Raw genomic sequence first — 118,480 nt, 5'->3', positions numbered from 1 at the left:
TCACTTAGTGTGTTGAGATGAGATTTTATATTTGGTGATGTAGTATGATTATGTGATATGGCTATTTTGGAGATTTGATGTAGTTGTTATTGAGATTTGATGATATTATATTCCGCTGCGATGTTTTGAGAAAATTAATTATGCATGTTTTGAACTTATAGAAGAAGTAGCATCTAAATCCTTTATATGATTTGTGTAATTTACCGCTTTAAGGGTTTAGGGTGTTACACTATGAGTGTCCTAAGATTCATAGATGAGCTGACCTAATGGAACCTTTGCCTTCATTGCCTTGGGAAAAACTGGAACGCCAATTATGTTTTCAGTTACTTTACAGATGGTAAGACCCCACTCGTAAGGATCACTGTGATCAGAAGGTTAGGAGGGATAGACCTTGTTAACCGATATTTATAGACCCCACACGTAAGGATCGTCGTGTGATCAGCAAGTGCAACTTCCAACCTTCTAGGTTAGTCACGTCCCAATGGCCACATCACTTGTATAGTCTACCTAAGATAAATAAACGCGACATTACTGTTATTTAATACCCAACAATATAAACAGGGGGATTCAAAGAATCCTAGCCGCTGCTTACTTTTCTACAACCAAAACAGGTAAACTTGCTCTCTTGCAAACAGATAAAAATGCAAATCTCTAACCCTTATCTTTTATTATATCGTTAACTTACAAAAATAAGTAACGCAAATTGTTTGGACGAAACGACAATCCCTATGGATACGATACTATACTTATCACTTGGTAAACGATTTGGTACACTTTCCTAATCCGACCATCAGTATGGAGAGTTAATTTATACGAATTGGTAGTAACTTGGGATAATTAATATAATGGCGGTGTATGAGTAATATTGAGGGTTTTAATGAAGTAATTTTGTAGTAACATTTTAATGAGATGAGAAAGTTACTAGGTCCATTAAGATAAGGGAAACCTAACCCATTTAGTGAGAATATATATGGATAACTCTATTAAAAAATTAGGGTTTAGCATTCATTTCATAAACTTGACAAAAGGTGGCTAGTGAGAGAACAGAGAATCTTGTTTGCCGAACCAATGTGGGGCTCCAAATTTCAACGTTATTTTCTAGCAAGGTATTGTTACTAACAGTTATTTTCAACACTCGATACCCTTTTTTGGGGTTTTGTCATCGCTTAATTTTCAACTATTTTTCTTGATCCATTATTGTTAACTCTTCTGAGATGATGTTCTTTTTTAGTTTTAGGGTTTATAGTTCCTTGTTAATTGAATCGGAGGGATTGAGATCCTCTAGTTATAGGTGATTTTGTATTTAATTCTGAACCCTAGGGGCATAAGATTTTTTTTTGTTTTTGTGTGCGGATTTTTCTTTCACCTATTTCTTGTGAGAAACTAGAAAAGATTATGAGTTAATTTTCATAATCAATGTTGAATTGAATGAAAATTTATAGAATCAAAGTTGAATTCAATGAAAGCTTATGGAATCAATGTTGAATAGAATGAAAGTTTTCATATTTGTTTTGGAATTTTTTCTCTTCCAACCCTTTGATTTGTCTAGGTTTCAAAATTGTACAAGTAAAAAATGGTTTTTTTGCATGCCCGGATTATCCGGATATTGGGAAAAATCAGAGGGTTTTGAAAAGCGCGGGAGTTGGAAGATGAACTACCATGTTTAAGTCCTGCACGGATAATTTGGTGGGTGACCTGACTGGATAGATTGTGATACCATATTATATTTTTATATTGAGTCTAAATCATCCTAAAACTGGCTTATAAGGTGCCATCATTCTTAATAAACCTTTTTCAGAGCTTATCACTTTTAAACACGGGACTTGGTTTTTTTATCAATAGTATGGATTATTATGTCTTTATTGGGTTTAATCTAAGAGCTGAACTTATGCTGCTTTATAAACTGATGGTGAATTATTGTTACAGAGTGATTGATATATATGCGGCAGAATGCAAACTTTGCATGAAATGGAGAGTGATTGATACACAGGAGGAGTTTGAGGAGATTTGTCATAAAATCATTCAAGAGCCTTTTGATTGTAGCAAGAAGGCTAATTGTAGCTGTGATGATCCTGCTGATATCGAATATGATTCTTCTCGGACATGGGCCATTTACAAACCTAACATTCCAAAGACTCCACAAGGTTTCAAGAGAACCTTAGTGCTTAGAAAGGATTACTCTAAATTTGACTCTTACTACATCACACCTACAGGAAAAAGACTAAGATCCTGCAATGACATGGCAGTATATCTTAAAGATCATCCACAACTCAGTGGTGTATCTGCTTCAGATTTTGATTTTTCATCTCCAAAGATTATGCAAGACACTGTCCCAACATTTATTGAGCAACGGAAGAATTTTGCGAACAAAAAAGCTAAGATAGCTAAAGATGAAGTTTGAGATATGTCATCACAAGGTTGTTGCATGATGTTGTTGTAATAGATTGTTTCTAGATATTGTGTTAGGGAACACCAATTTTGTGGTATTGAAACAAATTTAACTTTAGTTCTGGTGGTCCATTGTAATTAAAACATAAACAGATATTTGCAGGCTTTTTATGTTGTAACCTAAATACATGTTGTACTTTATTTTTATTAAAAAATACAAGTTGTATTTTTTATAAAAAAAAAAAAAATTTATAGTTACGTGGTGATAAATGTTATAAACACTATCAAAACAAAAGCCGCAAATAAAGTAACATTGATTCTTATTTAACTGCATTAGTTATAATTCTAACATGAATGGCATCCTCTTCTAAAAAAACATGCTTTGGCAACCTCAATTTGTTTATTCAACCGTTAATGTTACTTTTTTTTTTTGAAGAAACTAAAATGATATATATTCACACCAAACACAACGCCTCTTTCGCACAAGGCGTGCCAAAGAGACGCAAAACGGAAACAATATCTGTTACAAAGCAACGGTTCTAAAAACAAAAACATGCATTAGTCGATACCCAAGCATAACAACGGGTCCGACCGCCACTGGTGACAACCATACACAAATGCGACGTTATTAGCACGCAGCCACCAAAAAGAATGAAACTTAACCTTTTCGACTAGCTCCTCAATAGGACTAATAACATTATTAAAGACTCTATTATTACACTCTTTCCAAATGGTCCAAACACATAATAACCAAATGAGCTGAAAGAAAGAGCGTCGCTTCTTGGTGCCACCTAAATAATTAGTAAAGTGAATAAAATGAGCATCAATATCTCGGTGGTCGACTCCTGAGAAGCCTAGCCATGACCGCACCTGCTTCCAAATAATTCCAAAAAAATCACAATGAATAAATAAATGGTTTGCAGATTCAATATGGCCACATCCTCCAACGCAGGAGATGTCTGTGACAGGAAGGATGCCTCGATCATAAAGGTTAATTTTGGTTGGCAATCTGTCTCGGAGTAATCTCCAAGCTAGAATCGACACCTTCGACGGCACTTGAGGATGCCACACCAAACTCTGAGCATCATCCCGCAGCTGATAATCATGAGATGTAATAACTGCATACCCCGAACGCACCGAATAGCCACCAATAGGATCAGGATGCCACTGCCAGCTATCTGAGACAAAAGGCTGCAGAAAAATATTAGTAATAATAGCCCTACAGTCCGCTAGCATCTCTTCCTCCCACACCCACAACCGGCGCCTCCACTGCCAAGCTCCACCATCCACCTCCAAACCTAAAGAGAACATAGAAGCAACAGTAGCCAGCTTGTTCTCTGCTAACTGGAACAACCGACTAAAACGTCGACAAAGAGGAACATCTCCGACCCACCTATCAAGCCAAAAAGAAGTATTTTCCCCATCACCTACCTTCCTCACAACCGACCCTACAAACCAACCCTCTCCCTCCTCACCTAACCCATCTCTAATCTTGACCACCTCCTTCCACCAACAAGAAGCACTCCGGCCCCCATCCTCCAACCTCCCTGCCTCCTCACCGTACCTAGCAACCAGCACCCTATACCAAAAACCTCCTTTATCAGTCAACATCCGCCAACACCACTTCCCTAAGAGAGCTAAATTAAACTCCTTTAACTGCCTAACCCCCAAACCTCCGTCCTCCTTACGTAAACAAATAGTTTTCCAATCAATCCAATTAATTTTACTGAGAACCTCACTCCCCCCGCCCCCCCCCCCCCCCCCCCCCCCCCAAAAAAAAATTTCTAAATAAAGATTCAATGGAAGAGATTATACCTGACGGAGCCTTGAAGAAAGAAAGAGCATAGACAGGCATCAATGTCAAGACGGATTTCAGAAGAGTTAGACGGCCTCCAAAAGAAAGGAAACGGCTTTTCCACGACGACAATCTAGATTTTAAAGTATGCATCACAGGGTCCCAGAACGCTAACCTACGAGGATCACCCCCAATAAAGAGACCCAAGTACAAGAATGGCACCCTTCCCACTTTACAATTTAAAATAGTTGTTTCCTCGGCCAACCAGGAATCAGAGATATTTACACCAACCAGCAAGCTCTTATTAAAATTAACCTTCAGCCCAGACATAGCCTCAAACAGTAATAACACAGCACGAAGGGCACAGACATTCGCCCAACTCTTACAACCCAACAAAAGTGTATCATCTGCAAATTGCAAATGGGAGACCACCAAGCTATTATGCGCCCCCACCTTGTAACCCTCAAACAAATTCGCATTTACCATCTCAGTCATCATAACATTTAGCCCTTTCGCAGCCAAAAGGAATAAAAAAGGGGATAATGGATCACCTTGACGAAGACCCCTCTCTAGAGGAAACTCATCAGTAGGACTACCGTTAACCAAAACAGACGTCGTTGCGGTAGAAACACACTCCTTTATCCATTTACGCCATAAAGTCGGAAAAGCCATCTTCCTCATCACATCATCCAAATAACCCCAGTCGACAGAATCATAGGCTTTTTCAAAGTCAACTTTAAAGAGCAAAAGATCCTTCTTCAATTTAGAAGCTTCATCCACCACCTCATTTGCAATAAGAACGCCGTCAAGAATTTGTCTGTCTTTAACAAACGCTGTTTGGGTTTCTGATATCACTTTACCAACCACTAACCTCAGACGATTCGCAATAACCTTGGCCAAAATCTTATACAAACATCCCACCAAGGAAATAGGCCGGAAATCAGACAACTTCTGAGGGCTATCAACCTTCGGGATAAGAACAATAAAAATTGAATTTATACCTTTTGCCAACTTGCCATTCCGATGGAACTCCGAGAGGAAGCGCATAATACCCTCCTGAAGAAGGATCCAGAACTCTTTGATGAAGCCAAAATTCACACCATCCGGTCCAGGACTCTTGAAACCATCACACTCCCACACTGCCGCCTTGACTTCTTCCACGGAGAAGAGTTTAACCAAACCGACCCCCTCCATATGAGATAACATTTTGAAATTCATACTTCCCACCCCTGGGCGACTAACAAGATGCTTCTTAAAATGATTGCTGAAGTGAGTAAAAACTGCATGACGGATTGGCTGAACACCTTCGACAACAACCCCATTCTCCACAAAAGAAACAATCGAATTCCATCGATGACGATTGGATAACACCGTGTGAAAAAACTTAGAATTAGAGTCACCTTCTTTAAGCCAGAGTAAACGCGACTGCTGCCAACAAATACTAGTATTCACTCGAGACAAAGAATGAATCTCGTGGGAAATATTACGAAGCTCCTCCACTTCCTCAAAAGACAACACATCGTCCGCCCCCTTATCATCCAACGACGATTGTCTAGCTTTGATAGTATCCATCTTTGCCGATATGTTTTGAGAGTGAGCCAAATGCCACTCCTTCAGAGCCAATTTAATAAGCTTGAATTTCTTCTTAAGAACAAAACCACCCCATCCCTCAACTGAGAAAGAGCGCCATCTATCAGAAACAAATTGATGATAACCCGGCATGTCTTGCCAACACTTTAGCATACGAGTCGGGCGAGGACCCCAATTTTCCTCATCCACGGACAATTGAATAGGACAATGATCAGAAACTCCACGCAAAAGAGCAATCTGCAGGCAATTAGGCCAAGTATTACACCATTCTTCAGAAAGCAAGAAACGGTCAATTCTGCTCATCGACAAACCATCACCCTTGAACCAAGTAAAGCGGCGGCCACATAAAGGTAAATCAAATAACAAATTGTCGTCGATAAAATTGTTGAAAAGCACAACATCCGGTGACGCACCCTCAGCTCGAAGAGGACGTCTTTCCTCAATCCCACGGGTGGCATAAAATCACCACACACACAAACAATTTTACCTTGCAAGAGAGACAACCTTGCAGACATAGACTCCCACAATTCCTGCTTACCATAAGCATCACACGGAGCATAAACATTAAACAAGTAGAACTCTTTACCTGACGAGATGATCCGACCATGAATAACAAGAACATGTTCCAGGCTAGTAGTAGACCACACTTCTACCTCCGAACTATCCCACAACGCCAACAAACCCCCCGAGGCGCCAACAGAAGGACGATAAGAAAAGTCATGATTTGAGTTTCCCCACAACGACAAACACAACGAAGCATCACACACTGACAACTTAGTTTCTTGCAAACATAAGATAAACGGAAGCTTCTCACGCACCAACATCCGCACCTCCCTTCTCTTCTCCAACCCACCCAACCCCCGCACATTCCATGATAAAAACTTCATCACACACACCCACACGCCCCCGCACACACACAACAGCCCCAACACCTACTCCCCTCCCTCCTCCGTCCCTAACTGCTCCTTCTCTAGCACCACAACCGACTCTAGAGTGGCGCGTTTAGGACGAGAAAGAACATCGAATTTATTCTGAGAATGCTCCAAAAACGATGCACCAATCACCCTACCCATCTCTTGAACATCGTCTAACACAACTTGATTCTTCCCTTGAAGAGCCACCCAATTCTGCCAATCATTGTTCACTGATGATGAAGACGTAGCATCATTCGAAGAAGCAATAGGCACCAACTCAGTAGAACGACTAGCACGAGCCCTTAACTGTTGTCGTCGATGTATTTTCTTTTTTAAAACCTTCATCACATCCGACTTGTTCAAAACTTTCATGACCTCCGCTCTATCTTTACAAGGAAACGGGCCACCTTTTTAAGAGTAAGTACAGGATGACGAAGTACCCCTCCCACCTTCTTTTTATTAGTAGGCCGAGTGACACGAGCCTCAATGTTTCCTTCTCCCACAACTTTCTTCAATCACTTAGACTTTGAAGAAATCAGACCCACATTTGCTTTCTGAATATTATTAATCCATTCCACACTCCACGGACCCGAATGGGAACACCTTGCTGAACCTTGAAGGCAGGACGCCGGACGAACATACCGTTTACGTGACTGCACCGCCGTAAACGAAGCTTCTTCCGAGCCACTTGCAACTGCTGATGGGACGTTGTTATTCAGAGAAAGAACTGGCTCGACATTTAAGCTTTGTTGCGCCGTAAAAGAAGCATCAGCAGCCATAGCCACCACGTGAGAAGCATGCTTAGACTCATGTGTACCAGCACTAGCGTGTACCAACGGATCAAGTTTCTCTACCTTTGATGTAGTTTCCAAGTTTACCTAACCATTAACCTTCGAATTACCGATAACCTCCTCGGGTTCTTCAAAATCTTTAGCAATCTCATCTATCAAAGCATCAACATTATGATTAATGTCAACATCGTCATGAAACTCAGTCGCCTCCGAAAAAGACCCAACTGATTTGGCATCCTCATCGTATAAACAAGCATCTTCTCCCATATTAAAACCCCACTCTTCTATGATCTTCACGTCCACGAGAACACCGTCAATGACAACTTTTTCAGACACATTAATAACTTCAAAAGAAGTTGTAGAAACCAACACCCTAGTATAATCGAGTCTCTGTCTAGTCAAGGAACAATTGTCCGTACGTAAATAACTCCCACAATCCAAGACACATAGCTTGAAAAAATTAACATTCCAAGCATGCAATGGAATTCCATACACACGTAACCAAGCGCTTCTTCTGAATGGTAAAATAGCATTTTCCCATCGAACCAGCTGAGAAAAATTTAAATCAAAAAATTGCCGAGCTTCCTTGACCACATCAGACACCAAGCCACCAGACACAGACCGTAAGAAAACCTTATCAGCCCCTAAAGGAATGATTTCAAGATCCGTAAAACCAGCATCCTCTACCCGACGTTGTATTTGGGGTATAGATTCACCATTACACACCGTTCCAATTAAACCTTTACGTACCCAGGCCACATCATCCTCGCAAGGTCTATACGAGCGCACCAATTTTTATGGAATAGCTAAATTATTCATTCTTGCAGAAGTTTGAACAGTCCCTCTCCCCACAACACCTCCCTCACGCCCTGCCTCACCCTCCCTCCCCTTTCTCGTCGTCTTACCCACACTCACCAACACCGACCCGACCCTCACCTCCTGCACCACACTCTCCTTCCTCTCATGCCTCTTCTCCTTCGACCCCTCTCCCTTCTCTACAACTCCCTCGACACCCTTATTTTCTCCCTCAGACCCTGACTCCTTCACCTCCAACGCCCTCACCACCACACCACCTCCCTCATGCTTACCTCCATCTCCCTCAGGCTCCCTCACCCTCTCAGACTTATCAAACCTCGCAAGCTTAGCGTAAACACGATATTGGCCAAAACAAACATTATTAAGTGCTTTCAGCAATTTATCCACGTCACGCACATTGGCAAACCTAACAAACCCGTAAACTGCACCATTCTTATTTCTATTATGAGCAATATACACATCCTCAAGAATACTGCATACCTCGAAACCTTTACGTAAGAAAAAAGTAGATGCTTGCGGTGGGAAATCAGTAATATAGAATGTGACAAACCGTTTGAAGGAAGATGCAGAATCCGTTGTCTTCTCCCCTACAGCATCCGCACGCGGCAGCTGCTGGACAGAAACCACCGCGCGCGGCTTCGCCTGAAGGTGCCATGGCCGTTGCAATTTTATCTGAACCGAGTCTGACCTTTGATACCTGTCACTGCCGACATCATCATCCTCGCAGCTCTCTCCCCAAGCCTCATCCCTGTCCAATGAGTACTCAGTATCTGAAGGGTAATTCCCGTAGAACCGATCCTCCCTAGATGCATACCGTAACCTAGAATTTCGACGAACGGAGCCATCCCTAACCTGAAGCCGATTCCAATCCTCGAAACCGTCATGACCCTGATGAACCTGTCGCGGCGCTTTCCTCCGTCGCAGTCTCACGTCAATCCAATCACCCCCATCCCCCCCCCCCCATATGTGGCACCCTGCCAGGACCCCTCTCCCCCCCAATGATCCTCACCGCCGGCGATTGGTACCGGTACGATCGCCCATGGCGAAGCCAATTGCGATCGCGGTTCTCAGTCTCTCTATCTCTCAGTCTCACCGTTAATGTTACTTTATTTTGAGTTTTTTCTTTTTCTCTTAAATGAAAAACTTGCCTAATATTTTTATTACAAAAGTGAAATAGGTTAGTTTGTGGGTCAATTTTATACTTTTTATTGTTAAAGGGTTAATAGCAGGTATGACCAGTCAAAAACTATTTTATTTGCGTTTACTTTTTTTAGGGTAGATCTGCGTATTTAGAATATAATTCGATTGTGACATATCATAGAATCTTACTCTCGGACAGCTTTGGATATTATTAAGGATACTAATTAGAATGACTTTCATCCCCATGTAAACTTCTTCTCTCTTGTTAAGAGGCTCTCTTCTCTTTCTTGGGTGGTCTCCTTTAATCATACTATGAGAGAAGACAATGAATGTGCTTACTAATTAGCTCAGTTTGTAAGGACAATGCATGCAACATCTTAGGTTCGAACTCTGGACACCACAAAAAAAATTAGAGAATCAATAGACTTTTGATATTTCACAACTTATTTCTCTTTTGACTTGTTGTAACATCCCAGACTGCTTACAGGATTGCCGACTAACCCCACAAACCAACACGAGTCTTTTCAGCATGCTTTGTCCTCACTCACATGCTTACCGGGAAACTTCCCGGTAGGTCACCCATCCTAGTACTACTCCAAGCCAAGCACGCTTAACTGTGGAGTTCCTATGGATTGAGCTCCCGAAAAGAAGATGCATCTTGTTGATATGGGTAGTACCTAACAATTCTTATAAGCCTTCCTTCAACCATGTAGTCCCATACCTACACGGCCTCCGGATCCCTCTCATTCCGATGTGTTTCGGTTCCTACTATTGTCGTGGGGGTCCCTTGCGGCTTAAACCGTTCCCCTTAGATCGGGAACCTTTCGTATCCACCTAGCGGGATATCGAAAGCCACGACGTGGGTGTTACATGCCCACCAGCTTCCGCCTGGTTCGTCCCCGAACCACACCGTACTGGGAGAGGTCTGCTCTAATACCAAGTGTAACATCCCAGACTGCTTACAGGATTGGCGACTAACCCCACAAACCAACACGAGTCTTTTCAGCATGCTTTGTCCTCACTCACATGCTTACCGGGAAACTTCCCGGTAGGTCACCCATCCTAGTACTACTCCAAGCCAAGCACGCTTAACTGTGGAGTTCCTATGGATTGAGCTCCCGAAAAGAAGATGCATCTTGTTGATATGGGTAGTACCTAACAATTCTTATAAGCCTTCCTTCAACCATGTAGTCCCATACCTACACGGCCTCCGGATCCCTCTCATTCCGATGTGTTTCGGTTCCTACTATTGTCGTGGGGGTCCCTTGCGGGTTAAACCGTTCCCCTTAGGTCGGGAACCTTTCGTATCCACCTAGCGGGATATCGAAAGCCACAACGTGGGTGTTACACTTGTCCCTTGAAAATATCCAGGTGAAAAAAAAATTCCACGTCAGAATACCATTCAAGGGATCCATCTACTCCAAGAGTAACTCTTTATAGTTACTCTCAATCTTCACCCTCAATTTTAATATTAATTAATGGTTATGATTAATTATTAATAATTCTATGATGGGATTTTTCTACACCTTCACCCTAAATATTCGTCCGCAAAACACTGAATGAAGACAGACGATATAATCTTCATAGTATTGATGACATAACTTTCTCTATTCCTTCCATCTCAAAGGATTAGGTTATAATGATTTGACAGATGTAGTTAAGTAATTCTTGATATACTTTTTTGATCAATGTGCAATGCATACCTATTTTGAAGAATAAGTTACATTTTGATGTGAGCACACATCTTAGATATATCCTTAATTATTAGTCTCGTCTATCATACACCCAGTAAGCACCCATAGTCTTAAAGGTAGGGAATGGGATTCAGGTGTTATTTTCTTGGAGGGAACCGACAACTATTAATTCTTAGAATCGATGCATCAATGGAAAATCGTAAAAGAAAGAGAAGAGGCGTGAATGAAATAAGAGCTATTTGTCTTTGACGGAAACATAACTATTCTAACGGCAAGGGATGTTTGTGTCATGTGAGAAAATAGAGCGGATGTTAGTTACATATTGATAGAGTTGAGGGGAGGTAAGTGTATTTTTCCCTATTATTAATAATTAATTAAGGCTATTCCTTAATATTAAGATGAATTGTTTCAAAAAAAAAATTAATATTAAGATGAATGGTTATGATTTAGAGTGTGTGTGTCTATATATACACACACACACGTGATTTGTTTCAATGTATAAAGCATGAGCATCAAGCCTAAAAAAAGGCGGTCTGGATCATTTGGAAAAAGGCGGTCTGGATCATTTCGTTTATTGTACGCAGTCATATGTATAAAGCATGAGGATTAAGCCTAAAAGAGGCATTATGGATCATTTGGTGTATTGTACGTAGTCTTATCATGCTTTTTACACAAGAGGTTGTTTCCTAAACTTTGGCTATGTTTAAGACCTTATTGCTCTCTGATCTTTCCGGTGAGGAACTGATGTAGGTAATGGTGGCGGAAAATTCTCAAGTACGGTGAAGAGGAGTCTTCACGGTGGAACGAAAGATGCCTGCATGAACGTTAGCACTCAAACGCTCAAGTCAATATTAGAACTGAGAAAGAGTGTGTAAAAAGTGTGGGAGAAGTGAATCATACCTTGAGGGTGAAGCTAACTCACCCTTATATAGGCATGTGTGAGAATAATTGTTTATGTGATAGGAGGCGTGATGACAGGTTATTCTTAGCATGTTTTCAGTCATTTTCAGTAGGTTTTAGCAGCAAAAAGGAGTATTAGAACGATTGCCTATGATTTCGGGACTATTGTAATGTTTTCTATATTTGAGTCTGTAATTCTAGTTTTCCCGAAACATAGCAATTTTAGGGGGTATTTGAAGTAATTCGAGAAGAAATCATGCAAATCGGCAAATCAAGAAAATCTGAAGATTTGTGAAGACTTTGGGAAGACCAAGAATGAAGATTTAAGAGGCCTCAGAAGACTTTACAGTGGAAGGAATTATGTTCCTAAGTTCCCAGACAAGTTATTTGAAGACTTTAGTTTTATTTTGTATGATTATAAGTTGCTTGACATTAAAGCTTTAAAATACTTTTTTTTAGAGACTTTAAAATACTTTTTTGTTTTTGTTATTAATAAATTGGATTCTTGTTGTACTAATTGTTCTTTCTATGTTAAATATGTTTGGTCACATTTGGGTTGATCAAACGTGTTTTGACCACAAATTACTTATTTCAATCATTAATTTGATCACAAATAAGATTTAAAAAAGTGTTAATCTCCTTTTCACTCTTTTTATTTCGCCAATGCTTTGTAAATTATGAACGGTGTTTCTATGAAATGATGACATGGATGAAAAGTATATAAACTAGATGTTTGTGAATTGCAAATATAATAAATCTAACAAAATATATCAAATAGAATATAAATTATTATTTTTATTAATAACACCAATAATTATAAGAAATAAGAATAATGATGTTTGTACAACTATTTGCTGACAATTTTTGTGACAACCTTCTATTTCTCTTTTTTTATTGGTCAAAAAGTTATTGCAAAAGTGTGGAATTTTGTGCAACAAATGTCAATTATAACAAGCTAAACAATGTGTACAAACAATTTAAATTGAACGAGAAATCCACTTGAATTGTATTAAAGCAATCAAATATTATTGCACTAAATAATCCACAAACTATTTCAAACCAAACGTAATCTTAAGCAAGAAATCACTACCACAAGAAACTAACAAATTTTATATATGACTATCACAAGTTAATTTTTTATGTGCAAGGTGATTGAATTTAAAATGAATTGATCTTAAACAAAGACCAATGAAAATTAGGTTTTAGGAAAATCACAATCACAAGGTAATTATACTCATCATATATGAAATTAATTGTGCATAAATTAAAGGAGATAAAGGAGAAGAAAACACCATAGATTTTCGTCCTCTCTAAGGGTGCATCCTCTCTTCGTAGAAGAAAATGTCTCTTCCATGATAACACCTGAATGCTATGAAGATTGAGACGAAGGTCAAGAACTTTGAATCAATTAAAAGAAATTCCAGATGAACAATGAATTGATTCGAAGTTTCATAGGCATAGATTTGAATCGTTTCAAAGTTTCCAGAAGATGAATGATACTATTTAATATCCGAGATTCAGATAACCGAAAGACTGAATGAATCTATTCAAAAGCACTTTGAATCAATTCAAAGCCTTTTGATGAAACACCCGAGGCAAGCAATTAATCGATTCAAATGATCAAAGGCAAATTTTCGAATCGAATCAAAAACCTCAAAACATAAAATCTTAGGAAACTTGAAAAACAAGGATCGTCAAAACCAAAAGCAATAACTTGGACACCCTTGTAGAAGATTTCAAGACTGAGACTTACTAGGGTGCTTTTGCATAACGAAGCAAATACTTAATTAGAGTAAACCATCAACAAGAACATCACCAAACCCAAAATAAAGGAGCTACTGTCACACGTGATTTGTGTCAACATATCAAGCACGAGCATTTAAGCCTAAAAAAAGGCGGTCCAGTGCATTAAAGCTCCCGCATCTGTAGATCCGGGAAGGGTTTCCATCATTTATTGTATTGTACACAGTCTTATCCTGTTTTTTACACAAAAGGTTGTTTCTAAAACTTGAACCTGTTACATTTTAGTATTAATCCTAAACATGGGCTATGTTTGAGACCATGTTTGAGACCTTATTGCGCTCTCCTTGTGTGACAACTTATTCCATTGACAAGAATACATACTCAAGACAATAAAGGTAAATTTTTTATTCTTTCTCCTCATTTGTATCATATAAGAAAACAAGATTGTATGGTAAGTGTTGCTCATTAGTTGCTAGTAGAGACATTATTTGCATGAGTTGGAGATTGAAACCTAAGAAAACAAAAAAATCAAGATTGGCATCATATATCAAATAATGTAAGACATGGAATCTCATAATGATCTTAATTAAGTGTATTTCTCTATCTTTTCCGTGCATATAATAGGCAATTACCACTCCGAAATTGTAAGTTTCGTCAATTACCCTCCTGAAATTAACAAAACTTCAATTACCCCCTGAAATTGCACAACATTAATCAATTTACCCCCTCCATCAAATTCTTCTGTTATTCAACATTACGTTTTGTAAATACTCCCCCTGAACTTGAAAATTTATATATATTTTTTGTTATCCTTAAAAGTGACTACATTATCACTGAATTGTGGAGAATATTAGCTAAGTTTTGACGGTATACAACCATATGTGTTCCCTAAAATGATCAAACATTAACCATGTATTAGAGCCTAATGATATGAAAGTCAGCATAGCAAAGTACACCACACCTGTCAGATGGAAAACTAATGCATGACATACATAATGAAGCACATAAATGACATATGATTGGCATAACCAATATTACCAAGATGTCAAAATATATGTCAAAACTTCTGAAACTATTCTAAACAAAGAATGACATACATGGTTAATGCCAATCTCATTATGTTTGTCAAAATATATGTCAAAATATCTTAAACCATTCTAAACCATCTCACTATGTTTGTCATGTATTAATACATGGTTAATGTTTCCATCTTGGTAAAGCCATATATTTTGACATCTTGGTAATTCTTGGTTCACTACTAAAAAAACAGTGATTTCGGACGGAATTTTCGGACGGATACGATTTTGTCTGAATTTTTCGGACGGATTTGGGACGGTTTGAACGGAGAGAAATTTTTGTCCGAAATCCGTCCCAAAATTGTGTGAAAATTTGATGACAGGTTCAAACAGGATTTTTTCCCACGAATTTCGCACGAATTTTCTAAAAAAAGCAATTCCGTCCCAAAACCGTGTGAAACATTGAGACGGATTTCAGACGGATTTGAGGGTTTTTATTTTCATTTTTATTTATTGTGAAAATTTCATGTCCCGCCTGTACGAGTGAAATTTCCCTCTCGTGTACTGCTCTCTCTCTCATAACCAATCTCACTCTTTCATAACCCTAAAATCAATTTCACAACCAATTTAGCAAGCTCTTCAATCAATTTCTTCCAAAAATCAGTTTTATGATTTCTCAAGCTCTTCAATCAATTTCTAAAGCTGTTCAAGTTTGGATTCTCTTCTCTTCAGATTTGAGGATTCTCAGTTTCAAGCTTTTCAAGGTACTACTATTCACTCTCTCTATTATAATATGTGTTCTATTCAACAAATCAACCATGTTCCGATAAACTTGTACCTGATTCTTGTTTCGATTTACTGGGTTTATTTTGTTTTACTTATTAGGGTTTTTAGTGTGTTTAACTACCTGGATTCACCTTTATTGTTGAAATATATTGTTGGTTTTTGCTGTTCCAATTGTGGGTTTTGTGTTTTTAGGTGTTGTGTTGCTTCGGTGGAAGCTTTCTTTCATTTAAACTATTTCAGACTTCTAGAGGGATTTTCTGTTCAATTTACTCTGAGATCTTTAGCCCCTGCTCTTTCTTTAGTTAGTTTTGAATTATCCTTTGCATTTGAGTTTATTAGTTGTATGTATATTTGAACAATTATTCATTTTGTAATTGTATGCATTGCATTATATAGCCTAATAATTTAGGAAGTTAATCAAATTGGATATACTTATCTCTGCATCAAAGCTAGACAAACAAGATCAACGGGTGGATTTATGTTTCTTGTTGTTTACAATGATTATTTTCTTTGTTATCTATATTTTTTTTTTTGAGCTGCCTGTAATTTTGGCTTTAGAGAGTTGTTCATATTGGGATGCCATGATGTACTTTGAAGCAAAGATTGAATCAAGTATATTTTTGCCTCTGTTACATACTAAAGGATTACCAACTTTTGTAAAAAGGTAGTGTTCATTTTCATGCTATAGTTTATGATACTATTCAGTGGGTTCTTTCTCTGTTGCTTAATTTCTATTCATAAATATTATTGAAACTTAGAATTTGAGAACTTGACCTGTTTTGTCTCTATTGTTACCCAATTATATTAGATTAGATACTAGTCAATTACACATTTTAATTAAATAAAGAGTACATTATCAACATTAATATTACCAATGCTGAGCATCTTATTGAAATGAATGATTATATTTTTCTTATAAAGGGTAACAATCATTGTTTTACTAATATTGTCAACTAGGCTATATTTTCAATATATTTTAGACCAACATGTATATAGCCTAATAACCTGATCAAAGAATGACTTAAGTTGAGACTCATTTTTTAGAATTGGATGCATCGAGTCTCATTTTTGACAGAAGTGTCTATAGCTCATCCCTGTTGTTTGTGAAGTCTGAAACATTGCTTAATATTATACCCATATTCTTGGTGGATTATATTATATGTTTGCCCCCTTAAACATTTTGTTTTATTTGAAATGTGTGTTCTGTTATTATGTGTATTTCCCCCCTTAATATGTAGGGCTTACTAATCCCATATTCATAACTTAGTGCTGACCTGTTTAAGGGATTAGCACTAATCCCATATTCTGTTAACACTAAATCTAGCAGTTTCACTTACACGCACATGAACCTAATACCATTACATAGTATTAATGAAGTATTTTTATTTAAGGGACTACTGAACCTTCAAATATATGTGTACAAATTATTTTTTGAAACGGGGTCAGTTCACAGGAACTCTCCGCTTAAATGTATTATTTCATAACTTAGTGCTGACCTGTTTAAACTCTAGCAATTTCATAACTTAATGCTCGTGCGACAATCTAATGTTTGAAATTGTTGTGCTTTCTTCTGTCCTTAAAAACCTTGTTTCTCTTCATGTTAGGTATTAGGTTAATCTGTTCTTTTGAGATGAATGACAGGGAAATTATTTAACATTTGTTTGTAATACAACTTTCAAAAAGTACTCCATATTATATTATCAAAAGGGCGTTAAAGTATAATACATAATAAATATGATATGCTTCAGTTAATTAAGTTGTAATGACATCATCATCTCATGAGAGAAATCTGCCTCTCATGCTTTTCATGAATGTGAATTGATGAATATTGTACTTCAGGCAAATTAACATATGCCTAGTAAATGAAATAATAAACTGACCTTAAACTATTGTTCAGACACATAAAGATAAATAAAAAATTATGTGAGCATTAGAAAGATAATGTACTATAGTCCTGGTGAATTAATATAGTAATTGATTATTTGTTGATAGTATTGCATGACTTCTGGATTTTCTGTGTATTTGTGTCATGTGACCCCATTAATTTGTGAACAACATATTGGAAATTTTCTCATTGAAGTTATGGAAAATTGTAGGAGAATGAAACAGGAGTCGAGCCTCCTGTGGAGGAGGTATTTGCTCATTGCCATATTAAAAGGGATAAGACATGGGTTGATAATAGAGCTGAGCAAGCCTATGTAAGTAGTTCTTTAACATTACAAATTTAATTTATCTATTATTTAAGTTATAATAATAGAGCTGAGAAAGGATAGGTTTTAAATGATTAACAAAATTCAAAATTGCAGGGACATTCTAAGAAGAGAAAAGCATAGCTTTTGGAAATATCTATGTCTCAAAATCAAGAGGAAGAAGGATTGTCTTCTGAAACCCAACATAATATGCCAGATGACTTGACTATTTGGAAAGAAGTAGCTCCCAAAGGTAAAAAAGGGAAATTATATGGTTTAGGTTCTATAGGAACAAATGCTTCGAAGTATACTATTGGTTCATGCTCAAATGCCTTTAAGGATAAAAACATAGAACAAGAGCTCTTAAAATGGGAAGAAAAGGCAAAAGAGCAAGAACGTATAAAGGGAGGCAAATGAACTCTCTCTTTACCTTTTGGCTATACTTTTTGAGGGCAGTTGTTGTCGCACTTGTCCCTGCTAGTTCAGTTGAGTGTGTAGTGTATATGTTTGTCTTGTGTTCGAGTATGTCATCTTTTGAACAAAGTATTACTCAAATTTGTGTTACTTTACTTTCTTGTATTGACTAATGAACAATTTTGTCATGTTAGTTTGTGATATATTGTGCTAGAACATTGAATCTAGTTCGTATAATTTTATTTTAGACAATGAGCATTTGTTTACTCTTGAATTATTATTTATTTTTATTTGAGTCTAGTATTGTATTATCGAATATAAATTTTAGAATTTGAATTTATCTCAAACACATTAAAAAAAAAAAATCTATTTGTGGCAATTCTGTAAAAAAAAAATAAGGTTATAATCTCGTCCGAAAAGCGTGGTAAATATTTTAAAGCAAATTAAATTATTAATTTTGCTAGAACATTGTTGGAAGTTTTAAATGAATTCCGTCCGAATTCCGTAGAAAATTTTACCTTAATTCCGTCCGAAATCCGTTGGAAATTAAACTTAATTCCGTCTGAAATCCGTTGGAAATTAAACTTAATTCCGTTTGAAATCCGTTGGAAATTAAACTTAAGTTCGTCTGAAATGCGTTCGAAGTCTATTCCAATATCCCACGGAGAAAAACGTGTGAAATCCGTCTGAAATATTTTTGGGACGGAATTTGGGACGGAATTATGATTTGCGACGCGGCTTTTTCGGACAACGCCCTATCCGTCCGAATTCCGTCCAAAAACACATTTCCGTCCGAAATCCGTGGGAAATTTCCGTAAATTCCGTCCCAAAACCGTCCGAAATTCTGTTCGAAAATGATCGTTTTTTAGTAGTGGTTATGCCAATCATATGTCATTTATGTGCTTCATTACGTATGTCATGCATTAGTTTTCCATCTGACAGGTGTGACGGTACTTTGCTATGCTGACTTTCATATCATTAGGCTCTAATACATGGTTAATGTTTGATCGTTTCAGGGAAAATATATGGTTGTATACCATCAAAACTTGGATAATATGCTCCACAATTCAGTGCTTATGCAGTCACTCTTAAGGATAAGAAAAAAAATATAAATTTTCAAGTTCAGGGGGCATCTTGCACATAAGTGCAAAACTTCAAGGTGGTATTTGCAAAACGTCATGTTGACTAACAGAAGAATTTGACGAAGGGGGTAAATTGATTAACGCTATGCAATTTCAGGAGGGTAATTGAAGTTTTGTTAATTTCGGGGGGTAATTGATGAAGCTTAAATTGATGAATTTGTGGCCTAATCTCAGGAACTAGACGGTGATTCCTCTAGGAAAGGGCTGTTTTGAGTTCAAATTCAACTCAATTGAAGATATGAGGAAGATTTGTGCTCAAGGTGTCGTCAATCTCAAACCTGGAATCTTGAGGTTCTATTGTTGGTTGAAGGATTTCAATCCACAAGGTCAGGTTCAAACACATGCTCAGATTTGGGTGAGGCTAATGCATCTTCCACAAGAGTATTGGATAAACACCACCTTATTTGAGATTGCTTCGGAAATAGGTATTCATTTGATCATAGATGATGATACTCTGGCTAGGCTTTTTGGTTTATATGTGAGGGTGCTAGTTGATGTGGATTTGTCTGGTAAGCTCTTCGAGTCTGTGTTGGTGGAACGAGAGGGACATGCTTTCCCTGTTGGGGTTCATTATGAGAGGCAACCTGGTTTTTGCTCACATTGCAGATTTATAGGTCACACAATTCAACAATGCAAGAAACTAAGCACAATTCAAGGTAAGGAAGGATTAGAGAAGGATAATAAGAAAAATCAGACTCAGCAACAACATCACAGTGTAGTTTCACAACCTAGAAATCCATCTAAAAACGATGTTATGACTTGAGATAATATGGAGGTTTTGAACGCAAGCACTTCAATATTACAATCTGAAGTTGCAGTAGCTCATCATAGTGTGGAAATTGGCATTAATTCTGCTTTGGCGACTAGTACTCGTACCAACACTTTTCAGGTTGATATGGTAGCAGAAAATCCTAGTGTAGTAGATGTGCCAGATTCAGTCACTGGACATGATTGCAATAAAGGTAATGCTCTTGCTCTGAATAATTCTTTTTTCGTGTTGAATTCTATTAATGATAAGTTAGATGGTGAGGCCTTGTTTGAGGATTTGGGTAGCAAGGTGGTTTCACCTGACAAGTTGGTAGTGATCAGAGATAATCATGTTGTTGATCCTCTAAAGGATGTTGGTTTAGTGTCTGACACAGGGTTAATGGCACCTGCTAAGAATGCAAAACCCTCACAACCTTTGTTACATGAGACTAGTATGCATGCGCATTTTTCTGACATCGGGATAATGTCTTTCCCCAGTTCAGCTTCTACCTCTTTGGCACATACGACTCTTGTTTCCTCCGGTAAAGTGGTTGCTCCTTCTGTTTTGAGGCAATAGGCCAGTACTCCTGTTTTATCTCCATTGGCTCAGCCTAGCAATTTGGTAGGAGTACAATTTGATCCCAACAATGCTATGCAATGTGATTCTGCTGAGTTGCTTACTACTAAATTAGTGGAATCTGTGAGTGCTTCTGCTGAGATGCCTGTTACTCATAAATTGGTGGAACCTGTGACTGTTACTGAAGTGTTGGGACCAGACAAAGGAAGGATTCAGAAAGCTAATAACTCTAAGCATTGCTCAGAGGCAAGCAAGAAAAGTGTCCAAATTCTTAGTAAATTTTGGGGTGATGTGGTGGACTCTGACACAACAGATGGCACTATGGATCCTGATACTGACAATGAAAAGATGAATATGCACCCTGTGGCTTTGAAGTATTTGGAGGCACAACCAGATGCTAATCACCAACCTAAGTCCACCAGGAAGTCAAGAAAGACTAGCAGCTCTGCAAGAGGCAAAGGCTCTGATGGCATCACAAGTAGCGATCACATGCAAACTCGTCTCAAAAAGGGTGTAATCAAAAGCAATCCCAAATATGTTTGACTGTTAGAAAATGTTTCTTAATATGTGCTAATAGCTAGTTGTTTGACAACTTAGTTTCGACAGTTGATTTGATTCTTTGCATATGTTGTTTTAGTTGAGTTTTGTTTTAGTTGAGTTTGGTCATAGTTGGCCTGCTTATATGATGTAATATGGTTCAGGCCTACTCCTGCTTTGCAATTTAATTTTTCTAGCTTTGATAAAAAAAAACTCAAAAATGAATAGAAAAAACTGTTCTAAACTTAGTTTAATAAATTATTGATTGTAAGCATCTTCGTAAACTTAACTCATTTGATATATGAGCATTGCATTTTATTTATAGGAGTTGAGATTTGAACTCAAATTCTCCACTTATTTGTCAAGAGGTTAATTTCTAATCAATAATGTACTTGACAAATTAAAAAATCATTGTTTGTAAGTAAATTATGAAACCTGTTGTGGCAGTTCTGATCAATAATTATTGAATATTGAATGCATGTTTACATTCACTTTAATGAGAAAGCGATGCTAAAATCATAGTAGCAATTTTGATATTTTCAGTCTCAAATGTATTGTTTGCTTGTAAACCAAAAAAAAAAAAATTGTATTGTTTGCTTTATTAATCTTTTACATAATATATATCCTAAAACAGTTCATTTTTTAGTCATTTAATATTTAACCAAAATTAATTAATTTAAAGGTTGAAAAGCCTAGCCAACCCGATATTAAGAGCCAAAGTTGACGGTAAAAAACACAAGTCAAAAACAAATGGTTTTGATCCTCCACCAAACCACCAGTAATCGTACATAAAAACTCGTTGTAATCCAGGATGTTTCTCCTGATCAGATTCATTCCTCTCCTAATGCAAAGGATGTGCTCCATTTTGACAAAGTAAAAAATATTTTGCTTTCATCATTAATTTCTTTTCTAAACGTGGGCTCCAAAGAATTTGGGTGAGATTTGGCTAATAGAAGCAGTTTTCTCAAATTTGATAAGGCATGTCCATACCTAGTTTAAATTGCAAAACTTTACATTCCAATAATTTCTATTCATTTTTATTTGTTTTCTTAATCCATCAAAAATATTGTCCATTCATAATTTAAATTGCAAATTGCAACAATCATTGAAGCTACACTGTAAATCTCTATAAGATTTTTGAAAACATGTTATGTTTGCAACTAAGGCTCTAGATGTAATTTAAAATGCAATTCAATTACATTATTTTTAATAAAATATTAATTATTTTGCAATGAAACGATATAATATTATTTTAGACGTGTATGAATCAATCATACTGAGGGATGAGATGTAATTAGAAGAGATGCATATGGAGTTTTTTCTTTCAAAAAAAAGATGCATATGGAGTTTTTATTTTCCTTCTGAAATTAATTCCTTTTTATAATATATATTGGTATTATGCATGTATATTGGTCAACAACAATTAAAGAGTTTCTCTTTTTCTCTTTTCTTTTTATAATAATTAGTTTGGTATATTTAATAACATTATTATATAAATATTTTACTCTTTTCATGTTTATGTTAATCTTTGAAAATTAATTATTTCTTTATCGTTCATGCACCTTTGCTGCGTCTTAAAAAATATTTTATTTTTCTATTGACAATATTTACAAATATTTTTAGAATTACTTTATTTCAAATTTTTATCCATGCCTTATACTTTACAGGTACCCTGCCCTGTATTGTATGCCTGATACATTATTTTGTAAATCATTTTCCACTTTTTTATAAATAATTTTCTTTATTTTATAAATCATTTTCTATATAGTATATGATGTTACTTGTTTTCCATACAGTGTAGCTGGCATCAGGATCATAGGAAAAAAGTAAATGTTTTATAAATAGTCTGTGGTCCCTTTTTTATACTTTTACTCAATCATGTGATTCAATGTAAGTTTATTTTTTTTTTTTTGAGAGCCAATGTAAGTTTATTTAAATATCATTTTAATTTATTTATTTTTTTCCAAACAATTGGCTATTTTACAATCGTCGAAATGTGACTTCAACCGTATCTCTTGACGTTATAAATTCAATCTCTTAACACTAAACTAACACCTCTTAGACTCATTTAATTACTCTTCATTTGATAGGTAAAAAAAATTTGACACATAAAATTACATTTCACCATATAAATATATATATACCATTATTTATAAAAATTAAATTAATTTATTAACATTAAACAAATACTATTTAAAAAAAATGACACATGTATTCAATCATATCTCACATTACAGATATTTGTACATATATTCTAAAAATAATATTATAATATGGAACTATAATGAGATGTGATTTGACTTTTGTGACAAAAATTATATTGTGTATGCATAGTTTTTAAATTCAAATAAAATTCTTTAATGATGTCACAGTTAAATATAATTGACCATCTCTGTAAAAAAATTATCCTTCGGTGAATAGTTATAGAACTTTCTAATACATGAACATTTTAATTTTACTTATCATATATGATCTTGTGCTATTGCAATCTATCGTGAAATATTTTTATGCAACAAAAAAATTGGCAGATCAATATTAATAATCAATGGCCATGAAAGATGAGCTAGGGCTAGGGGAGAAGTTTTTGTACCAGAAAAGTGATTCTGATGAGACTGCTGAGAGGGAAGAATCACTAAGAAAAAGGGTATGGGAAGAAAGCAAGAAGATTTGGAGAGTAGCAGGGCCTGCAATATTCACAAGATTTACATCATTTGGCATAAATGTTATAACTCAAGCTTTTATTGGTCGTACAATTGGTTCAACTGAACTTGCTGCATATGCACTTGTTGGAACTGTTCTAAGCAGATTTGTAACTGGCATATTGGTAAGTCTCTTCTTTCTCATACTTTTAGTGCTTTAGTTTATTCATTTCACTTTTCTCTAAACTTAAATATGATTTTAGTCTATAGGAGAAATTGTATTTTTTGTTTAGTCTTTGTAATCACTTTTCAGATCTTGGTTGGATTAGTGGAATGTCAACATTGTTGAGATGTGAGTAATACATAATGATACGACATTTCTTCCAGCTTTTGTTTAAAAAAAACCACTTATAGATCCAAAAAAATTACAAGATTGCATGCTTTGAGTTTGAGGACATGTTTGTTATAGATTATAAAAATATTTAATTTTGATATCGAGTAATTTTGAGATTAAATTTTAACGATAAAAAATTATTTTGAGTTCGTTCATCAAATTAAAATTAATTTTTTTATAAGAAAATCAATTATCAAAATAATTTTCAAGTGAAGGTTACTCAAAACAACTTATTATTTGAAACAATTTTTCATATTGTTTTCTTATTCTCATTTTTGTATGATTATGTAACAATTGGATGAAAAACTTATAAAAAAAAATATTCTCAAAAGTTTTTTTTTTCACAATTTGTTTTGGTAACAAATGGTCCCATTTGGATAAACAACTTATTAAGTACTTATATCATATACGTGGGTTTGTGATTATTGTTGATTAGATTTATGCGGTGATGTGGGTGGTTGTGTGTGTTGGTAACATAAAGTGGTAATTGTTGGTGTTGAGTTAGGGAGTTGGAATGTTAACTTGAGATTTTGTGTGGTGGTCGTTTTTTTTTATTGTGGTGATGATGATGAGGAGCTTGTGGGTTGTTTTGTTTTTGGGGATTGTTTATTTTTCTTCATTGTCTGCTTGTGGTGACCTCTAATATGGGTCCATCTCAACTGTCGCTAGCTGTTGTGAATTTTGGGTTATTTTCGATTGGCTCGTGGTTTGATTTTTTGTTGTTTTCAATTTTGGGTGGTTCCACATTCTGGATAATTTTCGAACAGGGTCCTTTTTCAATTTCGTTAGGTTTGCGCTACCGCTCCACCGGTTGATTGTCTTAGGAATTTTTCATCTGGATTGCGGTGGGCCGATCACTTTTGCTTTGTGATCAAGAGTTAGTATCTAGTTTCAAGTTTTTTGGCCAATTATGGTTTCTTCTTATGTGGTTCGGGAGTTGTGGGACACCATAGTGATTTGTTTCTAGAGTACCGTGGATCGATCGTTTTTGCTTCGAGATCGGGAGTCAGTTTCTCTAGACTAAAGTTATTTGGGCTTGTTATGGTGTCTTCTTTGGCGGATTGAGGGTCGATTTGTGGTGGAATCCAAATGAGTGTTGAAATAAGTGTTTTTTAGGTGTTTATTTGAGCTCAGCCATGGGAAAAGAAAGTGAGGTGTTGTTATAAGGGTTTTGGTCGATTTGATGGTTTTTTGGATGATTTTTGGTGCGAGTAGGCTTTTGCTTATTTATGTGTTAGGTGTTTAGAATTTATTTATGTGGTCATTCACAATGGAGTTTGATGTTTTGACCCGGCTTTGGTGTCTATAGGTAGGTGGGGGTTTGGTGTCGGCTTTGGTTTTGGTGGTTAGTTTTTATTGGTTTTGGTGGCAGTCATATGTTGAGTGGTGTCTTTATTGTTGTTTTGATGTACTAGGTTTATGGTTTTTCTTTTGAGTGTTCTATCTATATACGGCGCTTTTTCCTTTGTTGTATCTGTCTTGTCAGTTTTTGCGCTTGTCTTGTGAAAAGACTTGGATATCAACAAATTTTGCCGTTAAAAAAATAATAATAACAGACGCACTTATCATATAAGTATTTATGTATAAGTTGTTCCTGAACTAAAAGATAAACAAATCAAATTGTTTGTACATTAATTACTTTTTGTTTTCATAAGCAATGTTGGAGAGGTAATAAAATAAGTTGAAAATGAATTATGGATATTATATATCATAAGTTGTTTTCAGACGCTTTATCAAGCAATCTCACTTGTTTTTTTTTTTTTGTGCACAATGGAGGTAATGAAATTTGAACCTAGAGTTGGAATGTTGGTAGCTTATCTCACAAGTGTTTATGCCAGCAGATAAATTAAATAAATCAATGTAATTTGTAAATATTAACATGTGACGGCATAATTATAGGTGTTTTTTTTGCAAGAGATGTAACATTTTATTTCTAGGTATGTAGAATCTACATTATTTACTAATTCAAATGGATGCAAAACTTGTAATGCAGCTTGGGATGGCAAGTGCATTGGAAACACTTTGTGGACAAGCATATGGAGCAAAACAATACAACATGCTTGGAGTGTATCTACAAAGATCTTGGATAGTATTGTTTTCCACAACAATCTTACTTCTCCCTCTTTACATATTTACAACACCAATTTTAGAGACATTTGGACAAGACAAAAAAATTGCACAAGTGGCAGGAACAATTTCACTTTGGTCAATAGGTGTTGCTTTTTCAATGTGTGTGTCATTCACTTGCCAAACATTCTTGCAAGCACAAAGCAAGAATGTGATTATTGCATATTTAGCTGCATTTTCTGTTTCTATTCACCTTTTGCTGTCTTGGCTTTTGACTGTTAAGTATGAGTTTGGACTCAGTGGTGCATTAACATCATTACTATTAGGATTATGGTTGCCAAATATAGGTCAACTCATTTTCATCATGAAAAAATGTCCTGATACTTGGAAGGGTTTCTCAGTTTTAGCTTTCAAAGATCTTTGGCCTGTTGTAAAGCTCTCTGTCTCATCTGGAGTCATGTTGTGGTAAGAATTACATTAAGCACTTTTTTCTGTCATCAATTTCTGATATTATATCTATAATTTGTAAATGATAATTAATTAGTAACTAAGTTTGAGAGTTTAAATGCATATGTAAAATTGTGGTCTTACTAGGTCAAAAGATTAGTCTTTACGGTTACGTACATAAAAATGTTTTTTTGCATCGGAAAAAATGTTTTTTCGGTTTCATTAATAAAAAACAAAAAATTAGTTTTAGGCAATGTTTTACTATATCTTGTGTAGTTTAAATGTTGTCGATAATAATGTTTTTTTGAAGGAATAATTTATTATTTATTGTTGGCCTCATACTAATTACTTCAATCTGTTTTATATTTTGTAAATGAGAAGGATTCAAGATTGATATAAAGTTATGATTCCTTTTACAGTCTTGAGGTATGGTACAGCACAATTTTAATTCTATTAACTGGCAACATGAAAGATGCTGAGGTTGCCCTTAATTCTCTGTCCATATGGTATAATTCTCTATCCCTTTCTTATATTTACCATATTTCGCTTCATAATTTCATATCAAGAAATATAACCCTTGCTTCGTAATTCATTTGAAAACTAATCTTCTGATTGGTGCAACAAATTGTTATATTTTTGCAGCCTAAATATCAGTGGTTGGGAGTTGATGATTGCCCTAGGGTTTTTTGCTGCAGCTGGGTAGGTGTTTTGTTATCTTCGCAATCTGTCTTCTTTTCAATAGCTTAAAATATCAAAGATATATATTTAATTAAATAAAAAAGGATCAACATGTTTTTTTTAAGAGAAAGATCAGCATGTTGGGATTTGATTCAAGTGTTGCTGAAATCATTCAGTAACACGTGCTTTACCTAACATTTGTCGAATGTTACAAGATCTAAATAGTAACGTTTGTTTTTGATTTAGTTACGATTTTGAAGTGTTACTAAATCTCATATATGTTGTATTGTAATGTGATTGATTTAGCTGAAGCATGTAGGTCTACAAGTAAAATTAATATATATAGGAATACTTCTTAGTTGAAGGTTTCTAATTCTATACTATATATAAAACAAATTAATCTAGAAGTCTTATGCTTGTTGCTTTGTCAACTTTACATAAGAAATGAATGATTGTGTGTCTTGTATGTTTATTTATTTTTTTGCTTAATTTGCAGTGTTCGAGTGGCAAATGAACTTGGAAGAGGAAGTTCAAGAGATGCAAAATTTTCAATTAAGATATCAGTTCTCACATCATTTGCCATTGGATGCATTTTTTTCTTTGTCTTCTTATTCTTGAAGGAAAGACTTGCTTACATTTTCACTACAAATCCTGATGTGGCTGATGCTGTTGGAGATTTATCATCTTTGCTTGCATTTTCAATGTTATTGAATAGTGTCCAACCTGTGCTCTCAGGTAGTACTCTCTTCTACTTTAATGTTGATAAATAAATTAGTCACATTTCATAATTTTTTTAAAACTAGTTCTCTTTTAAGATTTTAATATATAATATCTATGTCAATTTGTTTAAGAGTTTACATTGACTAGGAATCGAATTTGATATCCCGAGATTCACAAGAATCGTGCACATTAAGCACCAACCACTTTCGGTTAACCCTAGCGGTTACGTACACATTTAATAAAATATTTTTTTGTGAAGAATTAAAATAGTTAGTAGTTAGTGTTGTATTTCTTACATGATTGTGCTTATGTACATATTAATTATATTCTTGTTTAAAAACAATTTTTTGATAGGTTGCTTAAGAACAATTAATTACACATAATTGTATTTAAATTTAATAACTATGTATAGAAGTTTTGAAAATATTTACACAGATTAAGTGATCACTGTTCTCACCATGTAAATCATTTAAACATAATCTACAAAAAAGGTAATGACATATTGAAATGTGACATTGTGGTGAAATATAATTTTGAATGTCACATTTCAATGTTTCATAATTTTTTATACTATGATTGTATACTGTTCACATGCTATAATATTTTGTTGAGAGATATTTAAAATGTAACAATGTTATAAATAGGAGTTTCTGTTGGAGCTGGGTGGCAAAGGATTGTAGCATATGTAAACATAGGTTGCTATTACCTAATTGGTATTCCTGTTGGAGTAGTGATTGGTGTTGTTTTGAATTTCCATGTCAAGGTAATTAATCTCTCTTTTAATCTCTCTTAATTGTTACTATATAATGATTAAAACAAGTGATAATCAATGGTGTGTGTTTGTAATTGTATATCTTTTGTAGGGTATTTGGATTGGGATGTTGTTTGGAACATTTGTTCAAACCCTAGTGCTTATTATCATCACTCTTAAAACTGATTGGGGCAAGCAGGTAATTTGACTACTCTATATTGTATTTTTCTAATGTTTGCATTGTTTATTTCATCATTTTTTACTTTGATTTTTTTCTTGATTTTTCTTGTTTAATGGAAGCAAAACAAATGGATTTGGAATTTTGCAGGTAGAGATAGCCCAACAGAGAGTTAATAGATGGGCTACCATTGATAACCAAGAATCAAATGGCAGTGGAACAAGTCTCTTAGCTATCCAAGAATAGTGTTCTAAATTTAAAATGAATATTGAATCAATGTATCATTAGCAAACCAATTAAACCTAAAATTTATTTAGTTTTGAAATAAATTAGAGTATGTGCATTAAAATTGGTACATTTATATGCATATGTTTGATTTCGCGGCAAAATACTATTTTCTTGCGTATCAAGACACAAAAAGATGAGAGTTACTTATGTTTTAGAGTTGCTTATGTTTTTACATATGAATAGGTTTTCCTATAGTTCTTGACTTCGTTGTTTATTGATTAGACCTTTTTTTTTCTTAAGAAGTTAAATTAGTCCACCCAAATGATTTATTGATTAGACTAATCATGGCTTTAGTTAAGAGTCTGATTGGTCAGTCCAATAATGCATTTCTTGCTTTCATTACGTTGTCTTTTTCAGGAGTAAACACAATAATGCTTTTCTTCTCTATATTCATAAATTTAGTAGTAGAATTAAAACAAAGAATTTTAAATTTTGCGTTCCTAAATTCTTACAAGTGTTATAAAAATAAGAGTACTAGAGGATGAAGACATTATTTGAGATTGCGAGTGTGGGGGGCACGCATCTTACGATTGACGGTGGTTGATCCAACTTGAGAAGACATTACTCGACAATGTTCAGAAACCCCACTTGAGAATGACATTACGGTGGTTGATTTGATTCAACAATATTAGGCTAATGACAAGGAGAGCAACGAAATTCCTTTCATGCCTTAATTAACTAAGAACCAAAGGAAGAAAATAAATTAAACTGATAGAAATGACGCCTATAACACTTGGTCTAAGGGTGAACTCCCGTCAACTTTCTCAATAAAGATTTTATTTTAAGGCATTAGAGTTGGTGCCATCTCGGATTCTAGGGTTTCCCTTAAGAATTTTTGCATTAGTCATCGACCAAATATTGTTGTTGTTGTTGTTGAGCCTATGATTAGATATTTTTTTTTCCAAGTTCCTAATTAGTACTGGAATAGTATTCATGTTTCTAAGTTTCGTTTGAATTATATAGCTTCTTTGATGCCTGACCTTTGGGCTCTTTGCGGCGATGATATCAACCTGTCACTTTTTTTTGTCTCTGACCACTGTATTGCTCTGGAGCTAAATTGCCATCGAACCACCGTTTTTATGGAGACTAGAAGACACTTTGGGAGGATCTCACAAATCTTCAAGGTTTTTGTTTTTTCACAACCCTTGTTTTTTTCTGGGAGGCATTAATGTTTTTCTCAGAGTACAATGGAAGTGAGGTATGAGGCCTCCCCCCTGCGGTCTTTTTTAATATTTTTTATCTCGATATAACGCGAACCTCTTAACGCAATTAAATACCATATAGGGGTTCATTTCACTTGTTATAATGCTAGATTCGGTCCTAAAGATATTTCTCTAAGGATGGATAGGGTTATCTGCAATGAAGACTGGATCAATTTTTGGCAGAATTTATCATGTTGTGCGCTAATCATAAAATCAATATGACCAATATCCCTTGCTGGTAAATTATTTAAGTCTTTGGACATCTCATGATGATTGTAGAATTCCAGTGATAGAAGTGTTGAACAAGCATGTGATTGGTAGTGGTATGGCTCGTTTGCATTGCTTCATAACCTTATTTTAATCTTATTGTGCTAATGCCTAAGGTGCATGGAGACATTTCTATTTGGGATTATAGACTAATTGCATTAGCTAATTTTCAGTTTAAAATTTTCACCAAATTTTTATCTGATGGATTAGCCTTTCTCATTACTAGAATCATTTTTGTTCATCAAAGATGTTTCAGTAGAGACAGACACACTTCTGGTTGTGTTATCATCCATCACCTCAAAGGCCATCAACCTCTTTGATAAAATAGAATTTTGGTGGGAACTTGGCTCGCAAGGTTGATATCAGAGAAGCATTTGATACTCTTGATTGTATATTTTTAGGCTAAAATGCACTTTTTACCTGCTAATTTTAGCCTCTTTTGTAAATGTCATGCGCCCTCTCCAATTTTGACTGGTCAGCGCTTACTTGAATGATATGACACAAGTTGACTGTATAAATATAGTTGATCATGTTATTTTCATTATTTAAATATTTTTTTACTTAGATTCTTCATCCCTTTTCTTTATTTAACCCAAAAAAAAAAATCATATTCATCACTCAAACTACTCTTCTAAAAACCAAAACGAAGAAAAATTATTTTACCCAACTTTAACTCATATTCATCACTCAATTTACTTGATTTTATTTATTTTATTCCCTTTTTATTTTCTGTTTTAATAAATTTAGCTAGTTGTCTAGTTGAAACAACAATCTCTATGGAAGCGATTTTACTTGCTACTTTATTACTCGAAAATGATTTGCTGCACTTGTTCAATTTAGTCATCAGTAAGCCTTAAAGTGTTCATTTTCAATCTTTCACAGACAAAATCAAGGTCAATCATCACTCATGGTACGCTGGTTATTCTTTTCATGTATGATGTATATCTTTGGCTTGTCAAGTTATGACATCAATTAAACAGATGGATCAGAAATTTTTTATAGAGTGGTGATATTTATTCTAAGAAATTTTGTCTGGTAGCTTGGAATACACTTTATTTGCCTTGGAATTCAGGTGATTTAGATTTGCGATCCACTAGATCAAATAACAAGGCTTTGATTTTGCATTTGAGTTAGAAGCTTCATGTTGAGGAGTCCCAATGGTCTAAGATGTTCAAACAACAGTTTTTCAAACATGGCCAACTCTCCTTTGGTTAATCTTATATTGGTATCGTTCCAGCAAGCTCAATTTGACTAGTTGGTACCGATGAGCACGTCAATTTTTTGTTAGACAGTTGGATTTGCTCTCCTTTGGTTAATCTTATGAACATTCCTATCTATGTCGATCCAAGCTTGACGCGTAAGCATTTCTCTGCTATTGTAGCGGGTCATTGGGGCATTTCTTGTCAGTTTCTCCCCTTCCAGATGAGCTAGTTTGGTTGCACACTTTCGACGGTAATTTATCCTCCAAGCAAGCTTTTCGGTTTGGTTGCACCCTATGCGGTCTTGTATTCCTCCACATCATTCTTTTATCTTTTGGCGGCTCGTGCATCGCAAAATGCCTATAGATGATAACTTACAGTTAAAGGCACATGCAACAACATGAAAAGCGTCTGAAAAGAGGATGTGACCATGAAGAGGTTGGGCTGGTTTTGAGTTGGATGTTCGAGCAAGCGTTGTAATATCCCGCTCGTCAGCTAATGGAAATTTTATCTGTTAAATGTATTAGAGGACTAAGATTCATGGAAAGCTAATATTATGTGATAACAGTTAAGTATGGACTTATGTACCAGAGTCAAGCTAAACACGTTTAAGGCAAGGGCAATTGGGTAATTGCTCGGGAAAGGATATTTATTTGGTGTTGGACCAAAATATCTCACTTTCTCCTTTTGTTTCTCTCTCTAGGTTTGAGAGAAGATTTTCTCTCCTCCTTCTCTCTAGATGGCGCCCTCATTCTTCAATCTTCTTCCCTCAAGTTCTTAAGTTTTATGCAAATGATGAACAAACATGGATTGTGGTGCCTTAAATTGCAAGAAAACCTCAAGATTGGAATGGTTGAAGCTTTGAAGCAAGAGGAACAAACTAGGGTTTGGATTGGAGAAAGGATGATGTAAAGACTTGTGGATGCTACAACTAGGTGAGTTCTTAGATAGAACCTCACCATTGGGATTATGTGCTTAATTTGCAAGCAAAGCATGATTTATGTTAAGATTAGGGAAAATATGATTTTTATACCCTTGCCTTGATCTTGCTTTGTACATGTTAATATTGCTATGAAAGATGTTTTATAATGTATATATATGTTGCTGGATGTTTTGGTGCATTGCAGGAACCATTAGGATGAGTTTTGGGTCAAAAATAGCAAAATTTGTACCACAGACCCGAAGAACCACGCTATTAGCGAAATATACGCTAATAGCGAAATTATTCAGCAAGGGCTACGCCCCAGCTGCACTAATAGCGTGGCCTTCTGGACTTGGCCAACTTGCTTTGGCCTGTTGGCCCAGTTCAGGGTCCGTGGTGCATTCCGAAGCTTTTCCTTCAACATTTTATGACTTTGTAACCCCAAAACAACATCTAATCATTGCACATAACATCAAGCAATCATCGAATCAAGAATCTTGGTAATCTTAACATGTACATCAAGAGAGGCACAAGAGAGTTTAAGCCGTTTATTCGGGTAGAAAGCATTAAGAAAGGGAATAAACTAGAGCCTCGACATAGTAGTCGAGAACTAGTATTTTAGCAAGAATCCTAGAATGATAAGACGCGAATGATAATCTCTTCGCACATGAGTTAGATGAGATATAAGTATGTTAAGTTGTGGATAGGATAGTTAATCTCTCCACTAAGACTAAGTATGTACAAGTATGAACATTTACCGCTAATCGGATCGATTAAGGTTCCGAGGTAAACATGTATGCATGATTAGGTTTAACCTATACGAACGACAAGACTATGATTACTAAGTGTAGGTGACATGTCTCTTGTTATCCACATCAGGGGGATACAAGGGGTTCTCGTAATGAGAACGATTCAAGCCGTAAGGGACCCGCATGTCACTGAGTAAACAAGACGTAGGTGCTCGTGTCTCTTGTTATCCACGCCAGGGGGATACGGGAGGTTCTCTACCTAAGGGGAACGGTTCAAGCCGCAAGGGACCCGCACGACACCGAGGGAGTCCGATGTACGTACATCGGTCATGTATGGGATTGATCTCGGGGTTACTCCACCCGGGACTATCCGTAAAATGAATCAAGATATAATTGTTTGTTCAACGCTAACCTAATGAATGAACTTAGATACATTTATGCATGATATGAATACGATTATGTTTCTTATGATTATGTTATGACATGTAGAATGATCCATGCAAGACCATGTTAAGGACAAGAGCATTAGATGCTATATGATAAGTATAAGGCATGGAATAGAGCAAGATATGCATTGAGCAAGTGAAGGATATGAAACTGATGACGAACTTAGGTTCCCCTAATCGTCCGGTTTAGATTTATGTCATGATTATGTTAGGTTAGGCCTTGATACGTAGATCGTATACTTGGCAATGCGGTCTAGGTTCCCTCAACCGCCATGACACGTATAGGAAGTGTAGCCTATAACAAGTGAGATAAGGTTATGACGGCTCTAGTATGCACTACCGTCTAAGTATGCAAGTCCCCACACACGTATAATCAACCGTCAGGTTGTAATGTAGACACGTGGTGACCGTAGGTTTCCCCTTGAGGTTGCCTATAGCCTAGGATTTAGGGGAACTCACTGAGACATTATGTCTCATCCCAATCCTTATTTGTTTCAGATAAGCAGGATGTTATGCTAGCTTGAAGACGGATGGATGTTTCAGCAAGTGTGCGTTCGTGTCGCTGCAGGATGCTTTGAACTTTAAGGATGAAATTATATATGTATGGTTGAGATGTTTATGTTATTTACGTTCGAACGCAATTTGTTGTATAAATATTCATTCGTATGTAATTTATGTTGTAAATTTTAATGTATCCAATACTAATAATAACGCACGTGCTAGACTTTCTAGATACGTCTGGTATGGGTGTTACAATTGGTATCAGAGCAGGTCGATTCAGACCGTGCCTTGGGTCATTAAATTACAACTAACGTAGTGGGACCATTGGGTTCCGGGTAAATGTTCTATTTGTTGGTGTTAGTTGATCCTGATCAACTCAATTTAACATTCGACGATTAGAATAGATGCCTGAGAGCTGAATTGGACTCAGGAGGAACGAAGTATGTGATGAAGAAGTTTGATCGTGCCAAAAGGTGGCCAGTGAACTAATCAAGTAGAAGTGTGAATCCTCCAGGAATGTAAGGTATGCTAAGAAGGGATGTTCCAACAATGTCGGTAAGATGCTAGAGATACTTCATGTATCAGTAAGTGAAGAAGTTGGATATATATATTTAGGCATGATCGAAAGTTTCGGTAAGAGATGTTGGAACGGGTTTATGGTATTCTGGAATGTCAGAAGAAGGTTACAAAATAGTAAGAAGTCGACATTTTTTTTGACGGAGTCAACAGGCTCTCAGGAATAGCATTATATGAATGAAGTTAAGTATATGTATGTTTGGAAGTTGCATAAGTAGCAACGTAATGAATTAAGCCATTCATAGCAGATGAAGTTAAAGTTTATGTGGAAATTTTATGTTAAGAGACATGATGAACAAGACATTAGTTTCTAATGTGCCTTGAATGGAACCGAATGATGTTAATGCTTGCCATGCAAAGGTTATAGAATTGTTTTAAGATGATTGGAAGGAATGATATGCATTGGGATACTTGAGGTGATGACATTCTGTCATTACGTAATATTAGGGACTTATTGTGACATTTTGATAGAGTTCTTATGCAATTTCTACTGTTCTGGAGTGCAAAAAGCTTAAATGTTGAAGTCTGTTCGAAGGAAATCGCGCCACGCCAATTTCAAGCCGTGCTGCGATTTTAGAAGAAAAATTACATCCTCCCTGTTTGAGGGAAATCGCGGCACGCCAATTAACAAGGCGCGGCGCGATTTTGATGGGTCAGGCCCATGACTTCTATAAATACTGCACTCAATCTGAAGAACAAGGGTTACGATTTTGGAGAACGAAAGTGCGATTTTAACACCCAGAAGGCTGCAGCGGAGAGGATTTCATCATCTCTAACCCAGTTTATGTATGTTTTAATTCTTTCATTGATTATGCTATTTGTAAACTCAATTATGAGTAGCTAAATCTCTTAGAGATTAGGTCGGAGATGAACCTATGTAACCCTAATTGATCATATGTTGCTGTGAAACTCTATTACTTATTAATGATATTCTAGTTTTCATTCAATTCAATTGTTCTTACTGCTTTTTATATCCTGATCAAATATAAACATGATTTTGTGAGATCGAATGACTACTGACCATAGCTTTCGACTTAGACCTAATTGAATTGTTCTAATAAACATGGTTAGTCTAGGAATGGATAATCGTTTGTTAGTGATATTAGGTTAACGTGCTTAAACCTTTGATGATTATTAGACCACCTAAGGAATTAGGGGCTGTAGTTTAAAAAGAGGGTCCTAACTCAAGGGATTGATTAGGGCTAATTTGTTAACTATTGTGAAACTAGAGAATCATTAGTAATAATAGGTGCAGTAACCAATTAGGGGAAACATAGAGGATTCGAAGACCTGATCTCATCTCTCTCCTATTTTCTTAATCAAATCTTTACTATTTTATTTGATTTCTTAAAATCAAACCAAATCTACTGCCTAGTGGCAAAACAAAATAAACTTTTATACATCCTACTTTTATAACGAAATTGAATTATTGAAGTTAAAAACAGTCCTCGTGGGATCGATATTTTTACTACTTCGATAGTATTTGGTGCACTTGCCAGAGATCTATCACACGTATAATCAACCGTCAGGTTGTAATGTAGACACGTGGTGACCGTAGGTTTCCCCTTGAGGTTGCCTATAGCCTAGGATTTAGGGGAACTCACTGAGACATTATGTCTCATCCCAATCCTTATTTGTTTCAGATAAGCAGGATGTTATGCTAGCTTGAAGACGGATGGATGTTTCAGCAAGTGTGCGTTCGTGTCGCTGCAGGATGCTTTGAACTTTAAGGATGAAATTATATATGTATGGTTGAGATGTTTATGTTATTTACGTTCGAACGCAATTTGTTGTATAAATATTCATTCGTATGTAATTTATGTTGTAAATTTTAATGTATCCAGTACTAATAATAACGCACGTGCTAGACTTTCTAGATACGTCTGGTATGGGTGTTACAAGCGTAGCCTTCAGTGCTCTACGATATCCGTTCTATTCTACTGCTACTTGAAATCGTTAGGTTAGTCTCGGGTATCTTGTTAACGTTACTGCGCTTTAACGACACAGATGCATTGTTGCCTCAGTTTGTGTTCTTTAATGTGGAATCTTCACATCATTTGTTTCTTACTTGTCCTTTTGTTGTGAATTTATGGACATGGTTTGTAAGCATGTTACATTGCAACATTAACTTAACTTTCATTGAGATATTACTCTCTTTCATTCCCATTCAATTCAGCTCACAAATTCTTAATTGAAACACCACTACTAGAAATCACCTAGGATATCTAGCATGTGTGTTAAACTTGGCGTCAGATACATTAAAGAGTGATGCTATTGACAGCGAGACTTTTTATCCCGAACGTATAGCGAAGGAACAACAGCCATTGGATCACGTGATTTGTGGAATAAAAAGGTTGGTGGAAGTAAAAGGGAAGGTGCGCTACATGAATTATTAGGCTGTCGTGAATATTTCGTAGATTTTGTTTCGCGAGATGTAGCATTAGTCTACATTAAAATTACACTAAATAAATATTCTCTGAACAAATCATAGAATTTCTCGCCTATTACCTCAGAAATAGTTCCGCTGACGTGTACTTTATATGGTCAAGCTACTTCTTCTTCTTCATCACGAACCATCCTATCTTATAATAACTTGTATATCTGAAATAAATAAAAGGGATTTGGGGTGAGACAAGATTTCTTAGTGAGTTCCACCTACCCTAGGTTGTAGGCAACCTCGGAGAACCTAGGATCGCCATCTGTTTCTAAACTCAACCCATTTTGGGTTTATACGATTTCATTATGCATAACTGAGCGATCAGGGGATAACTAGAATCGCTGTCTGAAATACTACATTGATTATATAATAAATATAGTCATGCTCATAACTTTAATCATAAACATAATCACCATAATCATAATAATAATAAACATGTCTAGTTCCTACTGCCTTTTTACTTATAATTTACGTAAAAACGGTAAGTCAAAATGACTAATTTTAATTAAACATGACTTCTGATTTCTTATCAATGCGATGACAGTGATTGAATAAAGAAAAAAGGGTTTCCATTTCGGGTCTTTCTTTTAAATAAAATGATCAGACTACAATCAGCAGAATTCTATGAAATCCATATAGTATAGTAGAAAGAAATCAAATCTATTTCTTTGTACTATACTATTACGGTATGGTAAAAAAGGAATGTTTTACTTAAAAAAAAAGAAGTTTAATATGGATGGACCTATTTAAATATTTCTTTTCATATGGGTATATCTATAGATATCTATGGAATGTCAATTCCATAGTGTCCACATTTTTTCTTTGTTTGATCTAATATATTATATTTGTATTGGTTCCAATCAAGCTGAAATAATCAAAAATACATTTTTATTCTTAATTATTTGAATTTTTAGATTTCACATTCTTTTCATAATCCCGATAAATAATAAAAAAAATAATCTTTTTATTTTTAGTATTCCAAAAAAATGAATTGATTAAATTGATTAAATAATTGACAACTGATCAGGGGATTCGATAAAAAAGTTTTTCATATTTAGAAAAGATTGGTGGTAACCAGTTCATCGAAATATAAATCTTAAAAAGAATTAAGTTTGGAGTAGTAATCCGTTTCCAATTATCTGTATTCCCAGGACAATAAGATGGGAACAATTCAAATATTTGTTTGATTTAAAGAGTATTTTTTTTTCAATATTATATTACACCACTGAAATACAATAGAGTTTCAAAATGAAGTATCGAATTGCATTTCATTAATTAGTATTTAGTTATATTAATAAAATAACAAAATTCAATAGTTAAAAAATGGAAGAACTTAGCTATAAAATAATTGAGACATTTTGATCCCTTAACTCAATTAGTAGTCCTCTTAGAGTCCACTTCTTCCCCATAATACAAGGGAAAGGGAAAATGTAAAAACTACCATTAAACCAGCCCAAGCAAGACTTACTATATCCATGTAAATTTTGTCTCCTATCTCTATCAATATGAAGAAATTTTTTTATTATTGTTTACTAATTTTTCTTGTATTATTTTCGTTTTTATTTTTCACTAAAATTTTTATAATATCTTATAATAATAGTGGAATCGCTGGTACAGAGTCAAAAAAAGATTCCGTCATAACACCATTGACGAAACATCCAATTATAACATCTAACAAGTTCATACCTGATTTCTAGTAGAATTGAAAAATATTAAATTAAGCATAAATAAAAAATATCCTTGAGAGTAGTAAGGAAATGCATCGTACTAATTAGGTACGAATAAAAAGACCTATGTTTTATTTTACCCCTCATTTCATTAAGTCAAAAATAAAGAATATAGAATAGAATCAAGATAGATTTCTTTGCATACTCAGACTCTTATTTGCATCTCTTATTTCCATTTGATTGTCTCCCGATTCGTTCTATAAAACAATTGGAAAACATCCTCTAAAATTCTTTTACTAGAGATTAGAAAAAAATGGATTCTTTTTTAATTGGATTTTTTTATTAATATAATTATAATTATAATAAAAAAAGAAATGTAATTAGTTTCTGTCTGACGTTCTTTCTTTTACTCAAAACTATAACCTCTCCTTTTCTCACTTAACTCCCACTAAACTCACATAATTACTACTTAATTCCCATTAACCAAAATAAATATATTTCTATATTATTTCTATTTTATTAAATAAAAAAACAACATATATTTAAATAAAACACATCACACTCAAAAGTCATATATTTCACATAAAATCATATATATAACCAATCAAATCATATAAAAATATTCACACATCTACTAAAAATAATAGAATAAAAATGGGGTGTTACAACTATAAAAGTTGGTTTTCCACCAAGAGAATTCTTCAGGGTCTCCGTTGAACTTTGGAATCTTTCCAACACTGGATTTCTTACTATCACTATAATCATGTACGACATTATTATAGCTAGTTTGACCAGTAGGAATAGGAGATTCACCAGACATGTTTTTCTCAGATCTTGTACTGTTACACTGTTAGGTGTTATCAACAGAACCAAGGCTCTAGATACCAATTGAAGGTGAGAAAAACACAAGAAGGGGGGGGGGGGGGGGGGGGTTGAATTGTGTTTTGAAAAATTCTTCAATTCTCCTAAAAACTGAACACACTGATCAGAAGCTAAGTGAGACAACTTCTGAGGTGATAAACAGAATCTGAACGCAGAGGAATAAACAGAGAGAGAGAAAAGAAGAAAGACACAAAGCAATTATACTGGTTCCTTCCATAATCCAGAAGTAGTCCAGTCCCCCTTGCACTTCCAAGGAGATTTCACTAGAATGTAATATCTGATTACAATTGCTCAAGCACACAGCAAGAGACTTCCTTTGCTCAAGCACACTTCGCAAGAGTCTTCCTATGCTCAAGAACACAATCAAGAGACTTCTATGCTCAAGCACAACTGCAAGAGACTTCTAAACAAACAAGATTACAAAGAATAATGTTTGAGGTTGAACACTTGATATACAATCAGAGATGCTCACAATACAATCAGATACAGACTCTAAGACTTAAGAATTTCTAAGATATGAACTTGAAAACAGAAATTCCAAGTGACTTTGATTGCAGAACAATTTCAGCAGAGTTTTGGTGCTTGTAAATTGTAGTAGAGTCGTATGCCAATCTCTAAGTCTTCACTCCTTTATATAGAGGTGTGAAAGAGACGTTGTGAAATTGCCAGCACATCAAAAGAGTCGTTGTTGAAGCTTGATCTTTCACCAATGATCTTTTGCCTGATTTGGTTGTTGTCCTATGAAGAACCAATTTGAAATCCATTCCTAATCCAAAGAAACATCTTTGCAGGCGAAGCCGTATTCTGGAGCTGTTTTCTTGTCTTGTAGCGTGGACACAAAACGGAGTAGTGGAGAAGGTGGTTGTACAGTTCGTACAAAGTACAATGTCAACGCTTTTGTTCATATTGCAAGAAAATGCCTTCAAACAACTTTGAAATGACCGTTGCAAAGTTCCATTAGTCTTCTGTTGTCCTTTTATGAATTTCGATCCATGAAACAACTCTTGAATCCTTGAATTTTGCAAATCCAGTTGATCTTCAGCTTCTGGTGAAATGGCTTCTGATAAGGCAGCTTCTGATGATGTTGCTTCTGATGCTGACGTGGCACTTCAAGACCTCTAGTCTTCAGGAGCACTAGTCTTCAGGAGCACTTGACTTCAGGAGCGCTTTTTGACTTCAGGAGCATATTGCCTTCAGGAGCGCTTTTTGTCTTCAGGAGCATATTGCCTTCAGGAGCGTCTAAGCTTTAATTTTGTTGATTTCTTTTGCTCTTTATTTGCTCATTCAGAACCAATTAATGATGTAAAAAATTTAACTATGGTCCTGTACACTTGAACAAATATTAGCTAGTCCAATTTACAATTTTTTAATACCTTGTTATCATCAAAACTCTTTAAGGTACATTGTTAAACACATTTTGTTCCAACAAAAGGCACATGCAACAACATGAAAAGCGTCCGAAAAGAGGATGTGACCATGAAGAGGTTGGGCTGGTTTTGAGTTGGATGTTCGAGCAAGCGTAGCCTTCAGTGCTCTACGATCTCCGTTCTATTCTACGGCTACTTGAAATCGTTAGGTTAGTCTCGGGTATCTTGTTAACGTTACTGCACTTTAACGACACGGATGCATTGTTGTCTCAGTTTGTGTTCTTTAATGTGCAATCTTCACATCATTTGTTTCTTACTTGTCCTTTTGTTGTGAATTTATGGACTTGGTTTGTAAGCATGTTACATTGCAACATTAACTTAACTTTCATTGAGATATTACTCTCTTGCATTCCCATTCAATTCAGATCACTAATTCTTAATTGAAACACCCCTACTAGAAATCACCTAGGATATCTAGCATGTGTGTTAAACTTGGCGTCAGATACATTAAAATTACACTAAATAAATATTCTCTGAACAAATCATAGAATTTCTCGCCTATTACCTCAGAAATAGTTCCACTGACGTGTACTTTATATGGTCAAGCTACTTCTTCTTCTTCATCACGAACCATCCTATCTTATAATAACTTGTATATCTGAAATAAATAAAAGGGATTTGGGGTGAGACAAGATTTCTCAGTGAGTTCCACCTATCCTAGGCTGTAGGCAACCTCGGGGAACCTAGGATCGCCATCTGTTTCTAAACTCAACCCATTTTGGGTTTATACGATTTCATTATGCATAACTGAGCGATCAGGGGATAACTAGAATCGCTGTCTGAAATACTACATTGATTATATAATAAATATAGTCATACTCATAACTTTAATCATAAACATAATCACCATAATCATAATAATAATAATCATAAACATATATCCAATATATCGTATTCTGGTATAGCTTATACTTTGACATACTTATCATTGCTAGTATTGATCAAACGCTCCAAACTCTTTTATTTTGCCTCTTTATATTAGGAATGATTTTTTTCGAGGCTGCATTGGTCTGCCAACCTTTCGTTTCCCTTTGGGTTTTTGGTTTCCTTCTTTTTTTTCGCTTTTTGTATTTTGTTTGTCTTTTTGATGGTTTTGGTTTGACCCTCTCTTGATACATGGCTGACATATGATAGCAGTTTCTTGCGGACGTAAACCTAATTGAGTTGTCTAAGTTGCTCCTTGATGCTTAACCACACTCTTATTTCATTAAAAAAAAAGTTATTCTCACAGAATATTGGTAATTTGTTGGAAGTTAAAATATACATTGGAAACATTATACATACTATGTGTTTGTCTTTCATTTCTTTTTATTGTGCTAACGCGTGTAGATTATCAACGATATTTTATTGAAATTTTGCGTGTAAACTACAAACGATTATATAAAATTCAAATCTTATCTTTTTCAATAACACCAACAATATAACTTTATTATAAAGAAAAAATTGTTTAAAGGTATAATTGAAATAACAAAAAATAAAAAAAAAATTGTTTAAAGGTATAATTGAAATAACAAAAAAGTCAACCCAAATTTCTCTATTATCTTTATATATAGTATATATAAATAATAAGACGTATATAATAATCAAAAAAGTAAAATGGGAAAAAGGTTAACATACAAAGTAATGAACTAATACTCACTATATCTATCTTTTAAATTAAATTATAATATTTTTAATAAATGTGTTTATTTTAATCAAAATAAAAAAAATGTGTTTATTAAAAATATTTTTCTAATTTCATTGAGTAACCACTTTCTATAAATTAATTAGATTTCATTTTTAATATTTTCTTTGAAAATAAAAATATATATTCTTTTACTACACCAAAGAATTAATATGTGCATATCTATAATTTGTTGGTCACCTATAAAAAAATATAAAAAATTTGTTACTCTCCTTTTTTTGTACACGCAAATGTAGTAATAAATATTTAATTAGTAAACATTTTATGAGGCTAGTCAATTCAAAACAGCACCACATTCACCACCCTTTCTCTTCTATACATGATTCTATCTATACCTATTATAAAGGCAAAACAATTGTTTGGTGTAGCCCTTTTTCTATTCCAAAATTACCCTTCACATTCTTCACAAATTTATTAGGTAACCACATGCAAGTTAGTAATTTAAATCTGCAATAACCACTTATAGAAGTTACAAGAAAGGGGTAACAACAAATAATAAATTGTTAACCGTAGTATATACGAAGAAGAAAACTAAAATTGAAACGTGCAGGTTGAGGGAATTGAGCAAGGAAGAGAGGATCCGTGGTGGTAACTAACCAGTAACCAACTTCATGGTGGTTGGATTCCATTACCACTGCAACACTCTTGGTAAAATTATGTGGTGTTTCTTCTTTCTCAACATCTATCCATATCCCTTCTCCTCTAATATTTTTTTTTCTCCTTTTCGCTTACTAACTTTTTTTTAGACTCCATGTTTATAATTCAGGTTTATTTAGTTTTGATTATTTTCCTCACTTCTTTTTTGTTATGTCAATTTCATCTTCCCTATTTTTTTTTTATCAGGGACAGCAACATCCAGTGAGTTAAGGTATTGTTCAATCCATCTCTTTCACCAATATAAATTATATATTCTTTAATTTTCTACTTCAATTTTTCATGTATCATTGTTTTGAAATTTTTTATTTTACTATCTCTAATTATATTCTTAATCATCAACCATGAATTGTAAGAGATGCATATACCACTCTTTTTTGTAAATGCATAAAGATAGGTTGTGTATGATGTCAGGAATATTGATTGTATATTGATGGATAGTCTCATATTTTAGATAACTATTGCGCTTAACCACTTGCTATGCTCTCTTTCAATTTCTCAAATAAATTATCCAAAATTAATTTCCCATTTGTTTAAATATTTTTTGTCCTCTTTGTTGTATTTTAGAACATCCTTTGGTTGTCTTTGTTACCCGTGAAGAGGATGAGTTGTTTTCTTATTAACAACCTCCAACCCTATAATTTTATACACATGAAATGATACACACATTTAGAGCATGTATTCCACATTGCTTCAAGGTACACACAAAGCTATTTTTCTTCTTATCCTTCCCTATTTTGTCCATTCACATGTTTACTATCTTACACTTTTGCAATGGTTCACCAATTTTTGAGACCTTTTTTAAAATAGTTTACAGCGGCCATTATGGGTGCCTTTGAGTATTACTTCCTTCTCCAACACTTATTTACCTAATAATTTAGTGATAATTTTTTTTTTAAGAAGATAAATTTTCCCTTTAAAAGAGTTCAAACTGGGCATTATCGGTGCCTTTGAGTGTTATTCCGAAGCCAACATCATCCGACCAACACAAGTGGGTTAATAAAATAATTTATAATTTGCTTTTTTGTGTTTTCTAATGAAGCTAATTCTTATATTCAGGCTTTAAAAGTATATGTGTTGTCTTATTTATCTTGCTTAGTAACTATTGTTTTGGTGCTAATGGTGGTTTTTTAGGTCTTTACTGATTTCTTCTTTAAATATTTTTGTCTCTCCTGCATTCTTTGTGCTAAATGTGTTTATGAATTGTGTAGTTTGTTTTTGTGATGGAATTTATGCTGTGAATTATAACAAAGTTGAATCATTCAACTTTCACTATTGACACCACTTGAGTGTGTGTGTGTGTGTGTGTAGCTAAGATGAGGATAGGAGGAAAAAATATTTGACCCCAAAAATTTGTTCTTCAGTAGAGTCTTAGGGAGGAAAATGAGTAACGACCATAAATCTAAGTGTAACTTGAGAGTGACAAAGAAGGAATAATTGTCACACATAGTTGGCTTAAGAACAATCAAAATCAGATGCAGTTTTCAACTTGAGATGGTTTAAAATATTTGTAATTGACTTCCTATTAATTGTCATTCATAGATCATTCCTATTAATATGAGATGGTGTTAAAATTTGTAATTTGTGCGTCCAAATATATTTTAATTCTATGTCTTTTGATTGTATAGTGAGAAAAGGGGTTCGGGTGGTGGTATCCTTTGCCATTGCCAAAAGAAACAACAAAGTTATGCGGCCATCCATGTTGGCTTCAACTTCTACTTCAGTGCACTAAGTGATTGCAGCGGCAAGGGTGCCATAGTCACGTTGTTCAAATATCTTATGAGGTTTCAAGAGAGGTTGCACTGGTGAAGTGGACTCCACCATTTCAAGAGTATGATTCACATTCATTTATACTTCCACTTAAGAGTTTTAGCAGAACCAAGAATTCTATATGCTTAAAATAAATCTTAATTTTGTTGAACACCCTTAGGTGTTTTTACACATTCCACAACACCAATAATGTTAATTATAAATATTAATCTATAAAATGGTAATTGTGTAATGCACTTCTACTTTATAGTTTGACACATGCATGGTGCCTGAATATAGAAAAATTATGGTTATAGATTACACAGATTTATTTAATTTCATGACCTTTGTTCTTGATTTTAAGTCGTTAAGGGAATGTTTACGTCATAATTGGTTTTCTTCATAGCAGTTAGCAAACATTGCAAATTGTTGTGTTTCTTGGCAAAGTTTGTGAAGGAAGTATTTAGTCAAGGAAAACTGAAGGAAGTGCATAGAAGAAGAGAGTAGAGAAAATGGTAAGAAAATAAAGGACCATTGAGACCATCCTCCAACGACGGCTTAAATGCAAACTTCCGTGACAATCACACAAGATGATGGAAGGGATAAAGATGCGCCAAAAACCAAGATAAGGATTAACTTATTGTTTTCAACACAACTTACCAACATTGAATGTTACCACAATATATACTTTCTTTAAAAAACATAAAGGTTATATTCCTTTACTTTTTTTCTAACCGGCTTTCTTCTTTCCATTAATGCAGCGAAACAGTGAGAGTGAGATGTTCATTGAAAAGATCATCAAGGTCTTATAATTATTTTCATATTCATTTTTATCTAATTGTCTTCTTCTTGCTTGGACACATTAAATGTATTTAATTTCATTAACTAAAGAGTTGTAGTTTTCTTGAATTTAAGCAAACTTGAGAAATGAGGCATTAGATCGTTAAAATTTTCAAATAACATGATGACGCATACATGCCGAGGGATAAAGGCCTAGAAGTGATGGGTTAAGTGATTAACATTAAAACAACATACTGAATGTGCCGATTAATTACAATATGGGCAAGCACGATTATCTTTTTGGGCAAGCACAATTATTTTTAATGTTGATTACTCAAAATTCAATGACAGATACTACCCACACCCCAAATAATCCAAGTTACACCCCAAAATTACTAATATACCCTTTAATTAAAATAAATTATTTTATGTAAACTGAGTTTACATACACTATGTAAACTGAGTTTACACAGCTTATGTAAACTAAGTTTACGTAGTTTATGTAATCTGAGTTTACATAAACTGAGTTTACATAAGTTAAGTAAACTAACGTAAACTGATTTTACACAGTTTAAGTAAACTGAGTTTACGTAGTTTATGTAAACTCAATTTACGTAGTTTATCTAAACTGAGTTTACATATACTACGAAAACTGAGTTTACACAGTTTATGTAAACTAAGTTTACGTAGTTTATGTAAACTGAGTTTACATACACTATGTAAACTGAGTTTACAATAAGAGTTTACACAGTTTACGTAGTTTATGTAAGTTGAATTTACATACACTATGTAAACTGAGTTTACATAAGTTAAGTAAACTAACGTAGTTTACACAGTTTATGTAAACTGAGTTTACTTAGGTTCATGTAAACTGATTTTACTTAAGTTCATGTAAACTGAGTTTACGTGTATGTTATTCCTCTTTAGAATATGTACGTGAACTAAATTCACGTGAGACCTATGTAAACGTAAATTACGTTACCCTTCTACGTAAAATTAAATCAAACAAATCGACAGACAAATGTGAAATTAACAATAACGATAAACATCCATGGTAAAATTAACAACATCAAATAAATCATAGAGCAAACGATAAATAGAAACTCGAAGAAAATTATGAAATTCACTTACTTGTATGAATCGAGTACGTATCAATGGATGAGATGTTGATTTAATTGGCGATTTTAGTAGGTATTGATTGCATATCCATGGTGGTTTGTGGGTGAAAAAGGGGTGAGGGTTTAGAATGATAATGAAATAAGGGTTTTTAGAAATTTACATGAAGAGGACAATTTTGGTATTATTGTAAAATTTTAAATAAATTTGGGTGTAACTAAAATTATATGGGGTGAGACTAGAAAGAGTCAAATTCAATAGTGAATTATTACAACGTATTGAAAGTGGTCATATATCATTTTACTTTTTGATCAAGTTCAATTTTTTTATATCAAATACACGTATGTCTTCCTCTTAATTTTAATAATTTTGTCCAAGACATCAAGAAAAAGTAAACCAACATTAAACAAAAACATATTGTTTGAGAGTTACATACGTTAGCGCAGTAGAAAAAGCGGACATACGGGCACGGGAGTGCCCGTCTGGACGCTAGTATATATAAAATAAAAATGTGTCTATATAATGACAGTGCTTCTAGATGAAATAACATAATTTTAAATTGCAATCTGCAACAATAATTAAAGCCGTAAAATGTAAATATTTATAAGAATTTTGCAAACATGTGATGTTTGCAACTACGGCTATAGATGTAATTTAAAATGTAATTTAATTTCAATATTTTTAATAAAATATTAATTATTTTTCGTTGACTGCATAAAATTATTTTTCACATGTATTAAATATATTCACACTATAATATCATTGTGTTATTAATGTTTCTAATTTTTAAAATATATTCACTAATAATCTAAATGATGAGTATTAATTATAGCCTGTGTAAATTCTTTTTATTTAACGAATTAAACCTTTTTATAATGTATTGGTATTATGCATACATATTGGTCAATGATAATTAAGGTGTTTCTTTTATATTTTTTTTTTTAATAATTAGTTTGGTTGATTTAATAACAATATTATATAATATGTTATTATTTTCATGTTTCAAGTTAATCTTTGGAAAATAAATTATTTTTTATTGTTCATACAATTTTGCCACGTATTATTATATACTCCCTACGTCCCATAATGCATGACACAGTGGACTCTATTACGCATGTCAATGCATAATTTTGAGCTTAAATATCTTGAATAATATGTTAGAAAAAATTATGAAAATTTTATATTTTGAAAATAATCATCAAAACGAATCTAACGACATCTTATATGATATTATTTATCTTTGTATATTAGTAGAAAAATATGGTCAAAGTAAGATAGGTCAACATTGCAAATTTTCAAATGGATCATCTATTGCGGGACGGAGGGAGTAATATATATTTTTTCTCTGAAGGTGTAACCTAAGGGTATGTAATCAGACGTTGGAGTCTTAAGAATGAGATTCCGGTTTCAATCTCTACCACTAACAAACAAACTTTTTCTATTCCTGATTAAAAAATATAAACTTTTGTCTTTAAAAGATATTATATTTTTCTTATAGACATTATTTTATATAAATATTTTTGGAATTACTTATCTCAAATCCTTATCCATGTATATGGGAAATGCGACTATAATTAGGAGAAAAGCTAATATTCTATAAATGTTCTTAGGTCCCCATTTTCTTTTTTAGTGAAACCTTGTATTTTTATACTTATTTTACTCAATCAATGTGTTCACATGTTGGTATATTTAAGTATCAATTTAATTACTCCTAATGTGAAAAGAAAAAAATCAATTAATGTAGATGTATTTGGTTTAACTTTTTTTATAATTGAGATCGAAATAATTACTCATTTCTTCAGTTGATTTGGTTACTATGTGTTTGGATTGTGTGGAATGATCGTAACAACGGGTTATTTAAGAAGAAAGAAAATACTATGTTTCAATTATTAAAAAAAAAGTTAAGTCGTATTCTTTATGGTGGCTTTAAGCAAAGAAAGTTTGTTTTGTTTTTGGGACTCATATGTGGTGGTTGAGCCCGGTTGTATGTTTGGCCATCGGCTGGTTTGTATATGTATTCAAGTGCTGACTTTGTATATTCTTTGTGGTCTCTTTGGTACACATTGTGTTGAAGAGATTGCTAGTTAAAAAAAAAAAACCTATTAAAATATTGTTGAATAGTAAAATATTATTAATAACTTTGACTTCCTTCAGAAAAAGAAAAAAAAACTTAGATATTGACTTACACTTTAATTTTTGAGGTTGCAACGTAAATGACAACTCTTAAACCCAATTAAGTACTTTTTTTTTACAAGAATTCAATCACTAATTATTGATAGGTAAAAACATGTGTACAATTATTTTAAAAATATTACGAAAATATTCAATCATGTCTCACATAATAGATATTTGTGCAAATATTTTTTTTAAGTAGTCTAGTGGTTAGAGCTCACACAATTTAATTGTGGAGAAGTGGAGTCTCTGGGATTCGAACCCCGGCCCCTACACAATTTAATTGTGGAGAAGTGGAGTCTCTGGGGTTCGAACCCCGGCCCCTACATATAAAATGCAATATCTCTACCAACTGTGCAAATATTTTAATAATATTATTATGTAGAATTATAAAAGATATGATTTGACTTATGTAACAAAAAAAAACTACATTATTTGTGTATAGTTATAAAATTCAAATAAAATTATGTAAATATGTTGCAGTTAAATATAATTGACCATCTGGGTAAAAAAAAATTATCCTTCAGTGAATAGTTAAAGAACTTTCTAATACATGACCATTTTAATTTACTTTACTATATATATCTTGTCCAATTGCAATCTATGACTTATCTTTATGCAACAAAAAAAATTGGCAGCTCAGTAGTAGTGACCAATGGCAATGAATGATGACCTAGGGGAGAAGCTTTTGCAGAAGAAAAAATCACTAAGGAAAAGGGTATGGGAAGAAAGCAAGAAGATTTGGGTAGTGGCAGGGCCTACAATATTCACAAAATTTTCAACATTTGGCACATACATAATAACTCAAGCTTTTATTGGTCATTTTGTTGGTTCAACTGAACTTGCTGCATATGCACTTGTCATGATTACTCTATGCAGATTTATAACTGGTATATTGGTAAGTCTCTCTTTCTCATGCCTATAGTGATATAGTTTATTATTTTTGGTTTTTAGTTTATGTATTCACATTTTTAGACCTAAAAATTACAAGACTGCATGGTTTTAGGGCATAGGGAAAAAGTGATTTACAAATTTAACAATTTTAAGGTGAAATTTTAGAGATTTAAAAAAAATCAGAAGCTATTATGTGTTAATTTTGGATAATATATATTGAAAATTTGCGTCTTCTTTGGTGATTGTTCATAGGCCGCATCGATTGTTCAACCTCTAAAATGAGCCGATCAGAAATTATTATTCGATCCAAAAAACAATCATCGGGTCATAACTCCTAATAAATTTTGTGCGATCAAAAGTTACGATCGGCTAAATCCGAGAAGTTTTTGAGCGATATGGTGGGGCCGATAAATTTTGTGCGATCAGAATTGTTTTATTTTGGCAAAAGATATTTGCTTATCTGTGTGGATAATTAACTTTACAAATTTTGGTCTTTTGAAGCAAAAATTTTATGAAAATTACTCTTCTCCCAACAAAAAACGTTCACTTCCGTACAAACTGACCAAAATACCCCCACGTGACTTAAGTCACGCAAGAGTTAAACTCAATGTGACTTAAGCCACGTTCGCTACATTGGTACATCCCACGTGAGTTAACTCACGTAGGTTATAACCTAGCGTGAGTTAGCTCATGTAGGTTATCACCTCAGCGTGAGTTAACTCATGTAGGTTATAACCCCAACGTGAGATAACTCAAGTAGGTTATAACCAGCATGAGTTAATTTATGAAGGTTATACTTCATCTTACCGAACGTGAGTTAACTCACATGAAAGGTATTTTGATCAGTTTGTATGGGAGTGAGTGTTTTTTTTATAGAGACGAGCTATTTTCAAACTTTATTAGTGTGATAGTATTCTTCACTCTATTTTGGAGGATTTCATTTAGTAGGTTGAGTCTTCCAAACTATAGATTCCACTAATTTTAATTTGTTTCGGAGTTTGGTTTATGTACTTGTTCTTTGGGTGATATGCTGATGAATATTGTTGAATTGTTAACATAGACAAAATGTCAGAAGTTTATAATGATGCATTTGCTTTTTCAATTTTTATTTTAAAAAAATATTCATTATTAAGAGAAATCACTCAACAACTACTCATTTGAAACAATTTTTAGATTCGCATTTTAAAAAAACATATGTAACAAATGGGCCCACTTTAATGACTTAAAACATGTAGTCTAATAATTTCTATGGTCTAAAAAGATACAAGGACTAACAACAAAATCATAAATAATATTAGGACGAAAAACATTAATAATTTTTTTTAATATATAATCTACATTATTTACTTTGTTAAAGTGGTTTCAAACTTTGTAAAATGCAGCTTGGGATGGCAAGTGCATTGGAAACACTTTGTGGACAAGCATATGGAGCAAAACAATACAACATGCTTGGAGTGTATCTACAAAGATCTTGGATAGTATTGTTTTTCACAACAATATTACTCCTCCCTCTTTACATATTCATTACACCAATTTTAGAGGCATTTGGACAAGACAAAAAAATTGCACAAGTGGGAGGAACAATTGCACTTTGGGCAATAGGTCCTACTTTTGCAATGGCTGTGTCATTCACTTGCCAAACATTCTTGCAAGCACAAAGCAAGAACGTGATTATTACCTATTTAGCTGCATTTTCTCTTGCTGTTCATGTTCTGTTGTCTTGGCTTTTGACTGTTAAGTTTGAGTTTGGACTCAATGGTGCAATGATGTCATTAATATTGGGATTATGGTTACCAAATATTGGTCAGGTCATATTCATCATGAAAAAATGTCCTGATACTTGGAAGGGTTTCTCAGTTTTGGCTTTCAAAGATCTTTGGCCAGTTGTGAAGCTCTCTTTCTCATCTGGAATCATGTTGTGGTAAGAATTAGTTTATGTACTTTTCTATCATCAACTTCTAGTATTATATTCATAATTTGTCAAAAAAATATTATATACATAATTTGTAAATGATAAGGTATATTACTACTTGACTAGTCATCCAAAGTCTTAGAATTTTTAGGTTGAGCCTAACTCGACCTTTTAAATAGGCTTGTAAAGGTGAAGATTGTTCAAGCTTTATGAACATACACACTCTAGGCAACATGGGGTTAAATCCACCCCTTCACACCAAGCACAATTAATGTGTCAGTGACTACAATGAACGAAACACAAATGCCACAATTATGCGGCTAGGGTGGACCACAATGAAGGTGGAATTTTCAACCCACCCCTTCATGTTCGAGCTTATTGGGCAGAAGGGTGACATATCTAGGATAGGCTCTGATACTATCTTAAATTTTTTGTAGCGGACTCAATCTTACAAAACCAGCTTGTAAGGTAATGGCTGCACAAACCTTATACACACAAGTCATATCTCTAGGCAATGAGGAAATAAATCCATTCATTCCCACCCCAATTAACGCAATGACGGTTTTGGAAGTTGCAGCCAGGGTAACCCAAATGATGTAATAGGCTTGCAACCATGGTAACTCAACCTTTCAAATAGCCTTGTAAGGTGAAGATTGTTCTAGATTTATAAACACTACACACTCTAGGCAATATGGGACTAAATCCACCCGTTCACACCAAGCACAATGAATGTCTTTGTGACTGCAATGAAAGCAACACAAATGCCACAATTATGCAACTAGGATAGGATCACAATGAAGGTGGAATTTTCAACACACCCCCTCATGTTCGGGCTCAATGGGCCTGAAAGGTGGACAATACAGAAAGTTCAAACATATCTAGGATATGCTCTGATACTATTTTAGAATTGTGTCGGACTCAATCTTACAAAATCGACTTGTAATGTGATGGTTGCCCAAACCTTATACACACAAGTCATATCTCTAGGCAATGAGGAAATAAATCCACTCATTCACACTCAATTAACTCAATGAAAGTGTTGGAGGTTGCAACCAAAGTAACCTAAATGCCGTAATTAGGCGGCTAAAAGCATACCATAATGAATGTTGAATTGCCAACACACAATATTATTTAGGTTAATTAAGTTATGTTGATGGTTTGTGAGTTATTCATTAATCATTTATTGAATTATGTTAACCAAGTGTATAAATTGTGTTAACCATTTAAAAAGTTTGTTTAAAATTTATGTTCAAGGTGTCAGCTCAGTGGTAAGAGTTTCACTTTGTATCCTCGAGACAAAGATGCTAATGTTATGATTCTTTTTAAATTTAATCTTAACTTATTCTTTTTACAGCCTTGAGGTATGGTACAGCTCAATTTTGGTTCTTTTAACTGGCAACATGAAAGATGCTAAGGTTGCCCTTAGTTCTATGTCCATATGGTATAATTCTCTATCTCATTCTTATATTTACCATATTTTGCTTCATAATTTCATATCAAGAAATATAATCCTTGCTTCTTAATTCATTTGGAAATTAATCTGATTGTTGCATCAAATTGTTATATTATTGCAGCCTAAACATCAATGGTTGGGAAATGATGATTGCTCTTGGCTTTTTTGCTGCAGCTAGGTTAGGTGTTTTGTTGTCATCATAAACTCTCTTCTTTTTACTTGTCAAAATAGCATAAAATCACAAAGATATATATTTAATTAAAGAAAATAACTTCACATGTAACTATGCAGTCCCTTTAAAATAAAATATAAACAAAAATATTCAAAAAGTTAAATGTATTTAGTTGGAATATAAGCAAAAATGAACTAAAAATTCAAATGTATTTGGTCAATATTCAACCAAATACATTTGAATTTTTGAATCATTTTTACTTATATTTCATTTCAGATGGAATACAAACGATGAAAACTTCTTACACTTACAGCAAGAGAGAAAAACAATTTAGAAATAATGTATATGTTGTATAATATTTAATTCAATGTGATTGATTTAGTGACTTGTATATTTATTTCTTTTGATTAATTTGCAGTGTTCGAGTGGCAAATGAACTTGGAAGAGGAAGTTCAAGAGATGCAAAATTTTCAATTGTGATAACTGCTCTCACATCATTTGGCATTGGATTCATTTTCTTCTTGATCTTCTTATTCTTGAAGAAAAAACTTTCTTACATTTTCACTTCAGATTCTGATGTGGCTGATGCTGTTGGAGATTTATCATTTTGGCTTGCATTGTCAATGTTATTGAATAGTGTCCAACCTGTACTCTCTGGTAACCTCTACTTTCATATTTATAAATTAGTCACAATTCATATCACTATAATTCTCTTTGAGATTTTTATATCATGTCATAATTTTTTTTTAAAAGATTACATTGACATTTTTTATAAGTAGGAATTGAATTTGATACCCAAGATTTACATCAATCACACACACTACGCACCAACGACTTGTGGTTCACTCTAGAAGTTACATAGACATTTAAATAAAACAATTCGCATTAGTGTTGTGTTGTATTTCTTAGTAGTATATTATTGTTTTTAGCAATATTTCTTATATGAGTGTACTTATGTACATATTAATTTAATTCTTGTTTAAAAACAATTAATTACGACTAATTGTATTTAAATTTAATAACTATTTACTGAAAATGTGAAAAAATTTAAACAGATTAAGTGACCAATGTTTTCACCTTATAAATCATTTGTGTATAATCTACAAAAAAAATTTATGAAATAAGATTGAAATGTGACATTGTGTTGAAATATTGAATGTATTTCTTTAATACTATGATTATGAAATTCTTTTAAATTGTTCACTTGCTGTATTATTTTGTTGACAAATTTAAAATATAACAATATCATAAATAGGAGTTTTTGTTGGAGCTGGGTGGCAAAGCATTGTAGCATATGTAAACAAAGGTTGTTATTACCTAATTGGTATTCCTGTTGGAATAGTGATTGGTGTTGTTTACAATTTAGGCATCAAGGTAATTAATCTCTCTTTTTTACCCCTCTTTAATTTTACTATATCATCATGATTAAACCAAGTCATAATAATGGTGTATATATTTATATCTCTTCTGTAGGGTATTTGGATTGGGATGTTGTTTGGAACATTTGTTCAAACCATAATGCTTATTATCATCACTCTTAAAACTGATTGGGACAAGCAGGTAAATTCACTATTCTATTATTGTATTTTTCCAATGGTTTCATCATTTATTTCACCAATTTGAGTTTGATATTCCATTTAATTTCTTGATTTTTATTTTTTATTTCTTCAAATGATTTTTCTTGTTTAGTTCAAGCATAAAAGTATTTATAAAATGTATTTGGATTTTATTTTTCAGGTAGAGATAGCCCAGTGGAGAGTTAATAGATGGGCTGTCAATAATGCTCAAGAATCAAATGGCAGTGGAACAAGTCTCTTAGCTAATCAAGAATAGGGTTCTAAAATTCAAAATCAGTCTCTTAGCTAAACCTAAGAAAATTTTACTTTTGAAATAATTTAAAGTATGTGTCTTAAAGTTGATGCATTTATAACAATGATCAATGATATGTGTATGTTTGGTTTCGCGGCACAATGCTATTTTCTTGCGTCCCAAGAAATAGGAGAATCGAAGCTACAACTCCAAGCTTCTAATTTTCTTGATTGGGAAGCAAAAATAGTAGTGATTTAAACTTGTTTATTTATATTTTTATAGCTTGAGCATGCTTCAAACTAAATGAATTTGTTTCTAGTCCAGGACTTCATGAATCTCTTTTATAACTATCTTGTTAGAATCTTTAGTTTGTACTCAATGATGCATTTCTTCTCTATGTTCATAAAATTTGGTTATAGAATTAAAATAAAATGTTTTGAATTTTATGTTCCTAAAATATTACAAGTGTTATAAATATACTTGTCAACATTTAACTATTCAATTGAACAAACTTTTGTTGACCCTTCTATCTGGTTTTCTCTTCCAACCCTTATGATGAGCAGTCTATATTTTCAATTCAAAGGTCTTAATCCTTCTATATTTTCAATTCAGAGGTCTTAATCTATAACATGGTCGAACCCTATAATCCCAAAATTTCTATCTTAATTCTTAAGCTTTAAACAGTGTCTTAAATATGCATATACAACTCTTGTATCATTAGGGCTTAATCTTGGTGCAAAAGATTCCTTTCAATTTCGTTTGTATACTTTCGTTTCAGTTGCAATATTATCCTTCAGTTATCAAGCATATTTGGATCCTATGTTCTTACAAACAAAAATTTTTGAAAAAATTTGAGTATTATTTTAATATGATTCAACTTGAAAATGTAATATTTTTGTATACGAGTGAGTGGCAGAGGATAGGAGTATCTTGGGTGTGCCAACCTAGTCGGGATGCTCAGACTCTCCTTGAAATAGTAGGATTCAACTTCCAAGAGAACGTCTAAACAAAATTCAAATTATTATGAAAAATAAATTAGTTTATCACAAATAGTCTGATTATAGAGTGGTAGATAAGAGAATATGTAAAAAAAAAAAAAAAAAAAAAAAAAAAAAAGGTTTTTAGAATGATAAGAAAACACAAATTAGCTTTTATTTTACAAGAAATATCTAAAGAAATCGTTAGTAAATTAATTCATGCAAAAATCCCCTTCAATAATCTTAAAGAAAAGAGACCTTGTTTTGATCTCGCTACTTGCAACATATTTCTATTAGTTGAAACTTGAAATTCATGAGTACCACAAAATTTATGACTTAAATACGATTTAGTATAACTTATATGAATTCCAACTAAAACAACAGTTTGTGTAGGAAAAAAATGTGTTGCTAGCATTCATACACTTATGAGGACACCTGCATCTCTTTTCAAACAAAAAAAAGGTAAAACCTAACATTCATGTACCTTGTTTGTCTTGAGAAAGAGGCATATGTCTGCCAACCTCACCCCAAGACAATATCATGCAAAATCAAACCAACCAAAATGCCAACATATCTTGTCAATTGATTCCGAAGAGTAATCTCAGAATTCATCTATAAGTGGTGCCTAAGAACAACTACTAATAATGTTCATACTAATATGCATCATCAAGAACAGGACCACACACATGATGTGCCCCAACATGATGCATCTTCAACAGTTCTTTCCTTTAAATAACTGGTCAAGTATCAACTAATGGTGTTAAAACCTACAACTCAGTCAAAAGAGTGCGGTAGAAGAGGACAGCGTTACAAAATTAAATGCGGCGTAATATACATTATATTACACAGCCTCCAAGATAATCCTCTGCATACAATTTTCTAAAGGAACTTACAACATAAGTTGCAGCGGTTTTTGCTGCTCATCTTTAAACAATACTCACTGTCTAGGTGTCGGTGCCGGTGGTGTTGATGGATGGATTTGCCCATAAAACCCAGGTGGCCTGTAAAATCCTCCAGTTGACGATTGTTGTTGCTGCTGTGCTTGCTGAGCCTGTGATTGAGGGGATTGTGATGGCTGATTACTGGGCCTAGTTAACCCCATTGCCACATGTGGAGGCAAAGGAGGTGGAGGTGGAGGTTGTAGGTTGTTTGATCCATATCCATAAGGAACTCCCCCAACCATCATTCCGGCAGATTGAACGTACTGATTTGCTTGTGGATTCATATGTGAATGAGGAGGGGGAGGGGGTGCTGAAGCAAATGCACCTTGTAATTGATTTGTTTGTGATATGGATTGCATGCTTTGTGGTGTTGGTGGCATATTTGCCGAAGAAGGTTGTTGAAAAGTGGCGAAAAAAGAAGAGCTCCCGGTATCAGAACTGTTGACATCAGAAACAGGCATTTGCTGATCAAGTTTGGGTCTTTTCTCAGGATGGAAACCAGGTGGTGCCAAATTAAACTCAGCAGAGGTCATGCTACCATTCTTGGAAGCAGCTTCTTCAGCAACAAGGGAAGAAAGAATAGATGTGAGCATGAGAGCTGAGGATGTAGATGCAGCAAGCCTAGCAGCAACAGCAGCTGCTGCAGCCTTCTTATCATCTTCAGTAGTTTGAAGAGGAGCAAATGACATGGTAGGTTGAGTAAAAGAAGGCGGAGGAGGGGTGCTGTTCGATTGAACAGATGGAGTAGTTTGTTCCGGCACCCTTGAGGTTTCTGGTGCTTGGCTAAACCTCTTCCTGATACTGGCTACTTGCTCAATGTGGTCTCTTGCGGCCTGCAAAACAGTAAAAAATCATACAAGAATCTTGGTTAGCAAATCTAAAGAATTTGGTACCAGCAAATCATAATTTCTCAAGGGTTTGTCTATGAACCTTGAAAACAAATTTGTAGAAAAGTAATCTAGAATCTAGACTAAAACATATTTGGTTGCACAATACTCTCATTCAGCACATCACATGACTTGGGATTGAATTGGGTCTAACTCATCCTTACAAAGCCGGCTTGTAAGGTGAATAATGTTCTTTATAGATTATATTCAGGCCCTATCTCTTTTTAACATCAAGTTCCATATGTAGAAAAAATAAGTCTCGCATCGAACAAAATGAAGGCAAATCAATTGTATATATGCAAAGTGAGGTGAAGTCCAATTGGTTCTAACTTTTTGCCAGTACACCTCCTATACTTGAACACTAACTATCCAACTATACAAACTCATCACTAACAAGGATAGTTCAACACATCATGGTGGCCACTGTTTCATTCCAGATTGGGTTCAAGTCGTGAACCAAAATTCACACCTTCCTCTGTTGGTTGTAGAAGTCAACTACCACAAGGTTGGAGTTGTCGTGGCCATATTTGGATCAATTAGTTGGAGCAATGTTCTCTTTGGACTCCATACCTAAGTCAAACTGAGATGTATCCTCACCATGGAAATGGTTCTTGCTCTTGCACAACCAATTTGGGGGTTCTTAATGTTATTTGTTTGTGTTGATATTTATTGATATCTTACTTACTAAAGCTTAACCCCTAAAGCTAACCCTAACCCTAATATTTTCCCCCCATTTTTCCCTCTACTTTTCTGAGCCATTGGATCTTGCACATTTAGGCGCCATTCAATTTTAGCCATTGATCATATTTCATATTTATCTCTTCTATTTTCCGAAACAACTATTTCATATTTATCTCTACTTCCGAAACAAATTGGCCCTACAACTATTTCATATTTATCTATAGCTCTATTTTTCCGAAACAACTATTTCATATTTATCTCTTCTGTTTTCCGAAACAACTATTTCATATTTATCTCTACTTCAGCTTATCCCCCCAAGCTATCCCTAACTCTAATATCTTACTTACTAAAGCTTAACCCCTAAAGCTAACCCTAACCCTAATATTTTCCCCCCATTTTTCCCTCCACTTTTCTGAGCCATTGGATCTTGTACATTTAGGCACCATTCAATTTTAGCCATTGATCATATTTCATATTTATCTCTTCTATTTTCCGAAACAACTATTTCTTATTTATCACTACTTCAGAAACAAATTGGCCCTACAACTATTTCATATTTATCTATAGCCCTATTTTTCCGAAACAACTATTTCATATTTATCTCTTCTGTTTTCCGAAACAACTATTTCATATTTATCTCTACTTCAGCTTATCCCTCCAAGCTATCCCTAACCCTAATATTTTCCCCCCATTTTTCCCTCCACTTTTCTGAGCCATTGGATCTTACACATTTAGGCGCCATTCAATTTTAGCCATTGATCATCTTACTTAATGCCAGCCGAATTTTGTTATCAAGTTTGCTATAATTTTGGCCAACCGAATTTTGTTATGAAGTTTCCTATAATTTTGGCCATATCCGAAATTTGTTATCAAGTTTGCTATAATTTTGGCCATCTGTTTATTTGGTGCAATTCTATTTCAACAATATCTTTATATTATTATATTATTATTATTATTATTTATTAATCTATTCTTCTATTCTATATATAAAAGTTGTCCCAAGCCAATTTTGAAGCCCTAATTTTTCCTAAACCCTAATGACTAAAATTCCTGTTTTAACCCTAACCTAAATCTTAATTACGAAACCTAATTTAAACCTAAACCTAACAATTTTTCCTCTCTTTCTCTCACGCGTTTCTTCTTCTTCCTCTTATCATCGTCACCACCGCCAACCCTCTCCCCCCATTCCTTATGCAATCACGTATTACCGCACGGTCAGTTCTCTCCCTCTCTCCTTCTCTCTGCGACACTGCTGCTGTGACCATGGCCTTTTCGATTTCTTTTTCTTTCTGCTTCAATCATTTAAGCGAGTTACTCGCTTGCACGCATCAATTTGTTGAACGCACAAATTGATGGATCCAAGACGGCGACCGAAGGGTGATTGTTTACGTTATGAATTTGTTCTGTTGAAGTTCGATTTGATTCTGATGATTTTTGTTTTGTGATTTTTAGGTCTAAATTCAGAGAGAGGTTTACGATAGAGAATCCAAGCAACAAATCCGTTGTTGTGGTGAGTTTTGTGAAGCGATATAGTTTTACCGTGAATTTGAATTAGGTTGGGAAAGCTGATGGAAAGAAATGGAATGGATATAAAGGTTGAATTAGGTTAGGATGTTGTGATAATTTCACCTCTGTTCCACTGAAGAAAGTTAATATAAATCTTAATCCGTGTTTTGATTTTAAATCATTTTTGTGATTTATGTGTATTTTAAGATCCGGGTCATTTTGAAGATGTGATGCAACATGTATTTGTTTATGGTATATTAAGAGGATGTAGTTGGTTCTGGAATATAAAAAGGAGGTAACAAAATCCTAAACTTTGTTGCACTTTTTCCATTCAAATTTGTATGTCTATTGTTTTGATTTAATTGTTGTGTCGTTCATGTTGTCTATTCATTCCATTGTTCAAAGAACTAGCTACAATCATAAGCAAAAAAGGTACGAAAATTGTATTTTTTGGTTGTTTCATTGGTATCACTTCAATATCTTTTTATAAATATTATTTCATCTCACCAACTTCGCAATTTGATAGAAGTGATTTAACGTGGTTTCAATTTTACTATTTCCTTCTCACACAATTTATGCTAGCATATTTTTTTTCTTCTGTTTCTTTAGGAGCTGTAACTTCTCTTATAGTTAGTGTGACTAGGTTTGAGTTCATATGAGAAGGTGATGCTTTTACAGGTTTCTTTCCCCTTCAGGTTTTTCACTTATAGTTCTTTCCTTTTTGTGTCCTGCTTTTTGAAACATTGAATTTGCATCAGGCTTGCCTTGATTTAAAGCTATATATGTTTTGTTGTTCTCCACTTCTTTGTGTGTGTCGCTGATATTTGTTGTAGTATCTTGCTTGACAATATGTAATTACCTCTTAATTATTTAACATATGATTTTGGTTTTTGAAAGGAACATATGAATCTGCTATTATTTTTCATTCTGTGTTGGTAATCATTTGGCAAGAACATATGAAGTGTGTTACATATTTTTGCAAGTGGGCATACTTATGGAATCACATTGTAGCTTACTTTATATCAAGGTACTTTGCTATGTTCTTCTCTATTGACTTCAACCAAGGCACGAGTATTTTCTCATTTCTCTATAGTTTTTTTTTTTTTTTGAGGAATCATTTCTATAAAGGTGTTTGCTCATTATCTGTATCATTTTATGAAGGCAGATTGACGTATGAGAACGATCAGAATCTTAAGGCGACTAAGCTTGGTTTGTGGCTTCTAGGGACAAAGGAAAATGAGGAAGAAACAACATTATCTATTAGAGTCTGCTCTACATGTGTAATGTCTTCCTTTTTCATATTATTTCAAGTTGCAAGTAATTTAAATTGAGTTTTAAGGTAGTTTTCTTTGACTGCTATAAGGAGCTTATTTCATAAGGTTATACTTAGATGTGTATATTTTTTATCCAAGCTTATTTTGGGTTTCTGTGGTGACTTTATCAAAATCACGGTGCGCCACCGTGATTTAGAAAAAATTATAGGGTGCAGCTTTTACAATAACCATTATTCTATCCTTTGTGTGCATTTAAAAAATTAACTAATGATTTGCCTAAAGTTTCTAATTTGTTTTACTGGTCTGATTACAGTCCCTCTCTCTGATAATTTTCTACAACTATCGAAGATTTGGTTGAATCAGCTGAGGTTAATTATTTTGTTCATGATTTTCGCAAGATTACTCTTCATTCTACTGTTTTATGCCAAAATTAATTCATTTTGTGTGTGTAACAATGTTGCTTCATAGATGCTTCAGTTCAGTGTTGGCAAGAACCTGTGAGTTTAAGACTGGTATAGGATGGTCTATCAGGCATACAGTAAATGTGCATCGAGAGTTATTACTATTATTGTGAAGATTTTATGTGAAAAATGACAAGGTCTGCAATTCTGAGGCAAGTTAAATAATCTCTAATTTTAACTTAAAAGTGTATTGTCGATAAGTTTATACTTTTTTTTTCTACAATCAATGATTTAGGATACTACTGAAGGATGTTTTCTTTTTAAGCTTGAATCTCATGGATTTGATATTCGCTCTAGAGTAAACCATGTGAATCTGTGGATGCCTATTTTATCTTTCGATGAACAGCAGCGACATCCAATTTGAGTTTTCTATATCAACTCATATTTTGTATGTTTAAAAAAGATAGATATTCACCCAAATAAATAATGAAAATCCATTTCATCTTAATTTTATATATGATAGTAATTGCTATCATGATTCTCAATCTTTTTGTATGATGGACAACCAATTAAGTTAACAATCCTTAATCAACACATGGTTGACATTTACTTGCCGTGCATCGAAAAAAATTATGGTAAGCTAGAAGTTTGATCATGTCAATGTATATGGTTGTTGAATATATGGTATGGTAGACTATTATCCATTTTTACCCTCAGTTGCAGGGGTAATAGTTGCTGAATAAATTATGGTTGTTGAACTTTGGTCTGTTAGTAAAATGAGTATGTGGTAAAATAGCTATCAATGAATGTGGTCAGAGATTACGCGCTTTCTGAATGGCAGTTTATCAGAGTTTAAAAAATATACATGAAAAGGACATTGAAAAAAGTTTAGTTTCATTAGTTTATACCAGATGTTATGAACAAAAACTCTTCAAAACAAATTCATGGAAACCCTTCAATCACATTAAGTCCTTATCTGTTGTATCATTAAATTTAATGATTGGATGAGTGAGGGTCATTCATGTTCTGATGTGAATGATGCAGAAATGGATACATGAGGATGCGCAAATCATGTATATTGTAGGTGCCATAGTGTCATGGTTAAACCAGATGTCCATAAAAATGGCTGATATACCTGAGCCTTTTTTTTTGTCACATTTTTTTTGGAAATTAGGTTAAGGTAGCAAGGTTATCAATCTGAGTGTGTTTATAAGGATGCCTGTCAATTAAATCCATTCATTATGATTTCAATTGGATGTGAGCTATAGGCTATCAGAAGGATATTTGCACAATTTGTTAAAATGACACAATGGACTTGCTTGCACGTTTTACCACATATTATGTAATTAGTGCACTCTATTCTATGTTGTCATAGTTTTTTATTTATTTAAGCAATCACGATTTCTCTTGCACAGGTTTATGTTATCAATGAGATAAGTACTCATCATTTCTCTAAATACATGTGAAGGTGTTGGCATGGTTTGATTTCCCTTGAAGGGCGGCTGCATTCCCCCATACATAAGCCACTACCATTTTGGATAATCATGATTATCACTTCCTGTGATTGTTTTGTAAAACTTCAGGTAAAGTTCCTAAATCTTTAGTCTTAAAACTTTTATGTCAACTATAGTGTTTTTATATAAAATTCATCATATATTGATTTCAACCTCTGAAGTATCATGAACTCGATTCGAGATGTGACTATTTTTAGTGGTGAAATTGAGTAGTTGTGATGTGATGAAGTGTAGTATTGATCAAGTGATGTTGATGGAGTTTTGTGCAGAAATGAAGAAATTAATAGGGAATACTTCTATGATATGGCTGAGTTCAAGCAAAGGGGTCGACTTCATCTGAAATTATTGTTATTTTTATGAAATTGCATTGCAGATTTGTGAAGATGAACCTTTATCAATTATATTAAAGGTGCAAGCACAAATGAAGATAGTTTTTTTGGTACCTGTGTTGAAGCTAGGCTCCCATAAAGGATAAGTATACAAGACTCTCAAAGTGGGTTGGAAAAGTGGGCAAATGTTTAAGTCTTCCATATAATTAGTGTACATAATGAAATTTTCTGTTATGTTGCTTTGATAGTGGATTGTACTAAAAATGAGGGGTGAACATCATGATGTGCTCTTACTTATTGCATGTAGGTGGGCAGTGGCTCTGTTGCTGTCATGACAGTGTAGCACCTGTTTCACCTGTTTTTTTTCTGGTTCGGCACCTGTTTCTGCTGCTGTTTTTTGACTGATCTCTCCGCTTCAGGTGCTTGGGGGGTTCCGGTTTTTAGTGTTGCGATTTCCGCAGGTTGTGGCATAGTTATGGGTCTGAATTCCGGTGGTTATTATTGGATTTCAGTGTCATATCTTACGCTATTTCGCTTCGTTTCGTTAGTGGGGCTGTTATGAATTTGTGTGGGATTATAGTTTTGGTTGTTTGGGTGGATGTTACGCATATATGCGGCCTCTTTGTTTTTATTTTCCACCGTCTCTTAGCGTCTTGCGAGTGTTTTGGTTATCCATAATATTTTGCTGATTCAAAAAAAACTTATTGCCACTTAAGATCCTTTTCACATTGATATTTTTTTGGCTATACTTAGTGTTTGATTATATTAGTGCACATTTGAAGCTTCAATTTTTTTTAGTTTTTTTTATACTTAGTAATATCTTTTGTAATTTTTTTGTTGATCCTTATTCCCTTAAAGTAAAGCATTTTTTCACTGATGTTAACAGTATGAATGCATGATTCAATGATATTGAAATCACTATAAAAAAATATGATATTGAAACCATTGTCCATTTGAAAAAGCTATTGAATGAATGATTATTTATTATTTTTTCCTAATATGAATGAATGATTAAATGACATAGCAAATCATTTATGTGATTGCTACTATTTTTAAGCGTCTTTCTAACAATTGCTTCAATGATCCATAAAATGAAAAATTGGGTTAAAAATAATTGTGTATTTTGTCAAGTAATAATTATACCATCTTTTCTTCCAAAAAATTACACCACTTTTCTTTCTATTTATTTTTGTAACAAAAAAAAAATTAGAAGCAACTATACATTTTACACATGTTTTACAAACATTTCATGTGTGCATCACAAAGACCTGTGCATCAATCGTGATCTTTCAAGTTTCAAAGACGACAGTTTCTTTTAGTTGTCTCATTTTTCGTGACAATTAACGAGAGCCAAGGGCAATAACTGTGACATGTTGGATTATATTTCTCAACGCCAGTATTTTCACATTGACAATTATATGTTGTTGTCTCGAGAGTTACATCCAGAGGAGGGCGATAACCAATGAAGATGGTGAAGATATTGATGTGACGTCTAATGTTGTGTACGAAAAAGTATTTCGAAATGTGTAATATTCCATAATATATGCTATGTTGTCATTAAAAACCGTTTATTTCTTTGGTGTAACATGTTTGGTTGGCAATACAATATTTATCGATATTGTAGCTTTTGTTTGGCGATAAATTTCATTTATGTAGTTTAATTATTTAAATTTCATTCCACTATATCTCGGTCTATTATATATCAAATTATTCTAACTCATAAGACCCGTGCGGCGCACGGGTCTGCGTTCTATTTATTAATTAAAGTTATAACGGAAGCATAATTTAGCCCTAATTTTAATCTAAACCCTAGAGCTAAAATTTACTATTTTATCCCTGTTGCCCTAGATTTGCCACATGCCTATCTCCTACTCCCTCCGTTTCAAAATGAGTGTCACTTTAGCCAAAAAAAAATTGTTTCAAAATGAATGTCACTTTACATTTTCAGTACAACTTTAATTTTTTTTCTTCCAACTTTACCCTCAGTAAATACTCCAACTTTTTTCTCACACAATTTTCAATGCAACTTTAATTTTGTTTTTTTCTTATAAAGTAAGGGCAGTTTAGTAAAAACGTTATATCCAATGATTATTTCATTCCATTTCTTAATCTGTGTCTCAAAGCCTAAAGCGACACTCATTTTGAAACGGAGGGAGTATTTTTTTGTTGAAACCGATTGCACCTAATCTCCTCACACCTAATCTCTTATTTTTGTGAACAAAACAAATTTTCACGCCTTGTATGTTTTGCTGAAACAGATTGCAATCACTCAACCCCATTCCTCTCCCTCGCTCTCTCGCCACTACAACAACATCATCATATCCTACCTCACTCTTTTTAATTTTCCCCATCAAACAAAATTAGGGATTTTATGATTTTCAGTTCAATCTCTCACTCACTTTTCTTTATCTTTCTCTCCACAAACTTTTTCAGATTTCTTCATTTCATCCACACTTTAGATTTAACCGGCGTATGAAATAATAAGGAAGCAGCACACATGTAAGTGAATCGGCGTCTGAAACCGAAATCGCCGACCTCCGGTGGATTCGCCGATCAAGCTATCACCATCCAATAAATCAATCGGAATAAAGGTAAGTGAATCGGAATCCACAAAATTTTTGGTTTGTGTGTTTTCATTTGTGCTTTTTAATTTGAAGTTGTTGGGAGAAGCATAGAAGAAAGGCATCATAACTTCAGAGTATGTGAAAAATGAACAAACAATATTAACACTAAGGTAATAAGAGTTATCGTACAATAGCTTTTTAGGCCTCTATTAAAACTAAGGTAATTGTTGTTCATAAGATTTTTGTGAGTTTTGTTTGTTGATTTTACAGTTTAGGGTTTTTTCAAATTGGTAAGAGTTAAAGTATTTGTTTAATTTGATTTTTGGTTATTTGTAATATTATGAGTTTTTGAATTGCATTTGCTATCTAAATTGATTACTGTTGATTGCAAATTGAATATACTGGTTTTGTTTGTTGCAGCTATTACTATTGTGTGTCATTATTTTGGTCATCTGTTTAATCAATTTGTTTTAGTGCAGGTATTGGTTCAAGGAGTTAGTTGGTGCATTTTAACAATCACATTTTGAACAAGGAAAGCTCTTAGGCTGAAATTTGTCATTCATGAATGGAGGTTGAATTTTGATTGACTAAATTTAAGAGTTTATTATATGTGATTTTTGTGAGCTGTTATTTAGCGTCTGAACTTAATCTATTTGCATTTCTTTAAATGCATTTATATTCAAATTTTATTTATGCAAATCTACTGTTCTACAAAGAGTTGCCATCTATCTTCCCAGTTTCAATATGAGTTGCTTCAATAAATTTTAATGGTGGTGTATATTGTTCAATATATTCAACATATCTTATGTTTTATTCTTACTTATGTGATAATCTTTGGTAGTTAATTCAAAATCGCAATTTTACTGATGCACATGACAAGGTCAGTGTCAATGATTTATGCTTACTTTTGCTTTGATACTTTAATTTCTACTTTTACCTTTTTGTTGTTCTGATCTCGCTTTTTATATCTCATTTTGTTGTGTCTTTTTTTGTTAGGTATTTCATTTACAGAATTTGAGAGCAAGTGATCATCAAATCATTTGCAAAATGAGAAAGAGAAATTTGAGAGTCTGATTGTTTGAGCTTGAATCCAATGGAGAAAGGTTCTTATTGTTAAAGTTTCTCTCCAGATTTATTTTTATTGAAGTAGTTCACATTAACTGTACTACATACTCATGAATTGCATAAGTCAATTTTAATTTTCAAGCATTTTATTTGTGTCTGTGTATGATTGCATATATAGTTTTAAAATCATCTCTTGGTTTTCCTCTTTTTTTTACTTTGTATGGGTTATTTGAGTTATTGATCTCACTTTTATGTGCTCTATCTTGAATCATTTCATTGCTTTGGAAGTTTACAAACATTCAATTTCGGATGGGTTTTGTAAGATCTTGAATAGTGATTTAAATGCATTTCAGAACATTCATCGCAATCATCTTCAGGTACTTACTCTACTCTACTCTAATCTACTTTTTTTGTTCATGTAGCTATTATCATTTTAAAGATTGAAGTTTTATGCTGAAAACTAATTGAAATCAAAGTCTTCAAATTCATGAGCAGTAGCTGGCATATTCTTTGAATTCAATATATTCAGGACCCTATCTTTATTAACAGGAAAACACAGAGATGTTCCTGAAGGACATAACTCAAAGTAGAACCTCAGTAGATGCTTCTACACGGTTATTGGAATTGAAAGTTATATAAAACAAAGCTTCCTTTTGTGTCATCACTTTAAGAAATGCACTGAATTGAGGACTGACTTAATAGAGAGTTGATTCAATCTGGAAGAAATGTGACTGATACGACGCTATTAAGCAAAAAAAATCCAATTTCTTCAGCTACAACGTATTCTTGAAATCCAACCTGTCCACGCAGACGTCATGTTTGTGTTTCAGGTCGAATCTTTATCTCCCTCCTCTCTTCAATTCCGTCCTCATTTTATCGCAAATTCACACCGTCTTCTAACTTATCAATGAGATTTTATATATTTATTTTGAATTTCTTCTCAAATTTTTGATTAAAGGTATAATGTGGGTTGCATTTTCACAAGGTGAATTTCTGTTTTTGTGAGTGTTTAGTGTTAGAATAGATGTGTCTTAAGCTGAGCCAAATTCTTCTATTTTATAATTTTTTATGATATTGTTGTCTTATCTGCTATTCATAATAATATGCAATTAGTTTTTATCTACTACGTTATGAGGAAAATAAAATTGGATATTTTTGTTCAATAATTAGAAATTGATTAAGTTATATGTAACTTATATTATAATACCTGCCTTTACATCCTCCAAACTTTAACTATATAAATGCTTTTCTAAAGGAGTTGCTAGCATCATTGATTTATATGTCTCTCCCAAGTTATAACCCACACAATGAAGATAAATATTTATACAGTGATTAAGCTTGATTTTGCTGATTGTACTGCATAATTGTAGACATGCCTTCTAAGTTCTTATTACTTGAAATCTGAATTTATTTGTCTTCACCACCCTGCCAGATGTTGCCGTGTAATTCTTTGATGCTTCTTTATCTATTATCATTTTAAAAAGAAGAATGGAAAAAAGAAGAGAGTCATTGACATTGCTCTTGAGGATTTAGAGTAAATCTCAGCATTCTGTCTCTTTTATATTTCAGTTGTATTCTTGCACTATCCTTTAATTTTCTCTCTTTCATTTTCCATGGACTTTGTTGGTGTATGCATGTTTAGTTTTATAATCTAACATTGGATTACATACAGAAACAATCGAATAAACTGCTCTCTATGGAGTGATTATGCTGAAAAAATAGAGTCATATTTTGCAATACATGACATGTCTTCGCCAGTGATTTTGATCCTTCAGTTTGGCAAGTTAAGGAAGTATTTAGGTGCCATTTTGGTTCTAAGGTCATTTTAAATGGAGATGTACCTGAGGTTGATGCATATAAGAGTGGGTAAGATGAACTATGGTATACAATTTAGTATTCTTACCTGGATTATAGATTATCAAGTGCATATAATTTAATCTTCGTGCTAAACTACTGTATAAAATAGGATGAACAATGGATAAATTGAATTGACTCAGACTATTAGTCAGAAGTCTGAACAGAAGCATTGACTGAGGATTTGGTTAAAACAAAGCTGATGACAATTGAAAATCTGATCGAGTCAACCGAGGTATTTCTTACAACTTGGCTTTTAATTATTTTTTTGAATAATTGCACAATGCCTTAAGTACCTTTTTTTAATGTTGTTTTAACTTATATAGGCATGTTGCGGATCAGTGTTGGCGACCATTTGTGAGATTGAAACAGGTGTTGAATGGTATTTTCGATCATGTACTCAACGTGCATCATTGGTTACTATTGTTGATGGGCAGCTGTGTTGTAAGAAATGTGTGGAATGCAAGAGCGTTGTTCCTAGGTATACTAATATTTGGCCATATATATGATACACATACATCCTGCTTAATAACGTAGTAATTCTAAGTGTATGATAATTTTATTAGATTCAAAGTACATGTTATTGTCATGGAAGACACTGGATCGACAACTTTTGTGCTATTTGATCGTATTGTTACTCAATTGCTATATGAATTTGCCATTAAATTCCTTGCGATGGTGACTATATATTAGACAAACCCTCAAGGTGACTACCCAGCTGATTTCAACTGTATGCTAGACAAGCAAGTGCTATTCAAAGTGGAAGTTAGAAGAGGCAATGTGCACAATAAGTGGCGCAATTATGCTGTGAAAAAGGCTACCACTGATGTCGAAATTATTCAAAAATAGAAAACTAAACAACATTGAGGTATAATGTATTTTTTTAAGCAATTTAAGCATATTGCCCTATATTAATTCTAACATGATTCTTTAATTTTCCAGGCGTTGCTGGTGTTGATCGTAATGATGCTACTCAGGGCAAAGTTAATGAAGATTCTGTCTTGGTAAATTTCTACAGATATCCCTACAACCATGTATATTATTGTTAGATTCATGTTACCTGCTTATAGTATTGCTTGAGATATTGCTATCTTTCATCATTGGCAACAATTTTCTAAGATGATGTCTTCTAGACAAAGTATAAATATCTTCAACTTTTGATGAATTTTGCATTTTGTTATCATCTTGAAATGATTCATTTTCTACTACTAAGTTTCCTGATTCAAGAAACAATAACTGTTCCTTTCCAGGATTTATGCTACTTAGAGATATCACAAGCATATCATTATCAATCAAACCTAATTCTCTTCGGACCGATGCACGCAATAATTTCCTCTATTCATCGACTTTCTCAGCATCACTTGAGGAATGAATTCTGGCTGCGAAAGCAAGTTCATCATTAACAGACAATGGAACATATGCAGGCTGAAATCTAAGGTTTCCTTCTTAAAATTTATGAAAATTGGTATAGACATGGATTTGGTTTGTATTTATCTTTAACCATTGGTTAAAAATCATGAAGGTATTATTGTATCCTTTATTTAAATGTGTGTGTGTGTATGTGTGTGTGTGTGTGTATATATATATATATATATATATATATATATATATATATATATATATATATATATAAAATACATTTAAACATGGTGGCAAGAAATAATATAACCAATTTGATAATTATATATGAAACTTTAAAAAACCTGTGCTATCTCCCAACGCCTGTTTTTTCTCACAGCCAACTGTATGTTGTTGTTTCGAGAGTTACACCTAGGGAAGGGCTAAAAAATTTGATTACTGATGAAGATGGTGAGGACACCGATGTGACATCTAACGTCGTCTACGAGGAAGTATTTCGTAATGTGTCATGTAATGTCTCGGTTACACACTAAGATATACAAACTTCAATTACCAACTTTTTTAAATTATCAACGACTATTCATATTTTCTATTACTATTTTTAAACGTTCTACAAACTAACTTGTGTTTTAATTGCGTAGTACAATGTATTATCTTCATTTAAATTTTTTACATCTACCAACTATTGACTACATTATACTACTATAAATTGGTTTCAACTTACAAGACCCGTGCGGCGCACGGGTCATCAATCTAGTTTAAATAAATACTCCCTCCGGTCACATTTATAAGAAAAACCCTACATTTTAGGTTCATGGAATGCCTAATATATTTGGTCTATAATATATACCAAATACATTATGTATTCAATGAACTTAAAAAGTAGTGTTTTGCGTATAAAAGTGCTCGGAGGGAGTAGTAAATATTATATTTACATTGTAAATATTTTTTTTTTACTTACTCTCTAAGTTAATTAGATAAACCAAATACATTATGTATTCAATGAACTTAAAAAGTAGTGTTTTGCTTATGAATGTGGCCGGAGGGGGTAGTAAATATTATATTTAAGTTGTAAATATATTTTACTTACTCTCTAAGTTAATTAGGATAGAATATTATGTAGAATATTTATTCTGTAAATATATCATAGCCTAGTCTCTAAGCTACTTAACTCCTATATAATAGACATTCCGTAGTGCTATTCAGTCACGCGGTATTGCAGCATATGTCTCTCTTTTTTCTCTTACTAGACTTTAGACCCGTGCGACGCACGGGTCTTCTCGACTATAATAGAGACCAATAAATAATCTTTAACCCGTAAGATCATGGGTCGATCAATAAATGCAAATTAGATTATTAGAGATACAATATTACAATCAAATGATAATAAAAAAAATAAGTTGTTCCTCATTCAACAAATTTAGCGCTTAAAAAAATAATAATAACAGATGTATTTATCATATAAGTGTTTATGTATAAGTTGTTCCTGAATTAAAAGATAAACAAATCAAATTGTTTCTACATTAATTACAATTTATTTTCATAAGCTATGTTGGAGAGCTAATAAAATAAGTTGAAAACGAATTATGGATGTTAAAGGACTAATAGTTATGGAATGCTTGAGTGAAATTCGACTCAGCTGATCTGGTTTATATACACTCTAGAGAGTAAATACAATATGGGAGTTACAAGAATATTAATCAGCTTTCTAGTTCCTAAGTACATGAATGTGATTTACTAGGCAGATAATTAACTATTGATCTTCTAGCTACATCAATAACTGTACATATTAATAAGGTATTTATTTTATAATTCCAACACTCCCCCTCAAGATGGAGCATATAGATCAAATGCTCCAAGCTTGGAACAAATACTTTGAATTCGCGGTCCCCTTAAGGATTTTGTGAAGATGTCTGCCAATTGATCGTTAGAGCTAACCGATTCGGTGATGATTTCTTTAGAAAGGACTTTCTCCCGGATGAAGTGACAATCAATCTCAATATGTTTAGTTCTTTCATGAAAGACTGGATTGGAAGCTATATGTAGGGCTGCTTGGTTATCACAACAAAGTTTCATTTGTTGAGTATCTCCAAATTTCAATTCAAGAAGAAGTTGTTTAATCCAAATGAGCTCACATGTAGCTACAGCCATAGCTCTATATTCAGCCTCTGCACTAGACCTGGCAACAACATTTTGCTTCTTGCTCTTCCATGATACAAGATTTCCTCCAATAGACACACAATACCCTGAAGTAGAACGCCTGTCGATGGGTGAACCTGCCCAATCTGCATCGCAAAATCCAACTATTTGAGTGCTTCCCTTGTCTTCATAAAGCAGTCCTTGTCCTGGTTGTTTTTTAATGTATTTCAGAATTCGAATTACTGCATCCCAATGATCTTTATGAGGGGATTGCATGAACTGACTTACCACTCCAACCGCAAAAGAAATATCTGGCCTTGTAATAGTGAGGTAGATGAGCTTTCCAACCAATCTCCGGTACCTTTCAGGATCGGAATAAGGCTCCCCTTGGTTGGGTAACAATTTTTGATTTGGATCCATAGGACTGTCAACTGGTCTACAGTCCAACATAGCAGTTTCTTTAAGTATATCTAATGCATAACTCCTTTGTGAAATGATAACCCCGTTCATTGACTGAGCAACTTCAATACCAAGAAAATATTTCAGCTTTCCTAGATCCTTGGTCTGAAAATGTCAGAATAAATGTTCCTTCAGTTGAGAAATTTTTTCTTCATCATTTCCAGTTATGACTATATCGTCTACATAAACCACCAAGTAAACACATCTATTAGGAGAGGTATGGCAATAAAACACTGAATGATCCGCTTCACTACGTTTCAATCCAAAAGCCTGAACCACTGAGCTGAATTTCCCAAACCAAGCTCGTGGGGATTGTTTGAGCCCATAGAGAGAGCGCCGCAATTTGCAAACCAACCTAGACTCCCCCTGAGCAACAAATCCAGGTGGTTGCTCCATATAAATCTCCTCTTCTAAATCTCCATGTAGAAATGCATTTTTAATATCTAATTGATACAATGGCCAATGACGGATGGCAGCTATGGCAAGAAATAAACGAACAGAATTAATTTTTGCCACATGAGAGAAAGTATCACCATAATCGAGGCCATAAATCTGGGTATAACCTTTGGCCACCAAACGGGCTTTGAGACGATCAATCTGTCCATTAGGTCCAACTTTAACAGCATAGACCCATCGACACCCAACAGGTTTCTTTCCTGGAGGAAGAGGGACCAAATCCCAAGTGCCATTATGCCCCAAAGCTTGCATTTCATCAATCATGGTTCGTCTCCATCCTGGATGATCAAGTGCCTCACAAACATTTTTAGGAATAGAAATAGAGGATAAAGATGCTATAAAAGAATGATAAGAAGGAGAAAGACGGTGATAACTTAAGAAATTATAAATAGGATGAGGATTTCGAGTTGACCGATTACCTTTCCTAACCGCGATCGATAAATCAGGGATTTCGTCAATCAGGTCTGTAGTAGGGTTGACGCCGGGAGTAGGACATGATTCAGTTGGTCTTTCAGTGCCTTCCAATTCGGTATTAGGAACATGTGGTCGTCGTTGGTATGTAATGAGTGGTCTATGAGATGGTGCAGGTGGAGGAATAACTGGGGTTGAATCTGTAGCTGAAACTGATTCATGAAAAGGAGAAAATGATGGACCAAAATAGGGAATTGGAAAAACTTCTTGAGTGGTGTTAGATTCAACCGATGATGGTAAAATATATGGTTTTTCTTCGAAGAAGGTTACATCTGCTGAAACATAATAACGGTTGTGAACTGGAGAATAACAACGATAACCTTTCTGCAACCTAGAGTATCCAAGAAAAACACACTTGATTGCTCGGGGGGACAACTTATCTAAACCTGGAGAAAGATCATGAACAAAACAAGTACTTCCAAAAACACGTGGATTAATATGAAACAAAGGTTCTTTAGGAAATAAGATGGAGTGAGGAACTTTGTTATTGATAGAAGAAGAGGGCATCCGATTAATCAAAAAACAAGCGGTTAAAATTGCCTCACCCCAATGACGGACGGGTACATTTGCATGAAGTAACAATGTCCGGGCAGTCTCAACGAGATGTCTATTTTTCCTTTCAGCTATTCCATTCTGTTGAGGGGTATGAGGACAAGAAGATTGATGGAGAATTCCATGTGATGTCAAAAAAGAAGTAATAGCAGAAGAGAAATATTCTTTTGCATTATCACTTCTAAGAATACGAATTGTCTTATCAAATTGGGTTTTAATTTCATTAACAAAAGAAGTGAAGATGGACAAAATTTCAGATCGTTCTTTCATTAAGAAAACCCAAGTACATCTAGAAAATTCATCAATAAAGGTAACAAAATATCTATAACCCATAGAAGACACACGACTAGGACCCCATACATCTGAATGAATAACTGAAAAAGGTGAGTCGACACGACTTTCAACTTGTCTAACAAAAGAAGATCGAACATGTTTTCCTAATTGACAGGATTCACAAGAGAGTGTCTTGTGTGTGGCCCATTCTTTTGCAATAAGAACATTGAGGTCGACCTCCTCTTCCACCTCGTCCTCCACGACTTCCACGGCCTCCTCGTCCCCCTCGGTTGGAAACCAAGGCAGAAGCTTCAACAACATCAACTGAATTTACTTCTGTTTTAGGCGAAGGGACTCGAAGGAGACGAGTTGTTAAATTTTCTAAAGAAGGAACTTCTTGTCCAGTTAGGACTTGATCACGAACATGATCAAAATCTGGGTGCATTCCTCTTAGAACCAACACCATATATAGATTATCAAGTTTTTTCTTCATTTCTTCAATTTTGTCGGCTTCCAAAGATAATTTTAACTCCTCTACCGCAGATTGAGCTTTGGAAACATAGGAAACCATGTCATGGTCTGTTTGCTTTAGAGTGGCCAATTTTTGTGCAGCATCATACAATTGTTGGATGTCATTAGCAAAGACACTTTGAGCCTTCTGCCAGAAAGAGTGGCAAGTTTTAAAGGCTCTAAAGTTCGTCAAGATGGTCGGCTCAACAGATTGCCATAGGAGAGAACAAAGCTGATAATCAAGCTTTTTCCATTCATCACGTTTTTCTGTTGAAATACTTTCTGATGATTGTTTCAGATGTTCCTCATAGCCTTGGCCAAGAAACCAAAGTTCTACAGAGGAAGACCAAGCTAAATAATTTTTTCCATTCAATTTTTCTGAAGTGATTGTTGGTGTTCCAGAGAAAGAGAAAGTAGGTCCATTATTTTTTTGAGAGCCTGAGGCCATTGTGAGAAAAGCAAGAAAGAACTAGAAACAAAGGACCCAAAAAAAAATAAATAGATCCTGGAAACCAGAAACAGAGGACCACAAATGGAGGAGAGTGTGAGAGTGACTTTTGGACTAGTGGTACTGCAGGACCAGAGGCAGTGACCCTTCAAAGAGAACCTGCTCTAGATACCATGTTAAAGGACTAATAGTTATGGAATGCTTGAGTGAAATTCCACTCAGCTGATCTGGTTTATATACACTCTAGAGAGTAAATACAATATGGGAGTTACAAGAATATTAATCAGCTTTCTAGTTCCTAAGTACATGAATGTGATTTACTAGGCAGATAATTAACTATTGATCTTCTAGCTACATCAATAACTGTACATATTAATAAGGTATTTATTTTATAATTCCAACAGATATTATATATATCATAAGTTGTTTTCGGACGCTTTATCGAGCAATCTCACATCTTTTTTATTTTATTTTTTTGTGTACAATGGAGGCAATGAGATTTGAACCTATGTCTCACACCACTGGACCAATCTCAGTGGTTTATCTCACAAGTGTTTATGTCAGTAGATAAACTAAATAAATCAATCTAAATTAAGTAAGCCCTAAAACATGTAATTTTGTAATTTGTAAAGATTAACATGTGACGGCATAATTATAGGGCTTTTTTTTTGCAAGAGATGTAACATTTTATTTCTAGGTATGTAGAATCTACATTATTTACTAATTTAAATGGATGAAAAACTTGTAAAATGCAGCTTGGGATGGCAAGTGCATTGGAAACACTTTGTGGACAAGCATATGGAGGAAAACAATACAACATGCTTGGAGTGTATCTACAAAGATCTTGGATAGTATTGTTTTCCACAACAATCTTACTTCTCCCTCTTTACATATTTACAACACCAATTTTAGAGGCATTTGGACAAGACAAAAAAATTGCACAAGTGGCAGGAACAATTTCACTTTGGTCAATAGGTGTTGCTTTTTCTATGTGTGTGTCATTCACTTGCCAAACATTCTTGCAAACACAAAGCAAGAACGTGGTTATTGCTTATTTGGCTGCATTTTCTGTTTCTATTCACCTTTTGTTGTCTTGGCTTTTGACTGTTAAGTATGAGTTTGGACTCAGTGGTGCATTGACATCATTACTATTAGGATTATGGTTACCAAATATAGGTCAACTCATTTTCATCCTGAAAAAATGTCCTGATACTTGGAAGGGTTTCTCAATTTTGGCTTTCAAAGATCTTTGGCCTGTTGTAAAGCTCTCTGTCTCATCTGGAGTCATGTTGTGGTAAGAATTAAATTAAGCACTTTTTTCTGTCATCAATTTCTGATATTATATCCATAATTTGTAAATGATAAGGTATTATACCTAACAAGTCATAGATACTCGTAGAACTTTTGGGTTATGCCTAATACAACCTTACAAAACCGATTTGTAAGGTGATGATGGTTGTCCAATCTTTGTAAAGAGTACACGAGCCATATAATATCTAGGCAACGTGGAACTAAATCCACTACTTCACACAACACAATAAAGGTGTTGGAGACTACAATGAAAGGAACACAAATACCGCAATTTGGTTGGCTAGGGGAAGACTACAATGAATTAGTATTTCCAACACACACCCTCACACTTGGGTGCAATGAGTCTGAAGCGTGGATGATGCACGAAGCCTAACAACAGATTTAGGATAGACCCTGATATGATCTTAAAAATTTTGGTTTAGTTCTAACTCAACCTTACAAAATTTGTTTGTGAAGTGATGTATGTCCAAGTTTGGAATGCATATGGAACATTAAAAAAAACTGAAGGAGGGTTTTATTGTCCATTGTGGTCTTACTAGGTCAAGAGATTAGTCTCTACAGTTGTGTACATAAAAATAATTTTTTGCATAGGAGAAAATGTTTTTGGGTTTCATTAATAAAAAACAAAAATTAGTTTTAGGCAATGTTTTACTATATCTTATGTAATTTTATATGTTGTTGATAATAATTTTTTTTGAAGGAGTAATTTATTATTTATTGTTGGCCTCATATTAATTACTTCAATCAGTTTTATATTTTGTAAATGAGAAGGATTCAAGATTAATATAAAGTTATGATTCTTTTAACAGTCTTGAGGTATGGTACAGCACAATTTTGATTCTTTTAACTGCCAACATGAAAGATGCTGAGGTTGCCCTTAATTCTCTGTCCATCTGGTATAATTCTTTATCCCATTCTTATATTTACCATATTTTTCTTCATTGTTTCATATAAAAAAAATATAATCATTGGCTTCTTAATTTATTTGAAAAATAATCTTCTGATTGGTGCATTAAATTGTTATATTTTTGCAGCCTAAATATCAGTGGTTGGGAATTGATGATTGCCCTAGGGTTTTTCGCTGCAGCTGGGTAGGTGTTTTGTTATCTTCGCAATCTGTCTTCTTTTCAATAGCTTAAAATATCAAAGATGTATATTTAATTAAATAAAAAAGGATCAACATGTTTTTTTTTAAGAGAAAGATCAGCATGCTGGGATTTGATTCAAGTGTTGCTGAAATCATTCAGTAACACGTGCTTTACCTAACATTTGTCAAATGTTACAAGATCTAAATAGTAACATTTGTTTTTGATTTAGTTACGATTTTGAAGTGTTACTAAATCTCGTGTATGTTGTATTGTAATGTGATTGATTTAGCTGAAGCATGTTAGGTCTACAAGTAAAATTAATGTATATAGGAATATCTCTTAGTTGAAGGTTTCTAATTGTATACTATATATATAAAAAATAATTCTCTTGAATAGAAATCTTATGCTTGTTGCTTTGTCAACTTTACATAAGAAATGAATGATTGTGTGTCTTGTATATTTATTTATTTTTTGATTGATTTGTAGTGTTCGAGTGGCAAATGAACTTGGAAGAGGAAGTTCAAGAGATGCAAAATTTTCAATTAAGATATCAGTTCTCACATCATTTGCCATCGGATGCATATTTTTCTCTGTCTTCTTATTCTTGAAGGAAAGACTTGCTTACATTTTCACTACAAATCCTGATGTGGCTGATGCTGTTGGAGATTTATCATCTTTGCTTGCATTTTCAATGTTATTGAATAGTGTCCAACATGTGCTCTCAGGTAGTACTCTCTACTTTAATGTTGATAAATAAATTAGTCACATTACATATTTTTTAAACACTAATTATTTTAAGATGTGAATATCTATGTCAATTTGTTTAAGAGTTTACATTGACTAGGAATTGAATTTGATATCCCGAGATTCACCACAATCACGCACATTAAGCACCAACCACTTGCGATTAACCCTAGTGGTTACTTAGACATTTAATTAAAATAGTCTTTTTTTACATGATTGGGCTTTTATACATATTAATAAAATCATTGTTTAAATTTAATAACTATGTATAGAAAATTTGAAAATATTTACACAAATTAAGTGATCACTGTTCTCACTATATAAATCATTTGTGCATAATCTACAAAAAAGTTATGAAATATTGAAATGTGACATTGTGGTGAAATATTATTTTCAATGTCACATTTCAATGTTTCATAACTTTTTATACCATGATTGTTAAATTATTTTAAACTGTTCACATGCTATATTATTTTGTTGAGAGAAATTTAAAATATAACAATGTTATAAATAGGAGTTTCTGTTGGAGCTGGGTGGCAAAGGATTGTAGCATATGTAAACATAGGTTGTTATTACCTAATTGGTATTCCTGTTGGAGTAGTGATTGGTGTTGTTTTGAATTTCCATGTCAAGGTAATTAATCTCTCTTTTATCCCCTCTTAATTGTTACTATATCATGATTAAAACAAGTGATAATCAATGGTGTGTGTTTGTAATTTTATATCTTTTGTAGGGTATTGTAATACCCCGCTCATTATGTTGTGAACAATATCAGTTAACGATAGAAAGCGCGCGTATGAGTTCAGGGGCGAATTTGGAATTTCAGCTTTAGGGGTATTTAAGGACAAAAGGTCCCAAAATATTCATTTTCTCTTGAGCTTTCTCTCTCTAGGTTTTGCAACAACATTTCTCTCTTCCTTCCCTCTAAATTTTCGGCCCCAATCTTCCTTCAAAACCATTCACTCTTTGTGTTAATTCCTTGAGGCAAGCATCATGGAAAGGAATAAGAAGTTCTTGATGGAAAACAACTAAGGATTGTAGAAGCAAGCTTCCTCTTTTGATCCTTCTCTATCTAGGGTTTTGGTTGAGCTTAGAAACACTTGAATCTTATTTCTTTTGGGCAAGGTGAGTTCTTAGATAGAAAAACTTCCTTTGGTTTGAGCTTTCTTAGTGTGTGAGCTATGATTTGTGCTAGATGTGTTTATGATACTCTAAAGAAAATTCATGATGATTATTCGTTAAAATTGCCATGGAACATGTTATTTATTGTTTTTGTATGTTACTGGATGTTTTGGTGCATTGCAGGAACCATTGAGATGTGTTTTGGGTCAAAAATTGGAAATTTAGTACCACAGACTCGAAGAACTGCGCTATTAGCGAAATCCACACTAATAGCGAAATTCTTCAGGATGAGCCATGCTCCAGGGGCGCTATTAGCGCAACTCTCTGGTTTGGCCAACATGCTTTTGGCCTGTTGGTCCATTCTAGGGTCCGTGGTGCATTTTGGAGTTCTTCTTTCAACGTTTTACAACTTTATAACCCCAAAACGACATCTAGGCAATGCATATAACACGTAACGATTCTCGAATTAAAAATCATGGCAATCATAACATAATCATCAAGAACGACTTATGAGAGATTCACTTGAATGTGAAGGGGAAAGTAATATTTTCATTAAGGGAAGAAACCTAGAGACTTGGCATAGTTTGTCGAGAATAGAATAACATCATAGATGCGATGTGTGATAGAATGTGATACGATTAGATATCTTTTCACTAAGAATGTTTTAAAAACATATGGGTTTAGTTTCTCTTGTGATCACACTAGGTTGGTTTCAAGAGGTTTCCATTAGGTGAAACGGGATTAACCGTAAGGGACCCACACGTCACTTAGGGAGTTCCGTTGGTTTACCTTAGATAGGTTTCCATCGGTTAGATAGGGTTTGCGCTCGGGTTTACTCCACCCTGGGGCTTTCCGTAAAATGAATTCAAATATTGTTATTGTTCAACGCTAACTTCTAACTTAATTATTTCTGGTTATGCAATGACGTTAGATATGTTCAAGCTTATGATTAGAATAGTTAAGGATAGTTATGTCGATGACGATCTTAGGTTTTCCCCTAATCGTCCGACTTAGTAATGTGACATATGTATAGACTTCGATACTTAGAGTGTATCTTGGTATAGCGGTCTTAGACTTTTCCCTTAACCGCGACGTCACATTTAGAGATATTAAGCCTATAACAAGTTTTGATGAATTTCTAGACGGGACTAGCATGCACTACCGTCTATGCAAACATGACCACACACGTATAATCAACCGTCAGGTTGTATTCTAGACACGTGGTAACCATAGGTGTTCCCCGAGGTTATCACTAGCTAGGGTTAGATAGAACTCACTGAGGCATTATGTCTCATCCCTCTCCTTATTTGTTCAGGTTCTCAGGTTTCACGTGGTAAAGGTAAAGAAAAGGTTCTGGATTGATTATGCTTGCAAGGACTTCATCTTGGTGTGGAAGTAGTTGATGCATATGTATAATTATAGATGTAGTAGCAATGGTTGTATATGTAAACTTGTACGACAAATCTCTATGTGGAATAATGTATCATAAGACTTCGGTTGTTGTAGTTGTTGAACTTTTGTCTTGATGACAACGTTGTATTGTAAAAATTAATGTATCCAATATCAGTTTTAACGCACTTTTGATTATTCTAGACACTATCAAAGTGGGCGTTACAGGTATTTGGATTGGGATGTTGTTTGGAACATTTGTTCAAACCCTAGTTCTTATTCTCATCACTCTTAAAACTGATTGGGACAAGCAGGTAAATTCACTATTCTATTACTGTATTATATCAATGGTTGCATTATTTATTTCATCATTTTTTACTTTGATTTTTTTTCTTGATTTTTCTTGTTTAATGGAAGCATAAAAAATGTATTTGGATTTTTGCAGGTAGAGATAGCCCAGCAGAGAGTTAATAGATGGGCTATTGATAACCAAGAATCAAATGGTAGTGGAACAAGTCTCTTAGCTATCCAAGAATAGTTTTCTAAATTTCAAAATCAATCATCTATTCATTTATGAGTATTGAATAAGATATCATTAGCAAACAGATTAAACCTAAAATTTATTTAGTTTTGAAATAAATTAGAGTATGTTCTTTAAAATTGGTACATGCATATGTTTGGTTTCGCGGCAAAATGCCATTTTCTTGCGTCCCATGACACATAAAGAAGAGTGCTACTTATGTTTTTACATTTACCTTGGCTTAATGCTTTATGAATATGTTTTCCTAATTCTTGACTTCGTTGTTTATTGATTAGACTTTTTTATAAGAAGTTAAATTAATCCACCTAAATTGTTTACTGATTGGTCAGCCAATAATGCATTTCTTTTATTGTTTTCGTTAATTTGGCATTCTCAAGAGTTTATTTAGCTTGTACACAGAGTAATGTGTTCCTAAATTCTTACAAGTGTTATAAATATACCGTGTAAGAGTACTAGCGGATGAAGACATTATTTGAGATTATGAGTGTGGGGGGCATGCATCTTATGATTGACGGTGGTTGATCCAATTTGAGAAGACATTACTCGACAATGTTCAAAAACCCAACTTGAAATGACATTACGGTAGTTGATATATCCTCATTACACATGTGTTGAGATGACAAAAGATATTGATTTGATTCAACAAGATTAGGCTAGTGACAAGGAGAGCAATGAAATTCCTTTCACGCCTTAATTAACAAAGAACTAGAGGAAGAAAATAAATTAAATTGATAGAAATTATGCCTATAACACATGGTCTAAGGGTGAACTCTCCTCGACTTTCTCAATGAAGAATTTATTTTAAAACATTAGAGGTGTTGCCAACTCGGATTCTAGGGTTTCCCTTAAGAATTTTTGCATTGGTCATCGACCAAATATTGTTGTTGTTGTTGAGCCTATGATTAGTTTTTTCCAAGTTTCTAATTAGTACTGGAATAGTATTCATGTTTCTAAGTTTTGTTTGAATTATATAGCTTCTTTGATGCCTAACCTTTGGTCTCTTTGGGGCGACGATATCAACCCGACACTCATTTTTGTCTCTGACTAGTGTACTGCTTTGGAGCTAAATTGCCATCAAACCACCGTTTTTATAGAGGTTATCTATGCTAGCACATCTTATCTGACTAGAAGACACTTTGGGAGGATCTCACAAATCTTCAAGGTTTTTTTTTCATAACCCTTGGTTGTTTCTGGGAGACATTAATGTTTTTCTTATAGCAAAATAGAAGTGAGGTATGAGGTCTCCCCCTGCAGTCTCTTTTAATATTTTTTATTTTGGTATAACGCGAACCTCTTAATGCAATTAAATACCCTAGGGGGTTCATTTCACTTGTTATAACGCTAGATTCGGTCCTAAAGATATTTCTCTAAGGGTGGATAGGGTTATCTGCAATGAAAATTGGATCGATGTTTGGCGGAATTTATCATGTTGTTCGCTGATCATAAAATCAATATGACCAATATCCCTTGCTGGTAAATTATTTAAGTCTTGGAAATCTCATGATGATTCTAGAATTCTAGTGATAGAAGTGTTGAACAAGCATGTGGTTGGTAGTGGTATGGCTCGTTTGCATTGCTTCATAACCTTATTTTAACTTGGATTCTTCATCCCTTTTTTTATTTAACACAGGAAAGAAAAAAAATCATATCCATCACTCAAACTTGAAACTACTCTTCTAAAAACCAAAAAAGAAGAAAAATGATTTTACTCCACTTTAAATCTTTCTACCTCTGGTAAACCCGACTTCTTCAAACCTCATCTCCCTCCCATAAACCCACTTTTCTCCCATTCCATCATACACTCATCTCCCCACATCATGTTTTCCCCAATCCTTATACCCATCGGCCCAAATTTAAAATTCATTTATCACTTCAGGTTTCATCAGCCTAAATATATTATCTCGCTCAATCACCAATTATATATTCTCGTCTTCAAGGCATGTAGCAAATTTGAGTTCACCCTTAGATGCATGGTGCAATTGTTGGACTTGACGAAACTGAAATCGGAGATTTTGTTGAAATTTCGATAGGGGTGTTATGGGAGAATAATGAGATTAAGTTTCTTTGTTTGGGAATGATGAGTTGATAATACCTAGGTTTGGAGTTGATTGATTTCTAGGTGGTGCTTGCTGATGATAAGAAATCATATAGGGTTTTTAGTGTCATTTTAGAGTAAAAGTAGCAAGTTTATATATATTTGTTGTGAGTTATGTAAAGGATTTGTTCAAAAGCCATGAAATAGCAAAAATGGGAGAATGACCTTGAAGGTAATCCTGAGTTGATATCTATCACAGACAAAATCAAGGTCAAATTGGAAACTTGGAAGGGTTTCTTTGCATATGTTAATTACTGGAAGAGTTCAATTGATTAAATTCATCATTCATGGTACGCTGGTTATTCTTTTCATGTATGATGTATATCTTTGGCATGTCAAGTTATTACAACAATTAGAAAGATGGATCATAATTTTTTTATAGAGTGGTGATATTTATTCTAAGAAATTTTGTTTGGTATCTTGGAATGCTCTTTGTTTGCCTTGGAAGTCAGGTGATTTAGATTTTTTTTTTTTTTGAAGAGGCCAAAATGGAATATATTACTGATTTAGATTTGCGATCCACTAGATCAAATAACGAGGCTTTGATTTTTCATTTGAGTTAGAAGCTTCATGTTGAGGAGTCTCAATGGTATAAGATGTTCAAACATCAATTTTTCAAGCATTGCCAACCTATCTCTCCTCATTTTAAATCATCTATTTGGTCAGGTATCAAATCCCATGTTGGTATTGTTCCAGCAAGTTCAATTTGACTAGTTGGTATCGATGAGCATGTCAATTTTTGGCTAGACAATTGCATTGGCTCTCCTTTGCTTAAGTCTTATGAACATTCCTATCTATGTCGATCCAAGCTTGACTTGTAAGCATTTCTGTACTATTGGAGGGTCATTGGGACATTCCCCTAATGGTCATGAGGAATCCTAATATTGTTTCGAGCATTTTGAAGATCATTCTGTCGATTTCTCCCCTTCCATATGATCTAGTTTTGTTGCACACTTTCGGCGGTAATTTATCCTCCAATCAAGCTTTTCAGTTTGGTTGCACCCTATGCTCGTGCATCGCAAAATGCCTACATATGGTAACTTACAATTAAACGGATGCATTATGGTCTCAGTTTGTGTTCTTTAATGTGGAATCTTCGCATCATTTGTTTCTTACTTGTCCTTTTGTTGTGAATTTATGGACTTGGTTTGTAAGCATGTTACAATTGATCAAACGCTCCAAACTCTTTTCTTTTGCCTCTTTATATTAGGAATGATTTTATTCGAGGCTGCATTGGTCTGCCAACCTTTCGTTTCCCTTTGGGTTTTTGGTTTCCTTCTTTTTTTCGCTTTTTGTATTTTGTTTTGGTCTTTTTGACCCTATCTTGGTACATATTTTTTCCTCTTTTTAATGTATCTATTTTAGGAGTGGCTGACATATGATAGCAATTTCTTGCGGACTTAAACCTAATTGGGATGTTTAAGTTGCTCCTCGATGCTTAACTGCACTCTTAGTTCATTAAAAAAATAAATCTTACAAAATATTGGTAATTTGTTGGAAGTTAAAATATACATTGGAAACATTATACCTATTACGTGTCTGTCTTTTAACTCTTTTATTGTGCTAACGCGTGTAGATTATCAACGATATTTTATTGAAATTTTGTATAAAGGTATAATTGGAATAACAAAAAAGTCAGCTCAAAATTCTCTATTCTCATTATATATAGTGATATAAATAATAAGGCGTGTATAATAATAAAAAAAAAGTTTAATGGAAAAAAGTTAACATGCAAAGTAATGATGTTTTTATTTGAATCAAAATAAAAAAAAATGTGTTTATTAGAAATATTTTTGTAATTTTATTGAGTAACCACCTTCTATAAATTAATTATATTTAATATTTTCTTTAAAAAGAAAAATAAAATCTCTTTTTTCATCAAAGAATTAATATGTATAATTATATATTAGTAATTTGTTAGTCTCCTTCTATAAAAAAAATTGTTACTCTCCTTTTTTTTGTACTCGCAAATGTAGTAATAAATATTTAATTAGCAAACATTTTATGAGGCTAGTCAATTCAAAACAGCACCACATTCACCACCCTTTCTCTTCTATACATGATTCTATATATATATATATATATATATATATATATATATATATATATATATATATATATATATATATATATATATATATAATAAAAATGTGTCTATATATTGACAGTGCTTCTAGATGAAATAGAAGACACAATGAATTGTGTGTATAAATTGTGACAGTGCTTCTAGAGAAAATAGAAGACACAATGAATTGTGTTAGTGCTTCTAGATAAAATACGTGTGTGCTTTGTGCCATATCAATATATACAAGCACGAGATAAAATATGAATTATATATATATATATATATATATATATATAGACACACACACATACAAGCATGAGCTTTAAGCCTAAACTTGTGTGACAACTTATTCAATTGACAAGAATACAGATTCATACAGATTCAAGAAAACAAAGGTAAACTTTCATTATTTTCCTCATTATTATCATATAAAAAAACAACATTTTTCTAGATTATCATATATCTAATAATGTAAGACACGGATTTCATAATGATCTTAATTAAGTGCATTTTTTCTATATTTTCACTCATGTAATAGTCTATTTGTTCTCTTCCTATAAAATTTGAAGGAAAAAAGTTGTTCTAAACTTTGTTAAGTTAATTTTCAAACCTGTTGTAGTTGTTCTAGTGATGAATATGAATGCACGTTTGTTCTAGTAATTACATATGAAATTATTCCCATCATCATGGAAACTTTTTTTTTTAAAGAATCGTCATGGGAACTTTATTATCACCCTTTTCATTGGGAAAAATTTTCTATTCCCAGGAACGTTTTATACCTGAGAATAAAATTTAGTAAACTTGTAACAAACATAGGCATTTATATTTCTATCTTTTTATTCTCGAAAATCTACGAATATAACTTGAAACAAACGCACCCTTAGATTCACTTTTATGACAGAAGTGGTACTAAAGACATTGTATTCAAATGTATTGTTTACTTTATTTTTACATGAATACGTCCTAAAACAAGTTATTTTATACTCATGTAATTTTTAACTAAAATTAATTTATTCAAAATTAATTTTTATAACCACATTATTTTTTTTGAAGAATTTGTAACCACATAATTAAACATATGTTCAGTTTGTCAGCCTCCTACATGAGGCATATTTGCAGTCCTTTCCAATTGTAAGGGATATCCTCCATATTACCTATTTTGGCAAAATAAAGCATATTATGCTTTCATCATCAACCTCTTTTCTTTTTGTTTGTTTAAAAATAAACGGTAATATCCCCACATTGTAAGCATCAAAACTTTTCTAAAAATTATGTCACATGATTTAGGTCTTCTGTAAAGTTTGGACTAGCTCCAAAGAAATTAGGTGAGATTTGGCCATAGAAGCAATTTTTCTCAAATATGGCAAGTCATGTCCATTTAAGATTAACTTTACGGTCCAATAATTTCTATTCATTTCATTTGTTTTCTTAAATAATCAAAACAATAACATAATTTTAAATTTTTGTCAAAAAAAAAATAACATAATTTTAAATTGCTATCTGCAACAATAATTAAAGCCGTAAAATGTAAATATTTATAAGAATTTTGCAAACATGTGATGTTTGCAACTACGGCTATAGATGTAATTTAAAATGTAATTTAATTTCAATATTTTTTAATAAAATATTCATTATTTTTCATTGACTGTAAAAAATTATTTTTCACATGTATTAAATATATTCACACTATAATATCATTGTGTTATTAATGTTTCTAATTTTTAAAATATATTCACTAATAATCTAAATGATGAGTATTAATTATAGCATGTGTAAATTCTTTTTATTTAATGAATTAAACCTTTTTATAATGTATTGGTATTATGCATACATATTGGTCAATGATAATTAAGGTGTTTCTTTTGTATTTTTATTTTTTTTTAATAATTAGTTTGGTTGCTTTAATAACAATATTATATAATATTTTATTATTTTCATGTTTCAAGTTAATCTTTGGAAAATAAATTATTTTTTATTGTTCATACAATTTTGCCACGTATTATTATATACTCCCTCCGTACCATAATACATGACACAGTTGAATCTATTACGCATGTCAATGCATAATTTTGAGCTTAAATATCTTGAATAATATGTTAGAAAAAATTATGAAAATTTGATATTTTGAAAATAATCTTCGAAACGAATCTAACGACATCTTATATGATATTATTTATCTTTGTATATTAGTACAAAAATATGGTCAAAGTAAGTTAGGTCAAAATTGCAAATTTTCAAATGGGTCATCTATTGCGGGACGGAGGGAGTAATATATATTTTTTATCTGAAGGTGTAACCTAAGGGTATGTAATCAGACGTTGGAGTCTTAAGAATGAGATTCCGGTTTCAATCTCTACCACCAACAAACAAACTTTTTCTATTCCTGATTAAAAAATATAAACTTTTGTCTTTAAAAGATATTATATTTTTCTTATAGACATTATTTTATATAAATATTTTTGGAATTACTTATCTCAAATCCTTATCCATGCCTAATACCTTACATGTACCATATGCAAGCTCAGTAAAATAGGATCTAGTTAAAAGTAAAATTTCTATAAATATGATTTTACTTGTTTTACATACAGTGCAAGATCATGTATATGGGAAATGCAACTATAATTAGGAGAAAAGCTAATATTCTATAAATGTTTTTAGGTCCCCATTTTCTTTTTTAGTGAAACCTTGTATTTTTATACTTATTTTACTCAATCAATGTGTTCACATGTTGGTATATTTAAATATCAATTTAATTACTCCTAATGTGAAAAGAAAAAAAAAATCAATTAATGTAGATGTATTTTGTTTAACTTTTTAACCAGATACATCAACTTTTTTTTATAATTGAGATCGAAATAATTACTCATTTCTTCAGTTGATTTGGTTACTGTGTGTTTGGATTGTGTGGAATGATCGTAACAACGGGTTATTTAAGCAGAAAGAAAATACTGTTTCAATTATTAAAAAAAAGTTAAGTTGTATTCTTTATGGTGGCTTTAAGCAAAGAAAGTTTGTTTTGTTTTTGGGACTCATATGTGGTGGTTGAGCCCACTTGTATGTTTGGCCATCGGCTGGTTAGTATATGTATTCAGGTGTTGACTTTGTATATTCTTTGTGGTCTCTTTGGTACACATTGTGTTGAAGAGATTGCTTGTTAAAAAAAATCTATTAAAATATTGTTGAATAGTAAAATATTATTAATAACTTTGACTTCCTTCAGAAAAAAAAAAGAAAAAACTTAGATATTGACTTAAACTTTATTTTTTGAGGTTGCAACGTAAATGACAATTCTTAAACCTAATTAAGTACTATTTTTTTTGTTACAAGAATTTAATCACTAATTATTGATAGGTAAAAACATGTGTACAATTATTTTAAAAATATTACAAAAACATTCAATCATGTCTCACATAATAGATATTTGTGCAAATATTTTTCTTTTTTTTTTCAAGTAGTCTAGCGGCTAGAGCTCACATAATTTAATTTTGGAGAAGTGAAGTGTCTGGGGTTCGAACCCCGGCCCCTGCATATAAAATGCAATATCCCTACCAATTGTGCAAATATTTTAATAATATTATTATGTAGAATTATAAAAGATATGATTTGACTTATGTAATAATTCAAATAATTGACCATCTATGTAAAAAAAAACTATCCTTCAGTGAATAGTTAAAGAACTTTCTAATACATGACCATTTTAATTTACTTTACTATATATATCTTGTCCAATTGCAATCTATGACTTATCTTTATGCAACAAAAAATTTGGCAGCTCAATAGTAGAGACCAATGGCAATGAATGATGACCTAGAGGAGAAGCTTTTGCAGAAGAAAGAATCACTAAGGAAAAGGGTATGGGAAGAAAGCAAGAAGATTTGGGTAGTGGCAGGGCCTGCAATATTCACAAAAGTTTCAACATTTGGCACATATATAATAACGCAAGCTTTTATTGGTCATTTTGTTGGTTCAACTGAACTTGCTGCATATGCACTTGTCATGATTACTCTATGCAGATTTATAACTGGTATATTGGTAAGTCTCTCTTTCTCATGCCCATAGTGATATAGTTTATTATTTTTGGTTTTTAGTTTATGTATTCACATTTTTAGACCTAAAAATTACAAGACTGCATGGTTTTAGGGCATAGGGAAAAAATGATTTAGAAATTTAATAATTTTAAGGTGAAATTTTAGAGATTTAAAAAAAATCAGAAGCTATTATGTGTTAATTTTGCATAATATATATTGAAAATTTGCCTCTTCTTTGGTGATTGTTCATAGGCCGCATCGATTGTTCAACCTCTAAAATGAACCGATCAGAAATTATTATTCGATCCAAAAAACAATCATCGGGTCATAACTCCTAATAAATTTTGTGCGGTCAAAAGTTACTATCGGCTAAATCCGAGAAGTTTTTGAGCGATGTGATGGGGCCGATAAATTTTGTGCGATCAGAATTGTTTTATTTTGGCAAAAAATATTTGCTTATATGTGTGGATAATTAACTTTACAAATTTTGGTCTTTTGAAGCAAAAATTTTATGAAAATTGCTCTTCTCCCAACAAAAAACGTTCACTTCCGTACAAACTGACAAAAATACCCCCACGTGACTTAAGTCACGCAACTGTTAAACTCAATGTGACTTAAGTCACGTTCGCTACATTGGTACATCTCAGGTGAGTTAACTCACGCAGGTTATAACCTAGTGTGAGTTAACTCATGTAGGTTATAACCTCAGCGTGAGTTAACTCATGTAGGTTATAACCCCAGCGTGAGATAACTCAAGTAGGTTGTAACCAACGTGAGTTAATTTATGTAGGTTATACTTCAGCTTACCGAACGTGAGTTAACTCACATGAAAGGTATTTTGATCAGTTTGTATGGGAGTGAGTGTTTTTTATAGAGAGACGAGTTATTTTCAAACTTTATTAGTGTGATAGTATTCTTCACTCTATTTTGGAGGATTTCATTTAATAGGTTGAGTCTTCCAAACTATAGGTTGCACTAATTTTAATTTGTTTCGGAGTTTGCTTTATGTACTTGTTCTTTGGGTGATATGCTGATGAATAGTGTTGAATTGTTAACATAGACAAAATGTCATAAGTTTATAATGATGCATTTGCTTTTTCAATTTTTATTTTAAAAAAATATTCATTATTAAGAGAAATCACTCAACAACTACTCATTTGAAACAATTTTTAGATTCACATTTTAAAAAACATATGTAACAAATGGGCCCACTTTAATGACTTAAAACATGTAGTCTAATAATTTCTATGGTCTAAAAAGATACAAGGACTAAAAACAAAATCCTAAATAATATTAGGACGAAAAACATTTTTAAATTTTTTTAATATATAATCTACATTATTTACTTTGTTAAAGTGGTTTCAAACTTTGTAAAATGCAGCTTGGGATGGCAAGTGCATTGGAAACACTTTGTGGACAAGCATATGGAGCAAAACAATACAACATGCTTGGAGTGTATCTACAAAGATCTTGGATAGTATTGTTTTTCACAACAATCTTACTCCTCCCTCTTTACATATTCACAACACCAATTTTAGAGGCATTTGGACAAGACAAAAAAATTGCACAAGTGGGAGGAACAATTGCACTTTGGGCAATAGGTCCTACTTTTGCAATGGCTGTGTCATTCACTTGCCAAACATTCTTGCAAGCACAAAGCAAGAACGTGATTATTACCTATTTAGCTGCATTTTCTCTTGCTGTTCATGTTCTGTTGTCTTGGCTTTTGACTGTTAAGTTTGAGTTTGGACTCAATGGTGCAATGATGTCATTAATATTGGGATTATGGTTACCAAATATTGGTCAGGTCATATTCATCATGAAAAAATGTCCTGATACTTGGAAGGGTTTCTCAGTTTTGGCTTTCAAAGATCTTTGGCCAGTTGTGAAGCTCTCTTTCTCATCTGGAATCATGTTGTGGTAAGAATTAGTTTATGTACTTTTCTATCATCAACTTCTAGTATTATATTCATAATTTGTCAAAAAAATATTATATACATAATTTGTAAATGATAAGGTATATTACTACTTAACTAGTCATCCAAAGTCTTAGAATTTTTAGGTTGAGCCTAACTCGACCTTTTAAATAGGCTTGTAAAGGTGAAGATTGTTCAAGCTTTATGAACATACACACTCTAGGCAACATGGGGTTAAATCCACCCCTTCACACCAAGCACAATTAATGTGTCAGTGACAATACAGAAAGTTCAAACATATCTAGGATATGCTCTGATACTATTTTAGAATTGTGTCGGACTCAATCTTACAAAATCGACTTGTAATGTGATGGTTGCCCAAACCTTATACACACAAGTCATATCTCTAGGCAATGAGGAAATAAATCCACTCATTCACACTCAATTAACTCAATGAAAGTGTTGGAGGTTGCAACCAAAGTAACCTAAATGCCGTAATTAGGCGGCTAAAAGCATACCATAATGAATGTTGAATTGCCAACACACAATATTATTTAGGTTAATTAAGTTATGTTGATGGTTTGTGAGTTATTCATTAATCATTTATTGAATTATGTTAACCAAGTGTATAAATTGTGTTAACCATTTAAAAAGTTTGTTTAAAATTTATGTTCAAGGTGTCAGCTCAGTGGTAAGAGTTTCACTTTGTATACTCGAGACAAAGATGCTAATGTTATGATTCTTTTTAAATTTCATCTTAACTTATTCTTTTTACAGCCTTGAGGTATGGTACAGCTCAATTTTGGTTCTTTTAACTGGCAATATGAAAGATGCTAAGGTTGCCCTTAGTTCTATGTCCATATGGTATAATTCTCTATCTCATTCTTATATTTACCATATTTTGCTTCATAATTTCATATCAAGAAATATAATCCTTGCTTCTTAATTCATTTGGAAATTAATCTGATTGTTGCATCAAATTGTTATATTATTGCAGCCTAAACATCAATGGTTGGGAAATGATGATTGCTCTTGGCTTTTTTGCTGCAGCTAGGTTAGGTGTTTTGTTGTCATCATAAACTCTCTTCTTTTTACTTGTCAAAATAGCATAAAATCACAAAGATATATATTTAATTAAAGAAAATAACTTCACATGTAACTATGCAGACCCTTTAAAATAAAATATAAACAAAAATATTCAAAAAGTTAAATGTATTTAGTTGGAAAATATAAGCAAAAATGAACTAAAAATTCAAATGTATTTGGTCAATATTCAACCAAATACATTTGAATTTTTGAATCATTTTTACTTATATTTCATTTCAGATGGAATACAAACGATGAAAACTTCTTACACTTACAGCAAGAGAGAAAAACAATTTAGAAATAATGTATATGTTGTATAATATTTAATTCAATGTGATTGATTTAGTGACTTGTATATTTATTTCTTTTGATTAATTTGCAGTGTTCGAGTGGCAAATGAACTTGGAAGAGGAAGTTCAAGAGATGCAAAATTTTCAATTGTGATAACTGCTCTCACATCATTTGGCATTGGATTCATTTTCTTCTTGATCTTCTTATTCTTGAAGAAAAAACTTTCTTACATTTTCACTTCAGATTCTGATGTGGCTGATGCTGTTGGAGATTTATCATTTTGGCTTGCATTGTCAATGTTATTGAATAGTGTCCAACCTGTACTCTCTGGTAACCTCTACTTTCATATTTATAAATTAGTCACAATTCATATCACTATAATTCTCTTTGAGATTTTTATATCATGTCATAATTTTTTTTTTAAAAGATTACATTGACATTTTTTATAAGTAGGAATTGAATTTGATACCCAAGATTTACAACAATCACACACACTACGCACCAACGACTTGTGGTTCACTCTAGAAGTTACATAGACATTTAAATAAAACAATTCGCATTAGTGTTGTGTTGTATTTCTTAGTAGTATATTATTGTTTTTAGCAATATTTCTTATATGAGTGTACTTATGTACATATTAATTTAATTCTTGTTTAAAAACAATTAATTACGACTAATTGTATTTAAATTTAATAACTATTTACTGAAAATGTGAAAAAATTTAAACAGATTAAGTGACCAATGTTTTCACCTTATAAATCATTTGTGTATAATCTACAAAAAAAAATTACGAAATAAGATTGAAATGTGACATTGTGTTGAAATATTGAATGTATTTCTTTCATACTATGATTATGAAATTCTTTTAAATTGTTCACTTGCTGTATTATTTTGTTGACAAATTTAAAATATAACAATATCATAAATAGGAGTTTCTGTTGGAGCTGGGTGGCAAAGCATTGTAGCATATGTAAACATAGGTTGTTATTACCTAATTGGTATTCCTGTTGGAATAGTGATTGGTGTTGTTTACAATTTAGGCATCAAGGTAATTAATCTCTCTTTTTTACCCCTCTTTATTTTTACTATATCATCGTGATTAAACCAAGTCATAATAATGGTGTATATATTTATATCTCTTCTGTAGGGTATTTGGATTGGGATGTTGTTTGGAACATTTGTTCAAACCATAATGCTTATTATCATCACTCTTAAAACTGATTGGGACAAGCAGGTAAATTCACTATTCTATTATTGTATTTTTCCAATGGTTTCATCATTTATTTCACCAATTTGAGTTTGATATTCCATTTAATTTCTTGATATTTATTTTTTATTTCTTCAAATGATTTTTCTTGTTTAGTTCAAGCATAAAAGTATTTAAAAACTGTATTTGAATTTTATTTTTCAGGTAGAGATAGCCCAGTGGAGAGTTAATAGATGGGCTATCAATAATGCTCAAGAATCAAATGGCAGTGGAACAAGTCTCTTAGCTAATCAAGAATAGCGTTCTAAAATTCAAAATCAGTCTCTTAGCTAAACCTAAGAAAAATTTACTTTTGAAATAATTTTGAGTATGTGTCTTAAAGTTGATGCATTTATAACAATGATATGTGTATGTTTGGTTTCGCGGCACAATGCTATTTTCTTGCGTCCCAAGAAACAGGAGAATCGAAGCTACAAGCTTCTAATTTTCATGATTGGGAAGCAAAAATAGTAGTGATTTAGACTTGTTTATTTATATTTTTATAGCTTGAGCATGCTTCAAACTAAATGAATTTGTTTCTAGTCCAGGACTTCATGAATCTCTTTTATAACTATCTTGTTAGAATCTTTAGTTTATACTCAATGATGCATTTCTTCTCTATGTTCATAAAATTTGGTTATAGAATTAAAATAAAATGTTTGGAATTTTATGTTCCTAAAATATTACAAGTGTTATAAATATACTTGTCAACATTTGTGATTAACTATTCAATTGAACAAATTTTTGTTGACCCTTCTATCTGGTTTTGTCTTCCAACCCTTATGATGAGCAATCTATATTTTCAATTCAAAGGTCTTAATCCTTCTATATTTTCAATTCAAAGGTCTTAATCTATAACATGGCCCTATAATCCCAAAATTTCTATCTTAAGCTTTAAACAGTGTCTTAAATATGCATATACAACTCTTGTATCATTAGGGCTTAATCTTGGTGCAAAAGATTCCTTTCAATTTCGTTTGTATACTTTCGTTTCAGTTGCAATATTATCCTTCAGTTATCAAGCATATTTGGATCCTATGTTCTTAAAAACAAAAAAAATTTGAAAAAAATTGAGTATTATTTTAATATGATTCAACTTGAAAACGTAATATTTTTGTATATGAGTGAGTCGTAGAGGATAGGAGTATCTTGGGTGTGTCAACCTAGTCGGGATGCTCAGACTCTCCTTGAAATAGTATGATTCAACTTCCAAAAGAACATCTAAACAAAATTCAAATTATTATGAAAAATAAATTAGTTTATCACAAATAATCTGATTATAGTGTGGTAGATAAGAGAATATGTAAAAAAAAAAAAAAAAAAAGTTTTTAGAATGATAAGCAAACACAAATTAGCTTTTATTTTACAATTTTACAAGAAATATCTAAAGAAATCGTTAGTAAATTAATTCATGCAAAAATCCCTTTCAATAATCTTAAAGAAAAGAGACCTTGTTTTGATCTCGCTACTTGCAACATATTTCTATTAGTTGAAACTTGAAATTCATGAGTACCACAAAATTTATGACTTAAATACGATTTAGTATAACTTATATGAATTCCAACTAAAACAACAGTTTGTGTAGGAAAAAAATGTGTTGCTAGCATTCATACACTTATGAGGACACCTGCATCTCTTTTCAAACAAAAAAAAGGTAAAACCTAACATTCATGTACCTTGTTTGTCTTGAGAAAGGGGCATATGTCTGCCAACCTCACCCCAAGACAATATCATGCAAAATCAAACCAACCAAAATGCCAACATATCTTGTCAATTGATTCCGAAAAGTCATCTCAGAATTCATCTATAAGTTGGTGCCTAACACCAACTACTAATAATGTTCATACTAATATGCATCATCAAGAACAGGACCACACACATGATGTGCCCCATAAACTAATGAAGGCCCCAACAGGTCATTCTGGTTCTTTCCGTTAAATAACTGGTCAAGTATCAACTAATGGTGTTAAAACCTACGACTCATGCAAGAGTACGGTAAAAGAGGACAGCGTTACAAAATTAAATGCGGCATCTAATTCACTAATTCTCTAGTAATATACATTATATTACACAGCCTCCAAGATAATCATCTGCATGCAATTTTCTAAAGGAACTTACAACATAAGTTGCAGCGGTTTTTGCTGCTCATCTTTAAACAATACTCACTGTCTAGGTGTCGGTGCCGGTGGTGTTGATGGATGGATTTGCCCATAAAACCCAGGTGGCCTGTAAAATCCTCCAGTTGACGATTGTTGTTGCTGCTGTGCTTGCTGAGCCTGTGATTGAGGGGATTGTGATGGCTGATTACTGGGCCTAGTTAACCCCATTGCCACATGTGGAGGCAAAGGAGGTGGAGGTGGAGGTTGTAGGTTGTTTGATCCATATCCATAAGGAACTCCCCCAACCATCATTCCGGCAGATTGAACGTACTGATTTGCTTGTGGATTCATATGTGAATGAGGAGGGGGAGGGGGTGCTGAAGCAAATGCACCTTGTAATTGATTTGTTTGTGATATGGATTGCATGCTTTGTGGTGTTGGTGGCATATTTGCCGAAGAAGGTTGTTGAAAAGTGGCGAAAAAAGACGAGCTCCCGGTATCAGAACTGTTGACATCAGAAACAGGCATTTGCTGTTCAAGTTTGGGTCTTTTCTCAGGATGGAAACCAGGTGGTGCCGAATTAAACTCAGCAGAGTTCAAACTACCATTCTTGGAGGCAGCTTCTTCAGCAACAAGGGAAGAAAGAATAGATGTGAGCATGAGAGCTGAGGATGTAGATGCAGCAAGCCTAGCAGCAACAGCAGCAGCTGCAGCCTTCTTATCATCTTCAGTAGTTTGAAGAGGAGCAAATGACATGGTAGGTTGAGTAAAAGAAGGCGGAGGAGGGGTGCTGTTTGGTTGAACAGATGGAGTAGTTTGTTCGGGCACCCTTGAGGTTTCTGGTGCTTGGCTAAACGTCTTCCTGATACTGGCTACTTGCTCAATATGGTCTCGTGCCGCCTGCAAAACAGTAAAAAATAATCCAAGAATCTTGGTTAGCAAATCTAAAGAATTTGGTACCAGCAAATCATATTTTCTAAAGGGTGTGTCCGTAAACCTTGAAAACAAATTTGTAGAAAAGTAATCTAGACTAAAATGTATTTGGTTGAAAGAACTCTCATTTAGCACATCACATGACTTGGGATGAGATTGGATAGTTGGTCTATGGTTTTTGGATTAGGCCCAACTCATTCTTACAAAACCGGCTTGTAAGATGTGAATAATGTTCTTTATAGATTATATTCAGGCCCTATCTCTTTTTAACGTCAAGTTCCATATGTAGAAAAAATAAGCCTCAGATTGAACAAAATGAAGGCAAATCATCTGTATGTATGCAAAGTGAGGTGAAGTCCAATTGGTTCTAACTTTTGGCCAGTACACCTCCTATGCTTGAACACTAACTACCCAACTATACAAACTCGTCACTAACGAGGATAGTTCAACACATCACGTGGCCCAAGCTAGCCACTGTTTCATTCCAGATTGGGTTCAAGTCGTGAACTGAAATTCGCGCCTTCCTCTGTTGGTTGTAGAAGTCAACTACCACAAGGTTGGAGTTGTCGTGTCGTGGCCATATTTGGATCAATTAGTTAGATCAATGTTCTCTTCGGACTCGATACCTAAGTCACACTGAGATGTATCCTCGCCATGGAAATGGGGTTCTTAATGTTATTTGTTTGTTTATCCCTATCCACGACCAGTGTCCTCTCTATCACCATGGTTCATAATCTTCTCTACAACTTAATCTTCACTACAATGTTTTGTTCCCAAGATCTCAAATCTTGAAGAAAGTGCTAAGGTTGGAATTGAGTGAACACTGCCAGCACAGAAGTCCATCGTGTGCAGCAACACACAAGTTTCATCTCCTTCAGTACTCCAATGGCCCTAAAATATTTATCTATCATGATCATCCGCCAACGAGAATCTTTTCAGTCAAATGCTGGAATCATTTTCAAGAGTAACCCCACAGCTCCAGGTTCAGAACCTTGATAGCAATTATTAGGAACTGGAATTTTATTACAAAGTAAACATAGATAAATTTTCATCAGAAGGACCTACACCCGAAAAGCATAAAGGCCCTAATTTTCTCAAACGACAACATTTCTTTCTCTGCAACTCTCCTCTAATATGTGTTATAAATCTCATATTGGACGTGGTATGGCCCAAAAAAGTGTTTATAAGTGAAAGGCATCCCTCATCTTTCAAGCCGGTTTTGTGTGGTTGAATAAGGTTTTACCCAATTTCTAAGATGGTATCAGCCTATCCTCAATTTGTTGGACCACCTGTTACCAAGTCATGCTCCAGTTGTCCAATCCTAGACATGAGGAGTGTGTTGAGATCAATGTTGATGGCAGAATGGCAAGAGGTCAAAACTCCGCCATATGAACACGCCATTGGAGCCTATGGCCGGCATCCCTCCACAAATTGGTTATGGCAGTTATAAAAAATTCCATACCGCCATGGGGCATGGCCGCTATTTAACAACACTGGTTGAGATCTCACTTTTAATGCGATATGACATGAAAAAGTCTTTGTAAGTTGGAGGCATATTTCACCTTACAAGTAGGTTAAGTGAAATTGAGTGAGTGCCACATTTCACCTGTTTACCTCCCTAATTCACCCACTAATTAATTATCTTCTCAACATGCTTCAAATAAGTTATGGAAGGAAAAGCCTGCTCAACGGACGAATTTTGATTCTTTGTCTATGGCTGCCAAGAAGACAGAGATAGGGAAGGACAACATGAAAGAAGAAAAGATAAAACACTCCAAGTAACTTCTTAAGCTTTTTGTTCCAATTAAGATACAGATGAAGACCAGACCACAAGGTGCAAAAGAGTGGGAACAGAAATCGTGCAAACAGTGTCTTTTTGTAAACTTAACTTTATAACAATGTAAGAGGAAAGAGAACAGATGGGTACATAACACAATGACATGTATTCGATACATAGCATATCCAATTTTACAACTCAGACAATTTATATGATTTAACAGTTACAAAAGAATCTTAAAACACGAGAACGTGGAAATACAATAATAGCTTTTTTAGAAAAACAAAAGGAGAAATAGTTTCTTTTCATGAAAAGTCCCAAGGTATGTGCCCCTTGATAATTTTTATTCTTTTGATGCACTAATTATTCCAACAATAATGACTAACAGGAAATAATCAAAAGAAAATGATAGGCAGAACAAATATTTTCTATTATTTTAGTAATTAATGAAATTAATGTCACAAAATTCTCAAGCCAAACAATGCATCATAAGGTCAAACAACGCATATATTACGGGGGAAAGATAATATTTCATATAGAAAAAGAGCAGAGACAGATAGAAAACAGATTCTTACTTGCAATCGAGTGTGAACAAGTTCTTGCCTTGATTCCTGAAAAATTTTAGGTTAGCAAGCAGCCATCAATTGTATATTTGGATATTAGCATATTTACAAAATAATTGCACCTGTTCCTGCAATGCTTCTTTAAGCTGGGAAAGCAAAGTAGCCCTGATAGCCTCAGCATTTTCAAGTTGCACTATATTTTGTGTAAGCTCCTTTTCCTGCTGTTGCAAGTCATTAACCAAGGTGGATCCCGGTTGATTTCCTAAAATTACAAGTAAATTGATTAATTAGTGAAGCTCTTGCACAAAAAATCTGGTCACAACTAACTACAGCAAGGATATAAGGTAGTATCATAAGTTTGTGTTATTAATTATTTGGACCATGCTGAACAAGGAAAAATGATATTGCAAATTACATAACTAATGTTTGTATGCAGTATACACTGAGAGAGCCTGACAGTAATCAAATTAGTGCACCTCATTACAGTACCTTCTCTCTCCTTACTTTCTCACCATTGTTTCTCTTTTTTAATTTCTTTTCTACAATGAGTGTTTGGATATACAACTTAATTAAATGTTTAGACCAGTTCACAAAAAATATAAATGAGAAATAATTGCATAGAAGATATGGTGGTTATCTGGAACACTTTTTTATTCCTTTGGCAATTGGAAGGTCAAGGTTCAATGCTGCATGAAACTAGTTACCAAATAATGTGTTAATTCCAGCCTCCTACATTTCTTACATGAAACTAAAACTGGATTGTAAGGTGAGGATCGTCCAAGCTTTGTAAAACACTACTTAGGTCATTTATCTAGTCGATGTGGCACTCTCAACACACTGTGTTACGCTTAGATCTAGATATCTGATATGTGAGCTAATGCGGGTGGAATGATAGTGATCTCCACTCTTTTATCTTGTAAAGAAAACGACTGTCCGCATATCAAACTTACCAAAGGATACATTCCACATCCTCCCCCATTGGCTACCAACAATCATCGGGAAAACAGTATGATCTCCTAAGTCATTCTTTCTTTATTGCTTTAATATATTATTATTCGGACGTCAAAATGATTCACAAGCAAGCATGGCCAAATCACACTTGAGCCTTTCATTATAGCCAAATATTTTTATCATTGGCTTTGTTAACAAATGTCATACTAGACTTATGTGCAAACCTATCACACCATATGTTCAAAATAACATAAAAAGGGTAGTTGTGATTGTACTGTTTCATGCAATTATACTGAATGGTAAATATAAATTTGACACTTATTCTTGTTATTCAATACATACATGTTTGTGACGCACATTTACGGTGTGTGTCTAATAGAGCTATGTGGTAAAATACAGACATAATAACTCGTGCTCTCTCATTTTCCTCTTTCACAGTACGGTATCTAAAGTTTAACAAGACAACCCTAATCTGTGAAACCAGTTGGAACCATATAAAGGGATCCAATCATCAAGGAATATAAGATAATGTGGCACTTGTTCATTTAAAACAGGTGGCCCAACTAATTGTGTAGCCAGTAACAAGATCCACATCACCCCCAAATTGTTGATGGCATATTGGCATGAACCAAAAGAGAACAAGAAATCTTAATGTTTTTATAAAAAAAAATAGAAAGAGCGGTGTTTTCTTATAGCATTGCCACTTTCCTGGCCATATAACTAATTTTTCTTAGTAATTGGATCGAAAAATGCCAACGGGGCTTATCTTTTTCAGTTTTCATTAGGATCAGGATTATCTGCATTCGAAGAATCATATTCATGCATTAATATCAATAAATCAATCATAGACTTTCTCAAATACTTTCTGTGATTGATCCAATGGTAAATCAATATATGAATGTGTGGTATTTTGAAAGAACCAAATCCCTTTCGGAAAAAACTGAGGGATCTGATTGCTGCCAAAAACGCATTCGAAGGCGAAAATCACATATTACCCATGATAGAGGGACCACGCTGCAATTAAACATTTATAGTTGAAACAGTTTTCAATTATGACAAGGCAAGAAACCTCAGTTCAATTTACTAGTCCTCTTACCTTGAGAGAGTGTATTTTCAACATCTTCTACAAGTTTACCCACTTGAGACACAGCAGCATTACACTTGTTCAAGGCAGCTTCCTCGTTAGAATGTTCTTCATTTACAGAATGCAATGCTGTTAGTATTTTCTCTGGCAAACATCCAATAGCTAGTTTCTGCAATGAAGACGACCAAGATACAACATATCTCAAGATCAAATATATCAAGACAAAACCTAATAGGTGAATAAATCATTTATCGAAGAGTGCTGCAGCAACTTGCTTACTAATCTCAATGAGTGAGCGTCTCTCTTAGCTATCTTTATAGGATTTGAATTCTTTCCATTGCTCTTGCCCGTTATTTCATCCTTTAGACCTTGAGACCGCGAACCAAAAACCTTTCTTTCCTCCCATATGTCAATCTAAACAACAGAGAGATCAAGAAATGGTTAGATGCTAGATTAAATTGCGCTTATTCAAAGTAAGAATACATACATACACCTAACAAGATACAATGCCTGGTAGATGGTGTAAGGATCACAAACCTAAAAGGAATAAAATATATTTACTGCCATTATCAGCCATTACAATTAAGATATTAGAAAGCATGAAAGAACCTTGCAACAGAGTTTACCCTGCAGCTGTAGAGGTTTCTAGGATATATTTAACACTTGTATGACCTCTGAGCAAATGTAACCACACAAAAACAACGACAGCAGCGTTGCCAAAATTTTGGAAAGACCCAGACATAACTAACCAGACAATTTAATTACTACGCAGCCGTGATTATCTTACAAGACAAAAAATGACAACTCTTTTGATTTTAAAAAATATAGCGGCAAAACTGACACACGCTAGGTATGGAGAAGAGGGGTATTGTGTGTTTGAACCAGCCCCCAACACATTGATACAGACCTAAGTATGAGGGATAAGGGAAAAGGGGGCTATTGTGTACTGAAGAGTATGGTGAGGTAATATCTTAAATAAGGACTGGGTTAGGATGCTTAGCTGGCAAGTTTGTTATGCCTAGTAGTGTAGTGAGGTTGTTAAATTGTAATGGGTATGGTATCGAAGATTATTACAGGGACCATTATAGTTAGGCAAAGAGAGTGTGTTCTCTTTCTTTGAAGGAGCTTTGCTCTGTGGGCATTAGGATATTTATCCTTTTGCAGTTATCTTTCAATTACAGAAATAATACACTGTTATTCTTATTCCATTATTTGAGCATTATAATTCCCTTTTCTATATTCTGTAAGTTGAAAGATAACTGTGTATTATTTCTGTAATTGAAAGATAACTGCAAAAGGATAAATATCCTAATCCCCACAGAGTAAAGCTCCTTCAAAGTAAGAGAACACTCTCTCTTTGCCTAACCATAATGGTCCCAGTAATAATCTTCGACACCCATTACAATTTACCAACCTCACTACTTATACTACTAGGCATAACAAACTTGCCAGCTAAGCATACTAACCCACGCTTATTTACCATATAACCTCACCATACTCTTTATAACACGATAGCCCCTTTTTCCCTTATCCCTCATACTTAGGTCTGTATCACACATCAAATGTCCCCCCACAGCCTTTTACCATCTCAACTGTACTAGAAAGACAAAATATGACAATTTTATTTTTAAATGAGATGAACTTCCATACTTGTTACAGGCTGAATATGAACAGCCCAACATAGCCAGGGGAACACTGAGTAATGTTAGGATGACCAAAAGGTTGCTAAGCAAAGTTGTTTCATCTGTTGATAAATGAAATAAAATGTTACTTCAAGCTCTTCAAATAAAAACGTGTACGGTGTAACTCCTTTTCAACTGTTTTGCTTACATGGAAATTGAATTTATATTATGATTTTAATACTCTACTGTTTATGTTTTTTTACTTCTACATAATACATCCTCCAATACTGGTACTCATAACCATAGCCATGCTGCCAAAATGAGCAGATTTAGGACAGTGTAAATGTAAAAAAAAAAAAAAAATAGGGAACGAACACATCTAGAAGAACATAAAGAGTTCTGCTGTTCTTAATATATGCTGCAGCAGTAATGTACGTCATTATCAAAAAAAAATAATCAAACATATCATACATAATACATAGAGAAGTAGGTTCTTCAATCTGAAAAGTCCATCATTATTTCAACCATAGCAGTACAGTTCAATGTCCATTCTAATAAATCCCAAACTATAAAAAAAATACCCTAGCCTAACCCACAAATCCACAGTGTTCATTACAAACTTGAGCAAAGAATGAACACACTTGGATACAATTGATTAAAAAGACTTATGGCAAGTGAGAAAGGAACTTACAAGTCTGATCACTGATTTCTTTCCCGGCTCATCGCTTGCATAAACACGCTTGAGAGCTGATGGAAGAACTTTCCAGAATTCATTAACGAACTCACTGCCTTTCCGCCTACTATTTTGCAAGATGTCATTAGCCAAGTTCAGAAAAGGGACACGCTGCTCTTTCTGGGAAGAACCAAACGATTTATTCCATGTTTCAACTATATCTTTTGCTCTCTTACGGTGAGAAACACACAATCGAGATACCGCTGATTTGATGTTAAAGAAATACGTTGTGCAAATACATCAATCAAATGCAAAGCAAAATGGAAGAGGCAAATCATACGAAAATATATATAAGATTAAAAATTAACCACGTATCAAAATCAAAACCAATATTACTGTCAGGAAGGCAATATCTCTGGCCATTTACAAAACTACAGCATGAAGTCTGCATATTGATAAATCTGGTAAAAAGTAATTGTTGAGATTAATGCAAGGTTTGGTTAGTCTTGTAGATATAAAGGAGGAAAAGGAACTGAAAAAAAAAAATGTGAATTAAACTGCATTTGAGATAAAAAAATAAAAAATAAAAAGTCAGGACCAAATTGCAAATTGGAAAAAAATTGGGGCTGAACTGCTTTCAACTGAAAAAATAAAATGTGCACTGAACTGTTTGAAATAAAAGTCAGGACCAAATTGCAAATTGGACATTTGGGGCCCAACTGCTTTTCAAAGAGCTTTTTAGACAAAAGGAAACGCTGACAGGTAAAGAAATGAGTTACTTTATTGTTCAGAAAAGAAGTTGGCATTCCATTTAACAAAACCAACAGTAAGCACAACATCATTACAAAATATCAATTTGTTCATTGTCGAGTAGAAGGCCACAAGTAGTTTTAATCAAAAGATGGTATTTGTGTTCTGCAAAGACATTTTAGTGAGGAATATGTGGGCAAGTGAATTGACAGTAAACAAATATTCTTTTGAGTTATCAGTGAAAAATGTTGAATAGAATGCCCAAACTATGTTAAAAATTTATTAGAAAATTTTTGAAAGATTGTAAAGAACTCAAAACACTCTTTCATTAGAAAAATCAAGTTACACCTTGAAAAGTTATCGATGAAATTAATAAAGTAACTAATCATAAAATAGAACTAACAAGACTTGAATCCCACGTATTAGAATGAACATAGTCATAGCTCCATGGAAGGTTTCGTTGCCATAATATATGTACTGAAGCTTGATAAAGAAGAGATAACAAAATGAATATTGTCATTAAAACAACCCAAACAAAATAAAAGGGGGAAATGTTGGATACATTCAATGCTTTGTTGCGAGTTGTTGAGTTTCCGCAACTTCTCTGCCAATAATTGCCCATCATACGCATCGTTTCCCATACTGCCTTATGACAAGTTTAACATAGCCAGGATTCTCCTACAATTCACAGGAAATGGATATAAGATGAATAAGGGATTTGATGCATAGAATTAAAGAAAAAGGCATAATCAAAATCAGAGGAATCCAATGTTAAAAAAAAGGCAATCAACTTCTAATATTTATTATACAAATAAAATTAGTCCGACAGATATTACTAAAAAAACAAATGGAAATTCATTGTGAAAAAGGGTAATCAGTTTCAAATGTTTATTATACAAATATAATAAGTTTGATAGATATTATTAATAGACAAGGATGAAAAAACCATCTACATGGAGGATGACATATCTCTCACATGGAAAGAGAAAAATACACCAAAGAACATACAAAAATCAAGAGCACACCAAACCATTATGCATATATGAAATGAAAACTCACTTGAGACAGACATTAGAAATTAAGAACAAAAGGACAACCTTAAGTTGAAGGCAAAAATTGATAACCTTAAGATTTGGGCACTCCACTACTCGAACTGAAAACAAGTAAAGAATGCATATACTGCATGTTATCAAAAAAAAATTAGCTTCCCTGCTTTTACCAAAGCCTTACTAGAGCTGCAGGGAAGTAAAAAAGGAAACCTGAGCTAACCTAACCTACAGCCCGCACCCCACCTAAAATAGAATCATTTGTTTAACAAAAAAACACCGCATAAATCAAGAAGTCGGGAACAACCGATTAAACTGTTCATGGATTAGAAGATAGGAAAAGAGTACTAACTATGCAATTCTGAGGGTACTACTTAAGGTCATCGTGAGCTGCCCTAGTGTATAATGTATAGCATAGTATCATGTGTTTATTCAATGGAACCAATATGAAATCAAACAGTGTTGAGTGTACAGGATGGCATCTCAAAATAACTGATCTGAACAAATTTAGTGAGAATAGACACAAGAATAACTGAACAAAATAACTGAACTGAAGTGAGAATAGACACAAATTTAGTGTCACAAGAACAAATGTCATCTGATTCTTCGTATGAAATAAAAGATGCAATTAGAATTTAGAACTGTCAAAGCACCAGGCACTCTCCTAATCTCATCAATAAAATTACAACATTTGTATCCATTAATAACAAAAATAAAGGAAAATTACAGAGCAATTTCCAATCAATGATTTCTTGCTATACATGGTGGAGTTTGGACAAACCGTTATTTAGTGCAAAATGTTAAATAGCAGCTATAATGGCGCTATAGCACTACTGTATAGCGGAAATTTGACAATCCACTATTTTCCGCTATCCGCGATTGACAACATTGGTTTGGATAAACAGCTTATTGCATAAGTAATTATCATGATAAGCGCTACCGATTATGTAAAAGCTATTTTCACAAAAAAAATGTTTTCGTATAAGCTGTAAGCTTATAAAAATATCTTGGAGAGCTTATAAAAATAAAAATAAACTAAAAACAGTTTATGAACATGCCATGAGTTAATTTCATAAGTTCTCTCAAACAATCTCACAATTTCTTATCTTATGCCAATAGATAACCTCAAATAAGTCAATCCAAACAGATTTTCATATTAACATTGATTTGCACTAACATAGCTACAACTACAACATCAAATAAATTTACCTATAATCATTCAAATACCTATTATTGCATAGATTACTCAATGTAAACTCTCAAATTTCAGATTTTACACTAATTTCAAAATAAACATCTTCAATATGAGATACTTCTCATGTCCCAAAAAGCCCTCATTTCACTGCTTTCCTAACTACAGTTGCTGTGTATATAGACACCTGAGGAGTGCCAGCAACACACTCTTTGCCACACACTCCGTTCGATTTGTTAAAACACACATGGGACCCACCAAATCACGTGGGTCCCATTATAACATTGATTTGTACTAAACTAGCTATAACTACAACATCAAATAAACTTACCTATAGAGCCCATCTGGATTGGCTAAATTTAGAGCTTACACAAAACAGCTTATACAAATGAATAAGCTTTTCTGTATTATTCATAAGCTTGTCACTCTCAAGGTAGTTTTTGAAAAAAAAAAAAAAGAGCTTATGAAGATACAATTTTCGTTAGTGAGAACTTATGAATTAACATAAAAGCTTATTTATTTGCATAAGCTATTTTTCATAAACTAAAAAATAAGCCAATCCAATTGTTACAGTAATCATTCAAATACCTACAACTACTTACATTACACAATGTAAACCCTTAAATTTCAGATTTTGCACCAAGAACAATAAAATTAACATTTTCACTGATTGATTAGTCAAAACACACATGGGTCCCACCAAATCATGTGGGTCCCATTATAACATTGATTTGCACTGACCTAGCTATAACTACAACATCAAATAAACTTACCAATAGGACCCGTTTGGATTGGCTTAATTTAGAGCTTACACAAAACAGCTTATACAAATGAATAAGCTTTTCTGTATTATTCATAAGCTTGTCACTCAAGGTAGTTTTTGGAAAGAAAATAAAAAGCTTTTGAAAAACAATTTTAGTGAGAACTTATGAATCAACATAAAAGCTTATTCATTTGCATAAGCTATTTTTCATAAGCTAAAAAACAAGCCAATCCAAACAATACAATACAATAATCATTCAAATACCTACTACTACTATTACTTACATTACACAATGTAAACCCTTAAATTTCAGATTTTGCGCTAAGAACAATAAAATAAACATTTTCACACAGTTCAGAAGTTCTTCTACATTTGAAAAAAAATTAGGGTTTTGAATGAACGAAAAAATGAGAAAATTGAAATTGAGTAACGGAATTGAGAAGTGAAAAGCGATTAGAAGCAGAAAAACGCGTTGTGAAGTGAGATTTAGGGGTTAGGGTTGGATCTAGAAGAAGAAGACTTACGAAGATTGAAGCGAGGTTTAGGGTTCTCTAACGACGTCGTTTCCTTGATTCTGAGAGATTCTGCGTTTTTTGATTGAAGAGAAAATGAAGGAAGAAAAAGATAAAATGAATGAATCTATGTTCTTTTGTGTGTGTGTGTGTTTTGTGTTGCAATATAGGGGAAAAATATTTTACTTTTTTTACTTTAGGTTGAAAATGTGAGAAAATATTCTTATGGTTGAAAATGTGAGAAAATATTCTTATGAGAGAAAAGAAAAGAAAAAAAAAGAGAAAATATTTTTTTTTATGTTTTCCTTATTTTTTCGAATATAAAAGTTTAAATCAATTGGACTTCGGATCAGAGTTAGTATGTGTTCGAAATGGCGTTAAAATTTTCAAAATCCAAGTAGAAAATTGCTTTACAGAATATTGCAAATTCAAGCGGTCAATATTTTTGCTATAACCTAGCTTATTAGGGTGTGTTTGGTAAAATTAAGCTATAAATTAGCTTATAGCTGATATGCTAGTTGATAGCTGAAAAGTTAGCTTATAGTTGATGGCTGATAGCTGAAAGCTTATAGCTGAAAAAGCTTGCTGATTTAAATTAAAGTGTTTGGTAAAATTATACTAATAAACATAAAATGACTTAAAATACATATATGTTTAATGTATTATAAATTTAATTTATAAAAAAAATTACTTTTTTTACCCATAAATAATTTAACTAAGAAATTATCTTAATAATTTTAATTTATTTCAAATTATTTTTATGGAAAATTATTTCTTTGATTTATATTGGTAAATATGTTCAAAGAAAAAAATAATGATAAATATTACCGATTTTTTTTTAAGGAACAAATAAATATTTAGATATGAATTTAATTGGAAGTGACCGTGTAAAAAAAAACCAAATCTAGAACAATATTTCAACCAACAGGAACAAAAAAAAAATCAAATAGATGATTAGCTTCTTAAAAAACGCTATAAGCTCAAAAGCTACTTGGATTAGCTTCTTAAAAAACGTTATAAGTTAGTGAAAAAAGCTTTTTACCAAACACATCTCTATCTATCAAAACTAGCTTATAAACTAGTCCAACAAGCTATAAGCTAGCTTTTTTATGTTACCAAACACAGCCTATAATCATCGGTTACAAGATAACAGATGATTTTTTTTTTAAACTCGATTTCCGATACAAGAACCGACTAATTCGAGGAGATCAATCTCTTCACCCACTTGCAACGACCTTATTTAAAGCCAGCATCTACTTGCGTTAGCCCCATCTAAAATTAGAGTTAGACTTAGACCATTGAAATTGACATAAAAAAAATTAAACATGAAATTTTAAGAGAAGCATACTCCAAAATCCAAGTAAAGGTCAACCTCAAATGAGTTGATAGCTTACTTATTTCTTATTTTTTTTACTCCCTTCGATCCTTATTATAAGAAACAATCTACTTTTTAGATTTATTGTGTCACTGATGCATCTGATCTATATTTATAAGTAAGATACATTAATTATTCAATAAAATAAAAAGTCAAATATTTTTTATAATAAGGACCAAAAGGAGTACTACTAAACAAAGTCAAAATTGTAAACCAAAAAAAAAAAACAAAGTCAAAATTGGAGAAATCCATCTCATCATTTCATTTATCTAAACACTTAACCAACCAAGATTTAGTTAACAATTTGTGTTTGATAGCTTTCCACTACTCGCACCTACCATCTCTTCTCTCTCTCTCCTCTTTCTCTTCCAAAAACACAGCAATAAAAACCAAACATTCTCAACAACTCAACAAACACAGCCAAAAAAAAAAACCAAACATCCTAAAAAAAATGAGTTACTTCAATACAACCATAACAGAAACAATAACACACTACACAGGTCTATCACCAACAGCTTTCTTCACAATCACACTCTTATCCATCTTCGTTTACCGAACCGTTACTTCCATGTTTGTTTCTCCTCAAGATTTCAATAAACCACCGGTTGTTTCGGCTCGCTTTGGTTCTTCCCGGTTCAATGATGTTACTGAACCGCCAAAAAAACCGGTTCAGGTTGGTGAGATTAGTGAAAAGGAGTTGAGGTTGTATAATGGGTCGGATGAAGGTAAACCCATTTTGATTTCTGTTAAGGGAAATATATATGATGTCTCTCAGGGCAAGTAAGTAATTTTTCATTTTTTTATTTATTTTTTAATTTGAATTTTTTGTGTTTTTATACTGATCTGGAAACTGTGATTTTTTTGTACTGAATGTGGAAATTGTGAATTAGAGTTGACCAGGATTGACTTATTTTAATTTTGTGTTTTTATGCTGATGTGGAATTTATAATTGATAGTTGATTGAATTTGTAGTGCTTTGGTAAAATTAAAGGATTGTGCTAGCTTATAAATAATTCTATGAAGCACGGACACGGACACGACACAGCTAATAATTTGAAAAAAATCACATAATTTAGTATAATTACAAGTGTCGGTGTCGGACACGCCTAATTTGAGGAGTGTGGAGTGTCCGTGCTTCATATTATGAAATGACATAAAAGTGATATATTTAATATTTTAAATTAAGATTGCAGGGGTAAAATTGAGTTATAGAATGATAAGCTATAAAATTTAAGCTACTTGAATCAACTTATCAAAAACTGCTATAAGCTAATAAAATTAAGCTATAAGCTCGTGAGAAAGCGAAGGTTATCAAACGAATCTTTTTTTAATCAAATGAAACTTATGAGACAAGCTATAAGCTCTAAAACATGTCTTACCAAACAGACCATATATCTATGAAAATTGTAACAAGTTAGTCAAAATCATCAAACCGTTATGTTAAATGTTATGATGTGATAGTCCGTCGGCCTAGCTCAACCGGCATTGCCAAGATTGTTAGGCTGGACATTTTTCCGTAGTTTTCGAGTTTGAACGATCTCCCTTTTGTGTGTATGAGCTTTAAGGCGGTATTTGCCATTCTGGACAAAAGAAAACAATGATGTGATACGCTAATGGAACATGTGACATTCTATGTGGATCCTATATCAATGCCATATATTTTACATATGAGATTTATCAGATAGATATTATTTAACGTGATTGGAACTCGATTAGATAACCTTAAGAGTTTACATGAAATGCATGAATTTAACATGTCACATAAGTTTCAAGTCATGTGACATTGATGTGGATCTATGTTGAAGACCAAATGTTTATGTGAAATGCATGAATTCTGCTACTTTCACTTCTAGCGATACGTGTTTTGGAGAACTAACTTGTAGCTTTACTCTCTCAAGATATGCTCACACTTCCATAGTTTAGAATAACGATGTTACTGTACTGCGAAATATCTTGTTAAATTTTAGAAATGTGTAAATTGTCTTGGTACTTACTTGCCTGCACAAATGATTTGAACTTGCACTAAAATGATGCCATAACATTCGATTATCATGCACGATTGTAGGCATACTTTTTGTGGATGATTTCGTAATGAATGTTAGAGCATTTGTTTGAGTTGAATTCACTGCATTCATGCCAAATTCTATGGTTTGAGTTATAAGTAAACAGATAGTTACTTCTTGTGATTCGTTTTCTTCATCTCTTGAAACCTACCTATATTCAGGTTGTGCTTGCTTAGAATGAGTTGAATATTCCATCTTTCTCCTTCAGTTATTAGTATTACTATCGTTTTTCATCATTGTCAAGCATAATTATATCAGTAGTTTAGAATGTGGTGTTTCCAATGTTATTAAATAACAACTATCGCGCTATAGCGTAGAAGAATTTGAACAAATCGCCATTGTTCCACGATACATTATTTAGTACAAAATGTTGTTCAATAGCAGTTATAGCGTCTCTATAGCACTGTTTAGTAGCAGAATTTGAACAATTTGTTGTTTTCCACGATCTACGATTGGTGATGTGATGTACTTTGACCTGTTGTTTTCTCCTCAATGAGCTGATAGACTTTGCTTAATCATGTATATGCAGGAATTTTTACGGTCCAGGAGGATCATATGCAATGTTTGCTGGAAAGGAATGTAGTCGAGCCCTTGCTCTCCTATCTTTTAAACCTCAAGATATTAACGGGAACCTCGAAGGTTTGGACGAATCAGAGCTCGCAATTTTAGAGGATTGGGAATATAAATTCATAGACAAGTATCCAAAAGTTGGTCAGCTTGCTCCAGAACAAAGAACTCAGCAAATCGAGCACAGTCAAGAAGACAATTCGAAAATGAAACCCGAATGAACGCCAGGAGTAAGCAAAAATACAAATTTGTTCTGTTCTTGTATAGTATAGGTTGTGTTGTGTAATCCTCTAATGTTAAAATTTCACATGACGTGTGATATATTTTTTTCTATGTATCTGTTTCTTCATAATTATGTATAGAACCTTACCCTATTGGATAGTTATGAAGAAAAAATAGATCCAAAACCCTCACATCACAAAGTTTGTATGAAATTTTGACTTGAGACAATATATATGTTTCTGTATAAATATCCTTCTACATGGAACAATCTTGTTTGAGGTCAACATGTTAGGAATTGGGAATCAAGTTTGAGTGATTATGTCTCACATTGATTATAAATGGAGGAAATGTTGGATATATAAGAGAGGGGACTCACAGTGGCGGAGCCAGAAAAAAATGTTCTAGCAGGCCCCTAAATTATGAAACTTTTTTTATTTAAAATACAAATGTTAATTGGAACAATTTTCAGGTGACAAACAATCTAAGGGAGGTTTGAAACCACCACAAATTAGAAGGTCTGTAAACCTCGCTAACAAGCCAAGCATAGACATGACAAAAATCATGTAAACCACTTTTGGAACTACCGAAATCTAAAACTGTTGAAAAATCTCACAAAATGGACCTATGATTTTTATTTTATTTATTTTTCTAGGAAGGTCACTACACCATTTACAGGGATTTGGACGTGTCGAAAATAAAAAAAGTCACAAAATTGTTTAAAATCTTGGAAATTAGACCTATAATTATTAATTTTTTAATTTTTCCGGCATGAAGGGCTCCGCCATTTGGGGACTCATATACCTAATACCTTAAGGTTTTGGGTGGAGATGTGGTGTCTAAGTCTCTTAGTGGTCCTGGACGTTTAGCCCATTGCCGCTCCCCGGACTCCTGAACACAACACAACAATAAGAACATGACCTTTATCAAAGAAATTTATTTTTCATTATGTATCGGAATCTTTTACATTTTTCAGTTGTGAACCTACCTAATGCCTTAAGGTTTTGGGTGGAGATGTGGTGTCTAAGTCTCTTAGTGGTCCTGGACGTTTAGTCCATTGCCGCTCCGCGGACTCCTGAACACAACGCAACAATAAGAATATGACCTTTATCAAAGAAATTTATTTTTCATTATGTATCGGAATCTTTTACATTTTTTCAGTTGTGAACCTAACTAACTTATAGTAGGTTGATTTCATTGAGTTAAAACACTACATTATCTTTGGTAAAAAAAATCAATTGATTATCATAGTTGATAATCAAAAAATGGTATAAACAATCACAAAACTACATCATGTTATTTGCATTTTTTGCGCAATCTAGATGAAATGTATCTCCAAATTTGGATTAGCCATGTTTTATTCCAAGTCCCATTTGCGAAAACATTTAGTAAAAATATCATAATTATCTATAACAATTTATAAAGAAAATATGAGATTTTGGGCTAATTTCTTTATTGTTCAAGTTATTCCTTTAAATAAATGTGCATATAAAAAATGTTATATTGTTAGTGTTATTTAAAAAGATTATAATTTGAATCATCTACCTCTCTATAGTTACACACAAAACAACCACCGTACTCCTCCCTTTTTCCAAATACAGGCGCTGCGATGTAGACCCTTCAACCGGTGGTGCGACGAGATCTATTTCTCCGCACCGCCTCTCTCTCCTCTCCTCCGGCGATCTCTCGTCCCCTTCACTATTCATCCGCCGTGGCCAGTTTTGAGTCATCGTGTTTTGGCTGGTGTTAGGATGAGCTGATTCAGTTTCTTGTTTTCTGATGTTGGTAGGTGGATTTTTGGGTGGTGATTCGGTGGGTGGTCCTTTGATGAGTAGGCGTTGGAGCGTGCCTTTGTTCTGGGTTCCGGTCATCCTCACCATTCAAGGCTTTTGATCTCTGACTCCTTTTAGATCTGTTGAGATCTGAAGATTTCTTGGCTTCCAATTTGCCGCCTTCACGCCGGTGGTCTAGGGGTTGTTCTTTTGTTTTTGTTCGTTCTGGTTGCTTCTGTACTGTACTGTGCTTTCTTTTGTTTTTTTTGGTTTTGTTTTTTTTTGTCCGTATAATTTGTTCTCTGTTGTTGTTTTAACAGAGATTGGGTGATAGGAGACGTGGCCTTATTTTGTGGTGGTTCGGTTTCGTAAACCTGAAAGGGTATGTTACAATAACCAGATAGGGTCTGGTTCGTTTAACCCGAAAGGGTCTGGTTACTCACGTATTGAACTCATCCCTCGATCTGAGTTTTTACGCGTTGCTTGCTGGAAAGAGCTTTTATGCTTGCTGTTGTTCAGGAAGCTGTTGGCACTTGGATTTTGGTACCGTGTTAGCGGTCGATCCATTCACCAACTTTACACTCTAACTTTTCTCTGCATTGTTCACTTTTCATTCTTTTTTGTAATTTGGTTTCGTGCCCGTACGCGGGTCCGCTGGGTTGCGCCTGTGATTAGTGAATTTTGTTAGGATAGATTAGAGTAGATCCACTTAGACTGATTTATCACGTTGTATTCCGTTTGGGCTTTCTTGGGTCAGGTCCTATGTCCCCCAGTCTTTGTATCATTTTGTTTTTATTTAATATATTTTCTTTGTGCTTAAAAAAAAGATTATAATTTATAGCATATTTTTTTTAGGGAAGCATATATCTGATTTGTATTGTGAACACCACTGATTGTATATCAAGTGTTCAACCTCAAACATTTTTCTTTGTAATTCTGTTTGATTAGAAGTCTCATGCAGTTGTGCTTGAGCAATAGAAGTCTCTTGATTGTGTTCAGGAGCATAGGAAGTCTCTTGCTTGTGTGCTTGAGCAATTTGAAGTCTCTTGCTAAGTTTAGCAGTGAGCAATTGCAATCAGATATTACATTTTAGTGAACTCTCCTTGGAAGTGCAAGGGGGACTGGACTACTTCCGGTTTGTGGAAGGAACCAGTATAATTGCTTTGTGTCTTTCTTCTTTCTCTATCTCTGTTTTTATTCGCTGCATATTAGTCCTGAATCTCACTTCAGAAGCAGTTCTCACTTTGCTTCTGATTAGTGTTTTCAGCTTAGGAGAAAATGAAGAAAAAGCTAACACAATTCAACCCCCCCTTCTTGTGTTTTTCTCACCTTCATTTTCAGGGTGAATTTTTCATTTCTATTTAACTGTCTTTTGATATTTTAAGGGTACATTTGTCAAATATACCCTTTGTCAATTACTCATATCTTTTTCAATAAAACTAATTAATGTTATCTATTTGGAAAACTAAAGTTTGTTTTTTTTAAACAAAGTTTGTTTGTTTATTTAAACAAAGTTTGTTTCTTGTTATCATTAAATTTAGGCTTAAATATGGTATTGGTCCCTGCAAAATAGGCCAGTTTTGGTTTTAGTCCCTGCAAATTTTTTTTATAGTTTTTGGTCCCTGCAAAAATAGGTCAGTTTTGGTTTTAGTCCCTGCAAATTTTTTTTATAGTTTTTGATCCCTGCAAAAATAGGTCAGTTTTGGTTTTAGTCCCTGCAAAATTTTTTTTTATAGTTTTTGGTCCCTGCAAAAATTCTGGAAAAATGAAAAATTAATAAAATATTAAAAAATTCTGGAAAAATGAAAAATTAATAAAAAAATTGAAAAAAATATTAAAAAATTATGGAAAATTGAAAAATTAATAAAAAATTAAAAAATTCTGGAAAAATAAAAAATTAATAAAAAAATTGTAAAAAATATTAAAAAATTCTGGAAAATTGAAAAATTAATAAAAATGGAAAAAAATTTAAAAAAATACGGAAAAATATTAAAAATTCTGGAAAAATTAATAAAAATAAAAAACGATTAAAAAAATAAAATAATCTAATAAAATGAAAAATAATGCTAAATTCTGAAAAAATAAAAAGATTAAAAAAATCTGAAAAAATAAAATTTTGAAATTTTCTAAAAAAAATTAAAATTCTGGAAAAATTAAATTTTCCAAATTTTAATAAAAATTCTGGAAAAATTCTAAATAAAATTTTAATGAAAAATAAAAATTATGAAAAAATTCTGGAAAATATCTAAAAAATTTCGAAATTTTCGAAAAAAATTAAAAAGATTATTCATTTTTTAAAAAAATGAAATTTTTGAAATTTTCATTAGTATTTTTCGAAATTTTGATTAGTATATATTCGAAATTTCCCTTATTCTCGATTTATAAATACACAAAAGTTCCCGGTTTATAAATACACAAAAATTCCTGGAAAAAATACTAATGAAAATTTCGAAATGAATGTCTTGCATGGTTTCAGAATTTATCATTATTTTTCATTTTATTAGATTATTTTATTTTTTTAATCATTTTTTATTTTTATTAATTTTTCCAGAATTTTTTAATTTTTTCTTATTTTTTTTCATTTTTATTAATTTTTCAATTTTCCAGAATTTTTTAATATTTTTTTTCAATTTTTTATTAATTTTTCATTTTTCGAGAATTTTTTAAATTTTTTATTAATTTTTCAATTTTCCAGAATTTTTTAATATTTTTTTCAATTTTTTTTATTAATTTTTCATTTTTCCAGAATTTTTTAATTTTTTTATTAATTTTTCATTTTTCCATAATTTTTTAATATTTTTTTATTAATTTTTCATTTTTTCAGAATTTTTTAATATTTTTTTATTACATAACTGGGTCAGGGACTATTTCCAAAAACAAAAATTTTGCAGGGACTAAAACCAAAACTGGCCTATTTTTGCAGGGA

The 118,480-nt window shown here is 33.4% G+C and overlaps 8 protein-coding genes, 4 long non-coding RNA genes and 1 pseudogene across 13 annotated transcripts; 10 read left to right on the top strand and 3 right to left on the bottom strand.

Annotated features, from left to right (window-relative positions):
• Positions 1–1,843: 1,843 nt before the first annotated feature.
• LOC146913522 (methyl-CpG-binding domain-containing protein 4 pseudogene) lies at positions 1,844–2,559 on the top strand (annotated as a pseudogene).
• A 5,006-nt stretch (positions 2,560–7,565) lies between these two features.
• Positions 7,566–9,178, bottom strand: LOC146913521 (uncharacterized). Its single transcript, XM_085720945.1, has 3 exons — positions 9,147–9,178; positions 8,404–9,042; positions 7,566–8,253 (listed from the first exon to the last, which is right to left on the bottom strand). Exons 1-3 carry the CDS (start codon positions 9,176–9,178, stop codon positions 7,566–7,568), a joined length of 1,359 nt encoding a protein of 452 aa, XP_085577071.1.
• A 6,130-nt stretch (positions 9,179–15,308) lies between these two features.
• Positions 15,309–18,039, top strand: LOC146913520 (uncharacterized). Its single transcript, XR_015013622.1, has 3 exons — positions 15,309–15,551; positions 17,670–17,771; positions 17,880–18,039. It is a non-coding gene; the product is annotated as an uncharacterized LOC146913520 (long non-coding RNA).
• A 5,685-nt stretch (positions 18,040–23,724) lies between these two features.
• Positions 23,725–29,442, top strand: LOC146913519 (protein DETOXIFICATION 21-like). The gene is made up of 8 exons (XM_085716723.1): positions 23,725–24,003; positions 26,206–26,744; positions 27,146–27,232; positions 27,369–27,425; positions 27,901–28,139; positions 28,769–28,887; positions 28,988–29,074; positions 29,204–29,442. Exons 1-8 carry the CDS (start codon positions 23,725–23,727, stop codon positions 29,297–29,299), a joined length of 1,503 nt encoding a protein of 500 aa, XP_085572849.1. The 3' UTR covers positions 29,300–29,442.
• A 14,294-nt stretch (positions 29,443–43,736) lies between these two features.
• Positions 43,737–46,526, top strand: LOC146913518 (uncharacterized). The gene is made up of 4 exons (XR_015013621.1): positions 43,737–43,948; positions 44,144–44,168; positions 45,583–45,785; positions 46,113–46,526. It is a non-coding gene; the product is annotated as an uncharacterized LOC146913518 (long non-coding RNA).
• Positions 46,527–52,053: 5,527 nt separating this feature from the next.
• On the top strand, positions 52,054–56,035 carry LOC146913517 (protein DETOXIFICATION 21-like). Its single transcript, XM_085720944.1, has 7 exons — positions 52,054–52,586; positions 53,932–54,018; positions 54,152–54,208; positions 54,621–54,859; positions 55,458–55,576; positions 55,676–55,762; positions 55,940–56,035. Exons 1-7 carry the CDS (start codon positions 52,054–52,056, stop codon positions 56,033–56,035), a joined length of 1,218 nt encoding a protein of 405 aa, XP_085577070.1.
• A 1,785-nt stretch (positions 56,036–57,820) lies between these two features.
• LOC146913516 (uncharacterized) lies at positions 57,821–60,762 on the bottom strand. The gene is made up of 2 exons (XM_085720943.1): positions 60,706–60,762; positions 57,821–58,762 (listed from the first exon to the last, which is right to left on the bottom strand). The coding sequence occupies exons 1-2, from the start codon at positions 60,760–60,762 to the stop codon at positions 57,926–57,928; spliced, it is 894 nt and encodes a 297-aa protein (XP_085577069.1). The 3' UTR covers positions 57,821–57,925.
• A 995-nt stretch (positions 60,763–61,757) lies between these two features.
• Positions 61,758–65,309, top strand: LOC146913515 (uncharacterized). Of its 2 annotated transcripts, none has more exons than XR_015013619.1 (5): positions 61,758–62,283; positions 62,591–62,645; positions 62,746–62,890; positions 64,147–64,261; positions 64,462–65,309. It is a non-coding gene; the product is annotated as an uncharacterized LOC146913515 (long non-coding RNA). The 2 variants fall into 2 exon arrangements; XR_015013620.1 differs by having other exon boundaries at positions 64,094–64,261.
• A 1,406-nt stretch (positions 65,310–66,715) lies between these two features.
• Positions 66,716–68,686, top strand: LOC146913514 (uncharacterized). Its single transcript, XR_015013618.1, has 3 exons — positions 66,716–67,255; positions 67,565–67,656; positions 68,082–68,686. It is a non-coding gene; the product is annotated as an uncharacterized LOC146913514 (long non-coding RNA).
• Positions 68,687–69,997: 1,311 nt separating this feature from the next.
• LOC146913513 (protein DETOXIFICATION 21-like) lies at positions 69,998–82,863 on the top strand. The gene is made up of 14 exons (XM_085716720.1): positions 69,998–70,016; positions 70,117–70,239; positions 70,347–70,485; positions 70,698–70,872; positions 70,947–71,008; positions 71,255–71,441; positions 77,427–77,965; positions 78,792–78,878; positions 79,017–79,073; positions 79,557–79,795; positions 80,329–80,447; position 80,548; positions 82,554–82,639; positions 82,771–82,863. Exons 6-14 carry the CDS (start codon positions 71,373–71,375, stop codon positions 82,861–82,863), a joined length of 1,290 nt encoding a protein of 429 aa, XP_085572846.1. The 5' UTR covers positions 69,998–70,016; positions 70,117–70,239; positions 70,347–70,485; positions 70,698–70,872; positions 70,947–71,008; positions 71,255–71,372.
• A 7,943-nt stretch (positions 82,864–90,806) lies between these two features.
• On the top strand, positions 90,807–96,208 carry LOC146913512 (protein DETOXIFICATION 21-like). The gene is made up of 8 exons (XM_085716721.1): positions 90,807–91,058; positions 92,436–92,974; positions 93,748–93,834; positions 93,968–94,024; positions 94,439–94,677; positions 95,277–95,395; positions 95,495–95,581; positions 95,759–96,208. Exons 1-8 carry the CDS (start codon positions 90,816–90,818, stop codon positions 95,852–95,854), a joined length of 1,467 nt encoding a protein of 488 aa, XP_085572847.1. The 5' UTR covers positions 90,807–90,815; the 3' UTR covers positions 95,855–96,208.
• A 1,140-nt stretch (positions 96,209–97,348) lies between these two features.
• LOC146913511 (uncharacterized) lies at positions 97,349–109,692 on the bottom strand. Its single transcript, XM_085716719.1, has 8 exons — positions 109,571–109,692; positions 106,608–106,723; positions 105,314–105,558; positions 103,280–103,414; positions 103,013–103,169; positions 101,088–101,227; positions 100,978–101,013; positions 97,349–98,592 (listed from the first exon to the last, which is right to left on the bottom strand). The coding sequence occupies exons 2-8, from the start codon at positions 106,684–106,686 to the stop codon at positions 97,756–97,758; spliced, it is 1,629 nt and encodes a 542-aa protein (XP_085572845.1). The 5' UTR covers positions 106,687–106,723; positions 109,571–109,692; the 3' UTR covers positions 97,349–97,755.
• A 1,539-nt stretch (positions 109,693–111,231) lies between these two features.
• On the top strand, positions 111,232–114,033 carry LOC146913510 (membrane steroid-binding protein 2-like). The gene is made up of 2 exons (XM_085716715.1): positions 111,232–111,713; positions 113,526–114,033. The coding sequence occupies exons 1-2, from the start codon at positions 111,385–111,387 to the stop codon at positions 113,782–113,784; spliced, it is 588 nt and encodes a 195-aa protein (XP_085572841.1). The 5' UTR covers positions 111,232–111,384; the 3' UTR covers positions 113,785–114,033.
• Positions 114,034–118,480: the final 4,447 nt, after the last annotated feature.

This window comes from Medicago sativa, chromosome 6 (genome assembly GCF_051527215.1).
Source record: "Medicago sativa cultivar Bolivia chromosome 6, Bolivia_mono, whole genome shotgun sequence".
NCBI lineage: Eukaryota > Viridiplantae > Streptophyta > Magnoliopsida > Fabales > Fabaceae > Medicago > Medicago sativa.
Note: the sequence above shows the minus strand (reverse complement) of the source record. Positions and strands in the feature narration are given on the sequence as shown.

What these genes read in the sequence shown, in the direction of transcription:
- LOC146913521 (XM_085720945.1), bottom strand. Translation starts at nt 9,178, where the DNA reads ATGACGGTTTCGAGGATTGGAATCGGCTTCAG. An exon ending in AGGATTGGAATCGGCTTCAG is followed by an intron (nt 9,043 to 9,146) that starts GTTAGGGATGGC and finishes CTCATTGGACAG; the next exon opens with GGATGAGGCTTGGGGAGAGA. An exon ending in GTGCAGGAGGTGAGGGTCGG is followed by an intron (nt 8,254 to 8,403) that starts GTCGGTGTTGGT and finishes GCGCTCGTATAG; the next exon opens with ACCTTGCGAGGATGATGTGG.
- LOC146913519 (XM_085716723.1), top strand. Translation starts at nt 23,725, where the DNA reads ATGGCCATGAAAGATGAGCTAGGGCTAGGGGAGAAGTTTTTGTACCAG. An exon ending in CTTAATTCTCTGTCCATATG is followed by an intron (nt 27,233 to 27,368) that starts GTATAATTCTCT and finishes ATATTTTTGCAG; the next exon opens with CCTAAATATCAGTGGTTGGG. An exon ending in TTTTGAATTTCCATGTCAAG is followed by an intron (nt 28,888 to 28,987) that starts GTAATTAATCTC and finishes TATCTTTTGTAG; the next exon opens with GGTATTTGGATTGGGATGTT.
- LOC146913517 (XM_085720944.1), top strand. Translation starts at nt 52,054, where the DNA reads ATGGCAAGTGCATTGGAAACACTTTGTGGACAAGCATATGGAGCAAAA. An exon ending in GGCTTTTTTGCTGCAGCTAG is followed by an intron (nt 54,209 to 54,620) that starts GTTAGGTGTTTT and finishes ATTAATTTGCAG; the next exon opens with TGTTCGAGTGGCAAATGAAC. An exon ending in TGTCCAACCTGTACTCTCTG is followed by an intron (nt 54,860 to 55,457) that starts GTAACCTCTACT and finishes TATCATAAATAG; the next exon opens with GAGTTTTTGTTGGAGCTGGG.
- LOC146913516 (XM_085720943.1), bottom strand. Translation starts at nt 60,762, where the DNA reads ATGGTCACAGCAGCAGTGTCGCAGAGAGAAGGAGAGAGGGAGAGAACT. An exon ending in GGGAGAGAACTGACCGTGCG is followed by an intron (nt 58,763 to 60,705) that starts GTAATACGTGAT and finishes ACTGTTTTGCAG; the next exon opens with GCCGCAAGAGACCACATTGA.
- LOC146913513 (XM_085716720.1), top strand. Translation starts at nt 71,373, where the DNA reads ATGAATTCTGGCTGCGAAAGCAAGTTCATCATTAACAGACAATGGAAC. An exon ending in TATGCAGGCTGAAATCTAAG is followed by an intron (nt 71,442 to 77,426) that starts GTTTCCTTCTTA and finishes TGTAAAATGCAG; the next exon opens with CTTGGGATGGCAAGTGCATT. An exon ending in TCATCTGGAGTCATGTTGTG is followed by an intron (nt 77,966 to 78,791) that starts GTAAGAATTAAA and finishes TTCTTTTAACAG; the next exon opens with TCTTGAGGTATGGTACAGCA.
- LOC146913512 (XM_085716721.1), top strand. Translation starts at nt 90,816, where the DNA reads ATGGCAATGAATGATGACCTAGAGGAGAAGCTTTTGCAGAAGAAAGAA. An exon ending in TGTCCAACCTGTACTCTCTG is followed by an intron (nt 94,678 to 95,276) that starts GTAACCTCTACT and finishes TATCATAAATAG; the next exon opens with GAGTTTCTGTTGGAGCTGGG. An exon ending in TTTACAATTTAGGCATCAAG is followed by an intron (nt 95,396 to 95,494) that starts GTAATTAATCTC and finishes TCTCTTCTGTAG; the next exon opens with GGTATTTGGATTGGGATGTT.
- LOC146913511 (XM_085716719.1), bottom strand. Translation starts at nt 106,686, where the DNA reads ATGGGAAACGATGCGTATGATGGGCAATTATTGGCAGAGAAGTTGCGG. An exon ending in AGAAATCAGTGATCAGACTT is followed by an intron (nt 103,415 to 105,313) that starts GTAAGTTCCTTT and finishes TCTGTTGTTTAG; the next exon opens with ATTGACATATGGGAGGAAAG. An exon ending in TTGTTCACACTCGATTGCAA is followed by an intron (nt 98,593 to 100,977) that starts GTAAGAATCTGT and finishes ACTGTTTTGCAG; the next exon opens with GCGGCACGAGACCATATTGA.
- LOC146913510 (XM_085716715.1), top strand. Translation starts at nt 111,385, where the DNA reads ATGAGTTACTTCAATACAACCATAACAGAAACAATAACACACTACACA. An exon ending in TATGATGTCTCTCAGGGCAA is followed by an intron (nt 111,714 to 113,525) that starts GTAAGTAATTTT and finishes ATGTATATGCAG; the next exon opens with GAATTTTTACGGTCCAGGAG.